We start from the raw sequence: 114,123 nt of genomic DNA on the forward strand, positions 1-114,123 counted from the left end.
GCCCTGGAGGCCGGCCTGCTCCGTGCCCCCGAGGGAGGAACGGCGGCCTCGGCAGGGAAGGTCCTGGCAGCTGAGGGCCCAGGGGCTGAGGGCACAGCCAGCAGCCTGTGTCCTGTTTGTGATCGAGCCGGAGAGGCTCGGTACTCCCCACCGGAGCCTTCGGGGGCGGAAGTCCAGTCCCGGCTGGTCCTGAGCTGGGGGCTGGCTGCAAAGCCCCGCGGTGGCAGGAGGATGGCGAGCTGGGGGTGGGGGGGGGATCGCTCGGGGAGGCGGGCTGCCTTCGCTGATCCAGACATTCAGTCAAGGCCAAAGTGCTTCCTTTAAAAAATAATTTATTCCACACATCCCCTGGTAGGTTCCTCCGCCCCCGTCCCGGGGTAGCAGCTAGTCGTCAACCGGTCTCTCCCTGCAGAACCGAGGGGCGTCCCCGACACAGAAAACATTCGGTTCCCAAAGCAGCACGGGCGCCCCCCCCACCCCCCGGCCCCGGGATGGAGCGATTCATCCGTCTCCCCCTCGCCGCCCCCACGCCAGCGATGTCATTAGCTGGTGACCAGACTATTTTTATTTCTTTTTTAAACTCAGGACAGCCTCAAGCATCTGGCGTGCGGGGGCTTCCCTTTGTCCTCCAAATTGGCCAGGCGTCCCGTTGGATGTTCTCAGACAAACTGCCCGTCACTGCAGTGGGGGCGGCCAGCCCTGCCCCCCCTCTCCCCGTGGCCAGCACCCGGGACGGACGGATGCGGCCGGGAGGGCTGGCCCTGGCGCTGTGCAGCCTGCAGGGCTGGTGCTGGTGGGCGTGTCGCAAAGGCTCCCTGAGCAAATGGGCGTGGTCCTGGGGCCCGGTCCTGGGAGACCGACAGCTCTGGCCCTCGGGCTGGATCCCGCCACGGACATCGAGGCACCGGAGGAGAGGGTGACGGTGACTTGAAGGGGCCCCCAACGGGGTGGCGGCCATCCCAGCGGAGACGCCTGTGAGTTTGGGGGGGCTTTCCGCTGCCTCTGTAGCCCCAACAGGGCAGGAGGGTACCTGGAAAGGGCGGCCAATCCCGTGGTGGGGGCGGGGCTGGTCCTTGTCCTCAGAGGGAGGGGCAGGCAGGGGGCTGTGAGCACCCAGAAGAGATCTCCGTGTGCCCGGGACCTTACCCCTGGGCAATTCTGCCCATTTTCCACTCCTTTCCCCAAATTGGAATCTCTGCCCCTGAGCGCTAAGCACGGCCTGCCGATGGGCCATCCCTAGCGACTCACTAGGGGGCATGGGGGGACAAGATTCCGTTTTATTCTCTTAATAAAAATCACGGGTACCCTTGCCCGGGCGACTCGACAGTCTCCAAACAGCATCGTTACAAAAATAGGTTTCTCTTCTTCGTCTTGTCTCTTTATTTCTTTCCTTGGCCTCTGTGTTCTGCTGAAATACAGATGTTTACAGCAAGAGCCGGTCTCCGAGTAAAAAAAAATAAGATCCCATGATCTGATATAAAACCCGGGTCCTGAACGCCAGGCCCCGGAAGGGAAGGAAACTCAGGCGCGTGGGTTCAATTCATTCAGTGATGCAGCAAAAACGTCTTCAGAGACACACACTTCCCGACAACGGAGAGGAGGCGCTTTCCGCCTGGAGGGGGCGCTCCTGAGCGGTTTATTGGGACAGGAGTGAGTTGGGAGCCAGCAGCCCAGCAGAAATGCCCGGGAACTTTCTGTTGTAAAAAAGCAAACCCCCATGGTCCTGGCAAGGGCCTGCGGTCGGCGGGCCAGGGCGGTTCCTCTTGCCCGTGGTGCTGCGAGCGGCCAGTGGGCAGTGCTCAGGTGGAGGCCGGGCTGTCCATGGTGGACAGGAGGTGAGCGACCTGGGCCCGCTGGGCCGGGCTGATGTGCTCGCTCATGTACATTATGCAGTCCACAGCCACCTCGGGGTTCTCTTGGACCAGGCTGCAGGGGAGGGGAGAGAAGGGTTGGGGTCACCCAGCGTGGCCCTAAGAATCGCTGTGCAGGGCCATGTCACCTTCCTGGGGGGACAAGAACCCCGAGCTCCCAACCTCTTCCTGCTGTGGTCGCCATGGGGGGTGACGGTCCCGTGGGGGTCAGGCTGCCTCGAGGAACGACAGGGGACCCCACAGGTCCCTAGTTGTGTTACTGAGACCTGAAGCAGCTTCATGCCCCACACGGGGTCCCACATGATCTACTTCCTTCCTCCCAGGGGACCCCATGAGAATGGGGGGAGCAAATCATCCTGAAAGGCTGATACCGAATGGGAGTCAGCAGCCCAAGGCCTGTGGGTTCTCTGGCCATGACCTTGGACAAGCCACTCTTTCTATTCCAACACGATCCTGAACCGAAATCCTCGCGCACCCTCGCACAGCACCCCCAGGGCTTTGGGGGAGCTGCGGCCTCTCTGCTGGGGGGCCGGGCCCCGGGCTGTGCCGGGGACCTCGGGGCCTGCCGTGTGGTGGCTTCCAGCAGTCCGCTCCGGGACAGGCCGCTGGAGGCCGAGCCCAGCTCTGCACTTGCGGGTCAGTCCGAGGAATGGGCGGCCACTCACCCTCGGATGGTCTTGAGGACAGAATCGCGCTTCAGGTACTTGATGTTCTCGCCGATGGTGGAGCGCAGGCCGTCGCCCACCTGCCAGTGCTGCTCCAGCCACTGCACCACCATCTGGTTGTTGTCCCACAGGTAGGCCTGGGGAGGGGCCGAGGCTGCCTCAGAGGGGGGCCCGGCTGCGCAGGCCCACCCAGCGCCCGCCTGCCCGCCCGCCTCCGCCCTGGCCCACCTTGACGGCGCCCTCCGTCTCCACGAACCAGCGGCGCAGCATGGACTGGATGTGCACGTGGCTGAGCTCGCTGCTGACCTGCAGGATCTCCTTCTTCACCTGGTCCTCCAGCAGCAGGCGGCGCAGGCGCCAATACAGGAAGGTGCGCGAGGTCCTCCACTCCAGGACGTCCTGCGGACGAGCCCAGGCCTGAGTCCCCGCTGCCCGGGGCTGAGCCCGGCGGTGGGAGCGGGCTCTGGGAACATGCCCATTTCACAGGCCAGGAAGCTGAGGCCCGGGGAGGCGAAGGCACCTGCCCGAGCAGCGGCAGAGCCAGGACTTTGCCAGGACGCTAGACAGGCTTCCCAGAGGCAAGGGGTAGCAGGTGACTGACTATGGGACGTCCTCTTGGGGGAGGGGCCCTGGGCGGGGGTGATGATGGCCAGAGGTGGGTGAACACGGGGCGGAAACCACGCTTCCCACATCTGGCTCGGCAGTTACAGCCACGCACAGACTGGTGGTCCCAAACCTCACTGCCTATTGAAATCTCTTGGGGATCTGGGGGAAAAAATACTGATGTCGGACTCCCACTCCTGAAATCCTGATTTAACTGGTCTGGACATGGGCTCCGGGATGCTGTGAAGCTGCCCAGGTGATGCTAACATGCAGGGTTTGAGCCCAGATCTCCTCCCTGAGCTGGAAAGGCCGTGGCTTACGGAGATGACACCCTTCTCCAGCATCCTGCCCGGCGTGTCGTGGAGGTCGGCGAACTGCACCGCCACCTGGTGGTAGATGGGCAGCAGCAGTTCCTCCCGGGCCTTCAGCCGGCCCTCCAGGTCCTTGCGCTCCTTGTCGGAGAGATCAGACACTCCTGGGGGCCAGGGCACAAACCAGAGTTTGCAGGTCAGGCCTCGGCGCAGGAGGCCCAAGCTCTAACTGGGATGGCACCCCCAAATCAAGCGGCTCCTGCAGGGCCAGAAGCACCCCCACAATGGCGAGATGGGGCCGACTTGCTACATGTGAACATTTAAAAGATCTCCCAGGTTTGTAGCTGTTTGGGTAGGTCTCCAACAGCGGAGTGGGCCCCCCCCCCCCCGCCCCCGCCGCCCCGACCGCGGAGGGGTGGCGCAGGGGGACCCTCGCACCTAACTGCTCCACGAGCTTCTTGTAAGTTGGGTCGATCCTCCTCATGGCCTTTATCAGGTCTTTCTTTCGGAACTTAATCTCCACTGTTCCCTCCGGCTCCAGAACACCCCCCCTGAGAAAAAAAGAGGTAGGGGTGAGGCGGGCAAGGGGGGCCCCCAGCAAGTGACAGCAAGCCAGCCAGCAGACATGGGGTTGAGGCGAGAGGACCAGGACGTCTGCGTGTCAGTTCCTAGCTCTTTCACTGACTCGCTATGTGACCTTGGGCAACTCACTTTCCCTCTCTGGTCATCTGCTTCCGTATCCATAAAATGAGGGGCCGAGCCAGCTTTTTAAAATAAAGTTTTCTGAACTGTAGGAGGCCCTTTCCGCTCCACGAGTGTGTGACTTTCTCCAGGACAGCACAGCCCTCCTGCCCCTCTGCCCGTCCTTCCTGACCTCCCTCATTTCTGCTCTCCCAGAGCCGGGTCCTGCTTCTTATCTCCTTACAGCTCTCAAAGGCACGATGAGGTGTGTGCAGCCTGCCCGTCCATATCCAACCCTCTCACTCACCCCTATTTCCTCCAGCCCCCTTTTCGTCTGATAACTTGGAAGCCCTGAGGAATGTTGTATGTCGCTCTGAGCTTCCTGGCAGCCAGAGCAAAAAGTTAATGAGGCTGCTCATGTCTGAGTCCTCCAGGAGGATCTGGGCCCACTGGAGGCGGGACCGGGTTAGCTGATCTGTGCCATATACCACAATGCCTAGCACGGCCTGGTATAAAGTAAGGTGCTCAATACATATTCACTGAATGTATGAATGAGTAAGGGCGTGAACACAGGAATAGGATGCCTATATTTCGGGCAGAACTACTCTTAAGGCCTTTATATCCTGCATAGCATGTAGCAGTGAGTCTTCATTTTGCCAAGGTTTCTCTCCCCTGGAGACCTGGTATCCCGTAATGCGAGTATTCCTTCAGTCATTTGTTTGCTGGTATTTCTCAACCACCCAGTAGGTGTGACTGTGCCAGGCAGGCCCTGGGTAATAAAACTGGATAGAATACAGCCCCTACAGGAACTCAGAGCTTTGGGAGAGACTCAGAGTTCAGGTCATATTTCCCTTTTCATCCTGGCTGCCAGGGAGCTCAGGTGCTTTTGGTCTTTCCTTACTTGATTGCAACCTTCCTTGGGGAGCAGAGGAGTGTGAGTTAAGAAAGAACAGACAATTCCTCCACCGCCTCTCTGCTTCAGCCACTTGCTCTACTGAGAAAAACCCAGTTGGATACTGGACACGAGTTTCAGGTTAAACTGGAAGCGCTCCGTCCTTCAGAACCTCAGAGCGCCCCCGAGATCCCACGCCAGCGGCTCTAAGGTGAAGGGGCCTCCAGACGGGCAGTGGGAATACGGGAAGGCTGAGCCGGGCTGAGGGCACACACCCACCTGCTCTCTTTGTCTGCGTACATCTCTATGCACAGGGGGTTGATGGTGGAGTCCAGGACCACCCAGGAGCCGCCCCGGAGCTCCGCGTAGGGCGGGATGTAGATGAGGATGGGCTGCTTGTACTGCCGGAGGCCGTCCACGATGTAGGCCCCGAACTTCAGCACCTGGTCGTACATATCTGAAAAGCAAAGCGACTGCCCCATGAGGCGGCTCCGGCCCTGGAGCTCATGCGCCAGCAGAGCGTGTTGCCCTGGGGGTTCTGGGAAAGCGTGTTCGGCTGGGAGGCTGCATGGCTCTGTGGAAAGAGCCTGGGCTGAGAGTCAGGACCGGCCCGGGTACAGGGGGCTCAACCATCTGTGGGTTTTTTTAAAAAATATATCTTTATTGATTTCAGAGAGGAAGGGAGATGGAGAGAGAGAAACATCAATGGTGAGAGAGAATCATTGATCAGCTGCCTCCTACACGCCCCACAATGGGGATCCAGCCTGCACCCCAGCCATGTGCCCTGACCGGGAATCGAACCGTGACCTCCTGGTTCATAGGTCAACACTCAACCACTGAGCCAGGCCGGCCGGGCTCTGCCATCCGCTTTATAACAGGGAGCGATGTGTCCGTGCGACCTCAGACAGCTGCTCTCCCTGCCTGAGCCTCCATGTCCCCATCGTAAAGGGAAGAGTCAGGGCCATCGAGCTCTAAGGTCCCTTCTGGCTCTGACTCTGCCACCACCCTGCCCCACCTCCCAGCCACAGAAGCAAGTCCCTCTGCTCTTGGGCGGCATGGCCCTTACTTCCCAAGGGACACCCAGGTACGTCCCTCCAAGTGCCAAGCACCCTCCACGGTAACACTGACCCAATAACGAAACCAACCGTAACCGTGTGGGCCAGAGACAGGCCCCTCGAATCCTGACCTTGGCCCCCCGAGGTTGGCCCAATCGTATCCCCCTTCCCAGAGGAGGGAAACCGGCTCAGAGAGGTCGCCCAGCTAGCAAGGACTCACACCACGTCTGCCCGCCTCCCAGGCCAGCTCTTTCCTCAACACCCCGCTGACAGCCACTGTCCCTGCCAACAGGCTCCCAGCAGCCCCCCGAGGAGGCGGGGCAGACACACCATCTCCTCCTCTTACCGAGTGGGAGCACGGAGCTGACTGCCCCATAACCTCGGCAGCTTCTGGGACGCCCCTCCCCGCCCTGCCACTCACGGCGTGACCTCAGGCAAGTCCCACCAGGAACCTCAGTTTCCCATCTGTGAAATGGGCTGTTTCCAGATCTGCTCCCATATTCTCAGGGTTGTGGGGGGGGGGAGGGGGGACGGGGGCTCAGCTAGGATGAGGATGGGACCATACATAGAAAACACGGTGTCGCCACCCCAAGGGAGGGTCCTGGGTGCTGGCCCTGCGGGTTCAGGGCACCCACGGGGAGGCTGCCTCACCTTTCATGCCACCGGAGAAACCCCTCCAGTTGGCAAAGATCATCAGGGGCAACTTCTCCTGGTTGAAGTCCTTGATGACCTGGGCCGTCTTGTAGGCGGAGTCCGGGAACCACACCTGGCCCGCCTGCTGGGTTATCTGCAACACAGAGCCAGCCGGTGAGACGCCCCTGCGCAGGGGCGGCCTCGGGACCTGGGACGGCGGGCAACCTGCCCGGCGTGGGCACTGGCACCAGAGCCAGGCTCGCAGGGAGGGCGCCTCCCACTGCAGCCGAGAGGTCCTGCTGCCCATTGACAGGCTCAGAGGGGCCTGAGCCAGAGTCGGATCCCAGGACCCGGCCCCTGGCTTCTGAGCTCCTCCCAGAGGCCCAACCTAGGAACACCCACGGGGATGGGCGGGAGGCGGGAGGCGGGAGGGATCCCCGGGGATGGGCAGGAGGCAGGAGGGATCCCCGGGACCCTGTGGCATCCTCTGAGGGAGAAGAAAGCTGGTATGGGAGGCTCTGCCACCGCCGAGAGGGGGCTGGGGAAACGGCACTGAGTCCCAGGCCGTCTCCTCCGAGTCTCTGAGCAGGTTCGAAACCACCAGGGCCCACACCTGTGGCTGAGCCGACGAAACAGCAGCCGCAGCCCCCCAGCCCCTCACCTTGGCCTCGGAATCCAGGTTGGCCGGGTCTGCGGGCACCACCACCTCCACCGTCCGCGTCTCCACGGCGATCACTCCGACAGGGATGCCCCCCAGCCTGCGAGGCGAAGCACAGGTGAGCCCGGTGCGGGGCGCACCCCCAGGCAGAGTAGGGGGCTGTGGGGCCCACCCAGCCCCAGCTGTCAGGCTACGGGTGTCCTGGGAGTGGGCAGGGAGGCTGGGAGGGAGGCCCGCGGGGCCAGCGCTGTCGTCACTGCAGGTGGTTTAGCGGACGGCAAAGCAGCTGTCCAAAGCAGGAAGCGCCTCTCAGCCGGCAGCTGGGAAGGTCCGTGGTGCCTCGCTGGGGCCTCAGCCACCACAGGAGGGGAGGGGAGGGCCCGCCAGTGACGGCCTGAGGCAGCGCTGGCTGCACAGACTCCCCATGATGCCGCCACGTTCTCCGTGCCACGAGCCACACAGGGCTACGGAGCGCGACACGCCACCCCCTTTCATTTTCATTCATTTGCTAGGACACTGGAGTTGCTGCACGTGGCCAGCAGCCACCAGTCGCACTGGGAAAGCCGGAGGGACACTGGGCCTAAAGGAGCTGTGGCGCAGGGGATGCCGTGACAGCTGTCCCGGTCACCCCCGGACACGGCTGCCCCGTGTGACACTGGATTCCTCTTTCCTGTCGCCCAACAGCCCCGTGAGGCAGGCGAGGGGAGAGCGAGCTTCCAACAAAGGAAGGGCCTCCTGAGATTGCCTCCCAGGTTCTAAAGGATGTTTGTAAAATGAAACCCTCACGGAGAAGCGACTGGTGCCCATCCAGGCTTCGTAGGTTACTGCTGACTGCCGGGAGCGGAGTAACAATAACAAGGATCGTGACCAACAGCAGCCGCGCCCACTTACGGAGCATTTTCGATGTTTAAGTGCTGAACATATGTGACTACTTCTCATCGTCATCACAGTCTTCTGGAGGTAGAATTATCACCCCCATTTCACAGATGAGGATGTGAGAGCCCAGGGAGGTAAGTGACGGAGCGGGGGCTGCACCCAGGGCCGAGTCCCCAGCCTGGATGCGAGGCAGCTACGTCGTGCCAGGCGTCCGCGAGGTGGACTCTGAGGATGCCGCTTAGGGCTCCATAAAGGGAGGAACTCTCCCCTGGGCCACTGGCGTTACCTAAGAAAATGATGGCTCCACCGCTAGGGAGTGAGCTGCTCGGCTCTGAGAGCAGCCAAGCAGTTAAGCCTTTCACTAGCTATGCTAGCCAACAGGATTCCTGCCCGGGGCCCCCCCAAAACGGAATTCCAAAGGGGTCTGTGGCCCCGGGGCTGGAGCGCCCTGTCCCAGCGGTGGACCAGGGGCAAGGAGCCCAGCCCCCAGCCAGAAGGCGCCCGAGACACAGACAAATCTAGACTTTCTGAAGGAGCTCATCGTCCAGAAAACCACCCACCGAATGAAGTCTTCCCTTTGGAAAATCCTGGGGCCAAGAAGAAAGTGCCGCTGGGGCCACCTGTCCTAGCCCCTGGGAGTCCCCAGCCTGGTGAGGCCAGGGCTGTGCGCCTGCCCGTCCTCAGGGTTACCTTGCTCGTCCCGTCACCACGGTCTGGGCCCAGGGCGCCAGGATTTCCTTGAAGCTGCCCTGGTCGAAGAATCCGCTCTGCCAGGACCCCTTCAGAGCTGTGGGCAGAAGGCAGAAGCCCGGGCTGAGGGGCCGGGCGGGTGAGGACCCCCAGGGTCCGCTGGAGAGGGCAGACTGTTCTGTGGTTTCTCCAAGGGCAGCCTGACCTTGACCCCTGAGCCCAAAAGCCTTTTTCCCCCCGGAACACGACACAGATCCCAACCCCTTGCAAAGAAATAAACAAACAAATAATACAAATTTTAAAAATAAAAATAAAAAATAAACAGAACAGGCCTGCAAAATTTAAACCAAGTCAGGAATTCGGTTCATATAGGATATCCGACCACATCGGTCCCCATCAATGCCAAGCACAGAGAGGCCCTCATCACAGCTCTGCTGCTTCTTCCCAAGAGGCAAACAGCTGGTGGGCGCCCTCAGGGGGTGGGTGTCAGAAAGGAACCATCTGCCCCGAAAAACTCATCCGGGACCCCCAACCTGCTGGCTGTAGCTTAATAACATTGAACCTCCCATTTAACAGAGAGTAACATGTTCAGTTTCCCAGAGAGAGAGAGAGAGAGAGGGAGAGGGAGAGAGAGAGAGAGAGAGAGAGGGAGAGGGAGAGAGAGAGAGAGAGAGGTGACAATGTCGGCCTCGGCTCCTGGAGGGAAGCGGTGATGTGAGCCACACCTCGGTGTGCATGACTGCAGGTTGGATAAGAACCACCAGGCAGCGGGAGGGTCTCAGGTTGCAGGTGTGGGAACAAGGTGGCCCCACGTCAAGGTCAGCCCGAGGACTGGCCTGGCCAGATGGAGAAAACCATCAGTAAGAAGTTGGACATTTTAAAATCAAGATAAAGCCAGCCCCCTCCGGGCGCACAGGTGAGAAGGGCCAACAGAAGCGGAGGAGGGGGAGCGAGCCCGGCGCCTCCCGACAGGCCCTCCCGCGCCGCGCAGGGACGAGCAGCGCAGCGGATGCTGAAGGTGCAGCCTGTGAAATCCGAGACTCGGGACGATGGTAAGAGGGTAGCTCGGCTTTCCTGTCCTGTTCTGGGCACTCAGAGTGTAATCATATCCCTCCAGGGGACAGACCTGCTGCTTTCGGAGAGGGAGAGAAAGTGTGTGTGCAAATGCATGTGTTAACATGTGTGCACATGAGTATCTGCATGTGTGTGTGCATGTATGTAGAAGATGTGAAGTTGCCTGTCCTGTGTGAACTCACAGACAGCTCCGTTGTGAAGGTTTAACCAAAGAGAGAGAGAGAAAGGAGGAGGGAAAAAGGGAGGGAAAGCAGAGAGAGGAGCAGTCCTCGAAATCCTGATGTGTCAGCCAGGACTCTGCAGACCTGTACAACCGGGGGAGGCGGGGGGGGGGGGGGGGGGGCGGGCGGAGGTCATGACCTCGTTGCCCTGCACCTCCTCTCCATCCCTCAGCTCCAGAAACGGGAGGCCGGTTCCATCCTCCTCGGTCAGTCACTCAGGAAAGGCACAGAGTAAAACCTCAATTCCTCCGCGCTCTCCGAAGGGGCCCTCAGGCGCACCCCCTAAACCAGGGCTCCTACATCTCAGGCCCAGGAAGGAGACCCGAGACCCAGGTCTCAGGCAAATGCCTGGGGACTTACTTGGGTGAGACCTTCCTGCAAGCATCCACCGGGGGTCGTAGGGGGCTCTCGATGGGGAAAACTCAATCTCTCTGTCAATGGGGTCGGTGGGACTGATGATGGGGACCGGGCTGTGATTATCCTGGAAAAGAAAGCTGGGTCTCCAACTCTGTTCCCCGGGTTTGTCAGCAACGCCTGCGACCTGCCCCTTGCGCTTCCCTCCTCTGACTGTGACTATGGCTGGCTGCCCAGCAGAAGCCGAACCCAAACGAGCTCATGTCTACGATTCTGAGTAGCATTTGCCGAGGGCCCACCGAGGGAGAGACGTCAATTCACTTAATCATCAGGGTAACACTCTGGGGGTAGGGGCTATTGTTGTGCCCATTTCACAGATGAGGAAACTGAGGCTCAGTTGTCCCCAGGTCTGACTGCTACTGAGGGGAAAGCCAGGAATCAAATCTAGCCCATCCCCTCCTAAAGGATCAACCGATAGCATCATTGGCCATTTATTTTTCTTTTTAAGGCCAAGAACAACGAGTACAGGGTTGGGTGCCAGAGAGGGAGGGAGGGAGAGAGGGAGGGAGGGAGGGAGGGAGGGAGGGAGGGATAAAGAAACATTCACCCCGCCACACCTGCAGGGCTCCCTGCTCCCCGTGCTCCCACACCACGCAGCCAATGAGCGTCATGACAGCGTCTCCAGGCTCTAAGCCGCAGGAGGGGGTGCCGCACCTTGGGCATGTAGGACAGCCACTCCAGGATGGTGTAAACGCCCTCGAAGTCGTCGGGCACGGTGATGTGGGAGACGCCATTGTTATGCATGATCTGCACGCCGCCCAGCTGGTTGTTGGACGTGTAGACCTCTCTGCCCAGGACCTGCTCAGACACGGCAGGGTTAGCAAGGTCCTGCCGGCCCGGGCACCATCTCCCTCCTGTTTGGCCGTCATCTCCCTCGGTGGTCTCACCCCCTGGCTGCACGTCGGAATCACTGGGAGCTTTTACACACCCGGATGCCCGGGCTGCACCCGGTCCGATTATATTAGAGTCTTTGGTGTTTTTAACTTCTAGGTAATTCCAACATGCACCCAATTTGAGAAGCAGTGTGTCCTTTGATTACCTCGATTACGATTACTTATGATGACTGTGGTCAGCTCAAAAGCAAAACCTGCCGACTGGCATGGCTCAGGGGTTGAGCACCGACCTATGAACCAGGAGGTCGCAGCTCCATTCCTGGTCAGGGCACATGCCCCGGTTGCAGACTTGATCCCCAGCAGGGGGCGTGCAGGAGGCAGCCCATCAATGATTCTCTCTCATCATGGATGTTTCTCTCTCTCTCCCTCTCCCTTCCTCTCTGAAATCAATAAAAATAAAAAACAAATAAAAAGGCAAAGCCCTCCCTCATGTTTCTGACTCAGTGGGTCTGGGACCGGGCCTGGGAGTGGGCCTGGGAATATGTATCTCTAACCAGTCCCCAGGGGGCGCTGATGCTGCTGGTTCGGGCCGCACTGGGAGTCCCTCAGTGGCATTTCAGCAACATTCTATCCTGGAAGCTTTACAGCAACGTGGCCATGTTGCCGTGGAGTGAGCAAAGCAGAAAGCTCGCTGCACATTCACTGAGCTTCAACACAGGAAGGGCGGAGATGAGGGAAATGCACCAGGATTACAGCAGGAGCACAGTTACATTTGGGGGTCTTTTTCCAATTTTCTGCAAGGTGCAATGCTGTCTTAGGAATTTGCATAACTTTTTAAATTAACTAATTTTTTGAAATTTAAATGTCAGGAATATGGAGCCAAATCCCTTTCTTTTTTTTTTTTTTTGGCGGGGGCCGGGGGGGCGGGGTTGGGGGGGGCAGGGGGTGCGCAGCGATTCGTAAGAGGCCCAGATATTTGCAAACCGGGAAAACAGCTCTCACATCCGTGGGAACGATACGGTTTCACATTGAGAAGACACCACGAGGGGACGAGGGGACGAGGGGACAAGGGGACGGGACAAGGGGACAAGGGGACGAGGGGACGAGGGGACGAGGGGACGAGGGGACGAGGGGACGAGGGGACGAGGGGACGAGGGGACGAGGGGATGGAAAGCGGCCCCAGCCCCATCACGGTCACCTTGTTGAGGGCGCTGGCTCCTGTCAGGATGATGTGGGAGTTTTCCACCTGGATCACCCGCTGGCCCAGCCTCACCAGGTAGGCCCCGATGCCCAGGGCGCGGCAGGTCACCTGTGGAGACAGGCCCCCTCCTGAGTTCCTGAGGCTGCCCCGCCCCCAGCAGGAACCCGATGGGCACAGGTGGCCACCGGAGTCAGGGCCGAACAGCAGGGGCGAAGCCTGACCTTGAGGCTCGCGTGACCTTGGCTTCCAACCCAGGAGCAACCCAGTCAAACACGAGGGGTGCTTTAGACAGGCCGCAGGCACGGAATGTTCTGGTTCTCCCTCCCAAGGCACGCGGGGAGCCCTTCTGAGCTGGGTCATTCATGAGCTCTCGCAGCCGCTCCCACGACCAAAAGGACGTGTGAAACGGGACATCCAAGCGAGGGCTGTGCCGAGTGGGAGTGCTGTGCCAAGGTCAATGTCCCGGCTCTGACAATGTCCTATCTCGTGTGAAAGATTCCGTCGCGGGGGAGGCTGGGGGAGAAGTGCACGGGACCTCTCTATACTAACCTGTAACTTCTGGGGAGTCCAAAACTATGTCTAAATAAATGAATATGTATACACACACACAGCTGACCTTTGAACAAGACAGGAGTTAGGAGAGCTAACCCCACCCCAATAAAATCAGTGAATAACTTCCGATTCCCCCAAAACAACTACTAATAAACTACTATTGTGTGATATGTATTAGGAGCTGTATTGTTACAATAAAGAAAGCGAGAGGACCTTGGCCAGTGTGGTTCAGTGGACAGCCCCCTCGTTATCAACTCTTTCCTTCTGTGTCTATTTTAAACTTTCTAAAATAAAAGGTTGAGACATAAAAGACAATAAAGCCAGAGGAGACTCACCATGCTAATGGTGACGATCTCGTCATAAGCCAGGGAGCACTCCCCTGCGATCATGCCTGACCCCCTCAGGTTCTCCACGCCCAGGCCATCGTCCTTCCCAATGATGTCGGTGATGACATACCTTGGAGAACCAAACAGGAGTTAAAACACAAGATGTGTGTGTGTAGGGGGGGGGGGCAATGGTAACATATGTACACATATAATCCTATCTAATAAAAGAGTAATATGCAGATCGATCATCACTGCAACACACAATATAGCTGCCCCCATGTGGTCAAAGATCCTGCCCCCATGTGGACACAAGATGGCCACCACAAGATGGCCAGCAGGAGAGGGCAGTTGGGAGGCACCCGGCCTGCAAGTGAGGGCAGTTGGGAGGCACCCTGCCTGCAAGGGAGGGCAGTTGAGAGGGACCAAGCCTGCAAGGGAGGGCAGTTGGAGGTGATCAACTCTGCAGGAGAGGGCAGTTAGGGGTGACCAGGCTGGCAGAGGAGGGAATTTGGGGGCAAACAGGCTGGCAGCAGAGTGGTTAGGGGGTGATCAGGCTGGCAGGCAGAAGCGGTTAGGGGCAATCAGGAAGGCAGGCAGGTGAGCAGTTGGGAGCCAGCAGTCCTGGATTGTGAGAGGGATGTCCCATATTGGAGAGGGTACAGGCTGGGCTGAGGGACAACCCCCCTCCATGCACGAATTTCGTGCACCGGGCCTCTAGTACCTTAATAAAAGAAAAAGAAAACAAACAAAAAACACAAGATGTGGTCCTGAGGCAGGAGGGGCAAGCAGGGGACGAAGCAGCCAGAGGCGAAATGAAAGCAGAGGTCTAGGACCTTCGTGATTGGCCCTAACGTTTCTAGAAGACCGTGCGGAGGCGGCCTTAACGAAATGTCATCCCCACCGCGCCTTCTTCCTGAAGCAATTGGAATACCGTTTGGTCTACAGAGAGATGGGGAAGCCACTGAGCTCACAATCAATCAATCGAGACTGGCCACCTAAGTGTGAGAGACACTGTACTTCCCGACCTGCTCGAGATTCACAAGGCACTGAGCACGTTAAAGGTTCTGGGGAGGCCCTTAGGGAAGATGCTGGTTAGATCTAACCCAGCCCTACTTGATTATGGAAATGTCTCCTCCTTCCCACATATCACCAACTAACATTCCAGAAAGCTCAGCCTGGGAAATTCTGATTTCGTCAATCTCACTGAAACAGCAACAACACACCCACCACTTTCTCTGGAAGAGACAGCGGCAGCTGTGATGTTCGGGCGGAGCCGACCCCTGCCCTGCCCACACCTTCCCAGCTTGCCAGGTCACTGCTGCATCCGTTGGCTAATGTGATCCTATAAGGTGGGCCTGCGGCTCTGGGGACTTCGTGGGAAACTGATCTGGCTCCCCCTGTGTAATGTGCTATCTGTGTGAGAGGCACGGCTTATCTGGGGATGACAAGGAGGGGTTCACCTTAGAGAACACCCCAGGTATTTAAGTCACCGGTGCCAAAGCTCAAGGGTCCCACTGGACACACACACCCCCACCCACCCTCTTGGAAATGCCACCACAGCCGGAGGCAGAGCGGCAGATTCCCCAGGAAGAGCCGCATCAACCCCAGGCCAAAGGCGGGAGCCACCTGCCCAGTCACTCACCTGGATTCTCCTTCCTCCTCGACGTGTTTGCAGTGGACGGAGTTCAGGGAGCTGATCCGGGTGTACTCTTGGGGGGTCAGGTACAGGTACTTAAATCCCTTAAACAAACAAATATATATATATGTGTGTGTGTGTGTGTGTGTGTGTGTATGTGTGTGTGTATATATATATATATATATATATACACACACACATACACACACACATACTCCAGTGAAACTATGAATCCATTTCCCTGCCCTTGGCAGCCACTGTTTTTAAAAACATATCAACTCTGTAGAATGGATGTTGACAACAGGTTAACGTGTTAGCAATATGTTAACATGTCTGACGTTAACACCATGCTAATAAGAGCTATAAACTCAGGATCTGCGTTTGCTAAGTGCTTTCCACCCATCCTCACCACATCGCCACTCATCTCCCTGGTCTGGTTCTGTTTCCCAGTTATCCTCTCACTACTGCTCCCCTAGGGAGACTCTGAGACTGTTTTCCTTATTCCCAGCCTCTCCCCGTTTTATTACAGTACTCTGTGTGTGTTACGTTGTTCACATTAAAGATCATTTCCCCTTTTGTGTGTGTGTGTGTGGGGGGGGGGCATGACTGCCCCCTTCGAAATGCAGGCTGTGGTTGCAAAGGGGACTCTGTCCCCTGCCTTTTCACGTCATAAAGCGTGTGCTCTGCTCTCACTCATCCGGCCTTCCAGTGTAGCTGGTGTCTCCACATCTCCCCACGATTTTTAACAAATCCCTGAGGCCAGGGACGATGTTCTTTTCACCTCTGCATTCTCAGTGTTTGCTGCATTCAGGAGATACAGTCTATATTCTGCATCTGTATATACATCTGCATTAGCTCAGGGTTCATAAACCTTTTGCATTACTGTCCCCTACGGAGCCTTCTTAGGCATGTTTTCCTAATGGCCATCGCCTCCCAGGAAATTTAAAATATATTATATGTACATATATTTTGTCATTATTGTTGATTTCAGAGACGAAGGGAGAGGGAGAGGGAGAGAGATGGAAACATCAATGATGAGAGAGACTCATTGATCGGCTGCCTCCTGCACACCCCACACTGGGGATTGAGCCCGCAACCCGGGCATGTGCCCTGACCCAGAATCGAACCGTGACCTCCTGGTTCATAGGTCGAGGCTCAACCACTGAGCCACGCCCAGCAGGGCTCCCAGGAAATTTTAATACCGATACACTGCATGCCTGTTTATGTAGGATACCTGTGCTCTACGTAGAAAAAGAGTCAGAAGACTTGTTTCACCCGTGGGCACTGCCGCCTCCACCGGAGGGAGATACAGTGCCAGCGAGCGGAATGACACTGCCACCCCGCTCCTGACGTACCTTGAGGGGGTCCTCGGGGTCCACCCACGCCACCTGGAACATGTGCTTGATCTCCTCCGCGAGGCCGATGCGGGCCCCGCTGTTGGCCGCGAGGTAGATCTGGGGGATGCCCTCGGCCCGGGCCAGCTGGGACGCGCGCAGGTACAGGAGGTCCTCTCCCACGCCGAAGGAGCCGATGCGGAAGGTGATGTCGTTGCTGATGAGGACCAGGTCCCGCCCTTCCGGATACTCCCGGGTCTTCAGATGCATTTTGAAGGCCACCATGCCCACCTGGTGACGACACAAACGCACGAGGGAAGCGGGGTTGTGTCTTCGGGGGGACGTTTCCGGAAAGGGCGGTTCCGGCCCGGCGCTGGGCTCCGCGGAGACCTGACCTCGTTTCCTCCGGGAAGCCGGTTCATCTCCACCAGCTGGCCCTGCGGGTCCAGCACCAGCTCCGTGTATGTCAGCATGTCTTTGGGGTACTTGTCTGGGGAGCCCCACAGTTTAAAGAGAGCCTGGGGAGAGGGGAGGACAAAGAAAAACCTGAGTCGCCAGTAGAGAGGCACATTTACTAGTTCTTTCTCTTTTTAAAGCATGAGCTACTTTTTCTATTTAAAAAAATTTTTTTTATTGATTTCAGAGAAGAAGGGAGAGGGAGAGAAACATCGATGATGAGAATCATTGATCGGTTGCCTCCTGCACGGCCCCTACTGGGGATCGAGCCCACAACCCGGGCATGTGCCTTGATTGGGAATCGAACTGTGACCTCCTAGTTCAGAGATTGATGCTCAACCACTGAACCACACACACTGGCCAGGCAATCATGAGCTACTTTTAACACGCAGAACAATAAATCTCATGTTTTATCAAATCATAATTTTCCGTAGTTGCTTACGATTTTCTTTTTTTTTTTTTTTTTTTTTTAGATTTTTTTTTATTGATTTTTATAGAGAGGAAGGGAGAGGGATAGAGAGTCAGAAACATCGATGAGAGAGAAACATCAATCAGCTGCCTCCTGCACATGCCCCACTGGGGATGTGCCCGCAGCCAAGGTACATGCCCTTGACTGGAATTGAACCTGGGACCCTTCAGTCCGCAGGCCGACGCTCTATCCACTGAGCCAAACCGGCCAGGGCACGATTTTCTTTTTAAATAAGATGTGGTGGAGCCCTTATTGTACCCCTCCTCACCCCATCCCTGACCCTCCTCCCCTCACCTACCCACAGGGAATCATTGCCCTGAATTTAGTGTCTACCAGCCCTCTGCATGCTTGCATGTCTTTATTTCATCATGTATGCATACATTTAAACATGTAGTCTTTTGCATGACTTAAACTTTAAATAAGTGGTATCACACTGCACACATCCTGCAACTTACTTCTTCAGATTTTTTTCAATAAATACTATAAATGCATTTTCTCTTCTCTGGCTTACTTTACTGGAAGAATACAGCATGTAATACATGTAACACACAAAATATGTCTTAATCAACTATGTTATCCAGAAAGGCTTCTGGTCAACAGTAGATTAGCAGCTAAGTTTTGGGGGGATCAAAAGCTATAGGAAGATTTTCGACTGCACCGGGGGTCGGCACCCCTAACCTCCACATTGCTCACGGGTCACATGTGACTTCTTTTTCTTCCCAAGGAGACCCAGGCCCGTGCTGCGTCTCAGCCGTGGACTTGCCTGCCTGAACATTTCTGGGAAGTCGTACACGTAGGTGGTTCCCAGGGACTGGGCCTGGAACCGCTTGGCCTGAAGCAGGTCCTTGGTGACGTAGGGCGTGTTGATCAGCATCCCGTGCTGGGCTCCTTGTTTGTTGCCAAAGGAGTGAAACAGGATCTGGACCAGAAAGACGGAGAAACAGAGCGTGAGGGAGACGCGTCCTCAGTGACATCCCAGCGCGGGGAGCAAACCTTGTCACATGACAAAGCGAGTGCCTGGCATTGCTAATCTCTCTTCTGCCACAGCCAGCACAAGGAGGGACAGTGGCAGGTGTGAAAACAGCCCCCAGAATGTAACTATTATAGTACCACACGCATGTGCACACACACGCGCACGCACACAGTCAAACAGACAAGAGGGCCTCAAAATGGATGAAACCCGAAGGAAGTCCGAATTTGGGTTAACACCACTGAGCCCGGGTCAGTTTCCTAGTCTGACAAGGTCCTGCGGTTACGTACGACGTTACCTTTGGGGAAGTGGGTGAAAGTACATGGTATTATCTCTGTACTCATCTCTCTGTATAATTATTCTGGAAAGTAATTATTTCAAAATGAAGATAAGCAGATATCCTAAAAATAGGATATTTGATTCACTTCGCAAAAGTCCGTTCTAAACCACGGTTGTGGAAAATACCTATGTCCCTAAGTGAAGCGATGTGGGAGGCTGCAGTGTAATCACCCAGGGCACCCCACATCCGATCCCGAATATGGTCCTAGAATGGATTAAACACGGAACCCCCGTCCTTCCCAAGGGAATGAACTTCGGGGACTCAGAGGCGACCCCGTTTATCACCAAAGCTCCCGAGGGGCTGCAGGATCCGCCGTGGCCAGGCAAGGCAGCCACCGAGTGCGTTTCCTTCCACGTCCCACAGAGGGCGCAGCCTGCCTCTGCCCTGACCTCGGGGACCCGCCCCGCCTTACGTTTCCGGATCTGGGGTCGGTGACTTCCTTGTAGAGGCTGATGTCCAGGTAGTAGCCTGACTCGTTGGTGATGAACAGGCGGATGGGGATGGCGCTGCCGGCGGCGGTCTCGCGGATGTTGATCTTGACCTCGGCCTGGAGCACGCGGAGCTTCCACAGCCGGCTGCCGTAGCGCATGACCATGGAGCGCACGGCCTCCTCGATCTGCCCGGGTCACAGCAAGTCCCGTGTCAGAGCCGGGGCCGCACTCACTCCCAGCAGCTCTGGCACCGACAGCAACGCGGTGAGGATGCACCGAGGGCAAGGTGCCCGGACACGGTGCGTACCCACACCTGCCGGCTGCTCATGACCAACGGCACCGGGCGGCACCGGGCCGGGAACTGGGAGCTCCTTTTCTCCTTTCGTTTCAGGACTCAGAAGGGCCGGCATTTTTTTTATTTTTTTAATCCTCACCTAAGGATATCTTCCACTGATTATTAGAGAGTGGGAGAGAGAGTGAAAGACACATATCGACGTGAGACACACACATCGATTGGTTGCCTGCTGCACCAACTCCGACCAGGCTGGGGAGAAGCCTGAAGCTGAGGTAGGTGCCCTTGCCCGGACTCGAACCCGGGACCCTTTGGTCCACAGGCCGACGCTCTATCCACTGAGCCACACTGGCTAGGGCGGTGCCGGCATTTTTATCCCCCATTTAGATGAGGACACGGAGGCTGGTGACCAACAGCTCGTGCTCCTTTGGGACACCACCTGTATCCCATCATGCATCTCAAGCCCACACATCTTCTCTGCTGGGAAGTGGGGGGACGGGTGGGGCAGGGGCACCAGCATGGGCCCTCTGCACCCCAGAGATGCCAGGATGAGGTACCAGGACTTCTTTCATCCCACGATCCCCACCCTAAACCCCGCCTGCTCATGAAGAAGAGCCAGCGGGGTCCCCAGCAGAGCCTGGGCCCGGGGACAGGACACCCTTTTGTTTTGTAAGACGTTTGGGGCATCCGTGTGGTCCTCAAAGTGAGGCACGCTCACGGAGGGTGAACGCGGACCAGGGCCGGGCCCGGGCTGGTGGCTCTAGAACAGGGGTCCTCAAACTTTTTAAACAGGGGCCAGTTCACTGTCCCTCAGACCGTTGGAGGGCCGGACTATAGTTTAAAAAAAAAACAACAACTATGAACAAATTCCTATGCACACTGCTAAGTCGGCTGCTAAGCAGGACAGGCAGCGGGGGCAAAAACACCCGGCGGGCCGGATAAATGTCCTCGGCGGGCCGCATGTGGCCCGCAGGCCGTAGTTTGAGGACCCCTGCTCTAGAATCACACGCTGCAGGACGGAGGCCCCGGCACGCACATGTGCGTCCTGTAACTCGGTTCTCGAGCGCCAGGAGGCGGTGCCCAGGGCAGCATGGCACGAAGAGCCACTGGTCCCCGGGCACTGAGCCCGGAGCCGGCGAGGGCCCCGGAGAGAGACCTTGTAGGGGTCCATGATGACGGTGGGCACGAAGTTGAGGAAGATGTGGTTGCAGTCGGTGCGCACGCTGGTGTTGTTGAAGGCCACCTCCAGCTCGTCCATGGCCTCCAGGAGCAGCCGCTCGCCCTCATTCTGCAGGTACTCGAAGGAGGCCTCCTGCCAAGGAGGGGGCAGCCGCTGGGGCAATGCTTCGGGGAGGAATCACTCTTCTCCCCAAGGCGGGCCCGGCGAGCACAGCAGAGCCCCCTCCGAAGGCCAAGGGCTGACAAAGGCTGTTCGCCCAGGGCCCCCTGCGCTCCCCCCATGAGGCCCAGGGCCCCCTGCGCTCCCCCCGTTGAGGCCCAGGGCCCCCTGCGCTCCCCCGTGAGGCCCAGGGCCCCCTGCGATCCCCCGTGAGGCCCAGGGCCCCCTGCGATCCCCCGTGAGGCCCAGGGCCCCCTGCGATCCCCCGTGCGGCCCAGGGCCTACTCCGAGAATTGACAGCAGAGGGAAGGCCAGCGCCGGAGCGACAGGCTCAGGGGATAGAAGAAACACCCGAGACACATTACCTTCGTAATCAGGTCCGAGTGCCGGATGATGGCGCGGATGAAGAACCTGTAGTCGGTCACCTCCACGCCCTCCTTCACCTTGGCAGCGCCCAGGTAAAGGTGCATCTTGTGGTTGGCGCAGGGCACGGCCGTCACGTCGAAATTGCGCATCCGGCTGAGCTCCAGCTGGAAGGCCAGGGCGGGCTCCAGGTGACGGTAAATGCGATCTTCTGCAAACTGCAGGCCGACGGGGAGAGGACGGACAGACGGACAGACACACAGACACACAGACACACACCGAGTTGGACGCTGGACCGTGACCCTGCTTGGTCCACCCCGTCCTGCAGTCCGCTGGTGTCTGCGGGTTTAGCCCTCGAAATGTACGGTAATTATGTTGTCATAATTGTGAGCAACCCCCAGGCTCAGGAGGGCTGGGACTTTGCCAGACGACATGCCAGGTTGGCGTGCGGGCAGGAGGCTCCCGGGTGAGCCCAGCTAGCTCCCAGCACCTGCCGCACAGCCAGGCGGTTCCCTCTCTGGCACGGGACAGAGTATTTCTCAAGAAGTCACTGGTGCTTGGTTTCCTAATGGAAATTCGTCCTCTAAAGAAAGCATCTGATAGTGCTGGAGACTAGCGCCCGGCCGGCGTGACTCAGTGGTTGAGCGTCGGCCGGCGGACCGAGGGGTCCCGGGTTTGATTCCGGTCAAGGGCATGTGCCTCGGGGGCAGGCTCCTCCCCGGCCTGGGCCTTGGTCGGGGCTGGTGCAGGAGGCAACCAATCGATGTGTTTCTCTCACATCGATGTTTCTCTCTGTCTTTCCCTCTCTCTTCCACTCTCTCTAAAAATCAAGGATAAAAAAAAAAAGAGAGAGAAGAAAAATGGGTTGGGAGGACCACCTTTCTGAGTCCACCAGCAAGTCCAAAAACTGTCCACATGACAGAGGGACCTGCAGTGAAGGCTGAAGGGCGGGAGGCGCGAGGTCTGAGCTCCACATGGACATTCGGGGCTCTCCTTGGAAATACCCCAGAGGAAGGGGGGAGTCTGTGTGAAAGTTGCCATGTTCTAGAACACAGGGATATCTTAAGGACGGGGGCTGTCTTCCTGAAAATCAGAGATGCCAGGGAGAGAGAACGGATCGCTGCTTTTGGTCATACCTCGTCTCTTGCTCTGAAGGTGAAAAACTTGGGAAATTCTTTCTGCAAAAGAGAAATCCACACAGACGACCATTACATCCAGCAGGACCCATGTCCACACGCGTGTGCTTGCTCTTAAGGGTGACCCCCTCTGCTTCTAGGGTGCATCATTTGGAAGGCAGTCCTCCCCAGCGCTCCATCTCCCCCACCCCGATCTGCAGCGTAAACGGCAAGGGAACGGCTCTGGGTCTTGGAGGAGGGAGGAGACGCAAAGGGGGCGCTGAGCATCGACTGACCTCCTGGGCGATCAGGAACGTGATCCTTCGGAGCCCGTAGTCCACAAGGATGTTTTTCTGCGTTAAAAACCAAACACACAACGGAATGGCATCAGCCACAACATGGGATGAAGAAGTCCTGATACGTGGTACCACGTGGATTAGCCTTGAAAACATTATGCTGAGAAAGACGCCGGTCACAAAAGACCTCAGACTGTCTGATCGCATTTACATGAAATGTCCAGAACAGGCAAATCTGTAGTCGGATAGTAGATGAGCGGTTGCCTGGGACAGAGGAGGAGGGTACTGGGTCAAAGAAAAATGGGGAGTGACTGCGAAAGCATAGAGGGTATTTTGGGGGGTGGGGGTGTGTGTGAAAATATATTATAATAATGTTTACACAACTCTAGGAATATACCAGAAAGCATTGGTACACTTTAAGTGGGAGAATAGTGTGCTATGTGAATTATATTCAATGTTATATTAAGATATACAGACTTTTTTTTTTTTTTAACATTTCATGAAATCTTTAATGACATTGGCAGGTCGCCAGTTTGATTCCTGGTCAGGGCACATGCCCAGGTTGTGGGTTCGTTCCTTGGTTGGGGCACATGCAGGAAACAAATCAATAGATGTTTCTCTCTCTCTTCCCCTCTCTCAAAAATCAATACAAACATATTTTTAAAAACCTACTGATAATGTTGTTAAAAAAGAAGAAGAAACAGGCCAGGGGGAAATATGCCAATACTTCCCCAGTGGCTGCCTCTGGACGGTGAGGCTGTGGGCTCTGTTTTAAAACCTATTTTTCACACCCTAACCGGTTTGGCTCAGTGGATAGAGCGGCGGCCTGCGGACTGAAGGGTCCCGGGTTCGATTCCGGTCAAGGGCATGTACCTTGGTTGCGGACACATCCCCAGTAGGGGGTGTGCAGGAGGCAGCTGATGGATGTTTCTCTCTCATCGATGTTTCTAACTATCTATCCCTCTCCTTTCCTCTCTGTAAAAAAATCAATAAAATATATTAATAAAACCTACTTTTCGGATTTGTCTGCACCTTAAACATGTTCTATAATGAACACCATCAGCTGCTGATTGACCAGGCAAAGGCTAAGCACATCGCTAACATTGATGTCCCTGATCTTTCACGGCATCATCCATGACTCAGCACCCGCAGGTCCTCTGAGGGACATCAAGTCCAGTCCATCAGGATAATATGGGGAACACAACACGTACAATTACCACCGAGCCAGGAGCGTCAAGAACTAGCAGCCAGACAGTGTGGCTGGTAGATTTGATTATATGTGAGCTAAGAATCTTAGCATCCCAGACGGGGAAACTAAGGGTCAGAGAGGTACAGTAACCTGCCTGAGGTCACACAGCACCTTCCTGTTGTTTCTCTGACCTATACCTGCCAAGCCGCTCCACATCTGTTTGCAGCTGAGGCCCTTGAGCATACATAACAGGTGTCCCTACTGCCAGGGTGAGAGTGGCCATGGCCACCACGTTTATAAAAGCAGCCTGCAGTTACCTGCATACACGGACGTCAATGCACGTGACCGTTTCAAAATTGTGACTTTTCTGGGCTATGCCAACACACACGCCACCAAACCCAGAACTATATGCCGAATGTGCTTCTGTGCCGAGTGGTGTGTTAACCCTGTCACTTCATCACTGCACAGGCTCAGTGCACAGACTTTGTCATTTCATCATTGCAACCCCGGGAGAGAGAGATGCCACCCCCGTGTTACAGGGAAGAAGCCGAGGCTCTGCCTCGTTCGGCCACCGCTGCCCACGGTCACGGCCATGGGGAGTAGCGGAGCTCGGGTGAGAAGCCATCTCTGTGGCTCTGAAACACTCAGCAGGTCCCGGGCGCCCGGGACACCTCCCCACGACAGCCCGTCCTCCTCCCCCGGACCCAGAACCAGAGGCGCACGCAGGCACCTTGGACTGCACGAAGGTCCGCAAAATCGGCACCAGCTCCTCGTCCTCCAGGTGCTCGGCGCACTGGATGGCCACGTTCAGGATGTGGATGGGCTCTTCGCGGAAGTTCTAGGAGGGAACGAGGCTCGTCAAGGACCTGGGCCCAGCCCGCCCCGCCCCCGCTCGCTCCTGCTCAGGCACTTACCTTGCAGTCCTCCTCACAGTACACGGAGGTTTGGGCCTTGCTGAAGAGGGGGGCGTCCCGGGGCACGTTGGCGAAGCAGGAGATGACATCATCGAAGTTCCTGGGGGCGCGGGACAGAGAGGGAGGGCTGAGGGGCTGCTCCGCCTCGGCCGTGGGTCAGGCCTGAGTCCTCCCTTTTCCCAACCACCACTCTGCGAGCTCACTGTGTTCCTGACCAGGTCCAAGGCACCCCGGACGGGGTCTTTCCCAAGAGGGAAGAATGAGCCCATGTGATCTGAGGTCATGAACGAAAGGAAGGCTGTCTGAACTCTGGAGCGTCAGATGGGCCCCCCTTTTACCAGCTAGGAGGCCCTGGTGATTCACCCCACGTCTGAGTCAACTGAGGACAACAGATGTAATCACTACAGCTCCTAGCGCCAAAGACACACATAACCCAAGCACAATGCGTAACACGCAGGAAAGGGTTAAAAAAGGCAATACTGTAGTAGCACTGACCACTGACATTTATTACGTTATTTACATATCAATGATACTTCAAATACAATATTAACATGTGCTATCTCATTTAATTTTCCTGGTGACCCTATGAAGTAGTTCCTTTGCTCATTCCCATTATACAGATGAGAGAACTAAGGCACAGAAAGCTCCGAGTCTCACAGTTAGGAAGCGCAGAGCCAGAACTCGCACGCAGGCGGGCTGACACGAAAGCCCACGCTCTTGGCTACAACAGTATTAAACTGTGATTATTAATTTGTTGTGCGATGTGCTGGGCCGCTCCCACCCCATGTGTCACATGAACAGAGGGGAGTGAGAAGCAGCTCCCTCGGCTCCTCTCCTGGGGTGTTTGGGAGACACGGGGTACCTGGTGAACTCCTCGAATCTCCTGAAGGCAACCATGGCACCCATCCGCTGACACAGGGGGGAGAAGCCGCTGTCCATGTAGAGCTCGGTGCTGTGTCTCAGCAGGTCGGGATTGGTGATGCTGACGGGCACGGCTATCCTGCAGGGGGACGGCGGGTGGGGGATGAGGCCGCTGCTGCGGATCTGGCCCCACGAGCTGCTCCTGCCTTGGAAACTTCGGTGAGCCAGCATCGGAGCTCTCCCCAAAGGGGGCCTCAATTTGGAGGTGGAGGGGACTGAGGTCAGGGCCAGGGCTGAGGACTAAGAGCTCAACAAGTGAGTGAATGAGTGAATGAATGAATGAATGAATCACGCATAGGAGTGTAGTCCCAACAGGGTCCCCAGCTAAATCCAAAGTAGTGAACTCAGCCATATGGAATGAACATTCTCAGGCCAGTTCCTCCGGGAGTGCCCCGGGCCCGGAAGCCTGGGGAGGGGCAGGCTCAGTTCTAGAGACACCCCAGGCCTCTGCTCCCCTAACACTGCGTACCTGTTGGGGTGGGAGGAGGGCAGCATGAACTGGAATTCCACCACGCAGGTGCCGTCCGGGAGCTGCCGGTGCTGCAGGCTGTTTAGCTCGTAGGCAATGTAGCCCCTCCGCACATACACCTAGTGGGACAGGAGCACAGAGGACCTTGTCTCAGAAGAACGCCTTCGAAACCTGAGAAAATTCAGGCTGGAGAAATGACCTCTGAATTATCTCTAAGCCGTCGTTAAGAGCAACTTCGTTCACATTTCAGAATGTTACTTTCTCTGCAAAGGGCTGGATAGTAAATATTTTAGGCTGCAGGGGATATATCATCTGTATCACAACTACTTAATTCATCTGTATCTACCACAGACAATATGTAAATGAATGGATATGGCTGTTCCAATAAAACTTTATTTATAAAAACAAGCAGGGGGCCGGATGTAGCCCACGGGCTATAGTTGACCAACTTCTGCTCTAGGTTAGTCCTGTCCAATAGAAATGGAACACAAGCCACGTAAGCAATTTTAAACCACTTAATAAAAAGGTAGCAGGTCAATAGAACTTTAATAACTTTATTTCATCCCTAACACCTAAAATATCACTATTTCAACAGGTAATCAATATAAAAAATTATTGGTTACAACTGGGAATTTGGATTTGAGGAAACTTCCCACTATGCCTGATACAAACAGTTTATGATGCCTGAAGTGTGCAAACTATATGATTTATGTTCAACATGTGCTTTCTTTCCGGGAGTTTAGAATGCTGGTGTGTGCTAGCCAGACTGTGCCTGTGTGACCGGCCCCCAGTAAAAGCCTGGATGCCGAGTTTAACTGTCCCCTGCGTGGAGGAGGCAGGAATGGTACACGAGATAGCAGAGGTTGCCAGCAAGGACTCTGGACAGGGGCAGACCTAGTGTGAACCCTCATTCTGCCACTTCCCCGCTGTGTGACTTCGAGCAAGTTGCTTCACCTCTCTGAGCCTCAGTTTCTCCTCTGTAAAATGGGCATAGTAACAGCACTACCTTATTGGTAGAATAAGATCATGTCTGCAAGGTGTGTGGCCCGGGGTCAGGTGCATGGATGCCGGAACTGGCCCGTGCGGTACTGTGTGGTCCCAGGGGCCGCTCCCACTTACCTCCAAGGACGCCATGCAAACCACCTTGTTGACGTGATAGAAGAACGTGGGCAGGACGTCAAATATGGTCGTCTCCGAGAGTATTAATTTCTACAGGAAATCGTTAGGGAAAGAGAGAAAAGTAAACCTGAATAGATTTAACCAACATGCGATGTGTGGGAGGGGTGGGAGCAAGGGGGAGAAGCCGGTGGTGTTATCGCCAAGCACGCCAGTGCCCAGGCCCCTAAGATCTGAATGTGGGAGCAGCTGAGCTGACTGCACGGGGCTCCCAGACGCAGAGGGCATACCTGGAAGCTTGTAAATGAGCAGAGTAGGGGGGCAAGGGAGCCCCAGGAAGATGAAGCCGAGACTCAGCCATGTGAGGCTGGCCGCTTCCAAAGCTCCATCGCATCCTTCCCGGGCGAGCCCTGCTGCCTGAGCCCCCCGAAGCCCTCTTGGGCAGCCCCAGCCTCGCTGGACTAAACCGCTGGCATCTGTGACTGTGGCCTGCACTGAGGGCTAGGGAGCCCGCCCCCCACTCCCCCCAGGCCCCACCTGGGCCACAGCCTTGCTCTGCGGAAGGTGGAGGGGTGCAGACAGCCTCACCTTGAGGTTTTCCGGGCAGAACTGGTGGCCGTACCTGTCGACGGCAGACAGGAAAATGGACTCCACCTGGTTGTGCCTCAGCTCATAGGAGGGGAGATGGGAGGCGATCAGGACCTGTGGGGAGGGCATGGAGGGGCCTGGTGAGCCACCCTCACAGGGGAGAAGCCAGGGGCCGGGCCCATCGGGCTGGACATGGACGGTGGTAGCAAGGGGCTGTGCACAGTGGGGGCAGAGCATGGCGGCAGGACGGCACCCCGCGCCCGCGCACAGTGGGGACGGCGCCCCACAGCCCTACCTGTCTGGCTCTGAGGGCCACTTTGCAGTGCTCGGTCTTGCTCAGCTGCGTGAGCTCGCTGAGGATGGAGGTCAGCTCCTCCGACAGGGAAGGGTCTGGGCTACAGAGTTCATCCTTTGGGGGACGAAACAGAATCGAAGTGGCTTGTGTCCGGCAGAAGGAAACATGCCAGCACCATCCTCAGCCAGGGTGCGGCTGCCCCGGCAAACCAGACAGCTGCCCGGCCTCTGAAGACACCTGGCACAGCCGGAGGCACATCCCCTCCCCTTTCCACCATCACCCTGTCCATTCCTTCATCACCCCAAACACCCCCTCACCACCCGGTAAGGAAAAAATACATCTAAGTCTGTGCCTGCACCACTACCAATGGCCAACAGTGATGGGGTGCTTCCTGTGGCCAGGCAAGCAGCTAGGCCCTTGACATTCATCTCCCCAAATTCCCCCAACCCTCTGAGGAGCTGCCATCATGATCCCCATTTTACAGATGAGGAAACTGAGGTCAGAGAAGCAATATGCCTCACACAGCAGGTGTTGGTTATGAGCTCCCCATGGGCTGACCACGTTTATGGGGACACAGCCACGCACATTCGCTTACAGTGCACAGAGGCAGCTGTGAGCGGTCCGGCCTGAGACCGTATGACCTGCAAAATCTAAACTATTTCCTCTCCGGCCCTTCCCGGAAAATGTCCGCAGACCCAGCTGCCCCTGCCCCGGGTGGGCGGGGGGGGGGGGGGGGGGGCGCCCTCTCCCACGTACAATCAGCATGATCACCAGCTGGTTCTTCTTGGCCACCTGCGCGTGCGAGAAGATGCAGTGCAACACCTGCGCCATGTCCGGCTTCAGCTGCTCCCGGAGGTTGATCACGCACTTGTCGTAGTGGGCTGCGGGGAGACAGAGGGCCACGCGGGGTAAGGCTCCGGCCCCGCCCGCCCCGGGGGCGTGTCACCGGTGCCAGGGCGACGCTTGCCTTGTTGGAAGTGGTGCTCGACTTGTAAGTATCGTTTCAGGAGGTCCAACACCACCGCCTTCATGTAGCCGCGGGTCCCGCTGCGGTATCTGGGGAGGGAGGAGGGGGAGGCGCCTTAGTGAGCCACTCCCCGCTCTGGGCGCCTGAACAGCCACAGGCAGGGCTTTTAGGATCTCAAAATAAAGCAAAGGAATCAAGCACGTGGGGGATGCAGCCCTGTGATCCTGGGGCCTGGGAGGGATGTGCAAGTTGGATCGTTTGCATGAACCGTAGGGCAGAGAGAGCAGTGACTTGCCCAAGGTCACACGTCACACCAGAGGCCACGCCCGAGCCTTTGGACGGCACCTGCCCCGTCCCCAGAGAGAAGGAAACACACTTACAGAGCTGGGATGCTGAAAGGGGTCAGCCTTGCATGCGTGGTTGAAGAGAAAAATGTTCAATTAACCATCCACCGTGTAAAGACAGTTTGGAAAAAAGCAAGACTTGAAAGGCATTTACCGAACCATCTGTGTCAATTTCGCTGCTTCCCTGTAAAACCGAATTTTAACCGGACGTTCCCTAGAACACTTCTCGGTCACGCTGAACACAGGGAACGGGGTTTCTCGGGAGTTTTAGAGAAGCTGCAACCAGCTTAAGCCCAGCATCACCCAATAACAACAAAAGAGAAGAACCGATAACGCCCGTTTATTCCAACGTGATTTTAAAAATACGTGACGTGGCCCCCGCCGGGTGGCTCGGCTGGTTGAGCATCGTCCCGGGCTCCGAAAGGCCGCTGGTTCGAGTCCCAGTCACGGCTAATACCCAGGTTTCGGGTTCAATCCCCCAGTTGGGGCACGTATGGGAGACAACCGATCGATGTTTCTATCTCACATGGATGTTTTTCTCTCTCTCCTCCCCCCTTCCTATCTCTCAAAAAAGAAAAAAAATTAATGAAAACATATCCTTGGGTAAGGATAAAAATAATTAATTAATTTAAAAAACTAATCCACTTAGATGGACTTATTGTGCACGAGGTGTTTTTATTCCCATTTTATAAACTGGCAAACTGAGGTCCACAGAGGTCAGGTGCCTTGCCTGGGGTTCCGCTGTTGGGAATGGCTATGCCAGGACGGTCATCAGCGTTTCCCGACCCCATGTGCTATCTCCCAGGTCGAGCCTGCCCCTCAGAGAACCCCACAGCACTCCCCTGGCGTGACACAGGGGATGACTCAGTGACGAGTGCACCCCACGCCGGCCCAGGACTCACCGCTGGACCAACTGCACGATGCTCTGCGTGTTCATGAAGAACACCTCCCGGTCGGCCTTCCGCTGCAGGGTGGCCGCGTGGCAGTCCAGGATGTTGGCTATCTGGACGGGAAAGAGGACAGGTCTGGCCACTCACAACCACACAATCCGGCCGCCACACAGAAGTCACCCGAAGGATCCACCCCAGGCTTCCCTGGAAGACCCGTCTGAGGCTCATGAGGAAAAAGAGAATTCCAGCCCCAAGGCCCTCTGGCCACCCAGAAACAGCTCTGCCCATCCTACTCAGTGTATTGCTTAAGGAATTCAAGAGCCCAGAATGGCCTGTCGGTGTGGCTCAGCGGTTCGATTCCCCTTTGGGGCACATGCCCAGGTTGCAGCTCTATCCCCAGTGGCGGGCGTGCAGGAGGCAGCTGATCGATGATTCTCTCTCATCTTGATGTTTCTATCTCTCGCTCCCTCTCCATTTTTAACAAATACTACATATACTCATAGCTGCAAGATTATCACCTTACAAGGAGGAGAATCTAAGCTACAAACTAGCAAGAAAAACTCACACAACTTCCTCTATCACTTCAGCCAGCATCGCTTTGGAAAACGCTCACTGTGTACCAACTGCGTACTCCTTTTCTGCATCCGAGCTTTCTAGAGTGAGGCCCTTACGTTCCTCTAAGCATCTGCTGCCCGGGGGAATACTGGGATTCTACAGGGAAGGCTCAGCCCCCAACATCTCGGGCATGGGTTTCACAACGCTCGACTCCATCAGAGGGCAGAAGCCCAGCCCGCCCGGGAGCTGAGTTACCGAGGAGCCACCCGGCCTGGCGCGGGCACCCCGGTGGGGCTGGGCGGGGGGCACACACCTGCTGGCTGGGGAACTGGCAGAGCACGGAGGTGATGTTGCTGGCATACTGGGCCATCACCCTGCGGACCGACTTCTCCACGGGGGCGGGGATGCGGCCCGACACGTTGGTCATGATATCCTGCAGCTCCAGCAGCGGCAGCGACGGGTGTCGCAGGGTCATCATGAGCTTCTGCACCCACTCCTTCAGCTGCAGCGAGACCAGAGCATCGGCCCGAGGCCCTGCGGGGGGGCGGGCACCGCCACCCACCACGCGGCACCCAACACACTCAACCCCTCCCGGCCCCACGCACTCGAGTGGCCAGAGATCTGGACCCAGCAGACTCTGGGACAGTCCGGAGCGGAAGGAAGGGGCCCCTGACCACAGGGGACACCCAGTTCTCCCACTAGGAAGGTCCCCCTTCCCCTGCAGGCATCCACACAGCCAGCACGGTGTGAGGATAAAACACAAGGCCGTGTGCCCGGCTGGTTGAGCGCTGACCTATGAACCAGGAGGTCACGGTTCGATTCCTGGTCAGGGCCTGGGTGGAAGGTTTGATCGAGGAGGCAGCCAATTGATGATGTTTCTGTCTCGTTAACGTTTCTCTCTCTCTCTATCCCTCTCCCCTCCTCTCTCTCTAAAAATCAATAAAAATACTTTTAAAAAATAAAAGAGTGACCCACATTGACTCCTTTCTTAACCGACTACCTGACACTCTCAGTGTGGAGCTGAACTAAACCCTGAAACACCAACTGTCACTTTGACAACAGTTTGTATAGTCAGACAGAGGTACCCCGACGTGTACCATCAAACCGAGGCTGAACGGGCATCAACCAAGCCCTCTGACCTCAGGGAGCAAATCCTTCTAGCTCATCCCACGGACCGACACGTGTGTGGGATACACACCGCCCTTCACACGAGACCTGCCTTTATGCTGAAGATGGGCTCCGGCAGGCAGTAGCCGCTCATGACGTTGGTGAGGTTCTCCAGGACGCTGTGGAAGACCTGGTTCAGCTTCTCCCCCATGATGGGCAGCGTCTGCTGGGCGGGGAGCTCCCCTGTGAACGGCTTGGCCTGAGGAGACACAACGAGAACCCGAGGTCAAGGACACCGTGACCTCCCGACCGAGACGAGCGGGGGCCGAGGCAGACCCGCCAACACGCAAGCCACACGGACAGTGTTCTCGGGATGGAGCCCAAAACAGCACCCTGGCAAGTTACATTGGCAAGATGGACTTAGTGTGCCCGTTTGTCTAAGAATTCATTCTAGAAGAACCCGCAGAACGCCTACTATGTGCGAGGCCCTGGACCAGGAGGTTTGGGACATCCGTTCTGCTGGCTCGGAACCCTCAGCTTCTGCCCCCCCGCCCCCCCAAAACCTCCTCTCGTCCTTCTGCACAGTCTGATGTTGGCTTCTCGGTCGGACCTCCCACAGCCAGGGCCAAGGGCAGTCTCCCTTACTGGCGTTGCCAGCTGAATCACGAGGGCTTATCTCATAGGTGAGAGTGAGCCTGCAGGGCCTGCTGGCTGGGCCCTGGCTCGTGCCCCTGGCCCAGGAAATGTTTGCTGAAAGGAGTCACACAGCAGGCAGACTGACCTTCCCAAGGATCTAAAAAGGCTCCGACTGTTTCCAGCTTTGGGAACCCTCAAGACAGAATAATAAAAAGAATGGGAAGGAAAACAAAACTAATGGAATAGTCTGGGGAAAAGAAAAGCTATCTGATTTTTAAGAATATACTTTTCTAGCCCTGGCCAGTGTTGCCAAATGGTTAGAGCGCCAACCTGCACACACCGAAGGGTCATGGGTTCAATTCCCAGTCAAGGGCATGTACCTGGGTTGCAGGTTCGGTCCCCAGCCCCAGTCAGGGTGCAGGGGGGAGGCAACCAATCGATGTGTCTTTCTCACATTGATGTTTTTTTCTCTCTCTCTCTCCCCCCGCCCTCCCTCTTCCATTCCATTCTCTCTAAAAAAAAATCAATGAAAAAAATATCCTCGGGTGAGGATTGACAACAACAAAACATTTCTAGCTCTTTTCCTGGGCAGACGTACTGCTAATCGTAGAGGAAAGAGCAATACACAGGTGAATGACGAACATGGCTTACTTAGAAGGGTGCAAACAGTCAGCAAGACCTGTTTCTTCCGGGTACCCACTGTGCCCGGAGCACGTCTGAGGGAAAGCTCACGAGAGGGAGGAGGGAGAGCCCTGAAAGCATCTGGGGGCGGTCCTCCCGGATGAGGGTGCAGGTCCCAGGCGGGGGGTCCTGTCTATTTAAGCAGGGGGATCGCGAGAGAGAGAAAAGCCAAAGGAAGTGGGGACAGCTGATTTGGGGTTAGTAGGTCCACAGAGGAACTGGGGTTTCTTCTGAGTGAGACCAGGCTGCTGAGAGGGGGCTGAGCGAAGGAGGGCACGCGTGCTCCTATCGCGCTGGCTCCGGGGGGACACGGGGGGCAGGAGACGAGCCGGGAGCCTCGCGTCTGCTCGGCTCACTGACCAGGCAGGTGGAGGCCGTGGGCGCACCGAGCCCGCCTGAGCCTGCTGGGTGGCCGTGCCGGGCGCTACGTACCGGGTGCACCTTGGAAGGGTCATCGAGCTCCAGCCTGGCCACCACGCAGCCCGCTTCCAGCACGGCCCCCGGGCGCTTGATGTACTTCACCCGGCCACTTTCCTGCACGTTCAGGGTCATGATCATCTTCATCACCTGTTTTGCAGAAAGAAGACCCGAGATGGAGCCCACCAGGGCTGGCCCGTGTGTGTGACGCCCAGAGTCCTTCAGAACGAGTAACTCTGGAGCAGGGCCCGCGGCATGTGAACAGAATGACGCCCTGGCAGGGTTCAAGCTGGAAGGACAGAGGGAAGGAGCGGTCACCGGAAGCCAGGCACGGTGCTCTTCACGAATCATCTCCATCTGCAAAGCCGGGCGGGGAGCTATGTTCATGTGCCCATTTTACAGACGTGAAAACTGATCTTTACTTTGGAAGTACAGACTCTCTTTGAACTATCATTAAATCGTAGCATGTAGGGCGATTAACATACCGTACATGTTCCTGCTCCTTTTCTCAAGGCAGCGAGAAACCCTCTGGGGAACACTGTGAAATGAAGTGTGTGCTCCCAGGACACACAACAGTCACCCAAGTCCGCCAGGCCTGGGCTGCAGCCCCAGCACCCACACATCCTGCGACCTCCAGCAAGTGCCTTTGCCTCTCTGAGCCTCCCCCGAGTGTCCCCTCTTGTGAAACGAGGAACAGTGACAGTCTCGCCTCGCAGGGCTCTGATAAGGATTCAGCGAGATGAAGGGCCTGGCCCACAGTTCCTGTACTGTCATTGCCATTATCACATTATTTTCCTTGGCAGCCGGATAGAGGCTGAGTTTGAATCCTGGCTATACGTGACCTCAAGTGAGTTTCTTAGCCGCGTGGGCGCCGTTTCTTCATGTGTAAAATGGGGGTCAAAGTAGTGCCCGTCTCCTACGATAGCTGGGAAGATTAAAGGGGTAATTAAAGAGGTAAGATGCTTAGAATAGTGCCTATCCCGTGGTAAGTGCTCTGCTGGTGTTGGCTGAAGACTTTGTAATGGCCACCATCACGATCATGCATCAGTTCCTGCTCATTCCCAGGGAGCGTGCATTTCTGCTTTCAATACTGCAGGGATCTGGGCTGAGCCTGCACAGCTGGTGGCCCAGGCTAAGAGGTGAGCCCCATTTGCAGAAGCAATGGCCCTCCGTCGGGGAGCGGGGGGCACAGGGGAGGCCTCGCTGACCCCCAGAGACCTGCTCTGCACTCACCTCCATCTCGGCGTAGCTGTCCCCGGCCTCCACGTGGCCGCCGTCCTCCACCGTGTACTGCGTCAGCTTCCCGGCCGAGGGGGACCGCAGGACCGTGGGGTCGTTCTCCTTCTCAAACACGCACGTCTTGTTGCCGATGGTGATCCGGTAACTGGGGGAGGGGAGGGGCGCCGCCCCGGCGCGCCCACGTCAGGCCTGCTGCAGCCTCTCTCCCTGAAGCAGCCCCGAGGGCCCCTCACCCTGTGCGCAGTTCGGGGGGGGGCTCCCCTTTCCCAAATGGTCACCACAAATAGCTTAGGAGCCGGCTGGGGGAGCAGAGGGTGGAGCCCCTTTCTGGCTGGGCCCCCGCCCACACACCTGTCCACCTCCTCCTTCATGTAGGTCGTGTAGCTGTTCCCGTCGTAGGACAGCAGGAGCCCGCCGTCGTTCAGCCGGTGGGCGTCGATCTCGATGTGACCACCGTTCATGATGAGGACGAACATGGTCAGCGACTGCCGGGCCACCTGGGGGACAGGTGCAACGTCCCCACGTGCACTCAGGATGTCACTTGTCCCCGTGCCCCCAGAACAGCAGCTGCCCCTGCCCCCGACCAGGAGCTAGAGCTGTGTCCACTGTGGGAGAGGCCGGTGGGCGCCTCGCCTGTCTGGTCCCAGGTCCCGATCGCCCGGAGGGAGGAGCTGACGGGCACGGAGCCTGGAGAAAGTGCACCACACCTGCCTGGGGGGGGGGGGCTCATGGTCGCTGGCCCGGGGCCTGGTCCCACCGGCCATCTCTCACCAACTGCGTACCCTCCTTCCGCTTCCTGCCTCCGAGCATCCGCCCCCCGCAGGGCCGCCTGGGCAGCAGGGAGACGGGGTCCAGGGCTCTGCCTCCCACCCGTGGCTCTGCCCAGGGGCAGACGAGGGACCTGGGACTCCAGAGTGCTGGAGACATTCGAGAAACACGGGCCGCTACCTTGAGAATGTACTTAATGCCTCCGTAAATCAATTCCACATCCACGGTGTTCAGCAGAAAATCCGCAGGTAGGACCTGGCCCCTGAAAGAGAAGACAGATCGGCGCTCAGCCTCGGTTTCCACCAAGAACTCTGCGGCCAGGTCCCAGGACTGCAGCCCAGCGCGCCTGGCTGTCCTAAAGAAAGCCCCGTCGCATTAAAAGGCGAGCAAACAAGGGCCGTCCCAGGGAAGCTGACATTCCTCAGAACTTAAGGAAACGGCACTTTCTGCGGGACGTGAAATCTCCAAAGGGCTTTGCGGGAAGCTAAACCCATCACGGCTTCTTCTCAGATACTTCTGTGTTGGACCTCCTGCTGCCGGCTTGTGAGAGAAACCGGCGCACGGACTGTCATTCTGTCTCCATTCAAAGGCATGATAACCAAGGGCTAGAAACTTCTGTCCTTTTCATTTCTCTTGGGGAGTTTGATTGGCTGATCACAGCGATTCTCAGCCGGGGTGGAATTTTACCTCTCCCCTGGGAGAGCGAGCACCCGGCCCTCCCGTGCCCACCCGTGTCATGTCACGAGGCACCTGCTGCTTCAGGTGAGGGCCTGGGAGAGACCGGAACACACATCCAGGACTCTGAGCTCCGGAGTAGGATGACGTCCCCGACACGGTCGGCACGAATAAGCACGTGTTTGTCTGTCGGGACTTTACTCGCTGCCTCGGCCTGGAGGATGCCGACCCCTCCCGCTTCCAGGGCCGCCCAGGTTCCTCCGAGGAATTTCACGGAGGGGAGCGTGCGGGAGGGGTTCACTCATCTCCCGTGACTGGTCTGCACCCAAATAACCATGCTCTGCCTTACTTGCCTCTAACGCATACCCCAAAAGGGGGAAACGTGACCCACGCGCCCCACCTCTCCAGCGAGTGTAGGAAATCCGTCATGCAGGTTCTGAACATCGCGTCGGCCACGTTCAAGGCGCCACACACCACCCCGAGCATGATATCCGGCTTCTCGGCCTAGGAAAGACCCCGCAGTTCAGTATCCGTGGTGACCAAGCCCCCCGGGAGCCGCGGGGGAGGGCTCCCTGTGACGGGAGGGGAGACGTGCGCAGCTCCTCACCTGCACTTTCTCGGCGATGAGGTGATCCAGCCACCCGGTGTCGATGTCGTTGTTCTGGAAGCTCTCGGTCTCCAGGAGGTTGATGAGGTACTCCACGGTGGTCCTGAAGTCGCCCCGGATGGACAGTTCCTTCAAAGCCACCACCATGTTCCTGGAGGGGGAAGGCACACGGATTGTTTTCCCAATGAGCCCACGGGGTTCCCCGGGGTTCCCCAAGAGCCAGAACAGCACAGAAGTCAAGAGGGTCCCGAGTCAGATGCCCTGGGTCAATCTCGGCTCCAGCACTGACTGGTCAAGTGATCTTGGGCTCAGACCAACTAACCACAGCCAGGCCCTCTGCCTCGCTCCCGCGGGACCTATTCCAATCCCGGTCCCAGAGCATGAGACAAGCCACGGCCATTGCATCTGAAGTGGCTGGGACAGTGGCCTCCTTCCCTCCCCTGTTAATTCTTATTTGCTGAATCCTCTCTCACCTGTAAGGGTCTCCATTTTTTGCTGAGCGTGATGAAAACTAATTATGCTGCCTGGCCTGTGTGGCTCAGTGGTTGAATGCTGACCTATGAACCAGGGGGTCACCATTCGATTCCTGGTCAGGGCACATGCCCGGTTGTGGACTTGATCCCCAGTACGGGTGTGCAGGAGGCAGCGGATCAATGATTCTGTCTCATCATTGATGTTTCTATCTCTCTCCCTCTCCCATCCTCTCTGAAATCAATAAAAATATTCTTTTTTAAAAAAACTAATTATTCAAAGCTGGCAAAGAAAGCCTGCTCCCTCATCAAAACCACCAAACTCAATTTAATTCAAGGCTAAGGGCCAGGGCCAGATGGATTTTAATGTTTCCTAAATAAAATGTCCAAACGGCTTTGGGATTTTTCACTCTGAGGGACACTTACCCACAGACACAAGAATGTTGAATTACAATTGAACTGGTTTTGACCTTTTTGCCCCCAGGTCAAGGCAGAAAAAAAGATAAGATGTGTCTCAGAATTTAGGGGCCTCTTTGCGAATTCGGTTTCTCCACGAACTACTTATGAGATTGAAATTTAAAGGCGTTCCCCCGAGACACACACACCTTTTTTTAAAGAACTAGAGTACTCCGCACCTTTTAAACTTTTGGAATCACCTGGAACGACCTTTGGATCTCCTTCAAGTTCGACCTGCAATTAGCTCAAGAGCCATGACCTTGGAGAGGTCATCTTACTTCAAGGATCTCAAATCCAGGGAAGAGGGCGGGCTTTGTCCTTGGACTTCGGCACAGGGCATTAATCGGGGCCCTTGATCTCCTAACTCGCTATTGCACCTGGAGCCACAGGCTAACCCTGAGTTTCTTAAAGGAAGAAAGGGACGGAAGGAGAGAAGGAAGAAAGGAGGAAGGGAGGGAGGAGGAAGGGAGGGAGATACTGACGAGACGGCCTCTTCCCGGTTCTCTCCCCAGGAGAAGCAGTGCCCGAACTGGGAGTCAGCAAACTCGTGCAAGCCCCCGGTGGCCGCCACGCTGAAATAGCCCCACACGTTCCTGCTGCTGCGGAAATTCAGCTCCTGGACTGTCCCGGAGCTCGGCTTGAACCCCTGCAGCCCAGACGAAAGAGAAAAAGCAACATGGAAGAAATCACGACTCCAGATCTATTTCCATCAGAATTAAACCCTAGGAAGACCCAAGAAGCCCGGCCACACCCCAAAACTTAGCACAATCCAGGACACGCTGATACCCCTCCTCAGGGCTGTGGGTCTGTATACTGACCTGGGGGTGTACCATGTGAGCACGTCGGATGTTTACTTTACATAAACTATTTAAAAAACAACAACAGCCCTAACTGGTTTGGCTCAGTGGATAGAGCGTCGGCCTGCAGACTGAAAGGTCCCAGGTTTGATTCCAGTCAAGGGCATGTACCTTGGTTGCGGGCACATCCCCAGTGGGAGGTGTGCAGGAGGCAGCTGATCGATGTTTCTCTCTCATCGATGTTTCTAACTCTCTATCCCTCTCCCTTCCTCTCTGTAAAAAAATAAATAAAATATATATTTTTTTAAATAAATAAAAAATAAAAAACAACAACAGCCCGGCTGGCATGGCTCAGTGGTTGAGCGTCGACCTATGAACCAGGAGGTCACAGTTTGATTCCTGGTCAGGGCACATGCTGGGGTTGTGGGCTCCATCCCCAGTGTGGGGCGTGCAGGAGGCCACCGATCAATGATTCTCTGTCATCACTGATGTTTCTCTCTCTCTCTCCTTCTCCCTACCTCTCTGAAATCAATAAAAATATTTAAAAACATTTAAAAAAAAACAACCACCACCAGACATAATGTGGGAGAACAGTGACCATGGATGGAGCCGAGTGAAGGTACATTCTGATTTTATACTCTTGGCACTGTCGATAGGAAAGGCTTAAATGAAAGAGGACTGCGTTTCCAATTCTGGATTACGACAATTCCAGCAGATAAGGATACCCAGCGCAAGCCCTGCTGATGCTGGCACACGAATTCCCTTGGGGGATGGCCTGCCCCCCTCTGAGTGTAATTTTGGTACGGCGAGGGGAAGGGGGGTGGATCTGGCCCCTCTCTCTGGGATTAAGGCTCTTGAAGGGAGTGATGGAGACATACGTCTTGGCAGAGATGCCTAGAGGCGAGAGACGGAATTCCAGGTGCCCAGGCAAGTTACCCCAACCTCTTGATCTGTAATTTGGGGTAGCAACACCCCGCGGCGGAACGTGAGCCGTGAGACCCATGAAGGGGATGTGCCTGGCAACGTGAGCCGTGAGACCCATGAAGGGGATGTGCCTGGCGGAACGTGAGCCGTGAGACCCATGAAGGGGATCTGCCTGGCACACACTCCGCGTCTCTGAACCGTGACTGTCCCCTCCTGCACCTCAGTTTCCTCGTCTGTGAACCAAGAAGCCTGGGGGTCTCGTCTGAGGCTGATGCTGGGGGTGCCCCCCACACTGGGAGAGTGGAGACGGCGGAGGCGCGGGGCCCCCACCACTTGCCTCATCAGGGTTTTCGCTGGTGATTCTGGCTGCAATGACGTGGCCACGGGCGAGGGGCGGGTTGGGAGGGGTTTCGAAAGCGATGGGCGTCACCCCCCACGGTGACTCTCCATACAGCAGGCGGATGTCTTTCAGCCGGTGCAGCGGCACGCCCATGGCGATCTGCAATCGGGAAAGCCAGCACAACTGTCAGTCCCACGAGACCCCTGCCCCCAACACCACGCACGGAGCGGGTGCCACAGAGGACGAGGTGCAGTGCACGATGTCAGGTGTACTGAGCACCTGAGGTGCACACAACATGCCAGACGGTGGCAGGAGAAGCGAAGGAAGAAGATATTAATTTTAAAAAACCGCGTTCCAATGAATGCGGGCGTTCCTGCCGCTGGTCACAAGTTCTCAATGGGGGTGATACTGCCCCCATGGGGACAAATATCTGCTCTTGGGGGTGAAAAACATCTTACTCTGTGTATGTATAAAGCACAGATGCATCTATCGTTCTATGACATTAAGATTTCATGGGGAATAAGTTAGGAGGAGATAACGTCTAAAAAGGCTCCTTAGGGGGGACGATAATGCAAAAAAAGGTTCAGAAACACTCCTCCAGCCCTAGCTGGTTTGGCTCAGTGGTTGAGCTTCAACCTGCAGACCAAAGGGTCCCAGGTTCGATTCCGGTCAAGGGCACATGCGGGTTGCAAGCTCAGTCCCTAGTGGGGGGTGTGCAGGAGGCAGCCAATCAATGATTCTCTCTCCTCATTGATGTTTCTATCTCTATCTCCCTCTCCCTTCCTCTCTGAAATCAATAAAAATATATTTAAGAAAAAAAAGAAGAAACACTTCTCTGGGTCTTTGAATGGACATCATGGGTCCACGAAGGCCCTGAAATTGCAGAAAATGTATTTTTCCAGGAGAAGGTCCATGACTTTTGCGTTTCTCAAAGGACCATATGGCAGACAGAGGCGACCAACCACATCCCAGAACCTTCCCCGAGTTGGTGGCTCTCAGTGCTACTCCCCAGGGAGAGTCAGTCCAGAGGGGCCGGGAGGTCTGATCTGAGTGGAACGGGGACCCCGTCCTGGGCGGGAGAAGACCCGGCCCGGAGCCCGTTTCCTCACCTGCAGCTGGGCGGCCGGCAGGTTGACGTCGGCGATCATTTCCGTGCAGGGATGTTCCACCTGCAGCCGGGGGTTCAGCTCCAGGAAGTGGAAGCTGCCGTCCTCGCTGTACAGGTATTCGACCGTCCCCGCGCTCACGTAGCCCACGGTCTTGGCCAGGCGGACGGCACACTGACAAGGAACAGAGACTGCTTCTCAGTTCCCCCACCAAAGGCAGACGGAGGACCTGCTCCGTGTCAATTCCTCGGGGACCGCACAGCTCATACGCCGATCGACCCACGCCAGGCTGAGATCACGTCCACGAGGGGCCCCCGGTTCCTTCTGGGGCACCCAGCCCACGTTAGCAACTGGGACCACGGGGAGCTCTCGCTGGCTCTGAGCTGGGACGGCCCCCCCTGCGCTGCCCCCCACACCCAGCCCCGCAGAGCCCACCTGCTCCATGAACTCGAACACGACTGGGGTGGCGATGGTGGCGGGCGCCTCCTCGATGATCTTCTGATGGCGCCGCTGGATGGAGCAGTCCCGCCCGAACAGGGACACGGCGTTGCCGTACTGGTCGGCGAGGATCTGCACCTCCAGGTGCCGGGCGTGCTGGGCCAGCTTCATGAGGAAGACGGGGGAGCCCGGGATCTCGCTCTGCACCTGCGGGGAAGGCAGAGCCGCTGCAACAGGAAGTTCTCCGCAGAGACCAGAGCCGGCGGCAGTGACGTCCACGGTCCTCTAGTCTCGTGTAACGTGTTCAAGACATGACAGTCTCGGTGCTTTAAATCCAATGGTGTGAAAATACGTAACGTAGACAGTGAAATTTCCCCACAACCCCATCTCCTACAGATAATGTGCTGTTAAGAGTTGGGTACAATTTACAGTGGTTCTCAACCTTCCTAATGCCGCGGCCCTTTAATACAGTTCCTCATGTTGTGGTGACCCCCAACCATAAAATTATTTTCGTTGCTACTTCATAACTGTAATTTTGCTACTGTTATGAATCGTAATGTAAGTATCTGTGTTTTCCGATGGTCTTAGGCGACCCACAGGTTGAGAACCGCTGCTGTAGAGCCTAAGACCACCGGAAAACACAGATATTTACATTACGACTCATAACAGTAGCAAAATTACAGTTATGAAGTAGCAACGAAAATAATTTTATGGTTGGGGTCACCACAACATGAGGAACTGTATTAAAGGATCGCAGCATTAAAAAGGTTGAGAACCACTGGGTTAAGAGTTTCAGGTACTGTCAAGAGTTAAAGTGGTTGAGAATTAGTACTGCCGTGGTGTCTGATGGGTACTAACACTTACCAGGGTGATCACTTCATCAATCATATAAATGTCTAATGACTATGTTGTAACCTGAAACTAATACAATATTGTACACCAACTATAATTGAAAACATTTTAATTATTTTAAAAATGCCCTGGCCAGGGTGGCTCAGTTGGTTGGGCGTCTTCCGATGCACGGAAGGGTTGCCGGTTCAATTCCCGGAGGGGGCATATGGTCTGGGGGAGGGGTGTGTGTGCATCAATGTTTCACTCTCGTATCGATGTTTCTCTCTCTCTCCCTCCCTCTCTCTCTGATTAAATATAAATTAATTAATTGATATAAATATTTTTTTTTTAAGTTACTGGCTCTAGCCGGGTGGCTCCGCTGGTTGGAGCCTCGTCCTGTACACCAAAAGGGATTGGGTTCAATCCCAGCTCAGGGCGCGTTTGGGAGGCAACCGACTGGATGTTTCTCTCTCACATCAATGTTTCTCCCTCTCTCTCTCCCCCTTTTTCTCTCTCTAAAATCAATAAGAAACATATTCTCAGGTGAGAATTTAAAAAAAAAGAAGAAAAAAGAATGCCAGCATAATTTTTTAAACATTGTCAAAAATAGGCGTAATGTTTTAATAGTGGAAACCCAGCTATAATTAAGTAAATATACAATCACAGTTGACCCTTGAACAAATGAGGGGTTATGAGCACCAACCCCCACGCAGTCGAAAATCTGCTTAAAACTTTTGATTCCCCAACAATTTAACTACTAATAGCTTACTATTGATTTTACTGCTAACGTAAGTAGTCAATTAAACATGTATGTGTATATATTATGGTAGTAAATGATACAATAGACTAGTATCTATATATTTTATGCATTCATGACATACTTTTTATTCATTTTTCAATATTTCTAGGTTATACAGTTTGTCTATGAGATCTTTCAAGTTGTTGAAAATCTCCAAAAATTTTTTTAATGTAGTTACTGAAAAAAATCCATGTGTAATTCGACCCACACAGTTGAAACCCATGTTGTTCAGGTTCAACCATACAATTCCTGCAATAAAAAGGGACCATCTAGAACAGGGGTCGGCAAACCGCAGCTTGCGAGCCACATGCGGCTCTTTGGCCTCTTGAGTGTTCTAACGCCACTTCTTCAAAATAGACTCGCCCAGGCCGAAAACCGACTTCTGTGCATGGGCCATGAAGTTTCAATCGCACTGTACATGCGAGCCCACATGTGGTATTTTGTGGAAGAACCACACTCAAGGGGCCAAAGAGCCGCATGTGGCTCGCGAGCCGCGGTTTGCTGACCACTGATCTAGAAACATTAAAAAATACCAAGACTGCTACAATTTACAAAACATCCCCTCTCTTGATAGACAAATACAGTCAGAAACAGATATTCTGACCCTGCATGCCTGAAGCTGTTTACACACACACTGACTCATGGACTTCAACATCCAGGGAAATGGTACAACGATGCACACGCACCAGGGACTTCTGAGTGACATGCACACATTTGCTTCGAAAGATGACACCGCATATTCCCCTGCTGCCCATGCCCTCACAGCGGTGACACATCATGCTCATAGGAAGAATCTGGCCTGACCGGCGTGGCTCAGGGGTTGAGCATCAACCTCTGTACCAGGAGGTCTCAGTTCGATTCTCGGTCAGGGCACATGCCCGTGTTGCGGGCTCGATCCCCAGTGTGGGGCCTAGTGGAGGCAGCCGGTCAATGATTCTCTCTCGTCACTGATGTTTCTCTCTCCCTCTCCCTCTCCTTTCCTCTCTGAAATCAATACAAACATATTTAAACCGTTTAACAAGAAGAAGAAAGAATCTGCTGACCAACACACGAATAGAGACCATTCCCAAAGACGAAAAACTCCACAGGCGCGCTCACCTGTCGGAACAGGATGGGGAAGTCCTCGGCACTCTCCGCCTTCCGGATCCCTTTCCCTCCGCCGCCTTCGGACGCTTTGATCATCAGCGGGAAACCAATTCTTTCTGCTGCCTGGGAGGCAGAGGACAGACAGCCCCCTTTAGAAGTTAGACGTGTCCACCGCCACCAGGACAGGGGGACGTCCCGGCACCCGGTCCCCCCAGGCTCCGGCTTACCTCCAAGCCCTCCTCTATGTCCTTCACACAGCCCTGGCTGTACACGTCTTCCGGGACGCTGATCCTCTTCCCCTCCTGCAGGCCATCCTCTGCCCACTCCACCGTCAGGCCTGGAGAGTCGAAAAGGAAGCGCAATTGTGCACGGACGGCAGGGGCACACACGACACAGAAACCGCGAGGCCCTGACTCGCCAGAGCTGCTCTAGGCCTGGCCCCCGGACCAGCGGGACACGGACACAGTCCTTCAGCTTAATTAACGAATGGCTTTTCGTTTTCTTAAGGACCGACTCAACCCTGAATGGGGAAATCAAGCTTAAGAAATTCAGACTGAGCCCTGGCCGGTTTGGCTCAGTGGACAGAGCATCGGCCTGCGGACTGAAGGGTCCCATGTTCAGTTTTGGTCAAGGCCACATACCAGGGTTGTAAGTTGGATCTCCAGCCCTGGTCGGGGCACAGGTGGGAGGCAACCATTCTTGGGTCTCTCTCACATTGATGTTTCTCTCTCTGTCTCTCCCCCTCCCTTCCACTCTCTCTAAAAATCAATTGAAACATATCCTCGGTTGAGGATTAAAAAACAACAAATTCAGACTGACTCTACCAAGAATGCCGCATTAACCTGAATCTTTAAAAAAAAATCCCAGTTCTACCCTATGGAGTCATTAATATGTGAATTTTCTAATACCCTGTGAAGATTTTAAAAAAAAAAAAAAACAACAAGAAAAAAACACTTCCCATCTCAAATTTAAAATTCAATCTTTAGAAGAAAAAATCAAATTGAATAGAAAAGTCCTAAGACTTTTTTCCTGTTTATTTTTATATAAAAATATATCTGAGAAACCCCACTATAAGAAATTTATCCTAAGGAAATGATTAAAATGTACATAGAGATTTAAACATGAGATGATCAAGCCTCCGTTGCTGTTAGTGGTTTTTAAGTTAGAACAAAATAAACTGGAAACAAGCTAAATGTATAACTAGAGAGGGCTGTTAAGTAAATCACGGCACCTCTGTATGACATAATCCTAGGCAGGCATCTTAAATGTTGCAAAGTATATTTACTGACATAGAAAGATTAGTGAGAAAAAAAATGATAAGTCCCAAACTAGCAAATGTCAGATCTCTGGGTTTTTTAAAGGACGTGCTTAGAGAAAAGGCTGGGAAGGTAGACAGATACCTAAAATGCAACAAGTGTTCAACACGGAGTCTTAGGATTATAAACGATTCCTATTTCTTTTCTGCATTTCTCATATTTATTTTCTAAGTTGTCTACAATGCAACTGTGCCACGTGTTCAATAGCTTTAAATTTTTAAATGAAAGAGTTAAAACGCACACCCTGTCACCCCCTCTGCTCACATGAGCAGCACTGGGCCGAGGAGTCCCCCCGTGTGAAGCTCGGGGTCCCTTACCGCTTCCGCTCCAGGGCAGTGTTGGAACCTGCAGCGTCTGGGCCACGATGGTGGAGGCGATCTTGTCTCCCAGGGCCCACATGGCCTCGCTGGGAGGGCCTGAGGGATGGGGGGTAAAGGGGCGGGGGACAGAACCGAGTCAGCCACAAGCCCCTCACCGCCGAGGGCTGACCGAGTGCTCAGGGAAAGAACAATACTCAGGGCCAAGCTCTCGAGGAGTTTAAGGTCAAGTCAAGGGAGCAAACTGTCTGTTCGTCTGCTACGTCATCACTCAACTTCCAGCACACGTGGACTGTGCGCCTGGTCTGAGCTGTAACCTACGCTACGGGGCACACACAAAATTCACTTTGGGGGGGCGGGGAGCCAAAAAGCGAGACCAAGAGGGCCAGCCAGCACCCAAAAAACTAGACCACGGGTGAGCGGACTTTTCCTATAATGAACCAGATGGGAAATATATGCAGCTGTGTGGGCCTGCTGCTCTCTGCCACTCATATGCAACTTTGCCAGTGTGGGTGAGAGCAGCCACGGGCAGTCCGTAAGTGAAGGAGCAGGGCCGTGTTTCAACAAAACTGTATTTACTAACGGCAGGCGGTGGGCCGGATTCGGCCTGCGAGCTGTATAGCTTGCCAGCTTGTGGGCTGGACCACCAGCCTCCAGAGAAGCTAAAGGAGAAGGAGAATCCTGGGTGACAGCCAATCAGAGACCATGGACAGAAAAAGCATCGTGGGCACAGGTCACCGGGCTGGGCTCTGGAACAGCAGGTGCTGATGTGCCCTGAGCTGCTTCACACATAAGTCTGTGTGGTGGCCCCAGAGGTAAGTGAATGCTGAATGATTCCCCTAGGCCAGTGGTCGGCAAACTCATGAGTCCACAGAGCCAAATATCAACAGTACAACGATTGACATTTCTTTGGAGAGCCAAATTTTTTAAACTTAAACTTCTTCTAACGCCACTTCTTCAAAATAAGACTCGCCCAGGCCGTGGTATTTTGTGGAAGAGCCACACTCAAGGGGCCAAAGAGCCGCATGTGGCTTGCGAGCCGCAGTTTGCCGACCATGGCCCTAAACCATGCGAGGATGTCAGCATAATTACACAGACTTTACAAATACAGCCACAGACAGACAGACAAGCATCGTTTTACCTAATAAAAAGCAGAGATGAGGGGCTCTGGTCCCAAGGGGCTAAGGCATTCCAAAGGCCTGAGAACAGCCCCCCAAAAGGTGTGGCCTTATAAAAAATGTCACCTCCAAACCTAGTGATAAATCTGAACACGGCTGGCACCTCAGTACCAACAGGAACACGAGCAGAGGTCAGCTTGCCCCAGCATCATTCCACTGTGGAAACCATGGTAACGGCTCCATTTCCCTGGGCCCACCAACCTACCCAGGCTTGCTCCTAACCATGAGTATGTGGGTGGAAATACTGAACTGACCCCCCACCTTACAGGGCTGCACGTGAGGAGAATCGGACCCGTCAACGCCCCAATCCCCCCGTATCGGCAGGAGACACACTCTACCTAAGAAAGCAATCTCGTCCTTGCACAGGAGCTCCGGAAGTTTGGGGTTTTCGGAAGCATGGCCCCAGCCAGCCCACACCGCCTGCAAACACAGAGGCAAGAACGGAGATCTTCCTTCACAACCAGCCCCCCACTCCTCCCCCTCCCCCCACCCCCGCCCATCGCACACCGAGAGCTCCTTGCTGGGTCACACCAGCCCTGGATTTCAGAGTCTCTAGGACCCGGCTCCTCTGCCCCTTCTGAGGGCAGAATCCAGCTGCCCCGGGGCCCAGGGCATCACCCCCGGGGGCAGACTGGGGTGCCGTCCAACCTACCTGCACGGGGATCCTCTTGGCGATGTCCACGATCAGCTCCACGTTGGCGTAGTTGTTGTTGTTGGGCCCCCCCGGGACGGGGACATACTGGTCTGCCATCTTGATATACTCTGGAGTGAACGGGAGAGAAGAGGAAGAAGAGCAGAGAGGCTGGAGTCGGCCGTGGAAAATCTGCAAGACGCACCCACGTACGGCCGATGAAAGCATAACCAGGACGAGTCTAGGGCGACACCGGACAGACGCGTGTGATAATCAGAAGAAAACTGAACATGACTTTCTCTATGTAAAAATAGATGTGTTTAGCCCGGCCGGTGTGGCTCGGAGCATCGACCTATGAACCGGGTTCGATTCCCGGTCAGGGCACAGGCCCGGGTTGCGGGCTCGCCCCCCAGTGGGGGCTGTGCAGCAGGCAGCCGATGGACGATTCTCTCTCATCATCAACGTTTCTCTCTCTCTCCCTCTCCTTTCCTCTCTGAATAAAAAATATATATATATATATATATATATATATATATATATATATATATATATATAATATGTGTGTGTGGGAACAACAAAAAGAAAGAAGCAAGTTATCAAGTAGTGAGATTAGAGGTAGGGTTTTATTTCAAACTCCTAAACTCCTATCTTTGCATTGTTTTCCCATGAAAGAATACAATGTTTGCATATCCTCCAGTGAAGGTTAAAAAAAAATAAAAAGATATAATGGGTGCTTCTAATCATGGCAAAAAACAAACATAAAATGGACCTTCTTGCTCCTGTTGGGAGTGTGCAGGCCAGTCGCGATAAGTCTATTCTTACTGTTGCGAAACAGAGCTCCAGATCTCTCCCAGCTCACCCATTTAACACTGTGCCCTGAAACAACACCCCTACCCCTCCCCTGCCCTGGCGGCCACCATTCTCCTTTCTGGCTCTAAGATTTCGACCTCTGTCTGGACCTCACGTAAGTGGAATCAGACGGCGTTTGTCTTTCTGGGACGGGTTTATTTCCCTTAGCATCATGTCCTCAAGTCTCATCCATGGGATAGGAAGTCAGTGTTTTATTTTAACATATTCGTGCCCTTTAAGCCACACGTTCCACTCCAAGGAAGAGGTCCTAAAACAAGCCGCTGAGGAGGTGCCAGAGATCATGAAGTGGGGAGTCAGACAAGCCCCCTCCTCACCGAGTTTCTCTCTCCTGTGGGAGGAGATGGACAAGCAAACAAACAGGCCTGGGCTCTGCCATGCGCAGGGAGGAGAGGAGACCGGAAGGAAGGTTGGGCTGGGAGGGGTGAGGCCTGCTGTGCAATGTGTTTCAGGGAAAAACAGTCAGAAAAGGGTCCAGCACACCCCAGGGCTCTGCGATAGGAAGCAGCAAGGCTTGTCCAGGAACTGAGGAGGCCAGAGCGACTGGGACCCAGGGAGGAAGGGCGAGAGGCATGCGATGGCACCAGGAGGCCAGCAGGAGTTGAGGCCAACAGGGTCTGGGACTTCAGCCTGAGCATGATGGGAAACCTCATGGGATAAGGCTGTGGACTCAGACAGCCCTGCGCTCCAGCCTTGTCATGTCAAAGAAATAATGTGTGGCCCTGGCCGGTGTTGCTCAGTGGTTAGAGGGTCAGCCCATGCACCCAAGGATCAAGGGTTCAGTTCCTGGTCAAGGGCATGTTACCTGGGTTGCAGGTTCATGCCCCGCCCCCTGTTGGGGTGCGTTTGGGAGGGATCCAGTCTATGTGTCTCTCTCACATAGATGTTTCTTTCTCTCTCTCTCTCTCCCCACCCCTCCCTGCCTTCCACTCTCCCTGAAAAGCAATGGGGGAAAATATTCTCAGGTAAGGATTAACAAAAATAAATAAAATATGATAATAATAACCGGAGCCACTTTAAAAATGGAACCAGAGCTGCCAAGCAAGAGGAACTGCCTTTCACATCTTCTGCCTCAAATCTTTGGAATGTTGAAAAGGGCAAAATAACCTTTGGACTGGGCCCAGGACAACACTGTGCTGCAAAAAAGAAACTGTTTGCAAAGATAACAAGAAAGCGGTTATTATGACTACGAACTGAAGATTAAAAACATGGTTTAGAATTAATATCACTATAGAATCTGCACCAATTGAAATGTAGTTATTCCCCTCCCCTTTCTCATAACTACCCCCTTGCTTTTGTATCCTAATCCGAACACTATTTGGGCTTCAGTCTGAATCAATGCATCCGAAATAGCTATTCTTAGAGGTCTCACACGCATTTTGCCTCTCCTTTTGAAAACGAATAGTCGCATAGTCACATGCCATTTGTATGACCCTGGGCAAGTGATTTATGTCCCCATGCCTCAACTGTCTCACCTATAAAAGGGAGCCAACATCAAACCTGTCCTCTCCATTCCTTGTGAGTTAAAAGGAGGCTGCATCGTGCAGGGCAGAGCCTGGGGCCTGTGCCCAAGGTGGGGAGGTGGGGTTCAGGGGACAGGACTGAGGTGGCTGGTGCTCAGGACAGCACTGCAGCCTCTGGAGCATTTCAGGAGGGGCCACAGGACCTGAGCTGTGTTTTTAAAAGGTCAGTTTGCCGCTGTGAGGAGAAGAGTCTGTAAACGGGTTGTTCTGGGGAAAAAGCCAATTGTCCAATACGAACACTAGTAGAATGATCTAGGCTAGTAGACAGAAAGACAGTAAATGAATAGGCAAATGGAAGAACAGATAATTGAAATACAGTGATCCATCTGCAAGAAAACACATCTGGAGGGAGACACAGCAATCTGTGGCCACATGGACAGCGCTCACAGATGGGAATCCGCTTTGCATGTGAGCCATTTGCACTTTTTTCAAGACACAAGAGGTCATTCTTGTTGTCAGCAGACATTTTAATTAAATGAAGAAGAAAAGACAAATAACTGCAGGCTCAGGAGAGAGACAGCCTGCAAGTCTGTTTGGGGTCCAGAATGGACTTGCCCGGGTAGGTGCAGGTGAGGGCAGGTAAGGACAGGGCATGGCGGGGTGGGAGGGGTGGGAGTGAAGGCCCAAATACCTGCGTTGGCCTTGAGGTCCTCTGGAGTCACCATGACTACAAACCGGATGGCCCGCTCGTTTCGGAACATCTCGTAGGCCCACCTGCGGATGGAGCGCATGCACTTCACGGCGGCGATGCCGTTGTTGGCGATGAGCACCTGGACAAGGAAACGGAGGAAGGGACTAGAGCTTCACATCTACCTGCAATGGAGGCTGCGTGCCACCCTGGGGTCCATCTCATGGCTACAGAGGCTCCTGGAGTATCTGGAGCACACAGCCCCGCACAGAGAAGGTGCTCTAAGTCTGAATGAATGGATAAACAGATGGATGGATGGATGGATGGATGGATGGATGGATGGATGGATGGATGGATGGCCAGATGGATGGATGGGTGGGTAGATGGATGGATGACTGGATAGATGGGTGAATGGATAGGTGGATGGATGGATGGATGGATGGATGGATGGATGGATGGATGGATGACTGGATGGATGGATGGATGGATGGATGGATGGATGGATGGATGGATGGATGGATGGATGGATGGATGACTGGATGGATGGATGGATGAATGGATAGATGGATGGATGACTGGATGGATGGGTGGATGGATGGATGACTGGATAGATGGATAGATGGATGGATGGGTGGGTGGATGGATGGATGACTGGATGGATGGATGGATGGATGGATGGATGGATGGATGGATCACTGGATGGATGGATAGATGGATGGATGACTAGATGGATAGATGGATGGATGATTGGAAGGAAGGAAGGAAGGAAGGAAGGAAGGAAGGAAGGATGGATGGATGGATGGATGGATGGATGGATGGATGGGTGGATGGATGACTGGATGGATGGATGGATGGATGGATGAATGGATGGATAGATGATTAATGGTTGGATGGATGAATAAATGATTTTGATGCCTGTTTGGCGCCATCGTGGTCACTAAACATTTTTTGAGTGTTTGGGATGTACTAAGCTACAGTACAATGTATTTCATTTCATCTTCGCAACAGCCCTTTGAAAGAGATTGTATTATTATCCCTATTTGGGGGTGAAGACATTAAAATTCAGAGGAGTTAAGGCACTTGCCCAAGGTCACACAGCTAGTTAGTGGCAGAGCTGGGACCCGAGCCCTCCTCAGTCTGGCCTGAGCTCTGAACTCCACTCCCCACCATGCTGCCTCTGCATGCTGAAGGATAAAGGGCCCCGATTTGGTAAGGAAAGGCAGTAATGCTGGCTGTCCCCAGCAATAAGAGCGCAACAGAACGGGTCCTGGTTTCAATTCTTGTTTTTATCACGAACTTGCTGTGTGGCATTAGACAGTTCCTAAAACAATTAGGCACCTGGCTTCAAAGACCTGACTGACAAGAGCAAATCCATACAGGGGTGGGCAAAAGTAGGTTTACAGCAGTTTGTGAAACACAGTCTATTCTCATGTTATTATTTCTGTATTACTATATTATTTATTTTTATTACTATTAACTTATTTTTGCCCGCCCCTGTATTTTAAGGCCCTTACATCTCTGATTGATCTTCACAACAGCCCTGAGACACAAATCTCGTTAGAGAAGTGAGCGGTGACTGCCTCTATTTTATAGAAGGGGAAACTGAGCCCCGATGCCAGACCCCATGAGTGGCCACAGCAGACAGACCCCAGAGCTCCTGCCCCAGGTTCAACGCTCTTTCTCCCCTTTGAAAAATGGCAAGTTTGCCCTGGCCGGTGTGGCTCAGGGGTTAGAGTGTTGGCCCATGCACCAAAGATCGGGGCGCGTGCGAGAGGCAACCAATCTATGTATGCTCTCACGTTGATGTTACTCTCTTTCTCTCCTACCCCCTTTCCACTCCCTAAAAAAATCAATGGAAAAAATATCCTCGGGTGAGAATTAACAAAACAAAAAAAAGGGGCAAATGTTAGCTGTTTCCTTTCGTCACTGTCATTCTCGCCCAGGGGTCTCCTCTCCTCTGAGGGGGCTGTAGGCCCTGGGAGGGCAGGGCTGGGCTTTATACTTCCCTCCCAATAACCCGGAAGGCAGCCCCTTGCCAGAGGCACTTCGGGGTCCTTTGCGAAGCCCCGATCTTCCTCAGAGGCCTCAGTCTCCTCCTCTGTGAAAGGGGTCCACGCCCCTGCTGCTTCACCTGCTGCGAAAAGCTCATGATCCCAGCACCCAGCACGTGCTCACCAAGGGCTGGCCCGCACCCTTTCTCTGCGGCGTGAGCACCCCGTCTGAAGCTGATTCTCCACCCCACCCTGCCTGGCCTCGCCCAGAGCACGGGACCCCATCTGTACCTTCTCAATGACCCGGTCCCCCCCAAAGCGCATGACAAACTCGGCTGGCGAAGCCACGGTGAAGTCTCTGTGCACGTCCACCCTCTTGTGTTCTCGGCCCCTCTTCACCAGGTGGAGTCCAGACATGCTGGGCCTGCGGAGGGAACAGGGCAGGCACGCGTGAGCAAGGGCGCCTGGGGTGCCAGGGAGGAAGCCGGGTGCCCAGCACCCATAAAACCAAGGTCCACACGGAGAAGCATTCATTTCCCAGGGAGACTCAGGAAGAGGCCAGCACACGAACAAAGCGGCAGCCGTCCCCAGACCCACCCCGGGCTGTACGTTTACATTTTTCATCTGAAATTAATATTCAGATGAAAATGATATGCCCGTCGTTTAGGAACTCAACACTAAGCAGCTTGGAAGAGGGGTGCAAGCGTTATGATCGGGGAGGGAGGATCACATCCTAATACTTGAGACGTGTTCAACTGCAGGGATAACGTTCATGCACTTTTTCTGGGTGTACCAACATTTTAAAACTGAAAACAAAAAAATGTATAATAAAAAGGTAGGGGTTGCTTGCCCCACCCCCTCCAGATCCCGCCAGCAGAGGAATCGCTGCTCCATGGCATTTCCGCACCTCCGGCGTTCCGAACAACGTGTGTGCCACCTCGTGAGTCACCCCTCTGGGCCGCCACCGGTGGCCCTCCTACCCTGAGCGACGAGGAATCAATGCTCTTACGTGGCCACCCCGTCCACTGCCCTCCTCCCGGCCTCTCCCTAGGGCCCAACGAGATTCACGTTCAGTGTTTTTGAGAGTCCGAGATCGTGCCCTAAACGGTTTGGCTCGGTGGATAGAGCGTCGGCCTGCGGACTGAAGGGTCCCAGGTTCGATTCCGGTCAAGGGCATGTACCTTGGATGCAGGCACATCCCCAGTGGGGGGTGTGCAGGAGGCAGCTGATCGATGTTTCTCTCTCATCGATGTTTCTAACTCTCTATCCTTCTCCCTTCCTCTTTGTAAAAAATCAATAAAATACATATTTTTAAAAAGTCTGAGATTGTTGTCCACAGGTGAGGGTTGGGTTAGACTAGATTTTCCTTCCTTTACTTTTTTTTTTTTTTTCCTGGAGTGAACGATTTTTTTTCATTGACTTGTTTTCCTTGCGCCGTTGCTAATTCCTCCCATTCCTTCTCACAGTTTCCCGCTAACGTCAGATAGCTGATCCTCTCCACTGGGGACACCCTTCCTGGAGGCCTCCCCTCTCCTCCCATCTCGACTGGCTGTTCTCCGGGCCCCTGCACAGCTGTCACTCTGGGCCTTCCCTCTGCTGACGCCCTTCCATTCTCGTTGCCTTTCCCTGAGATCTGCTCCCTAATTTGGGGGACCCGGTGGCTCCCTCTACCTTGGTGACCTCCCTTGTTTGGCTAGGGCATGTCCTCTAGTAGCTTCATCCAGTTAAAAGGAGGGCACAGTGGCCGGGCGCGTGACGATGCCCGCCCCCCCCCCCCCCCCCCCACATGCCTGTCCTGCTTCTGGCTGCTCGGGCTCCCTCGTCACTGTCATCCCAGAGTCGCCTGGATTCTAACGTGGATCTGTTTCCTGTCTCCAGCGGCGTGGCTCTTCTTCGGTTTTCTCTCTTGTTTCCGTGGGAGACATCCTTGAGTAGCTGTCTAAGATAAGGTCTTCAGGGAGGTAAATGTTTTGCAGCCAGCCATGTTCTAGAACTGTCTTCTGCCCTCACCGCTGACCCTCTGGGCCGGCCGTACGCGGAATTCTAGAAGGGAAAACCTTCTCCTCCGGAGTGCTGGACGCCTGGTGCCATTGTGTCGTGGCTTCCGAGGATGCTAGTGCCAGAGCCATCCTGGCCCTTGACACTTGGTGGGTGACCTGTTTCTTTCCTATCCAGAAGCTTAAGGGAACGTCTCTGTCCTCTGTCCTCGCCGTCTCACAGCGATAAGCTCAGCTGTGTGTCTGCTCCCAACATTGAGGCTGAGGATCTGCTGGGCTCCTTCAATGTGGACACTCACATCCGGGACTTTGTCTTCAGATATTTTCCCCGATGATTTCCCTGCCTCCTTTTCCTCTGCTCTTTCCCGAAGCCCTAAGACTTGGATGTAGAAATTCCTGACCTGGCCCACCAGCGCACATATTTCTCCCTCTCCTGCTTTCTATCCCTTTTCTTCTACTTCCTGGGCAATGCCTTCCGCCTTCCCTTCTAACCGTTCCGGGGAGTTTTTCACTTCTGCTATCGTGCGCTTACCGCCCGAGAGCCTGGCTGTGTCGGGCCTGCAAAGGTTCCTTTTTGTGCATCCTGCGTGCGACGTCCTCGCCAACCTCGGTGAGAGGATTAACGGCAGCCTTTTCAAGTTCTCTTCTCCTGGTACGAGATTCCTGTTTCTTCCAAGCGTCCTGTGTCCCTTTGTTTGTTTGGGGCCCGCCTTCCTATTAGAAACTGCACCCGAATGTTAGGTGACTTCTTCAGGGCCAGGAGCAGGGACGAAAGGGCTGACGACAAGAGCTGAGAATGTGGTGCGGCCACTGGACCCTGAGCTCCACTCTGGGAGGTCTGTGTTTTGATACCCCAAGTATCTCTCTTTTTTTTTTCTTTTAAAATCTCAAGTGCTCCACAGAATAACAGTTTTGTAGTTGTTGTTGTTGTTGTTAATCCTTACCAAAAGATATTTTTCCATTGATTTTTAGAGAAAGTGGAAGGGGGAGAGAGAGAGAGAGAAACATCGATGTGAGAGAGACACATCAATTGGCTGCCTCCCACACGAGCCTAGACCAGGGCCGGGGATCGAGCCTGCAACTGAGGTACGTTGACCAGAATCGAACCCGGGACCCTTCAGGCCACAGGCTGACGCTCTATCCGCTGAATCAAACTGGCTGGAGCCCCCAGTATCTATAGAGTCGTCCTCCCTCGCTGGCTCAGTTTTCCCCTGGAGGAAGTGCCTGGGTCTCCTGCACGGAGGAAAGGTTGGCAGGGGAGAAGGGGGAACTGTTGGGACAGGTTTGGGGGGGAAGCGCAAGTTTCAGGATTCAACACCTACAAAGACCCTTATCCTCCTGCCAGGAATACAGGCCCCACACCCCCAGGGTGCCCGTCAGTCCCCGGGCCCTAGACCATCGGCCTTTCCCTCTCAGAGAGCAAACCTCCTGCCTCCTATTGGAGTAGAACTGGGCAGCCCCCGGCCACAAGGAGCAGGAGAAGGGGGGGCAGCTCCGGGGGCTCTCAGCCTTCCGCGCTGCTGCTTTGTGCCTCAGCCCAATTGGTTCTGCTGAGCCAGTTCCCACTTGCCCATCCGCTTCCCAACCCCCCAAAGGTTGCTCGTCTCCCCTCCTGTTCTCCCGGGTTTGGTGGGCTGCTATCTCTTTTTTTTGGAAAATCTCTTTGCTGTCCTTTGGGGGGACTTTGACAGGAGCAGAATCGAAAAGGAATATTCAGTCCACTCTCTTCAACCAGACAAAGGAGCCGCCGCCTGCCAGGAATTAGGTTAGAGGTTAACCACCCAGACGTGTGTCCAGAGACCGTCACCAGCACCTGGGGCTGAGTGGGTTTGGGGGGCCGAGAGTGTGGGTGAGAAGCGGATGGATTATAAGAACACCGCCAGCACGCCCTGTCTATGATGAGGCAAATCAGCAAGTCAGGAAAAAGGAATTCCATTTAATGGATGAGGAAACTGAGGCCCAGCCAGGCAAAGGGGGTGGCCCAGCAAGTCGCTGGGCCTGGGGCTCTTCCCATCACACCAGAAAGCAGGGTGTGGGCATTTTCTGCTATCAAGTCTCCGAGTCCAGTAGTTTCCCATGAGAAAAAACCTCCTCTACAAACCTGCAGTCTGTCCACCCTCCCCCCCCCCCCACCCCCCCAGTGGCGCCACCAAAGTCTCCGCCTATCAGAGATCAGGAAACAGACTTCTGGGCCAGGGGAACAAAGGAGAAATGGCTCTTCCTCCCAGGATCACGCCACGCCTTCCCTCCCCCCTTTACTTCCCCTAGGCCCGTGGTCGGCAAACTGCGGCTCGCGAGCCACATGCGGCTCTCTGGCCCCTTGAGTGTGGCTCTTCCACAAAATACCACGGCCTGGGCGAGTCTGTTTTGAAGAAGTGGCGTTAGAAGAAGTTTAAGTTTAAAAAATTTGGCTCTCCAAAGAAATTTCAATTGTTGTCCTGTTGATATTTGGCTCTGTTGACGAATGCGTTTGCCGACCACTGCCCTAGGCGGTACCTTTGCCTTCCCCTCTTCCTAAGCTCCGAGGGCCCTTCTTCTGCCTCCATAACTTGTTTCCTGAGCCCACGCAGCCCCGCTGGCTCACTTCTGCTACCGCTGTAACGTTCTAAACAAACTTCCTCTTCTAATTTGAAAAAGAAAAACAAAAAGAGAAATGAAGGACGGAAACCCATCGTGTCTAGATGCCACTGTACGCTACGTGCTTTACGTTCAGACTGTCTCTGTTCTGCTGCGATGTCTGAATGAATGAATGAATGAATGAATGAATGAACGAACGAGGGAATGAACAGACGGGTCCCGGCCCTCGCGATGGAGTGAGTGCCTCTGGTCAAGTGGCAGCAGCTTTTCTTCTAAAACCTCCCAGGACTGACCCGCTGCGATGCACTGGGATTTAGGAAAGGGCTTTGGAAGGTCGATAGCATCTTGCCATGTGAACGGTGCTTTTATCATAATTACATTTCGTTAACCAGTTTGCTTTTTTAAAAAACTGATTTGAGCCCCAGCCGGTCTGGCTCAGTGGATAGAGCGTCGGCCTGCGAACTGAAAGGTCCCAGGTTCTGGGACTAAATTATGGGTGGTTTCTGATCTCTTCTCTTTGCCTGTGTTTGTTAGCTTTTCTGCAATGGTGTATTATTTTCAATGAGAGAAAAAAGCTATTCGTTTTGTAATAGAGACGCTGAAAGCCGTGGCTACTCCGGTATCCACCGAGTAAGGCACTCAGCTTCCTTATCTTTAAAATGAGGGTAAGACCACGGGCCTCACTGGGCAGTGAGGGTCAATAAGTTAATACGTAGGAAGTAAAAGCTGGCGCCTGGTACACCGTAGTCTCCATATGACTGTATCAGTGCAGTGATGCCGAGAGGATGAAGCAGCTAATCCCCCGACCTCACCAGGAAACGCATCAGGACCCCCTCTGCCCAGGCCTGCTCCCCATGGTCCTCTCTTCCCACTTGGTCCACAGCCTTGATCCTTTGGCTTCAGAAAGTCTGAAACAGCCCTAGCTGGTTGCTCAGTGGTTAGAGCAGTGGTCGGCAAACTCATTAGTCAACAGAGCCAAATATCAGCAGTACAACGATTGAAATTTCTTTTGAGAGCCAAATTTTTTAAACTTAAACTTCTTCTAATGCCACTTCTTTAAAATAGACTCGCCCAGGCCGTGGTATTTTGTGGAAGAGCCACACTCAAGGGGCCAAAGAGCCGCATGTGGCTCACGAGCCGCAGTTTGCCGACCACGGGGTTAGAGCATCAGCCTGCAGACTGAAGGGTCCCAGATTCCATTCTGGCCAAGGGCATATGCCTGGGTTGCAGGCTTGATCCCCAGTAGGGGGCGTGCAGGAGGCAGTCAATCAATGATTCTCTCATCACTGATGTTTCTATCTCTCCCTCTCTCCTCTCTGAAATCAATAAAAATGTATTTTTTTAAAAAAAAAAAAAAAAGGAAGTCTGAAACATCCCACTCCAGGGCACACAAACATTTAAACTCCAGCAATTTGGCCCTGGTCGGGGAGCTCAGTTGGTTAGAGCGTCGTTCCAATACACCAAGGTTGCGGGTTCGATCCCCGGTCAGGGCACGTACAAGAATCAACAACGAATGCATAAATAAGTGGAACAATAAAAATCAATGTTTCTCCCTTTCCTCTCTATCTAAAATCAATTAATTAATTAACTTTAAAAAAAATAACCCTAGCAATGTGACCTAAAGTGCAACAAAGAAAACCTCCCTTGTCAGAAAAGCCACGGTGCGGCCTGGAGACAACCCCTCACGAGCAGCATTGTGACCTCAGAGCCGGTGGCCGAGCCCCTCCATCCGCTGGGTCCCAAGCCCCTCGCAGCAAAGGGGGCCGGGGAGCGCACACGAGTGGCCGGCGTGGCTTTTGAAGGCCCCGTCCCTAGGCCGGCGGCTATTTTTATTTGTTTTGGACAAAGCTGGAGGCCAGCCGCCATGGGCTCTGGAGGGCTGACCTTCGGGCTGGCGTTTGGCAAGTGCGGAAGGTGACATATTCCATGGTAACTCTGGAAATGGCTGCAGGTGCCGTCAACGACGCGACAGAGCTGTCAGCCAAGCACCGAACACTGTCAGCTGCCGGGGCGCACGACCAGGGCGAACCGCATCGGGAGGGAGGGGACAGCAGTCTCCCGTCACCTGGGATCAGCACGGGGGCCTCTCCCTGAATCCCCACCGCCATCATCTCCTGCTCAGGATGAGGAAGCCGAGGCTCAGAGAGGCCGCTGACCTCAGGTTCCAATGCGACGCCACCTGGCCCTCAGAATCCAATGCTGAGCAGAAAGCTGGCTGAGATCAATGGAAATACCTCTATTGTCTGGACTTTAAACAACAAGCACTGCCCAGCCAGTGTGGCTCAGTGGTTTAGCATCCTCCCATGAACCAGGAGGTCTCGGTTTGATTCCCGGTCACATGTCCAGGTTGCAGGCTCAAGACTCAGTGGGGGGGCGTGCAGGAGGCAGCCAATCAATGATCCTCTCTCATCATTGATGTTTCTATCTCTCCCTCTCCCTTCTTCTCCTTGAAATCAATAAAAGCATATTTAAAAAAACACACAAGCACATATGGTTGAGAGGTACTCAACTGGGGCCAATTTTGCTCTCCAGGGACACACAGCAATGTCTGCAGGCATGTTCCACTGTCACAACTTGGGGGCTGCTACAGGCATCCAGTGGGCAGAGGCAGAAAGACATCTAGGGGTGTCTTTCAACATCCTGCGAAGCATAGGACAGCCCCCACACAAAGAATTACAGGGCCCCCAAATTCAATAGTCTGCAGTGAGGAACCTGGGCGCCCAGAGCCATCCTCCCGGCTGAGTCTAGAATCTGCTGCGTATGGCCTGTGTGATCTTGGGAAGGTTACTTCAATCCTCTGTGTCTGTTCCCTCAGAGGATGACAATATTCAACAATATTAACAGCATCTGCCTCATCGAGTGAGCGTGTGTGCCCAGGGCTCATGGCCTGCAGTAAAGAGCTTTGCCTCAGGCGCCTCTCTGCAGGGCAGCCATTATCAAAGCCCCAGGATGGCCCTGGCCCGGTAGCGCCGTTGGTTAGTGTCGTCCTGATAAGCCAAGGTTGCTAGTTCGATCCCCAGTCAGGGCATACACAAGAAGCAACCAATGAAAGGGAGAGAGAGACAGAGAGAGAGACAGAGGGAGAGAGGGAGAGGGAGAGAGAGAAACATCCATCTCCCAACGGGGAGTCAAACCCACAGCCTGGGTACGTGCCACGACTGGGAATCGAACCTGCAACCTTTTTGGTGAATGGGACAATGCTCCAACCAAGCGAGCTACCCGGTCAGGGCTGGTTTTTACATTTTTTTAATGTTTGAGGAAGAACTGTATTTGGGGACACATAAAAATTACATGAAATTCAAATTCCAGCCCTGGCCGGTTTGGCTCAGTGGATAGAGCGTCGGCCTGCGGACTGAAGGGTCCCAGGTTCGATTCCGGTCAAGGGCATGTACCTTGGATTGCGGGCACATCCCCAGTAGGGGGTGCACAGGAGATGGCTGATCGAAGTTTCTCTCTCATGGATGTTTCTGACTCTCTATCCCTCTCCCTTCCTCTCTGTAAAAAATCAATAAAATATATTTAAAAATAAAAAACACAAATTCCATTGTCCATAAATAAAGTGTGCTTGGGATACAGGCAGGCCCGTTCGATTACGTATTACCTATGGCTGCTGTGCAGTCAACAGCAGGCCTGAGTGGCTGTGACACACACCATGTGGCCACGAAGCCGACAGTGCTTACTCCCCGGCCCTTCATGAAAACAGGTTGCCAAGTCTGAGTTAGGCGGTGGTTTTCAGCCATCATAGGAGAAGCTTTAAAAACACACACACACACACACACCAACCCTCAGGTCCTCAGACAGCCCAGCCTAGTCCTGATCAGCTGAGCCCAGTCCTGAAGGGCAGAGCCAAGCGCTGAAGAGCCGAACCCAGACCCGAACAGCCGAAGCCAGTCCCGAAGGGGGGGGAACCTCTCTCCCAAGAGCGCAGCCTCCCCCCCAAGCAATGCTCTTCTCCCAGCAGGCCCCAAGGAGCCAGCCTCGGTGGGTCCGAGTGATTCCCACAGGCTCCGCTCCCTGCAGAGTCAGCAGCCCTTCCGACCTCGGGCTCCCAGGCCAAGGATGCTCACTGAAGGGTCTTTCCTTCGAGGCAGTCTTGTGGAGCCCGGGGCTTCCCCTTGAGGGTCAATTTGATTTCAATGGACTTAGCCCGGAGTAGCCCAGCCACGGCCTAACATCCGAATCCAGTCCCCAAGTGCTGACACTAGTACCAAAGAGCCGAGCCGAGCCCGGAAGAGAGGAGAAGCTTTAAAAAGAACTGATGCGCCCTGGCTGGTTTGGCTCAGTGGATAGAGCGTCGGCCTGCGGACTGAAGGGTCCCAGGTTCCATTCCGGTCAAGGGCATGTACCTTGGTTGCGGGCACATCCCCAGTGGGGCGTGTGCAGGAGGCGGCTGATCGATGTTTCTCTCTCATCGATGTTTCTAGCTCTCGCTCCCTCTCCCTTCCTCTCTGTAAAAAAATCAATAAAAAATATATATATATTTTTAAAAGTACTGATGAAAAAAAAAAAGTACTGATGCTTGGGACAATTTATTGGACTACTTGGACTACTGTAATTAATCGGCATGCGGGGCGGGGGGGTAAGGGGTCGGCATCATTTAAAAGTCCCCCCTGGAAATTCTAATGCACGGACAGAGGTGGGCACCACCGACAGATCCACAACCAGCATTGCCACACAGACGGCTGGCCTTGGTTCTGAGCAGAATTCCCACGGCAGGGATGTCACCCTTCGGGGGTCATGGGGCATTGTGGGACTCACTGAAGACCAGATTCTCCCGCCTTGCCCTCCCCAACTTGATTTCATCCCGTTCAACTCAAGTCTCCCCCAAGAAGCCCTCCTCCAACCACTCTGCCCCACATGCATTTCTCCATTCTCCGAACTCCGGCCCTGTTGGCACCGAGAGGGATGCTGGGAAGCATTTGGAATCTTGCCTTCTTACTACTTCTGGCTCCTCCACAGAGGGTCCAGCCTTCGAGACAGGATCCCAGCGGCCTCCTCACTCCACAGACCTCTTTCACAACCCAAGTGTCGTTACGGCTATCAGTTGTGCAAATGTGTATGCTGACCTGGGACAGCGCTTAAGGCCAGCACCTCCCACGGCCTGGCATCAGGCACAGTGCCCGGGTCTAGCGCTGCACAGTCTCAAGAATCCTGGAAAGGCCTATGAGAATTAGCACCGTTGACAGATGAGGAAACTGAGGTTCAGAGGGTGGACGGCATTCGCTCAACATCACACAGCTCAGTGGCAGAGTGGGCTGTCTAATTCCATCTTTTCAGCACCTCTTAAGCTAAGAGAAGTAACCCAATAAAGCATTTTCATATTAGAAATATGGTAACTACATGGCCAAATTTGCAGGGACGATTCCAATTTCTTTTTTTTTTTTTTTTGTCTTCCATCATTTTTTTTTTCTTTATTGATTAAGGTATTACATATGTGTCCTTATCCCCCCACTGCCCTCCCACCCCACCCCCCGATTCCAATTTCTTACACATTTATTCTTTTGGATTAACGTGGTTTATGAAAGGTATGTTTTGGGATTAAAGTGCACAATTCAATGTGATTCAACACTTGCCTGGCCTAGTGGCTCAGTTAGTAGGAGCATCATCCCGTGCACCAAAAGGTTCCGGGTTCATTTTCTAGTCAGGGCACGTACCAGATAGATCCCTGGTCAGGGTGTGTGCAGGAGGCAACTGATGGATGTTTCTTTCTCTCTCTCATCCATCTCCTCCCTCTCTCTCTCTAAAATCAGCAGACATATCCTTGGGTGAGGATTAAAATAAACAAGTAAAAAATAAATGTGATTCAATACTTATATGTAAAATTTTGAAGTGAATAGCTTTATAGATTAAAAAAAAAAGTCTCCTTTGTAGGTCACGTGGCCTGCTCTGGGTGTTTTTACCAAAGGATTTCATTCGGGGCTCCAAATGTGGAAGAAATGTGACCTCCGTGCTCAACACAAGATTCAGTGCATGAGCAAGATCGAACTGTTCTCCCTGCCCCTCTGCAGGCCCTTTGCTCAGACACACCCTCAGCACCCCCAGGAGGGTCCCCTGAAGGCAGATGTTAGCCTCCTCTTTGCAAGGACCAAACAGCCACAAGGTCAGCCTCCCTCCTGGCGGCTGACCAAGTCTGGGGCACGTCTCTTGCCTTTTCTGAATGCCCATCAAAGGAATTAAACCACCGCGGAGTTCCCTCCAGCTTCAGGAGTCCTCACTCCCTGGCATGCTCATGAGCCACAGTGACTAGTTCTCTACTAAGTCCTTTAATCTTCTGGCTAGTCCAACGTTAGGAAAGGACTCTATTTCTGAAGTGGTCCTCTTAAAGCAGCAGAAACCGGCTGCCTATAGAGAGCCCTTTGGGCAGCAGACTGAGTGTGAATCTTAGTTATGTTCTCTTTGGCACTGAGAGTCTCAGTTTCCTCATCTATAAAATGGGGATGAGCCCTGGCCAGTGTGGCTCCGTTGGTTTGAGGGTCGTCTTGTGCACCAAAAGGTCACTGGTTCGACTCGTGGTCAGGGCACATACCCAGGTTGGAGGTTCGATCCCAGTTGGGGTGGGTGCAGGAAGCAACCGATGTTTCTCTCTCTCTAAAATCAATAAAAACAAACAAAAATAAATAAATAAAATAAAATCAATAAAAACATATTAAAAATAAAATGGGGGTCCAAGCCAGTCTGGATCAGTGGATGGAGCGTCAGCCTGCAGACTGAAGGATCCCGGGTTCAATTCCAGTTAGGGGCACATGCCTGGGTTGTGGGCTCGATCCCCAGTAGGGGGCATACAGGAAGCATAAAGAAACCATCATTGATGGTTTCTATCTCTCCCTCTTCCTTTCTCTCTGAAGTCAATAAAAATATATTTAAAAACAATAAAAAATAAAAATAAAATGGGGATGACAGCAACCACTTAGCGCCCCCTGGTGGTGGTGAAAAGAGGGCATGAGAACACACCTAACAAAACGTTGGGCCTGGCAAGTTGAAAGCACATGACGAATGATAGCAATTATCACAGTTGCAGCACATGGGCCTTGAACACATCCAGCTCCCCCACTAGCTCCACCGCAGAGGTCATGTTTTTCAAGCATCTTAAAGAAATAATATGAACCCAGTAAAAAGCGTGATGTAGAACAAAGGTTGGTAACTATTTTCTGTAAAGGACAACATGGTAAATACTCTAGGACTAGGTGGTATGGCCCGGTCTTTGTCCCACTACTGAACTCTGCCCTTGACTTTTCAAAGCAGCAGCCATAGACAACGTATAAACAATGAGCATGGCTGTGTTCCAATAAAACTTTATCTGTAGACACTGAAAGTTAAATTTCAGGTCATTTTTACGTCACCAAATAGTATTCTTCTTTTGATTTTTTTTTTTTTAACCATGCTTTACTGACAAAACCATACAAAATTGGGCTGCGGCCGCAGTAAGCTGAGCCAGTGGTAGAATACTTAATGTCGAGTGAAAAGGCAACTGTATGCTTCGAGTTCATACATTAAAACACACCTGCCCGGGGGGAAAAAGGCTGTATGGACGGATACACAGCAACTATTAACCAACATGGGGGGGGAGAGGGGAGGTTGGGAATGGGTGATGTTTGTTCCTCCTTCCTGCTTACCTATAACTGTCTGAATTTTCAACAACAAACGTAGCATCACGTTGGTAATTTTATAAAATGAAGGAAAAAAAAAATCTAGGAGGCGGGGCTAGGAAGCACTCAAGGCACAGACATGCCTACACTAACCTGCTCAGAAAATGACCTTAAAGGTGATGCCTACTCAAATGCACGCTGATTCTCCCCGGACCTGACAACCACGAGGTTTCAAAGAGACCTGCCTTCTACGACCACCCCCTTTATCAAGGCGAAGCGGGAGGCAGAGGGGGGAAGCGGGGCCCCCCGCCGGCAGGTCAACCTTGAGGCACCTGTGCGGACCTGCGTGCCCTCCTCCGAACAACAACGTCACCGCCGACTCCGGCCTCCTCTCCCGCCGCCGCGGCCGGCCAGCGCGTTTGCAAGGCGGGCGCAAGTGGGCAGGAAGATAACGGTCATTAAAGCGGCAGGCTTACTTACTTTACTTGGCGGTCGGGGAAACAGACCTTGCACTTGGCCGGGCTCATGTTGACCGCCCCGCCGGCCGACCCCACCGGGCGCCTGCCGGGATGCGGAGCATGTGTCCCCTTAGCCCCCTGCAGCCGACCCGGGGTCCGGGGCCCAGCGGGGCGGCCGGGTCGCGGCCGGGAGGCGGAGGGGCGGTCCTAGCGCCTCTGGGGCCGGGTGGGGCGGCAGCCTGCAGGCGGCCGGCTCCGCGCGGCGCTTCCTCCATCCCGGAATGCCTCCTGCGCGTAAGGGTCCGGCCCACACCCCGCCCTTTGCCCCGCCCCCGAACGGGCCCCGCCTCCCGGGAAGGCCCCGCCCCCGGAACCTCCAATCTGGGAGCCACAGCTGACCTTGGGCTGGGGCGGCAGCTGCCGGAGAGAAAAGACGTCTTGGTTAATTGCCTCCCCAGCTCCCCTGACTGCCCTAGAAGGAAGAGGCCTAGGATGGCCTCCCCCTACGGATTGACAGCTGCAAAAAACTCGCAGTCAATGTGCTTGAAGACACATACAGCAGGGAAGCGGTGGAAAATGTGGGTTATCTGAAATGTGAGTCAGCTGTCACCACGTGCCTGGGAAAAGCCCTTGTACTCAAGTCAACTTTTGGCTTCCAAGTTCCTGATTTTGCTTATTCTTCCGCCTCTGCTTCCACGGACTTTTTTGCTCCGGGCCCCGCCTCTCCGAAGGGGGCTTTCTGAGCGCATACTGTAAACCATCTGGGTCCCCTTCTGAACTGAGGGCCTCCTGCCCGGCTGGCATGGCTCAGTGGTTGAGCCTCGACCTATGCCCCAGGAGGTCACGGTTCGATTCCCGGTCAGGGCACATGCCCGGGTTGTGGGCTCGATCCCCCAGTGTGGGGCGTGCAGGAAGCAGCCAATCAATGATCCTCTCTCACCATTGATGTTCCCTCTCTGAAATCAATTAATAAAAATATATTGAAAATAAAGTGAGGGCCTACTAGACCCGGGAGACCCCAGACAACCTGAGCCCTTAAATAAGGCCCTTTCTGGTCAGATGAACATTTAGTGGGTGCTTTTTAGTGCCCTTGTCCTACCGTTTTTGTTCTCATAATGCAGAGATAAATGTTGCCCAAGGTGACAGCTGGTGACTTGAACCCAGGCAGAATGAATGAATGAATGAATGCTTCTCCAAGTAGTCAGAATAAATAAAAAGAATCCAAAACATTGCCTAGAAAATACTGCACCAATAATTAGTGTAGCCTATGTTCATGGCAAACAGAAACAAAACCCAAAAAATCATGTGTTTGCAAATGATTCCCTTCAAAAAACACAGCCAGGGCCACACCTGCGGGGGCACCATCTACATGAGCATCAAAGGCCCAGTGACCGCCCCGAGGAGGTGCATTAGCAGCCCTGCCTGAGGGCACGGGTTAGTTGTACTTGAACCATATAGTAAATAACGTTTCAACAAAAGGTTAAGAAATAGGCCCTGGCAGGGTAGCTCAGTTGGTTAAGAACATCGTCCCGATACACCAAGGTTCCATCCGGGTTGGACCCCTGGTCAGGGCACATACAAGAATCAACCAATTAATTCATAAATAAGTGGAACTAATCGATGTTTCTCTCTCTCTCTCTCTCTCTTCTTTCTCTCTCTCTCTCCCTCTCCCTCTTCTTTCCTCTCTCTAAAATCAACCAATAAAATAATAATTAAAAAACCCCAATAGGTAAAAAAATAAATAACACAGGTGAACAAAATTCTCAGTTCTTCAGAGTTTCTTTCTGGCCTTACCTTCAATCCCTCCAAAAAAAACAAAACAAAACACACACCTTAAGCTGATTTTTTTAAAACTTTCAAACTAAAACCTAAAAGTATTCACCACCATCACCTGCCCCCCAATGACCCAAATTTAAATGTAACCACCTCAAAATTATGAAAACAATTAAAATCAGGAAGTAAAGGTATTTCAGAACACCCTACCCGACCCACAGTCAGTCCGGATCACGCCGGCAAGAACTCTCAGCTGGTTACTTCCATTGCTCCGGATTTTTATTCTCTATGGACAAAACCCCAACACCCGCTGAACACTGTGGGATATTCTAACGTCTCTGCTCACCCGCCCTAACACACGGGGCTTTGCCCAGGGCTCTCAAAGAGGGGTTTCACTTAGGTGGCTGGGCTTTGCCTGTCATCAGAGGGATGACGACTTGGGTTTGTCTCTGCTGCGTGATTAGCGAATAGAAGATGAGAAGGAGAGAATAAGAGGCACCCCTATACACACCACCATTATACCGACATCAGTACTTGTGATTTTCTTTTCTTTTCTTTTTTAAAATATATTTTATTGATTTTTTACAGAGAGGAAGAGAGAGGGATAGAGAGTTAGAAACATCGATGAGAGAGAAACATCGATCAGCTGCCTCCTGCACACCCCCCACTGGGGATGTGCCCGCAACCAAGGTACATGCCCTTGACCGGAATTTAACCCAGGACCCTTCAGTCCGCAGGCCGACGCTCTATCCACTGAGCCAAACCGGTTTCAGCAGTACTTGTGATTGTCAATGAAACGGTTCACATTTGGCTGTGCTTGCGATCTCATGCTGTATGCCCTTCTCCCCAGACTTATCAGAGGCTAAATTTAAGTTGTTGATATTGCAGAAAGCCCAGATTGGTGACAGCACACACACACACACACACACACACACATGCACGCAGAAAATGCACATGCAACTGGCTAGCGGCAGGTGCAAAGGCACGCTCAATGACTGCCCTCTGGCCTATCCCTGCTCGCTGTGTGACCCTGAGCAAACCCGTTCTCTCCACTTCCTCTTCCGGAAAATCATGGGCATAATATGCACTTTGGTGAAAAAATAAAATAAAAAAATAATCCCATTTAATATATGATGGGGGAAATATTACAGAAAAGCATAGAGCGAAAGTGAAAGATTTTTTTTCTAAAACAGGATGCTGATGCTTAAGGGAAAGGGGAAAAAATAACATGTTTGGTACTCTGTACCCTGTATTGATTATTGATAGAATAGCCAACCTCCCCCGGACCTCAACATTCATTCCACAAATAGAACAAGGAAAAGACAGGGATCCCCTTGATCCCGGGCTCCCAGAGACTATCTTAGGTGCTAAAGAATCTTGAAAATGGGGGAGGAGAGGAAGGGGATCTGTCCGTCCCTCCCTAAAGTAACACATGAATAAATCAATTAAGGTGTCATAGAAAGATCCATTGCATTCCATTTAGAGATACAAATATGTATAGAGAGTTTAAAGTTGTATGAGCTGCTCACTACTCGGCACTGATGAGAAAGGGGTGGATGGCGACCGTGAAGAGGAGAGGCCTGGGGAGGCAGCTGCGAGCCCACCCTGGATACGATGCGGGATGAGGGGGGGCGATGCAAATCCCAGGGGTCCCTTTCCTTTCCCCTGCACCTTCACTCCCTGGCCGGGCTCCTTCCTTCATGTCCACACCCCACAGACCCTCACTGCACTCGCCTTCCCAGGGTCCGAGGTGCGCTTTGCAAATCTCTCAAACTCCCACGTGGAAGCGAGCATTGTGGGAAAAGGCAGAGCCAACCCCCGGCACCTGCGGGCCAGTTTGCATGTTAGCCTGTCTCAGGGACACTTCACCTGCTGTTTCAATCCCTCTTCCTCCTCCGCGGACACAGGTTGCCCTACCTTAACATCACAGTCCTGGTGAGGCGTGCGAACAGCCATGACCACAGGTAAGAACTTTGGAAGATGCCCATTCAACGGATGGCAACCGAGGCAGCCTGCGGCCATCCACGCCCGGCACTTCCTCCCGTGTGATCTCAACACACTTCCAAGGGAGACCTGGTCTTACCCTGCTTCGACAGAGAAGGGAATTGCAGCTCAGAGAGGTCATGGGACGGCTCTGAGATTTGAACCCAGATCTGTCTGCCTGCGGGTCCTGGGCCCTTACTATGACACTGTGCTTTGCATTTAATGACAATGAGTGCCCGGTGGGCCCAGCTTTAAGTGCTGTGCTCATAGTAACTCCACTAAGCCTGACTCTGGCCCTGTGAGGTAGGGGCCACTGTGGCCTCATTTGAGAGGACGCTGAGGCACAGAAAGCTGACAGCTCAACCCCAGGTCACATGACGGCCGGTGGAGGAGTCAGCAGGCCAGTCCTCCGTCAGCTGGCCTCCAGCGTGAGTGCTCTTAACCCCTCCACCTATCAAGGGCAATGTCCCGGGCTCCTGGCCGCTCAGCCCTTCCTGAGCCTGTCCTCCAGAGCGCAGGGGCCAGGTCTCACTGTCTATGCGTCCACAGTGCCAATCACAGTGCCTGGCACCCACCTGCAGGGCTGCAAAAAGCGCTCCCAAGCCAATGAATGGAGGGGACAAACCTTAGCTACCGCCCTTGACCATTTCATCTCTTGGCTTGTCCTGAACTTGCCTGGAACCCAGACCCTCTGCGGTAATTAGCAAAGGAGAAAGTGGTTATGAATTAACGTGCTTTTTCCAGTTTTCCAGCTGCCCTCTTTTCCCCATCTCCCAGCCCCTACCGACCCCTCCACACACAAAGAAACGAAAGCCAAGACTGTTAGAGCCACAGAGGACCTCGGAGCATCCAGTCTGGCTCAGAGAGGGTAGGTGGTGGCCCCAGGATCACACAGCGGAATGCGTGCTTGATCAGTTGTCCCGTCTCCCGCCTCTTCCATTAAGGGAAAGAACAAGTTAGAAGGACGGAGGAGGTGCCTTTGCTGGAGCCCAGGTGAGGTGGCAACATCAATACCGGGAGTTTCCAGACCACTTTCTAACCTGCTTCTGCTGAGGGTCTGGGTTCAAGCGGTGCTCTGGGCCGAAGGCGATCTCGCTGGGAGACCTCGGACAGACCCCCGAACCTCTCCAGCCCTCAGCTTCTTATCTAGGAAGTGAGATGACTGGTTGACTCCCCTCCAATATCCTTTTTAAAAATCTTTATTGATTTCAGAGAGGAAGGGAGATGGAGAGAGAGACAGAAACATCAATGATCCAAGAAAATTATCCATCGGCCGCCTTCAGCACGCCCCCTGCTGGTTCATAGGTCAAAGCTCAACCACCGAGCCATGCGTGTCAGGCCCCTCCAATATCTGTTTTATTATTAAACATCGTTAAAACTTGCTATAACAATATTTACAGCAGAAAGTTAGAAAACACAGAAGAAAATGTAAATTATGGATAATCGCACCACATAGAGACAGCGATGATTAATTATTCGGAGACACTCCTTCCTGCCACATGCACACGTTTATTAAGCACAAGCATGTTTTGTGCTTATTATGTGCCAGGGATGTTCTAAGCTCGTGACATACATGTATCCACAGTCCTTTTTCTGAAACTCATGGGGCCTCATGGGCTTCGGAATTGGGGGATTTTTTTTTTTTTTTTTTAGGAAGGTAACACTTAATGCTTCGCATTTTCATGTTAATATTTTGGTAGCAGAAGACATGAACATTCACACAAAATGGGATGAAGCCTACAAATAACCACAACGATTCCAGGCAGGTTTGCTGGTAAAGGAGTTCAACGCCAACTTATGAACTTGAGTTTCGTAACTTTGACCCTCAGGACTGAGTTTGTGCAATCCCGAACCCGTCCGTCCCACTCAGTCCACACATGCGCCCCCCACAGGGCAGCACTGAGGATGACAAGCTAGCGAGAGGCGGCTTGGAACCTGGCAGCTCACCCCAAGCCCACTGTGCCCTAACCACACTGCTGCTTGTTCAATGAAACGGGCCCACCCTCGTTTCGTGGTACGTGAACGTCTATTCTGCCACATCATGCATGTTCTCATCGCCTCTATTTCTGAGGGTTACATGGGAATTCCAATCCTCGGGGACTGTTTCCAAGTGCAAGGCAAGGCCAAGTCTCAAGTCCTGGCCCCAGATGAACCCCAAAGGGAAGAGACTGGGGGGAGGGAGGGAGCGGGGGAGATCTGAACAGACAGCACTAAGTCACTGGGTGGGAAAATGGAAGGGATGGGGGAGAATACCTAACCCCATTTAAAAGCAGGAGAAAAATTCCAACTTGGAGTTTCACCCCAGAACTAGTCTACAAAGTCACAAGATTTCTACCAAAAGAATTGTATGCATACATTCTACTTCTGCTCAAGAGCCACACGGAAGTGTCTCTTCATTCGTTCATTCATGCACCCACCCATTCTTCCGCCCCATTCATGAGGTGTTCTGCACGCCGCGGGAAACCAGAATTCTGTCTTTGACAAGATGGGGTTGCCCGTTTCATTCATGCATTCGGCGAATATTTATCCAAAGTCTACGGCGAGCTGGCACCAGGCTGGGGAGTGGGGAACGGCGGGGGCCCCTGGCTTCATGGAGCCTGCAGGCGGCAGGTCACAACTCAGTAAACAAACCAGGGCATTGCAGACATCTCAAAGAGGGATTAAGGGTTGTGAAGGCAACACATCAGGATGATGGATCAAGAAACGGGGCGCGATCAGTGAAAAAGAAGAATCTCTTACCCTTTGAGACAGCATGGAGGGACCTGGAGAGTATCCTGCTAAGTGAAATAAGTGAGTCAGAGAAAGACAAGTGTCCCATGATCTCACTCATATGTGGAATCTAAGTAACAAAATAAACTGATGAACGGAGTGGATCCAGAGACATGGAAGCCTGGAACACTGTGGGGAATCTCGGAGGGAAGGCGGAGGAGGGTGGGTGGGTGGGTGGGAGGTAATCAGTCAAGGACCTTTTCTGCATATACGCGTGGCCCATGGCCACAGACAATGGGGTGGTGAGGGCCTGGGGCGGGGGCGGGATGGAGGGGGTCAATGGGGGGGAAATCAGGACATACGTAATACTTTCAACAATAAAGAATTATTTAGAAAAAAGAAAAAAGAAAAGAAACGGGGCACGAGGGGGGAAACTTTAAAAGTGGGAGGGGGACAGGGAAGACCCTCAGAGACAGAGACTCTGACGGGCAAAAGCCGGAGGGGGAGGCGGGACCGGCTACAGAATTTACGAGGCCCACGGCACGATGTGTGGGCCCCTTGTTCAAAAGTTATTAAGAGTCTCCAGATGTGAGAGCCGAGCAAGCAGAGCACTCGGCCAAGCGCACAGGGCGCGGTGGGACTGCAGGTCAGGGCCATGGCGCAGGCCCTGGGGGGTGGGGAGGGAGTCCAGGGGGTGAAGAAGAAAAGGAAGCATTTCCGCCCAGAGGGCACAGCAAGCGCCAAGGCCCAGAAGGAAGCGGCAAGTGTGAGTATTCTGGGATGCGGAGGGCACAGCAGGAAGAAGAAGGCCGCTTTGCAGACCGCTTCAAAGAGCGTCTCTCCAGCCCTGGCCCGGTGGCTCAGTTAGTTGGAGCATCTTCCCAAGCACCGAAAGGTGGCGGGTTCGATTCCCAGTTAGGGCACATACCTAGGTGGCAGGTTGGATCCCCGGTTGGGGCACAAACAGAAGGCAACCCACTGATGTTCTCGCATCGATGTTTCTCTCTCATCTCTCTCTCTGACTCTCCCTTCCACTCCCTTACCCTCAGTGGAAAACATATCCTCGGGGGAGGATTAACAAACACACACAAAGTTTTTTGTTTGTGTTTTTTTTAATGGATTTTCCACAGGGAGGAAGAGAGAGGGATAGAGAGTTAGAAACATCGATGAGAGAGAAACATCGACCAGCTGCCTCCTGCACACCCCCCACTAGGGATGTCCCCGCAACCAAGGCACATTCCCCTGACCGGAATCGAACCCGGGACCCTTGAGTCCGCAGGCCAACGCTCTATCCACCGAGCTAAACCGGTTTCGGCAACACACACAAAGTTTTTAATAAAATAAAATCAATGCGCATATCCTCAGGTGAAGATTAAAAAGAAAAGGAAAGGAGCATCCCCCCCACATATTAAGCACATGCATTTTCCATCCATGGCCTTGCCAGTCTCCCAGCAGTTGGGCTGGCAGGAAGAGAGGAGAGCCAGGTGGGCCACAAGGTGACCTTGGGTGGCGCCCAAGAGAACTGCAGGGGCCAGGGAAGACCCCCAGGCCCTGGGATAAACTCTCCAGGCCTTTGCTTCCTGTCTGGGAAATGGGGACGGAGTGAGAGCCCCTGTTCTCGGCTTCCATTTTGCAGAAACCAGACCCAAAAGGTTCGGAGATTTGCCTGAGGGTGCAGACGATTGAGCAACGGATCAGGAAAAAACAAACAAACCCACACATAATACTAATGAAGGGAACTTCCTGGAACTAACAGGGACTCTGTCGATGCTCCAGCTGGTGGCAGGCAGGGCGCCAGCCTGCACCCCCGAACTCAATGACCCGCATCTGAAAGTGGCCGGAGCCTCTGACCTGGGGGCCCGGGGGAAGGCGTCACCACCCTGTGTAAGAGAAGACCCCAGCAGCGGCCCTCCATAAGCCGCATATCGGGCAGCCCAGTTCTAGAACGTCCCATTCTAGAAAGTCCTGTGGGCCTGCTCAGGTCTAGTTTGAAAGTTGCTTCTTCTAAGAGCTCTTCCCTGACCTGCACACACGTTTCTAAAATACTGCCTCTTAATAATCCCCTCTCCTGTACCCTGTTTCCTTCTTGGCACTGGACACACTTGGAAACTATCTTATGGGCTTGTTTATTTGTACACTAGAGGCCGGGTGCATGAAATTCATGCACGGGTAGGGTCCCTAGGCCTGGCCAGAGATCAGGGCTGATCAGGGCCTTCCGGCTGCCGGCAGGGACCTTACTCCATTCCATGCCACCCCCTGGTGGTCAGCGCATGTCATAGCGAGCAATAGAACTCCCGGTCTCCTGGTTGAACTCCCCAGGGGACACTTTGCATATTAGCCTTTTATATATATAGATTTCCCATCTTCCAGTTAGGATGGACCCTCTTGTTTCTGGCTAGAGCTCTTGTAATTAAGGTATCTTGCCAACCCTCCTACTTAGATATCACTTAGCACACACACACCCCCACACACACTGGACATCCACTTCTACCCTAATCTCTGTGGCTCATCAATTTCAGTGACTTGGTTTAATAAACTGCTTTCCCTAATCACTGCTGAAATTGCCGCACTGAGGGAAAGAACGGGGTTTGGAGGGGAGAGAATGCTTAAGATTACTAGAGAGTGCGCATTGTGGGATCTTGGGAAAGGTACTTCCCCTCTCTGGGCCTCGGTTTTGTCATCTGTAAAATGGGGATCCACCGCCAGCCTTGTGTCATTGTTAGAAGAGATAAATGGATAATTTATATAATCTATAGGTAGGAGGGGGTGGGGAAGCTCCAGGTAAATTCGAGTGGTGGGTGAGGTGGGTGCTAGTGGGCAGAGGACCAGCCCAGGACAGGAGCTGGGGAGGAATCTCATGCTTATGAAGCACCTATTGTGTACCAAACACTGTGCATACTTTACAAACATCATCCCCTTTAATCCCTTCAACATTTTGCAGATGAGGGATGCAGGTGGGAGAGGTGAAGTGCCAAGCCCAAGGTCACACAGTGGGGCAGAGGGGCAGAGCCAGGGTTGAACCAGGTACTCTTTGTACCAGACCCTGAAGCCCTCCTCTTCCTTTAACCCTTCCAGAAGCTCAGAATAGTTTCCCCTGGCCCTAGCCGGTTTTACTCAGTGGTTAGAGAGTCGGCCCTCGGACTGAAGGGTCCTGGGTTCGATTCCGGTCAAGGGCACGTACCTTGGTTGCAGGCTTGATCCCCAGCTCAGGTCAGGGCGTGTGCAGGAGGCAACCCATCGATGTGTCTCTCTCACATCGATGTTTCTCTCTCTGTGTCTCTTCTCCTTCCTTCCACTCTCTCTAAAAAAAAAAATCAATGGAAAAAATATCCTTGGGTGATGATTAACCAAAAAAAAAAAAAAAAAAGTTTCCCTGGAGATCATCCTCCTAGGGCACACTGGCATTTTCTTTTTTCTCAATCTCTTACTTCAGGAACCAGGGTTAACATTAAGCTCCCTGGGAACGTGGGTCCCTATGGAAGAACCCATGTCCTCACTGAGGTTTCTCTCATTTTGGCAGAGCAGATACCAGAGCTGCTTAAAAGAACAGCCAGTAAGGGAGCCTGCCCCTCCCCCCCCCTCCCCGGCCTGTGAGGTTCTGGTTGGCGCCTTTTCTACTGGGATCGACTGCGTTCCTTTTGTAATTTGGGAACGGAGGTGGCAAGGCTTGATTCACAAAACAAAATCCTCCAAAAAGTCACCACCGGACAACACTGGTTCCAGTATCTGGGATGTGAGTTTCTGCTTTTTGGGCATCCCTGGGGGAAGGCCTGCTTCTCGGGTAGGAGCTCCCTGCTGAATAGGGAAACTGTCCTGCCCTCCAGGCTCCCGTCATCCCTTGTGGCTTAAGCTCATTTGGCTTAAATTATAACTAGTTACATGCCGAGCCCTCTACCCCAACTAGGCTGACATTGCCTAGGAAGCCAGCTTCCTGTTCACACAGCAGGTGTTTAAGAGACGATTTTGAAAGGAAGGAAGGAAGGAAGCAAGCAGAGAAGGGTAACATCTCCTGCTTTTCACACAGCTACCCTGGAAGCCCTGGCATCCAAGGATGGCTTGACGGCGGGGGGCGGGGGAGGGGAGAAGGTGAAGACCACTCCCTAACGCTGCGCCACCCTCCTGGTTACGAGGACAGAAAGGGCACATTACCTCATCGCGGGGACAAGGGTCTCAGAGTCGCCTGCAGCCCGAGCAGCCTCCAGGGTCAGGGCCCCCAGGCCGGCCCTGCTGCCCCTGCGGGAAGATTCTCGGCCGGAGCCAGTCCCCGGGTCCTCGTCAGAGGAGTTGTCGTCGAAGGAGCCCAGGATGAAGTTGGTCATCAGCTGCCTCTTGATGCGCGCCTGCTTCTGGTCCTCTTTGGAGAGGGTTCTGGCTCGGGCCTGCGGCCTGGCCGGCGAGGACAGGCCATTGGTGTCGGGGGCCTCCGGGCCTGGGGTCCTTGTCCCATTGGCTGGGGAGGCATCCCGGGAGGCAAGGGGGCTTTTGGAGGGATTCCTGTGTCGGGGTGGCCTGGAGGTTCTTTGCCGATCGGCATCTTTGGGGCCTTTCTGGGAGGCCGGCTCCGTCTGGTTAGGAGTCTTTGGCAAAGAGCTGCTGTCTCCATTTTTCTGCGGTGGCTCCTCGGAGCTGTTGGGGGCTGGAAAGGGGTCCTGGCTTGGGATGAAGCTCGCCTCCGATTTATTCTTGGTGACTGGCTTGGAGTCTGTCATTTTCCCCCAGATCTTTAACCAGGAAAAGGTCAGGCAGGAGAAAATCAGACAACACAGGCAAAGCAGCAAGGTCATTCAGAAAACCTGCAAGGAGAAAAGGAGAGATGCTTTAGTATCTATGGCTTTGAGTTATTTCTCTTTTTAATTTTTTAAAAAATATATTTTTTTTATTGATTTGAGAGAGAGAGGACAGGAGAAGGGGAGAGAAAGAGAGAAAAACATCCATGTGAGAGAGAAACATCCATCAGTTGCCTTCCGCACGTACCCTGACCAGGGATTGAACCTGCCACCTGGGCATGTGCCCTGACTGGGAATTGAACCAGTGACCTTTCGGTGCACAGGACGACGCTCAACCAACTGAGCCACCAGAGAGACCAGGGTGAGTTACGGTATTTCTCTCTTAAAGGAGCGAGTGGGATGAGAGGCAGTCGGGAATCTGTGTATTCAGCCAAGAGAGCCAGAGGAGAGGAGCCAGGGACAGAGTGGAGAAGGGTCCTCCTCGCAGCTCCTGCCCATCACGTGCTTGGTCTTGGGAGCGTTCCTTAGCCCTCTGACTCGAGGTTGCTCGCCTCTAATTTAGGTATGCTAACACATGCTCGCCGTGCATCATAAGCATGCATGTGCGAGAGAACTAAATGAGATCACGTACTTTAAAGGACTCTGTGGCGGCATCGTAATATCCAAACAGTTGAAACAATCCAAATGTCCATTAACTGATGAATGGATAAACAAAATGTGGTCCATCCATACAATGGAATATTCTGTAGCCGTAAAAAAAAGAACGAAACGCTGATACATAATAAAACATGCATGCATCTTGAAAACGTGCTAAGTAAAAGAAACACCTCATAGCGTATGATTCCAGGTAGATGATGTGCCCACAACAGGCAAATTCAGAGAGACAGAAGATTAGTGGTTGCCTAGGGCTAGTGGGATACGGGTGAGAGCTACAGGTGTCCATTTGGAGTGATGAAAGTGTTCTAAAATTCATGGCAGCGATGGTTGCACAACTCTAAAAAACACTGAATTTTACACGAGTAAATTCTCTGATGTGTGACTGACATTTCAATAAAGCTGTTATCTAAAAATGACTTCCCTAGCCTTAGCTGACTTGGCTCAGTGGCTAGAGCGTTGGCCTGCAGACCGAAGGGTCCCGCGTTCAATTCCGGTCAAGGCCACGTACCTTGATTACAGGCTACTGCCTGGCCTGGGCTCTGGTCAGGGCACATGCAGGAGGCAACCAATGGATGTGTTTCTCTCACATCGATGTTTCTCTCCGTCTTTCCCTCTCTCGTCCACTCTCTCTAAAAATCAATGGAAACATATCCTCGGGTGAGGATTAAAAAACAACAACAACAGATCACAAAGCTTAAGCATACCAATGAAGTATCTAAAAGGTGTTTTTTTTTTTCCCTTTTTTTTAGTTTCAACACAATGTTCTTAGGGGAAAAGTTCTCACGTTTTCCCAGAACTCCATGGCCCACACTCTTGCCCACGTTGGCCAACGGAACTTGCCAAAATGTTGTCGTCAAGGAAATTTTCTAGGTAATCCACGGGGCCAGGAGGATCCTTTTTCTTTTTAAGACCATCAAGGTTTTGTTTTGTTTTTTTAAAAAAAAAGGGTCAGTCAAGGGCGGTTCAACATCAACCAACGGAACAAACCACACAAGTAGAACAGAGGGGGGGAAAAAACACGTGATCATCTCAGTGGACCCGGAAAAGCATTCAAGAAAACCCAGCAGCCTCTCCTGATTAAAACACTCAGAAAACTAAGAACAGAAAGGAACTTCAAAGTCACAACGCCCATTTATGAAAAATTAATATCTACTCAATAGTGCAAGACTGCCATGCTTGCCCGCTAAGACAGGAATAAGACAGGGGTGACCACTCTCACCTCTGCTATCCAACTAGATATATTCCAAAAGAACCGAGAACAGGGACACACAAATACATGTACACACGTGTTCATAGCATACACTTTCCAACTTTCGGAGGCCCAAGCCTTGCCCTCACCCTGGCACCGCCGACAGTTGGGGCCGGAGAATTCTCTGTGGAGGAGGCTGTCCCGTGCATGGTAGGATGTGGAGCGGCATCCCTCGCCTCCACCCACTAGAGGACAGTAGCTCACTCCCTTTAGCTGTGACAATCAAAAATGTCTCCGGACGTGGCCAACTATCCCTGGGGAACAAAATTGCCCTCGGGTGCCCTAGCTGGTTTGGCTCAGTGGCTAGAGCATCCGCCTGCAGACGGAAGGGTCGCGGGTTCGATTCCAGTCAAGGGCACATGCCCGGGTTTCCGCCTCAGTCCCCAGTAGGGGCCGTGCAGGAGACAGCTGATTAGTGATTCTCATCATTGATGTTTCTCTCTTTCTCTCTCTCTTTCTCTCTCCTCTTCCTTCCTCTCTGAAATCAATAAAAATATATATTTTTAAAAATTGCCCTCAGGTGAGAATCAGTGGTCTAAACTCTCCCGCCTACTCCCTCCCTCCCGCTTCTGACCCCTGAGGTGAGGTGGGAGCTTCTGGAACAGAGTCTATTTCTTACTCGTTTCTTGCACAGAAGAAGTCCTCAAGGAAAGCTTAAGAAACGTCAGAGTCCTGAAACCCGGGCTTACACTTGTCCTCAGGACAAATTTTGAAATTAGCAATTGGCAGGTGGCATCACCGAAAAACGCTGCCAAGGCCATACTGGCTTCCTCAGAGGCTCCAACAGGTTGCAGTCCTACCCACTTCCTCCCTAGGCCGGAGGGCATGGTGGGGGTAGAAGGGCCACTCCCGCTCTCACGCCCTCTGCTGGCCACACCGGCCAAGCACCTTCACAACCCCCCAGCCCACCCCGAGACCAGGCTCTTTGCTCAGCCGGCCTCGGACTGCCTGCGGCGCTCACCAGCGAGTCCAGACCTCCGTCCTGGTAACACTGACACACGGTCACCGGTCTCCCGTGGCCAATCCCCTGGTCCCTTGGGGATATGAACCATTTGTCATTCATTTCTGGACCCTTGTGCCCGGCTCAGTGCTCGGTGCCCAGTCGTTGCTCAAAACGTGAGTATCGAAGGAATGACAAGTCCATGCGCACACACTCAGCACCAACGGACGGCCTGAAGTGAGCTGGGATTTGGATTTTAGGGCCCCGTTTCTGGGACGGTGTCAGGAACGCCCCGGGAACGAGCGGGGTGTCTCAGTGGCGGTTCTGAAGCTGAGTGCCAAGCAGGACACCTTATCCCAATGTGGCCAAGTTTAGGCACATTTAAAATGGGCATGTCTGAAATTGTGAGCGCTAAGAAACGGTGAAAATAGTGCATGAAGCTGAAATGCTGAGCAAACCAGAGCAGCATCAAGGAAAACGTGTGCTACAGGGGGCTTGGGACTTAGGAATCCTGAGAATACATTCTTTTGAAAAAAACAAACAAACATTTTTTTTATTGATTTCAGAGAGGAAGGGAGAGGAAGAGATAGGAACATCAGTGATGAGAATCATCTATCAGCTGCCTCCTGCACCCTTCCCCCTCTTCCCCCCCGCCGCCGGATGGAGCCTGCAACCCGGGCATGTGTCCTAACCGAGAATTGAGCTGTGACCTCCTGGTTCATTGGCCAACCCTCAACCACTGAGCCACGCTGGCCGGGCTTGAGAATACATTCTTTACATGGGTTCCCAAGTTTTGCATTAGGCAAGCTCTTTGGGAATTTGCTCCGGAAATCCTGGCTGGGACTGTGGGTGGAAGGATGAATAGGTCGGTGGGCGCAAAGACAGGGAGTGAGTGGGTGGGCAGATGGGCAGAGACACACGCGCGCGGTGGGGATGGAGGGATGGGGGTGAAGCTGCCAAGCTTACCTTGGCGCCCTCTCTTACTCTGCAAATCCTTGAAGACCTGCTGTTATTCCGATAGGGGCCAGTGCAACGAACACCCCAAAACCTGCCTTGTGAGAGCTACCTGCACGAAAAACCCCAGGGTCCCTCCATTTTCTTTGTAGAGCAATGACAGGACCCCAAGGCCACCACACGAGTAAGCACCTGGGGCCAAATGGGGGAACTGTTTGAGAAAGCTCCCAAAGAAACTGAGTCTCAGTTTCCTCATCTGTAAAATGGGGATGCCAATTCTTGCCCCATTTCCCCGCCTCACAACTGCGCTTCCAATAACACATAAACATGTACAGCACTTACACATACAGAAACCATCGCGAGGAGAGAGTGCCTTCAAGCTTCCAATCCTTGGAACAACTTGATGGGAATTGTTATTGCTGCTGCCACTACTTTAGTCCCATTTCACTGTTGGTAAACTGAGGCACGGGGAAGCTCAGCACCTTGAGTTCGCTCACACACCAAGCCCGGCACCCACACCTTTCCCCCTGCCCCACCCCCACGCTGGATGTAAATTAATTCCATAAAGTGGAGAGGTTACTACGAGCACGTGGATACGATCGTAAAACCAGACGCCTGCCTGTCACATAGAAGGAAGCGCACAGCGGACCGGCACTGTCGTGCAGGATCCCTGTGCCTGCAGTTTGATTCCACAGGCAGGACAGGCTCCCCGTGCAACGCCGTGGGCCACGCCGTGCCACGCCGTGCCCCTTCGCTGAGATAACCCAGCTGACCCAGAGATCAAGCACCAGCCAACGCTATTTTTATTTCTTGCAAACCGAGCCCAAAGCAACAGCTGCCGGGAGCCAGAGCAATCATGGCCCTGGCCACGCGAATGCAGGCCATGGCGCGGCTCCAAGCAGTGCTGGCCAGCAGCCAGCCGAGGGCTGGAGAGAGAGGAGGGTTCCCAGCTCTCTCTCCGCCCCCCCCAAACCCCCCCCCCCCCCCCCCGAACCCCCATCCCTGGCAAGGTCTTTGAGGGAGAAGGGGAGAGTGGCAGCCAGCACTCCCAGCTCCCACTCGGACTTTTCCTCCCACCAAGAGGACCTCCCGGGACTTGCTGCCTGCCACTTACCATGACCGTGGACACAGCCACCAGCTGCACCCCGTCTGGGTCTGACAGGCGCCCGCTGTGACTAAGGGAGCCCAGCCCACGCAGTGTCACCTTTCAGCAGGAGGCCGGTGGCGCGCATCAGGCCACGGGGGAGGAGTTTGGACGGCCGGTGCCCCGGCGCGGGTAAGCTTTCTCCCAAGTCAGCTGTGCCGCACATGTTCTTGTTTGTCACCCGCCAACAGAGGCCGCTTGTGAAGGTCCCTGCTCAGCCCTCACCTGGCCTCCGGCTCAGGTACTTAAGAGGCGATCTGCGCTCCCGGGGCTCGCCGGCCCACGGGGCCACCTCCCTCCGGCTTGCCACATTCCTGTACTTAGGCCTACTTCTCAGCTCATGCAATCACCCTCCTTGCCCAACTCTGTGTCTGTCGCCGAAGTGAAACGCTCCCAGGATCACGAGTGCCCGGTGTAGACAGGGAAACCAGATTGGGGCAGCCGACTGGTTCCTCCGTGGGCGTCGGCCAGACACCTGCCTGTGGGGGAGGGGGGGAGGGGCGGTGTCTCAGCAGACCCCGGGTTTGGCCAAGGTGGGCATGGCGGAAAGAGAAGCAAAAGCATCAGGAGGAAGAGTGGGTGGTTAGGGACCCTCCTGCTGGCAGGTGATGGCGGAAGGAGTTCACAGATGATTAAAGAGAAAGGAACAAACAAGCTGACTGGCAGCTGCTACTGGCACCTGTACTCCGGCCCTAGGGGCCAGCGGTGTCACAGGTCAGTGTTTCCTAAAAAGACGCCTTCTCCAACCCACAGCCCGAAAGGAGGAACCCTTGGCAAGCCCGGTGTCCCTGTTTTATAGGTGAACAGAGGCCAGAGGTCACACATGAAATGAGTGACACAGCCACGCCCAGCACCAAGGTCCCGGCTTCGGGCCAGGGCTCCTTCTACACGGAGGCGCCCATCACAGCCAACCCCACCGTCCTCGGGCACCTCGACTGGGGCCTTGGAACCTGACCTGCGTTCACCCTGAGGCTCTGCCGCCCACACGCAGGGTGAGCCACGGGCAAGTTCAGTGCCCTCTCCCAGCCTCAGGTGACTCATCTGCAAAGTCGGATAAGGGCACAGCTTGCAAGATGAGGCTGTCCAGGTTGAAGCCATCACCCAGGCAGGGCACTGAGTAGGGCTCATCTTAGCCACCGCCGTGAGCTCGCCCACCTCACAGGATTACTGGACCAACCAAGATCCAATCAGTCCCTGAACATAACGTTCCCCTTCTTGTGCGTCAAAAGGAAGAGAGCGAGGCAGGCGATCAGGAGTGTGGTCTCTGCTGTGGGGGCCTCCTCAGTACATGGACGTACAGCCCGGCCGGCGTGGCTCAGTGGTTGAGCGTCGACCTATGAACCAGGAGGTCACAGTTCAATTCCCGGTCAGGACACATGCCCGGGTTGTGGGCTTGGTCCCCAGTCCGGGGGGGAGGGAGCAGGGGGGGAGGCATGCAGGAGGCAGCCAATCAATGATTCTCTCTCATCAATAATGTTTCTATCTCCCTCTCCCTCTCTGAAATCAATACAGATATACATTTATTTATTTATTTTTTAAATATATTTTATTGATTTTTTTACAGAGCGGAAGGGAGAGGGATAGAGAGTTAGAAACATCGATGAGAGAGAAACATCGACCAGCTGCCTCCTGCACACCCCCCACTGGGGATGTGTCCGCAACCAAGGTACATGCCCTTGACCGGAATCGAATCTGGGACCCTTCAGTCCACAGGCTGATGCTCTATCCACTGAGCCAAACCGGTTTCGGCAGATATATATATATATTTTTTAAATGGATTTACATTTGGTTAAGGGCACCATCGAGACACGGGTCAGGCGTGTGGGCCACTCCTTCAGGATAGCCCCCCTCAGATGAGACAGGCAGCTCCCCACATCAGGGACACTCCCAGGACTCACCCCAGCTTCTCAGGGTTCCTGCCATGAGCAGCCTGGGGAGGGGCACCCCCGGCAGGCACCTTCCCAAAGGGGAGAAATCTCTGGGGCTTCCGTGTGAGTCTGGCTGAACTAACGTCTCCTCTGTTCCTTCATTCAATGAGGATGTTCCCAAGGACTGTGTGTGTTTGGGGCAGGGGGTGGAGGGTTTATGTTATTCAAAGAAGATTTTTTAAAATTTATTTTTCAATTACAGTTTACATTCAGGGTTAGTTTATCATTAGTTTCAGGTGTGGAGCGTAGTGGTTAGACAATCATATACTTTACACAGTTTCCCCCTGATATTTCCAGGATCCACCTGGCACCACACATTGTTATTACAATATGACTGACTATATTCCCTAAGCTGTACTTTATATCCCTGTGACTATTCTGTAACTACCCGTCTGTACTTCTTTTCTTTTTTTTTTTAATATATTTTATTGATTTTTTTTACAGAGGAAGAGAGATAGAGAGTTAGAAACATCGAGGAGAGAGAAACATCCATCAGCTGCCTCCTGCACACTCCCTATTGGGGATGTGCCCGCAACCAAGGTACATGCCCTTGACCGAAATCGAACCTGGGAGCCTTCGGTCCACAGGCCGACGCTCTATCCACTGAGCCACACCAGTTAGGGCCCATCTGTACTTCTTAATCCTTTCATTTTTTTCACCCAGTCCCCCAGCCCTCTCCCGCGTCCACCCCCCCCCCCCCCCCGCCAACAGTCAGTCTGTTCTCTTAGTGTCTATGAGTCTGTTTCTGTTTTATTTCTTCATTCATTTTGTTCTTTAGATTCTAAATCCAAGTGAAATCATATGGTATTTGCCTTTCTCTGTCTGACTTATTGGCTGTTGGCCAGAGGTCACCTTCAGTTCCTTTCCAGGTGGCCAGCAAGGCAAGCACATGAGAAGAGCCAGGGAGAGAGAGAGAACGCCCCACCATCACCACAAAGTCACAGCCTTTATTTAAAAATATGTATTTTTATTGATTTCAGAGAGGAAGGGAGAGGGAGAGAGAGACAGAAGCATCAATGGATGAGGATCATGGATCGGCTGCCTCCTGCACGCCCCACATTGGGGATCAAGCCCGAAACCCAGGCATGTGCCCTGACTGGGAGTTGAACCATGACCTCCTTGTTCATAGGCCGAGGCTCAACCACTGAGCCACGCCCAGTTGGGCTCTTGTTTTTAAATCTGTGTGTCCACTCCCAAGGGACACAAATGCAACCAAGAAATAAATAACAAGAGCACTTCCCTAGATTTGGGATTCTTTTCCTGGGAAAGGGTGTGCAAGATACAGGAGAGTTCCGCCCAGATAAAGAAAATGCCTTTCAAATCAACATCTAGCCACTGGAACACCGGAATCGGGAAAAGTCACATCTGGAAGGCAATTCAGAGAGAACTCCTTTCAGGGGTGGAGATGGGTGAGAAGGAGAGCTAAGAGAAGAGGACATCCGCTCTGGGGCTTTGAAGGCTGAATAGGAGTTCACCAGGTCACTAAGGGGGCAGGACATCTCAAGCAGAATTTGCTCTTGGCACCTTGCTAGATGGTAAGTTAATAACTCTACTGGCTAAAGATGGGGGCTCTACCAAAGGTATAACCCAGGAGCAGCAATTAGCAAACTGGTTCTATTGCGAGGGATAATCATTTAATACTTTTGCAGCTAAAGAAAATATGTGACAACTTCCAGGTGACAGTGGAGGGAGGGATCCCTTGTGTCATCCAAGAACCTCACGGACACCTGCCTGCGCTAGTGGCCAAGGGTGCTGGTGCAAGGTCACACTTCCTTACACCAGAGGACAAATGCCTGGGGAGAGCAACCGAATTGCAGTCCTCACCTCTAAGAATAGACTCTGCTCTCTGTTACTCCCTCACTACAAACAGTAGGGAGATTAGCCTCATACGAATAAATAACAACAACGCCGCCCTAACCGGTTTGTGGATAGAGCGTCGGCCTGCGGACTGAAGGGTCCCAGGTTCGATTCCGGTCAAGGGCATGTACCTTGGTTGCGGGCACATCCCCAGTAGGGGGTGTGCAGGAGGCAGCTGATCGATGTTTCTCTCTCATCAATGTTTCTAACTCTCTCTCTCCCTTCCTCTCTGTAAAAAATCATTAAAAAAAAAAATATATATATATATATATATATTTTTTTTTAAAACAACAACGCCTTCCATTATAGCGAGCATCTTGCATCCATCCTAGTTCGCAAATCAGGCATCAGAAAACCCAAGGCCCAGAGAGGGGGAGTGACCTGCTCAAAGTCACACAGCCCGGAGGGACATGAAAGCCAAACCTGTTCTGCTGGACTCCGGAGCCAGGATGTGTAATAGGTGGAGGCGAGCAGGCTGCTGATCCCATTGACTAACTGGCTATCCTCTTAACTGGGTGGGACCAGAAGCCCAGAAATAAGACCCAGGGAGAGCCAGCAGTTCTCAATCTTAGCACATGTCAGAGCATCTGGGCCTCCGGAGAATCCCTGCAAATGCTATTTGCCTAAGCAAACAATCCTGAGCTTTTGTGGCAAATCCAAATCTGCTTGCCCTTAGAGCCCAGCGGGTGTGCAGCTGTAGGGGCCACCGAGGTGGAAAGAAGCTTTGGAGAGGAAAACTCAGTGGAGGAAAAGTCTGTGAATTTCGGGAAAAGGCTCAGATTACCAAGGCCCACGGTTCTCCAGGAGTGTTGGCCTAGAAAGGCGCGCTCGGGCAGTGCCTGGCACACTGTAGGTGCTCAATTAATGCCCGGAGCGCCAAATCGCATGTTTTTTAAAAACCGATTTTAAGAGAGAAAGAAAGAGAAACATCAATTCGTTGTCCTATTATTTATGCATTGATTGATTGATTCTTGTAGGTGCCCTGACCAGGGACCCAACCCACAACCTTGGTGTATTGGGACGACACTCTAAGCCAGCGGCCGCCAACCGGTGGTCCACGGACCACTGATGGTCCGTGAGGTCTGAAAGGTCGGCGACCGCTGCTCTGAGCAATTGAGCAACCAGGACAGGCCCCAAACTGAACTTTTGACGGAGGTTGATTTGCCAGCCCAGGCAAAACCGGCCCAAATGGTCCCGGACCAGCCCTGCTTTAGAGAAATGGAAGAGGAGTGGGTCTGTCTCGAAGGCTAATCGGGCTCACCGATTCTTCTAACATCTCATGAGAGTCGTCCCTGCAGATACTGCTGCCGTGGACTGTCCTGGGCCCCCGCCCCCTTCGCAGATGGAATTCCATCCTCCTCCCCTTCTATCCCTTCTGTGCCGGAACCTGCCTTCAACCATTCACTCATTCAGCGCTTGGTAATTCCCAAAGCACCTGCCAGGCGTGGCACCAGCCGCTGGAGACACGGAGCGGACGGCGCAGGGATGGCCCTGCCCGCGTGGGTTTAATCTCACCGCGTAAGATCACAGAGGAACGTGAGGGCACAGCCGGGAGAACTGTCAGAAAGGAGAAGCCTGCCCAGCTGGCGTGGCTCAGTGGTTGAGCATGGACCTATGAACCAGGAGGCCATGGTTCGATTCCCGGTCGGGACACATCCCCGGGTTGCAAGCTCGATCTCCAGTGTGGGGCTGTAGGAGGCAGCCTGTCAATGATTCTCTCTCATCATGCGTGTTTCTCTCTCTCTCTCCCACTCTCTTCCTCTCTGAAATCAAGAAAAAAATAAAAAGGAGAAACCTGGGCTGTGCATGGGACAGGGGCCCGGCCTTGGTCTGCGAGTTCAGGGAAGTGATCTCAAAGCAGGAGGCTTCTGCGGAGAGCGGGAGCGGGGTTCAGCCGGGAGGAGCCAGGCAGGAAAGGGGAGGAAATGGGGGAAGCAGGTGGAGCAGGTATCGGCAAAGGCAGCCCCTGTTTCCCAAACTGCCTGTACCACAGCCCCTGCCCCACCTCGCAGGGGTTACCATTCCAAAGAGGAGGGCCCCTCAGCGCCACTTTGTTGGGAGAGTGGCTATAGGAGACCACAGCCTTAGGACAGAGCGGGAGACCTGCTAAGGGGGCGTTTCCAACAACACATTATTCCAGTGACTACTGGAGCCTGTTTTTCCATTGACTTTTTTATTTTTTATTTTTATTTTTACAAAGAGGAAGGGAGAAGGATAGAGAGTTTAGAAACATCGATGAGCTGCCTCTTGCAGACCCCCTACTGGGGATGTGCCCACAACCAAAGTACATGCCCTTGACCAGAATCGAACCCGGAACCCTTTAAGTCCGAAGGTCGATGCTCTATCCACTGAGCCAAACCAGTCAGGGCTCCATTGACTTTTTAGAGAGAGTGGAAGGGAGGGGAAGCGACATACAGAGAGAAACACATCAACTGGTTGCCCCCCCTCCCCCCCGCATGTGCCCCAACCGGGGCGGGAATAGCGCCTGCAACCGAGGGACGTGCCCTTGACCAGAATCGAACCTGGACCCTTCAGTCCAAGGGCTGACGCTCTATCCACTGAGCCAAACCGGCTAGGGCTCATGTCCCACTTACTTCCAAATAGAAAGAAGAGTGTGTTGGGGTTGTCCTTCCATGTCACTCTTAACCATGATTTAATCTGATTGGAAAAGGGGGGAGCGGGGGAGGTTTCAGTGAGTCCAAGCAGAGTGGCACAAAACCCCGGTCTCCGGAGTGTGGCTGTGTCCGGGGCCCAGAGAGGTCCAGAGCAGCCCTTCTGGCCTGAGGCTAACCTGGGTGGGTGGAGACTCTGCTGTTTGTCACCTGATGGGCCTGGGCCTATCACGGAAATCCTCTGAACTTTGATTTCCTGGTCTGGGGACTGGAGTAAGTAATACCCCTCACCCCCCAGGACCGTCCTCGTGTGTAAACGCCTGGCATGTGCCAACTTCTCAATACTCGAGACCTCAGGTTTCCTGCTGTGCCCGCCTGGCCTGTCCGGTACAAGGAGTTCTGGGTCCCGGGGACAAAGGGACAGGGCCCCTTGTGCCACGGGGATGAGTTCGTTCCCTGGTATCACACAGGGCTCTGCTAGAATAGCATCTGGCATGCGCACGAAGCCTGCAGATAAGATGCGAGGTTTCTGGCCCTGCTCCCGGGGTTCCCTAGGCACAGGTGCACGCTCCTCCGAAGGCCGTGAAAATTCAGAAGTGTGAGAGCAAGGGAATCCCGGCATTTCGACGGGGATATAAGATGGTCTGAAAAGTTCCATCTCAGGGGACAATGTTTATTTCGCCATAAAGATGGAGTGCTTTGTGTAATGGAACACGTTCCTACCTCAGGTCTAAAGGTGGTCAAACTGGGAGGGAGTTTATCTGGGCAGGAGCAAAGAAAACGCCTTTGCATAAACACAAAACGCCTTCCCCCGAGCGTTTCCAATATAGGGCATGCGGGCATCTCAGACTACCTCGGCTGAGAACGGGCTGGGTCTTTCCATTTAAAACTTGGAGAAGCCAGTAAAGAAATCACATCTTGCCCTAACCTGGCTCAGTGGATAGAGCGTCGGCATGCGGACTGAGAGGTCCCAGGTTCGATTCCGGTCAAGGGCATGTACCTTGGTTGTGGGCACATCCCCAGTTAGGAGGTGTGCAGGAGGCAGCTGGTCGATGTTTCTCTCTCATCAATGTTTCTAATTCTCTATCCCTCTCCCTTCCTCCCTGTAAAAAAAATCAATAAAATATATTTTAAAAAAAGAAAAAGAAAAATCACATCTTGTAAAGGCCTCCCAAGACACTGTTAGAAGGGAAACTTTTCTTTCTTTCTTTTTAAAATATTTTTATTGATTTCAGAGAGGAAGGCCGAGGGAGAGAGAGAGAGAAACAGCAATGATGAGAAAGAATTGTTGACCGGGAATTGAACCGTGACCTCCTGATTCATAGGTCAACACTCAACCACCGAGCCATGCCGGCCCGGCAGAAGGCAAACATTTCTAAAACAACATTTAGGCCTTTCCGTTTTCAAATGGAAAGACCCGCTTCCTGGGAAGTCCCCTCAGTGCTGGATAAATCTGGGTGCTGGGTCACCCTACCTATGGGGAAGCCCATTTATGTTCAAATAATCACCATGATCCGTGTGAAAGACATAGTTTATGTTCCAGAGAATGCAAAGAACCGGAGGCCTTTGGGGAAACAAGGTCTGGGAAGTTTTGGCACAGCAGCTCCCTCAGGAGGAGGGCGATGCCAGGAGACACCCCGTTTTCCTCTGTACTGTCTCAATCTTTTGAAACAGAAGTTTGGGGGACAGAAACATCAACCCATCAACCACAGAACAGCCTTCTAGGTAAACCTAAACCAGCATTTCGGCACGTGGAACTAACGAGCAAGCACCGGATTCCCAGCAACATCACCATTTATAGACGCAAAGAAAGACCCTTCTCCTCCTTCACCTGTTCCATTCAGAGCCCTTAGGATCAGCTTCTCCCACACAGAACAGAGCTGCTGCCCCAGGGAGAGCTCACGTGTGCACCCCTGCACAGGGGCCGCTGTCCCTACGCACTGAATGCCCGGTCACTTGGCCGCTGGCGTGAAGTCCCTGACCCCCAGGGAGGGGCGAGCTCACTTACCCCTTCTCTCTCGGCCTTTTCTTCCCCCATGTCCTCCCAACTGTGTGTGCTCAGGCTCACATTCTCCAGGGTTCTTGTTTGCGGAGGGGCCCCCCGAGCCTAAGCCGGCTCGGCTCGCTGCTCCCAGCCGTGACTGCAAATGTCACTTTTAGATTAACTGGCCCTTGCCAGTTTAAAAATATCCCGGGTGCACTTAACCTTCAAGGCACCGAAGAGCAATAACAACCCCGGCGCAGCGGGACAGGATCTCTCGGCGGAGCGTGGGTTTCCACCTCTCAATTCCGCCCGCAGCTTGCTCTGCTTCAAAATCCGTAGGCGCCTAAGCCGCCGGGGATCTAAAGTCCAAGCTGTCGTAAGCAATACAAAGCCATGCTGGCCCTCCTCTGACATGCTGTACACAGGCTGTTGGACACTGGAGAAATGGCTTCTGGATCAAGCCCCGTGAATGGACTCAGGGGATTGCTATTGAAAGATCACCTGGCTTCTCTCCCCAGGGTGCGGGGGGTGGGGGGGGAAGCGGGGGGAGGGGGAGGGGAGCCAGAAGGGGAGGGGGAAGATTTGGGTTAAACCTTCTCCATGCAAATACCACTCAAGGAAACAAACGTTTCCCATTTCTGGGGACTTGGGGAAAAGAAAAACACACCCCAAAGAGCTCCATTCCCACTGGGGGGGGGGGGGGGGCGGGGGCTGGGGGCCGGCTGGCTCTGGCTGGGGCTGGGAGGAGAAGCCCAGCATCCCCGGCAGTTACAGAATGTCCCAGCAGCATGTGGGACAAAGGTCATCTTCAGGTCCAAACTGGAGCCTGCGGGGAGGCCACACAAAAGGGCATTGTACTCTGTAAACCAGGAGGCAAGTGGGAAGAGCCGAGCTTAGGCAAAAACAGTTTACCTGGTGGCTGGGACTGGTGCAGCCTGGAGCCACGAGTTCCCGCGTGGCTTGTTTTCCAAGAAGTGGACTTCGTGGGATCGTCTCCACGGCACTGATAAGCAGGACGAGCAGGGCCTCCTGGGTTGTCCTCTTGAAGCCTCGGGGTCACCCGCTGTCACCTGGAAGAGTGCCACATCCGTTTTATAGGCGTTGAGGATAAAGCACTACGGGCGGAGGGCTTAGCCCAGGGCCTGCGTCCCCGAGTTCTTGACCATCCGCAGCCCCTGTGACTGCGGTTAGGTTATGTATCAAGGCTACTTCACTCTCAAGTGGCTCATGCGATCCTTTCAAAGAGGCAGCTCTCCAACCACAGACACGTCCTCCTGCGTTTCCTGGGAAAGCCATCTGTGAGCCGAGGGGGAACACGTTAGACTCCATTTACATTCCCAGGGACAGCAAATAATGACCGTCTGGGCAGAGCGTCAACAGTGACAAGACGACTGGGCTGTGAAATCAGGTTGCCGTGGGTTTGAATCCGAGCCCTGCTACCTGTGGCTCTGGGCAGCGGGCCCAGCCGGTGTCCTCATCCAACTACTTCATCACCCGGGAGAGAAAATGAAATGGAACAATAGTGGCTTGCTCACAGCAGGCACTTCATAAAGTCGAATCCAACTCCTTGCTTTCAGAAAGATTAGAAAGCCCTCGCCGGTTTGGCTCAGTGGATAGAGCGTCAGCCTGCGGACGGAGGGGTCCCAGATTAGATTCCAGTCAAGGGCGGCACGTACCTCGGTTCCAGGCTCGATTCCCCCACCCTGGTCAGGGGGCTTGCAGGAGGCAACCAATTGGTGTGTCTCTCTCACATCGATGTTTCTCTCTCTCTCTCTCTGTCTCTCCCCCTCCCTTCCACTATCTCTAAAAAAATCAATGGAAAAATATCCTCGACAAAAAAGATCAATAAAGGGAAAAAAAGAAAAGATTAGAAACACTTCACACTCTCACTAAACACACACACCCACTCAGACGAAGAATTCTTTCTGGTGGCTCAGCTCTCCCTTGACACGCTCTCTGTAAGGCACAGGTGTTTTCTAGAAGACAATGGAAAGCTTGAAACCAAAGTTATTCACCAACTTTCCCCATCAAACTTAAGAACATTAATAGAAAAAAATGTATTTCTTTAAACACGGATTCAGAAAGTCTTATATATCATTGGCAAAAAAAAAAAAAATCACCTGGCCACATGGAAAGACATTGCCAGTCCTGCTGCAAACTGGCCCCTTTATAAACAGGCTATGTCTCCTCCTCCTCCTCCTCCTCCTCCACGGGGCCAGTGAAGTAAGAATTTCTGGATTGGCCCGGCATTAATATTCTTTAAAGCTCCCCCAGGTGACTCTGTAGTGAAGGTTGAGGAACGCTAATGGTTTGTTTGAAGCCTCCGGACCCCCCTCTCCATCACCCCAAATACAAGGACACAGGAAACACACAACTGAGTAGCCAAGAATGCCAAGTACTGATCGCCTGGTCTGTCCCACTCTCCAAACTCTGCAAACACGCTTCCAAAATGTCCGCTGAGAGAATCAACAGGTGACTTCAGGCTGTGAGACGCAGATTAAAAGTGTCAGGACCTGCCCAGCCGGCCTGGCTCCATGGTTGAGGTTCGACCTATGAACTAGGAGGTCATAGTTCGATTCCCAGTCAGGGCACATGCCCAGGTTTGGGGCTCGACCCCCAGTGTGGGGTGTGCAGGAGGCAGCTGATCGATGATTCTCTCTCATCACTGATGTTTCTACCTCTCTCTTCCTCTATGAAATCAATAAAAACATATACTTTTTTAAAGCGTCAGGACCCTAAATAGGAAAAGAGGCCTCCCCAGCAGGTTTGTTCCAGTCTTTTCTCAGCTGGAGTCACCACCAGTCAACACCCCCAGGACCCTCCAAAGTAGCCCAGAGCTCATACCTCGTACATCTCTAAGGTTTGACAAAGATAAAAAAAGCCACTGCCACACACAGACACACCAAAAAGTTCACTTCTCCAATTCAAAACCCTTCCTAAGACTTTTTTTTATTATTGATTTTTTACAGAGAGGAAGGGAGAGTTAGAAACATCGATGAGAGAGAAACATCTATCAGCTGCCTCCTGCACACCCCCTACTGGGGATGTGCCCGAAACCAAGGTACATGCTCTTGACCGGAATCAAACTTGGGATCCTTCAGTCCGCAGGCTGACGCTCTATCCACTGAGCCAAACCGGTTAGGGCTCCTAAGACTTTTTAATGCCAGGAGCAAACCGCAGCAGGAAAGGGAACTTCAAAAGGGAAAAAAGATGGGTGATCTTATTTACTAAGAAGCGTATTAACAACACGCTGAAGCCTCTGACTAAAACAATTCACAGGCCCCTACCTTGGCCCTCTGGACTCCGATCACAGATAAGTGACTTTGGCATGATTGTTTTATAACTTGGGGTTCCCAGGACACTTTGCATAACTGACTTCCTTGTGTTCCCAAAAGCCCTCAGCAGATCCTCTGCTTCTTGCCTGAGAGGGGAGATAGGAATCCTTGTTGGCCAGGTTCTCCCACGTAAGCCACACAGAACCGCCTGGACGGTGGCGGGAGCGGGGACGGACACAGCCGTTGGCTCTGTCATTGCTGGCGTCTGAGTAGGACCCCCTAGAACAGGGGGCTGCACACTATGGCCCGGGCCGACGGCTGTCCTGTGGCTCCTGAACTAAGAGTGGCTTTTTCATTGATGAAATGCTTGGAAAAAATAAAAAAGATTTCATGACACATGCAAATCCTATTAAATTCCAATTCTGGGGTCCCTAAACATTTACTGGGACACGGCCACACCTGTGTGCTTCCATTCTGCACGTGGCGGCTTCCTCTACAGCAGAGTAGGACTGAGGTAGGATGGCCGTAAAGCTTAAATATTTACTATCTGACCCTTTACAGAAAAGGCCCGCAGGCCTCTGACCGAAAAGGCCAAGATTGCCCTTCATGGTGGCATACCCAGTGCCATCATCGCAACAAATCCGAAAACACGTGAAAAAAACGTACCACCACACGGCCAAAAGTTCATCACAACCAGCCTTGTGCGTAAAAGATCAGTGATTAAATTTGTATTTTTTTTGGAGGGGTGGGGAGGAGGGTAGTAATAGACCATGTAAGAGGCTTCTCTGTGTTCTGTTAAAAGCATCACTATACTTAGAAGATTCACTATATTTTTAAAACAAGTTTGCTTTGTGAATCCTTTATGGTAACTCAGAGCTTCCTGCTTCCTCCCTTTTCTCATAGCCCCACAGAAATATTAACCCCTCCCCTGGTTCCTCCCTTGGCTAAAGGGGACCCATTGTCATGCCGGAGAGGACCCCAGGTCACCAGAGGGCAGATGAAGAATGCATCTTTGTTCTGCCTGCTTGCTGATGGCAGAACGTGGGATCGCAAGCCCTTCTCTTCAACCTTAAGAGAACTAAGACGTGGAGGGGGATTCTCAAGCGAAAGGTTCCCAACGCCCTGCTTTCCTAAGAAATGTCTATGCTGCTCTATGCGCCCTCGCTGGATACATTCTTTCTAACGCCCTTAAATACAGGCAATGAGTGACCAAGCCCTCCTGACCCCTTTTACTTCCTCCTGCATCTGACACCAGGAGTGTCCACCCAGTCTCTCATCTTTCTTTGTTGTTGTTTTGTTAATCCTCGTCCCGAGGACATTTTCCCATTGATTTTTAGAGGGAAAGGCAGAGAGAAACATCGGTGTGCGAGAAGCACACCGATTGGTTGCCTCCGGCCCGAGGAGGAGGAGGAGGAGGAGGAGGAGCCTGCAACCCAGGTGCCTGCCCTGGACCGGAATCAAACACGGCACCCTTTGGTCCTCTATCCACTGAGCCAAACCGGCCAGGGCCAGCCTCTCATCCTGATGGGCCACCCGCCTCTCCAGCTCTGCGGGCAGGTCAGTGGGCGAGGGCCTATGTTTTCCCAGCGTCCTGGCCTCACACCTCAACCTCGGATTTCCTGGAAAGTTTGCAAACACGAGCAGAGAGAGGCTGGGGAAGCTCCCCGCGCAGTGTCCCAAGGTTTGGCAGGACGCAGCCCTGACAGGCAACGCCAAGATCTCCGCAGAAATGTTTTCCAGCCGAAATGGGCCCTTTTGGAGTCTCAGCGGACCCTGACCCCGGCCAGCCTCCCCACAGCGCTGGAGTAGGGCCCGCCTGGACTTGGGAGACCCCTGGCCACCGTCCTGCCTTCGCCCCTCCCTGGAACCCCGCCCAACGCTTACCCAAGCCCTGCAGACGGGTGGGCGGCTCCATCAGGGCGGACGGAGCGGGGAGGGGCAAAGGCGGAGGAAAGAGCGAGGGCGGCCTGGAGGCGGCCCTTCCTGCCCGCCGGCAGTTGCCATGGCAACCGCAGTCCAAGGGCAGCCCAAGGGCGTCCGCGGATGGCCCGGCCCAGGAGCTGACTGGTGAGGGGTGAGCAGCCGCATGAAGGGCACAGCACAAAGTGAAACTTCAACAACCTTTTATTACCAAACTCTAGCAGGTCTAACTTTGAGCCCAGCTAACAGCATCGCTAACGGGACCTGGGATGGAGGCTCAGCCCTAATGAAGATGGTCTCTGAAAGGATTAAAAAAAAAAATACAAAACACCCGCATAGAAATCGAACTGTGACATCCTGGTTCACAGACTGACCCTCGACCACGGAGCCACGTCGGCCGGGTATATAAGTATTTTTTAAAAGAGCGAAATTCTCCAGTGTTCCAGAAAATGGTATCCCAAAGTGATTTCAGTCCAGAAAGAAAAAAAAAAAAAAGCATTTGGCACTATGCTGCCTTTTCTCCCAGTTCAAGATACACATGGGAGAAAACCATTTCCCTTCTTAAAACAAAACCAAACAAAACCCCCTTTCTCCTTCCTGTTCAACTTCCACTGCTTATTCCTAGAAACATCCAGAGAACAATATAAACTAGGCCCGGCCCACTCCTGGCCTCTGCCAGTCTGAAGGCTCACAGCAGGGACTGTTCCTTAGGGATTTTCTCCTCTGCTACAATCAGGTAACTGACCCCCAATTTCTGGGAACTGGCAAAAAAATAAAAATAAAAAACCCCATTTCCTTCCAGGAGGGGCCCGAGGGCTCTGTAAGGATCAGAGGGCAGTGGACCTGGCCCATCTGCGAAGGGGGACTTTCTATATAAAAACACCCAACACCTTATAACCTAACGTTTAACCTACGGGTAAAAGCAACTAGCAGCTGACTTAAGATACTGAGAAGGTGCTTACCTCCCCACCTTTAACCATAAAGGAAACAGAGGGGAGGAGAGTCTAGAGAATTTGAACTCCTCTCCTTTCCCAAAACTTCGACGTGTCTTTTCTAAGCCAAAGCCAAGTTCCCGAGACAGACACGTGGTCCCAGGGCACAGTCTCTGCTGGAGAACGCTGACCCTCCTGGGCAGCTGGCGCTCGGCCGCCTTACTGAAACGTTCTCCCCGGTGTGCAAAGTGCTGAAGGATCACGAGGGAAATTATTTTCTCAGTTCGACTTCGCCACTGACAAATACTTCAATCGCAGCTTCTAGAAACTGCCCGGAGGACCCCCCTCCTTCCCCGCCCCAGTTCAGGGTCACAGATCCTTCCAGTTGATGGGCTCCTTGCCAGACTTCCGCAGCAGCTCGTTGGTTTTGGAGAAATGTCTGCACCCAAAGAACCCTCTGTACACCGACAGCGGGGAGGGATGGGCGGTCTGCAGCACGTGGTGGCGCTTCTGAAAGAGAGAAAGAGAATGACCAAGAGTTGGCACGGCTGGGACTCTGTGGCTGTTGCACTTGAAGACAGTGTGCCGTCCCCTTTTGCGCTTTCTAAATCCTCCCACTTTGCTAAGTGCATTTATTTATTTGCCTTCGGTGTTCACATGAGGACATCAGTGCACTCATTCATTTGTGGGGCAACTACCTTTGCTAGGCTCTGAGGCTGCGAGGACCAGTCTCAGCCTCCAACTTGGCACCGTCTATGCAATCCTTTTCAGTGCCTGATGACCCAGCAATCCACTGCTGAGAATATATTTGCTGAAGGACACCTTGATGCATGTCCCTACACAAAGACGCAGGTTTAAGGGGGTTCGTGGCAGCACTGCTTCTCCAGGTAAAACCTAATATAAATTCAGTGTCATGCAACGGGCTAAAAATATTTTTCTCAAGTTCTTACAATGGAACACCCCATGGCTACTAGAATAAGGCTGAGCTACATATGCTGATAGACCTCCAAAATATATCAACTTTAAAAAAAAAAAGTGATAATTGCGTTAAAAATTTTTTTGGGGAAAAAATACCCAAAACACTATTTGTAGTAGTTCCTTCAGGGAAAAGAAGTAGCGGAAAGCTTTTGAGCCCCCGTCACTGTTGGGGTGTGTGCGGGAAGCAACCCACTGATGTCTCTCCCCCACCCCCAGGCCGCCACTTCTACTCTCTCTAAAGAGCAATAGAAACAATATCCTTGGGTGAGGATTAACAACAAAAAAGGGAATACTTTGATTCTGATTTTTAAATTTTCAACTGTCATTAACTGAGCAGGAAGATTATAGACTTTTTATTCTTTTCTGCATTTAAATTATAACCACCTAACTAATATTTTCAAACATCACTGCCTTCAAGTTGCTCGGTCCCGGAGGGGCCTTCACTGAAGCCAGGCAGCCCTGTGGTTAGGAGCTCGGAGCCTTAAGTGGGGCCGTCTGGGTTCAAGTCCTGGCTCCACCCCTGAGTTGCGTAGCCACAGGGAAGCTGCTGAGCCTCCCTGAGTTGCGTTTCATTTTTCATCTGTAATTGGGAATATCAACAAGCGCCTAGCTTCTAGTTACTGCAAAATGAATGAATGGATGATCACGTGTAGAGAATATTGTGAGAAGTAATTGAGGTCAAGTGCTCATTAGCACCCTGTCTGGCATGCAGTCCAGGCCCCTGGAAATGTGAGCTGTGCTGAGCATGGAAGGATGACTTAGCCTCTGGGGAAGAAAGAGGCCTCTCCACGCAGGACAAAGGAAGCAGGGCGTTCAAAGGCGGGCAGGGAAGTGGGGCACAGGAAACAAACCTGAGAAGTGCCTCCAAGCAGCCTGGAGTTGAGAGTGAAGAAGCAAGCTGTGGCTGAGACCAGGGCCATGCCCCAGACCCCAGCTTATCAGCTTAAGTCAGTGATGGCGAACCTATGACACGCGTGTCACCACTGACACGCGTAGCCATTTCTGATGACACGCGGCCGCTGAGGTTTACTAAATACAATTATATATAACAACTATACATTTATGTTATTTAAACTATAAATATCGCAAAATAATGTTTTTTCCTCAAAGTGACACACTACCCGAGTTATGCTCAGTTTTTTGGCGAAGTTTGACACACCAAGCTCAAAAGGTTGCCCATCACTGGCCTAAGTCATGGCCTTCAGGGAGAAGGCATCTGAATGCTCCAGGCAAGATCAGAGGGGCCTAAACCAAGGCAAAGGTATTTGAGGGGGGGTGGGGAACGTTTTTGAGATAAGAGAACTTGGGCCATGAATGACAGACTGGATAGGGGGGTGGGGGAGGGAGAGGAAGGGAAAAGAGGTGGGGAGGGGTTATGAATGATATCTGATTTGATTTCTGGCTGGAAAACTGGGTAGATTAGCGATTTTCAACCTTTCTCATCTAATGGCACACATAAACTAACTACCAAAATTCTGCGGCACACCAAATAATATATTTTCTGACCTGACACAAAAAAAATAAAAGGTATAATTTTGATTCATTCACATCAGACGGCTATGGTTGTGTTGGCTGTTGTCATTGTTTAATTTGACAATCTAAGAGGAAAGAGGTCAGTGCCCCCTGATTAAATAAGTCAGGTATTGCCATGTTTAAAAATTCTTGCAGCACACGGGTTGAAAATTGCTGACTTATTGTACTATTTTTTAAGTGAATGGTAGCTGGGGATCTGTGTACCTTTCTAAGTATATGGCAAGTTTATGCCTGTATTAGTAAATCATAAGTTGGCTAGTCACTTTCCTCATTACCGTAATTTGTCTAAATTTTGTTCAATTTTCAACCCTAATTACCGGTCTTCAGGGAAAATAAGCTTCATTTTATGGCAAGGATTTTCCAGGACCACACTGCAAGGATTTCTAGATTCTCACTGGTTTAAACTGTTAAAAACCACATACCCTATCGATGGCACTGCCCTTCTTCTGAGCGTAAGAGCCCCAGAGCAAGAAGACGAGGCCACTCGAGTTCTGATTTAGCCAGGACACAACCGCATCGGTAAATTGCTCCCAACCTCTCTCCTTATGAGAATTGGCCTGGTGCGCCCGGACTGTGAGGACAGCGTTGAGTAGGAGAACACCTGCAAACATCCACCAAAGAAAAGAGGTTAAAGGCAGGTTGAAACGAGTCAGCCCAACAATGAAGGCCAGGGCTAACCAACTGCATGAGGAAAGCATTCTCAGGATGGGACCCAGAGCGGCCGGCTGAAACTCGGCCATAGAGAAAGCATTTCAACAGACGGCTGGGCACTTCTTGGTGCTACCAGAGGGCACTGAACTTCCACCTCTGCACTTTCAACACCTTTGCAAGTTTGCAGCAGTAATGTGCATAAATACCATCGGTCATCAGAAAGAACTGTCTTTAAACAATATCGTAAGTGATATTAAATAACCCCAGAAAATAACAAAAGGAGGCCAAAGTGTTTTACTGCGGGGGAAAAAAAATCTAACTCAAGAAACCAAAGGGCAAATACTCTTTCCTTATCCTGGTTATAATTTATTTGTTAAAAAAGAAAGGAAAGCCCTGGTTGGTGTGGCTCAGTTGGCTGGGCACCGGCCCGTGCACGGAAAGGTTGCCAGTTCAGGCATACGCCTAGGTTGCAGGCTTGATCCATGGTAGGGGGCATGCAGGAGGCAGCTGATGGTTGCTTCACTCTCATATCAATGTTTCTCTCTCCCTCTCTCTTCCTCTCTCTAAAAAATCAATACAAAAAATCTAAGAAAAGGAAAAATTTAGTTAAAAAAAAAAAAAAAAGAAACCCATAGGTATTAAATACATACAACACCACCTATGTTGAAATGACAAAAGTGAGGACAAAATAATAATAAAGGGGAACACAGTTTTAAAATTATGATTAAAACATGAAAGAACGGGGCTGGGGTCAATCAGGGGAAAAAGGAGACATAAATAATACTTTAAACAATAAAAAAAACCATGAAAGAAAAAGAAGAAGAAAACATTGGCTGCAGGGTAAAACGGAGATTCCTTTTCTGACTTATAGAAGTTGAGTCATGTTAGCCACGTGTCGCAGTGGTTGGTTTACCTTGCTTGGCCCACCCAGACAAATCTCCATGGCCAGGATGAACAAAACCATCTATGTCTGTAGACAGCTCTTTATAAATGTTTTCCAAACTGAAAGCAAGCCAGAAGAAAAAAGTTCAGCCACCTCCAACAGACGTGTGAATTACAGCGTGTAAAGTCAGCCAGGTAAATTTTTTGGTCCGTTTGGATTTAAGGAACAGCGCTTCAGAAAACCTAAGCACACATTAGCCCAGGAGTTACAATCTCCCTCTCAATGGATGCCTAGTTACAGTTTTATATCTCTATGCATCGACTTATAAATACCCTCTAGCCCCGCCAGCATGGCTCAGTATAGTTGAGCGTCGACCTATGAACCAGGAGGTCACGGTTCCATTCCCGGTCAGAGCACATGCCCAGGTTAGTGGGCTTGATCTCCAGTGGAGGGCATGCAGGAGGCAGCCGATCAATGATTCTCTCTCATCATTATGTTTCTATCTCTCTCTTCCTCTCTGAAATCAATAAAAATATCCTACCTAATAATAGACAAATATGCAAATTGACCATACCTTCGCTATGCCCACGATTGGCCAGGAGGCGCGGGACTTGGGGTGGCGGAGTGGCCGATTAGGCCGGCGGGACACTGAGCTTGCATCGCCAGCGGCGCGAGCTCAGCGTCTGCGCCATGGCTGTGATGCTGCACAGAAGGGGCCTCTGGGGCAGCGAGCTCACGTCCCGCCACGGACCATCAAAAGCGGGGGAGCTGGGTGCCTGTCCGCTCCAGCACCAGCGGACAGGCACCCAGCTCCCCCATGATCGAAAGCGAAAGCGTGTAGGGGACCCTACACGTGCATGATTTAATCATGCACTGGGCCTCTAGTATATATATTAAAAATCCTCTAAAGAAGTAGTTCTTAACCAGGGATGATTTCTGTCCCACCAGGGACATCTGGCAATGTCTAAAGACATTTTTCATTGCCATTTTGTTAGTTGTTAGAATTCTCTAGTTCTAGGGGGCAGTGCTCCTGGCACCTGGTGGGTAGAGGCCATGAGTGCTGCTAAACATCTTCCAGTGCACTGGACCAACCCTTTCCCCCACAAAGCCCCAGCCCCCCAACATCACCAGTGCTGATACCGAGAAATCCCGCTCCAAAGGCTAGCGAAAGTCCCCCAAGTAGGCGTACCAATCATTTAAAACAGCGTTTGCCGCCCTGACCAGTTTGGCTCAGTGGATAGAGCGTCGGCCTGTGGACTGAAAGGTCCCAGGTTTGATTCCGGTCAAGGGCATGTACCTTGGTTGCGGGCACATCCCCAGTAGGGGGTGTGCAAGAGGCAGCTGATCGATGTTTCTAACTCTCTATCCCTCTCTCTTCCTCTCTGTAAAAAAATCAATAAAATATATTTTTAAAAATAAATAAAAAATAAAACAGCATTCGCCGCCCTGACCAGTTTGGTTCAGTGGATAGAGCATCGGCCTGTGGACTGAAGGGTCCCAGGTTCGATTCCAGTCAAGGGCATGTACCTTGGTTGCAGGTACATCCCCAGTGGGGGGTGTGCAGGAGGCAGCTGGTTGATGTTTCTCTCTCATCGATGTTTCTAGCTTTCTATCCCTCTCCCTTCCTCTCTGTAAAAAATCAATAAAATATATTTTTAAAACAGCGGTCGCCAACCGGTGGTCCGTGAGGTCCGAAAGGTTGGCGACCGCTGATTGAAAAAGTACACACCTGCAATTGGACCTGAGCCATCTATAAAGCAATCGTACCTGGGCGGAGGTGGAACAGGTCTTTGAACACTAAAGCAGAGGCCATGAGCTTGATTGGGTCCATGATATGGATCCTGTCCCAGGATGACAACCTTCACCTGCGAATGCCAGGTGGCAAATTAAACAATACTCTAGTGTAGGCAGTGTAAGTGAACACTGGGCTGACTGCTGACCTATACAAAGGGACAGGATAATGAGAAGAGCAACCCCCCTCCTCCCTACCCCCATGACCCAACTAGAACCCCCAGAAGAAAGCAGATGGCCTGGTACAGTGGTCGGCAAACTCATTAGTCAACAGAGCCAAATACCAACAGTACAGCGATTGAAATTTCTTTTGAGAGCCCAGTTTTTTAACCTTAAACTTCTTCTAACGCCACTTCTTCAAAATAGACTCGCCCAGGCCATGGTATTTTGTGGAAGAGCCACACTCAAGGGGCCAAAGAGCCGCATGTGGCTCGCGAGCCGCAGTTTGCCGACCACGGGCCTGGTGTCTTGCTTATTTTCCATTACCAAATTCTCCTCCACTCAACCACCCTGCCACACTGCCCCCTCCCTTCTGACACAGGTATTGGGAACAAGTTAGGGTCAACTTTGCTTTCGTCCCCCCTTCATTTGTCAAATTACAAAAGTAAATACGCCTTGAAAACAAGTACAACCATCCAGAAAGATACAAAACGGTTAGTCATCTCCCAGTTACCCTATTCCATCCTAATTTATTTTTTAAAATTACCTATAGAATTGGGGTTAGTGTACTCATCACCCTACATTTGGTGTTCCTCACATCACACATTTTAGCCTCCAAGTTAATAGAGCCCGGTCACTGATGGGCAGTCAGCTTGTTTTCCATTACAAAAAGTCACGCGGCAAACGCCCCGGTACATGTATGTTTCCCCACTGTTGCTTTTATTTCTGTGGAATACTTATAATAGGGGAGGTGCTGGTCAAAGGGTAAGTGTATTTTAAATTTTCATTTCCAACGAGTTGAAGCAATTCGGATTCCCCACCGGCAGCATGCGAAGGGGCTTGTTCCCCCAGATCTTCTAAGGAAGGAAACCAGAAGATAAAGAGGTCAGGTCAGGTCAAGAGCCACGGGAGTAGGCGGCAAGATGCAGTGAGAAGTAATTAGGTCACTGTCACGGGCTGTGTTAAGACACGGCTAATCCTTTGGATCGGGAGGCCTCCCACCTCTCCTTCATTCTCATGCTTCTGCTCGAGGTGCACCTTCTTAGAGTCTTCTTCCACGGCTGACATATGCCTTATCCTTCAAAGTCCAGCTTCGGACAGTCCCATCATCAGGAAGCTTTCCTGGGTCTCTCCCTTCCTGCTGCTGGTGCTCACACTGTCCCCTGCACAAAGCCACCTGTCCCAGCACGGAAGCTGGGTACGGGACAGCCCTGGAGGAGCCAGGTAACCTCCCAGACCCTCCTCATCAGGCGTCCTCAAACTACGGCCCGTGGGCCACATGCAGGTGTTTTTGCCGTTTTGTTTTTTTACTTCAAAATAAGATATGTGCAGTGTGCATAGGAATTTGTTCATAGTTTTTTTTTAAACTATAGTCCGGCCCTCCAACGGTCTGAGGGACAGTGAACTGGCCCCCTGTTTAAAAAGTTTGAGGACCCCTGCTCCACATGCTCACTTGCAAAGCCACTCTGGGCCATCTGATCCCCAGTCTCAGGCTCTTTTCTTAGTTTTCCCTACTGGTATTCAAAACAGAACATCTACTCAACCAAGGGGCAAAATAGTAGTGAATTTAAAATAACTTGGTTTTGTTTGTTTTTTCTAACTTCAGAAACAAGGAGCTACATCCAAAGTCCTTACTCTAAACTGAAAATTGTGAAGTTTGCTAAGTATTAGGCATAGTAGCCTTATCAGGATGCCTTATTCACCCGTTTCACTTCTACTTAACAGATATTTACTATGTCACGGGATTCCTGCTTTCAACTTACAAAATGGGGAGGGAAAAGCGTAAGAAGGAAGTGTAAAAACCTCCAGTGTAAGCAGACACTAAGCATATTTGGGGGGTTTTGAGGAAAACCAGATCACAACGGTGGTGGAAACAGGGTTCAGTGAGGTGCCGTAGATCTATAGTTGGTTTTAAAAGACAGAAGCGAGGAGAGGCGTGCCACAATGCTCAGTTCTGATGTAGAAGAATGGGAGGTGGAGGAAAGGCTGGCTAAGTAGGCCATGCAGCTTCCGTAGTTCAGTGGGAAGCCAGACAAGCTTCTGAACAGGAGACTGACTTGACTAGAGGCTCCAGGCAGCAGCTGGTTGTACAATCAACCAACGTAAAGGGATTTGGTAACCTGACAGGGCAGCAGAGCTGTTTGGGCCAGAAGTTAAGAGACTAAAGGACAGCGTGGTCAGACAGAAAGAATTTGGAGCTTCAAGTCAAGGTGGGGTTGACTATAACCAGGTGAAAGAGAGTAACTCCTTCATGCCTCAGTTTCCTCATCACCACCACAATAATACTTAAGATTGGTCTGGGATTGGTTTCAGGATTAAATAAAATACAAGAAAGGAGCGCATATAGACACAATGGTCTATGTTAAAAATAAAAGAGTAAATACAGGTTAAAATATAGCCTGACAAATCTCACAATTTTAATATTTTATTTTGTTAAAATATGGACAGTGTTTTAACTCCAGTGTCCCTAATTAAGAAATACTATTTGACTCCCACTCTTCTTTTGCAAAAATTCACCCACAACCTGTACTTACATCTCTTATGTTGCACATTTGGGTCCAGGTGAAGACTTGGTGTGGGGGCGGATAAACAGTGTGATGTCTTCTTTCTTCTGCAACAAATCCCATTAGCTGATTGAAAAAAAAGAAACTCGATTTAAAATCAGATTCTCACTGAAAAGCAGTGAGAATGAATTCAATAAGAAAGTTAACTGAAGCATTATCTAACTCTTTGCTATGTTTTATGTCCCAATTCTTTTTTGCCCTGGCCTGGTAGCTGTTGGTTAGAGCGATACATTGAGGTTGCAGGTTCTATCTCCAGTAAGGGCACATCTCTAAAATCAGTACGTAAAAAAAAAAAAAAAAAAAAATCTGAATAATTTTAAAGAAAAACCAAACAAATAAAAACAGTACCTGCTTCCCCCTCCCCCCCCCTTTCTTTGGACTGGGTCAAAATTGATTGGCTTAGATGCTCGGATTTCCTGTTAATGCAAGCCCCGCCCCCCTTTTAAAAGGCGGAGCCAGGTTTCAAGCAGCCTGGTTTGTGGTTTTTACTTTGCCCCCCTTTCCTGGAGAGCAGACTAACTAGATGGGTTAAAAGAAGCCACGATATCATCTTAAGTCGTTTAGAAACGAATATAAATGTGCAGATTCAAAACACCATAGTTAACGGGAAAAGGACGCTGAAGGAGGGAAAACAGGAGACTACGAAAGCAACTGCCTATAAACGTGGCCTCGGCCTGCTATACTAACAAGACTAAGGGCGCGCAGCCTCCTCGTTTACCTTTATAAAATACGGTTTTCCGAACTCTCCGCTGAGGTGCTTCTTCCAACTCTCGCCGAAACCCACCGGCACGTTGCGAGCCGCGAGTCTAAGCAGGGCCGCGGCCTTGTTCTTCTGGATGCGGTCCAACTGCTCGGGGCTCAGCGGCGACGAGGGCGGTGTGCCGGGCTCCTCCTGTTCCGCCCGGGCCTTCTTGGCGGGGCTGACCTGCAAGTGGTCCCCGCAGAGACGGGTCAAGATCCACAGCGGACCTCTCCCAGGCACCAGCAGGTTCCGCCCCCAACCCAAGGGCCCATAGCAGAGGACGCCCATTCGTGGGTTTCAGCCCCCCACCCGGAAGGTCAGTGCAAAACCGGCCTCTGGGAACCCAGGCCTTTGGCCAGACCCGCGCTTAGCAGGCCGACGCCCCAAATTTCGTGTTTGGTATTAATACGGGGCGGAATGGAGCGGTGCGCTGCAGGGGAAGCCCTGCAACCAGGCGCCCCGCCCCGCCCCGCCGGACCCGCCACTGCGCGTCCCCACGTGGCCTTTTCGCGGCAAAAACTCTCCGAGGTCCCGCCCCTCCCTTCGTCCGATTGGACGCGAGCGAGAAGGGCGGTACCCCCGCCTCTGATTGGCGCCCTGGGCTCCAAAGTTCGCCCCTATTGGCTGGCCCCTCAGCATGGCCGCCGATGGCGGGGAACGCGGCGGCTGTTTTGAATAGGTGGAGGCGGCTTTAGACACGAGACTCCAGTTTACCAAGCCAGGGGTGCGTTTCTGCGACTCTTCAGTCGCGCGGTCCCCGCCGCCTTCCTCCCTCTCCCTCCCGCCTTCCCCGGCCCCACGAGCGGTCCCCGCCGCGCCTCACCGCTGCATCCCTGCTCTCCTCAGCTACGGCCGCCACGCCGGTCCCCGGGTCGGCCGGCTCGGGGCTGCGGGAACGTCGCTTCCTGGCGGGGCTCGGGCTCGGGGAGAAGAAGGAGTAGAGCGTCTTCTGGCCGATCATCCCGAAGCCGCCCGGGGGCCCGCGAGGCTGGGGGAAGCGGAGGCGCGCCGCCCGGGGTCCCGCAGGCTGGCGCTAGCAGTGGCGGTCCGCAATTGGCGCCAAGCCGCGCGCGCATGCTCCCACCGAGGGGGTGGGCTGGGCGGGGGGCGGTGGAGGGCCTAATACGCATGTGCGGGAGGGGCAGCTGGGGGCAGGATTTCCTTAGGTGGGTCTGTTCATTTGTTTATTCACCCATATCTCTGCCTTGGGGCGAGTCCCCGCATTCTCCCCGCTAAGGGGGGAGGGAGGAGGGAGAAGAAGATAAAAGGACCTGCCGGGTCAAGTAGTAGTGGGCGTGAAATTAGCATTAAAATACTATTTGTTGAGCTCTTAGATACTAGATTATCTCATCCAATTTTCCCAACCCATTTTACTGACAACAAGCTAAGGCGAAGAACAGTCCAACACAGTGCCTTACCTGTAAGTTGTGGGGAGACCTTGGGGGCGTGAAGGTTGAACTCCAAAATAGTCATCCTCTGTAAGGCACCCCTGCCTTCCCTTCCTATATCCAAACCATCAACAGGTCCCATTGGTTGTCTCCAAAAGAAAGCTTGAATTCAACTGCTGCCCTCTCATCCTACTGGCCAAAATCCCAGCTGGTCACATCTTTCCTACCAAGTGATCTGTTTGAAAGGTAAAATTATTAGTAATTTTACATTACAGTTTCCAAATAGGCTTAGCATAGAATGCCAGCTCGTCCCTCTGCTAGCCAGGCTGCTTCCCTCTCTGACAGCCCCTACGAGGGTGGCATGACTGAGTCTTGGGTCTCAGCGTTCACTGGACATAACCAGCTTGTCCCTCGTGTGGCATTCACACCCTTGCACGCAGCATTCCCTACCTGGAAGCTTTGGGTCTCAGCCTGGGACCCTTCCTCTGAAAGGCCTTCTCCTGCCAGTCACTCTGTTTATAGCTTCTGTAGTACCGGAAATTATCCTATGCATTCTCTCCTTGTTTATTTCTGTCTGCAGCTCCAAAATGTAGCCTGAGTGAGGGCAGGGACTGTATTCTTGTTAACAGATGTGTTCCAGCGCTTAGAACAAGGAGCTTGATGGGTAAGAAAGAGAGAGGCTCATAATTTAAAATCATTTACCCACACAGCAACTAACTCCCTGTCGGGCTCCCAGATGAGTCCCCAGGGAGAGGTGCACCGAGTAACAGCTCCCAAACCACAGGAGGATCCTCAACTGTTACAGAGCAAATTCTAAACTCCAAAAACACGGTAGTACAGTACTTGCAACACGCCCAGGAGGCCAACAGGTGGCGCTCGGAGGCCGCCCACCGCCTTGGTTTGCAGCTCTGCCTGCATTTCCCAGCTTGCTGGTCGAAATCCACCCGGAAGTACTGCTTCGGTCCTGGTGAGTGTTTTCTCCTTCCCGCCCCCCTGTCTACCGTGTTTGCGGGGTTCGGAAGCTGCGCAGATGCTGAGATTTTAGAGAGAACCCTTGTCACCCCACTTCACGCAGGTGTTACAGTTATTTCTTTTCAGAATTCCAGTACTTGCCTATGGATCACGTTGAACTGTTTATATGTAGATTAAGAATCATAGCCAGCCCTAGCAGGTTTGGCTCAGTGGATAGAGCGTGGGCTTGCGGACTGAAGGGTCCCCCTCAAGGGCACTGCCGGGGTTGCCCGCTCCATCCCCAGTGGGGGGCGTGCAGCAGGCAGCCAGTCAATGATTCTCATCATTGATGTTTCTATCTCCCTCTCCCTTCCTCTCTGAAATCACTAAGAGAAAAAAAATCATATCCACTTGATCACTATACTGCTTACCTATTTTATTTTAATACTGGTGTGGGCAGGGCAGGCAGCTAGGGTGAAAGAGAGATAGACACACTGCTTTTTGGTAGGCAAGCCCCTTTCTCCTAGTGTTAGTTTCCCCATCTGTAAATTTGCCTGTACAGTGTGAATTGGGGGGAGGGGGGCGGGCTGTGTCTAAGAAAATACAGGTGCTTGCCCAGACAACCTGGCTCAGTGGTTGAGCATTGACCTATGAACCAGGAGGCCACAGTTCCATCCGGGTCAGGGCACATGCAGGGGTTCCAGGCTCCATCCCCAGTGGGAGGCATGCAGGAGGCAGCCGATCAATGCTTCTCTCTCATCATGGATGTTTTTATCGCTCTCTCCCTCTCCCTTCCTCTCAGAAATCAATAAAAGTTTATTTTGAAAAACCTTCAGGTGCTTTCGGGAGGAGTGGAGGCATTTGGGTTTTGCAAGCTAGCCCTCTGATTCCAGCATGGCCAGGTGTGAGAAGACTTGGCTGGACCAGATCATCTCAAGGGACCAACCGTCCCAGCTTTAACCCTCTACTTCCTTTCTAGCACATGGCGTTAAACTTTCAAATGGAAACCTGAAAACAGCAAGGAGGAATGCTGCTGTGGATCACTTTGCCATAGAGCACATCTTTGCATCTGGGCCGTGCCTCTCTCTCTGCCCCCACCACTGACTTCCAGGTCTTTGCTCTGTGGAGACCGGATGGACAGATTCCTGGAGAAGAGGGCTCTAGGGGGCCTTGTGGGAAAGAGGGAGCAGGAGCAGACAGGAGCAGGCCCAGCCGAGTTGGGAGAAGACAAGGAAAGCACCAGGAAGAGGCCCAGGAGAGAAACCCCGGGGAATGGCGCTGACTTGGCCGGCCTCAGCTGGCGACGCATTCGATCCGAGGGCCTGGACTGCGATTACACAGTCCTGTTTGGCAAAGCTGAAGCGGACGAGATTTTCCGAGAGTTGGAGCAACAAGTGGAGTATTTTACAGGTAAGCAGAGGACTGCAGGCTGTGTGCTGAAGGCTTGTTCGATAAAACGAGTCTATGTTTAGAGAAATTGGAACTCAGGAGCCATTAATTGCTGATGAGTTTGTTAACTGATTCAACACATTCTCTGGGCCCCTGTGGGCCAAGATCCTCTCGAGGTGCTTGGAATAAAAACTTAAAACAAAAAAACAGGATTGCCTGCCCACTAGGGGCTGACAGACAACTAGAGTGAGTCTCCACTGGCAGAATCATCTGGGAAAGTTGAAAAAAGAAGAAGATGCTGAGTTCTGACCGAGATCAGTTGAATCAGAGTAGCTGGGGGCGCAGCCTGAGCATCAGTGTTTTCAGGTGAATCCATTGTGCAGCCAGGGCTGGGAACCACTGGCCCAGGAGAGACGGCAGATGACCCGGTAATTCTGCAGTGCTCTCAGCATCACCGGAGGACTCTGTTGTTTGTGTTAACTCCGGTGGCTGGGCCCCGCCCCACAGTCTAGTGTCTGAATTGTCAGGTCTTGCAGAGGCTGCTGGGGTACCACACATTGAGAACCAGCAAGGTGGCAGAGCACGAGGAGGCATAGGAAAGCCCACAGGGGACCCCAGCCTACAGACTAAGCTGTGATAGCCCCACCTTTCAGGGGGCCCTAGACCCTTGGTCTCCACCGTGGGCAAAATCACCCCAGTGTGTATCACCCCTAACTTTATCTCGCTCACATCTCAGCCTTTCTTCTGTTCCTACTATAGTTAAGGTGATTAAGTTATGGACTAGGACCATAACTCAATTGGACTAGGACCATGTTTCTCTAAGTGTAGGACAAGAATCACTGTTCTTTTTTAAAAAATATATATTTTCATTGATTTCAGAGAGGAAGGGAAAGGGAGAGAGAACCATTGATTGGCTGATTCCTGCATGCCCCACACTGCAGATTGAGCGCAACCCTGCCATGTGCCCTGACCAGGAATCGAACCATGACCTCCTGGGTCATAGTTCCACACTCAGCCAATGAGCCACGCCAGCTGAGCAAGAATCACTGTCCTTAAATGAAAACTTTGGGCAAGCCACAATTGACTTTTGAGGAGGGGTCCTTGGTCAGGTTATTAAGTTATTCCTGCCCTGGCTGGGTAGCTGAGTTGGTTAGAGCATTGTCCTGATACGCCAAGGTTTTGGGTTCGATCCTGAGTCAGGCCACATACAAGAATCAACCAATGAATTCATAAATAAGTGGAACAAATCGATGTCTCTCTCCCTCTCTCTCTCTCCCTCTCCCCCCTCTCTCTCCCTCTCCCTTCTTCGCCCTAATATCAGTCAATGTCTTTTTTTAAGTTATCCTGAATACTCAGGTGGTGAGTGTGTAGGCACCCACCTGCCCCGTTCTCTGAGCTGCCATGCTTCATCTGCACAGGTGCGCTGGCCAAGGTGCAGGTGTTTGGGAAGTGGCACAGCGTGCCAAGGAAGCAGGCGACGTACGGCGACGCTGGGCTGACCTACACGTTTTCAGGCCTCACTCTGTCTCCAAAACCCTGGATCCCAGTTCTCGAGCGAGTCCGGGGTCGTGTTTCTTCGGTGACTGGGCAGACCTTCAACTTTGTGCTCGTTAACAGGTGACACCCTACTTGTCTTGTACTTTTGTTTTAGGCCACGGCATGGAATTTTATCAATCTCTGCCTCTTCCAAAAGGGAGAGGTTAGGCTTCCTCCATATTTGATTCCTTTGCACAGCGGGTAACTCCTTAGTGCACCAGGGCTGTGGGTGGTGGTGGAGTGGCATGAGCGGTCTGTCTTCCCGGAGCTCATGCCGCAGGGGAAGTGAGAGGTGATTCACTGATGAACAGTTGAATGAGATAATTTCAGACGCTGGTAAGCGTCTTGCTGATTTGACCAAGAATGGGCAGCAGGAAGGGGTCTGGGTTCAGGGCAGGGTTTCTCACAGGATGTTTTGGGCCAGATAATTCTGTGGTGCGGACTGTCCTATACATTGTAGGAAGTAGAGAGCAGCATCCCCGGCCTCCACCCACTAGATGCCAGTAGCAACCCTCCGTAGTCATTGCAACCAAAATGTCCCCCGACACTGCCCAGTCCCGGCGGGGGGCGGGGGGGGGGGCAGGATCCTCCTGGTTGAGAACTCTGGGTTTAGGGGATGGCGGTTAGAGGAGGGCTCACAGAGGCGCCGACTTTTGAACTGATAACTAAATGGAGAGAGAGCAGGAGCCACTGGGCGGAAGAGCAGAGGGATCTTGGTGTCTATGGAGCGAAAATCCCATTGATATTTCCAGAAAGCAGTGAATGCGGGAAAGGGGTCTGGGGTGAGCTCAGAGGTGGGCAAGGGCCAGACTGTGAAAGGAATAGGGATTTTATCTAGGTGTAGGGAGTGACTTTTGTTGTTGTTGTTAATCCTCACCCAAGGATATTGTTTCCCATTGATTTTTAGAGAGAGTGGAGTGGAGGGAGGGGGAGAGAAGAGAGGGAGAAACATTGATGTGAGAGAGACACATCAAATGGTTGCCTCCTGCACGTGCCTGACGGGACTGGGGAATTGAACCTGTAACCCAGGTATGTGCCCTTGACCGGCCATTGAACCATGCGAGGGCTGACACTCTAAACACTGGCGGGGCAGGGAGAGACTTTTGCACGGTAAAGGGTTACATATGTGAACTAGGAGAACTAGAGAACATGTTTTGGCTTCTTTTGGTTGTTGAGTTTTCAAGCATGTGATCAACGAGGACCGGGTAGCTCAGTGAAAAGGCTCTGGGCGTGGCTCACCTGTAGGACCAGGTAAGGCCCTGCAGCCTCGCAGACACCGGCATGCTGGGAGCAGCTGTTCACACGCTGAGAACAGGAGGATGCTCCGTGTCGGCGCGTTTCAGGAGCGAGCCGTGCTGTGAGCTGTGCCTGCTTCCTCACTGCAGGTATAAAGATGGCTGCGACCACATTGGGGAGCACCGAGATGACGAAAGAGAACTGGCTCCTGGGAGCCCCATCGCCTCCGTCTCCTTTGGGGCCTGCAGAGACTTCTTCTTCCGGCACAAAGATGCTCGAGGGAGGAGCCGCTCCCGGAGGCTGGAGGTGGTCAGGCTGCCGCTGGCCCACGGGAGTTTACTGATGATGAACCACCCGACCAACTCTCACTGGTATCACAGTCTCCCCGTCCGCAAGAAGGTTCTGGCTCCGCGCGTCAATCTGACCTTTCGTAAAATCCTGCCTACTAGAAAGTAAAAATATTTCTCAGTTAGTACTTCTGTCCTCTCCTTGCCTCTCTACTCAAGGATGGAGCTGATTGCCTTTACCAACAGGGAAAGGAAAGGTTTAACGTTACATAACAATGCAGAAAGAGGATGTTTATATCAAATCAGTACCTGGTGAAATAGCCCTGGCTCAGTCGGTAGGAGCGTACTTCCATACACTGAAAGGTCCCAGGTTCGACTCCTGGCCAGAGCACATGCCTAGATTGCGGGTTCGATTTCTGGCTCCAGCTGGGTGCATGGTCAGGGCAAGTGTAGAAGGCAACCAATCAATGTTTCTCTCATTCTCCCTTCCCCTCTCTCTAAAAACCAACTGACACTCTAAACACTGGCGGGGCAGGGAGAGACCTTTTGTGAGGATTTAAAAAAAATAAATTATGAAAGAATACCAGTTGATTTTTTTTCCTGCAAATGATTCTTTTATTGCTATATTACACAGCAGATACAAAAGGTGCTTTTACCAAGTACATAAATCAGCAGTTATTATGGCATAAACTACTACTTTAACTTAAGTTTTTGCAAAAAGAAGCTGTTTTGTAAATAACTTAAAACTAGAAATAAGATTATTTGGCCGCTACTTAACACCTGATAATTTACAAAATGAAGTCAGCTTTAAGTCTGCACGGTATCATTTACAACCTTGGCTCACACCTTGGCCTCTGACCAACAGTCTGCTTACAACGTGTTCCAAGGATGAGCCCTTCCGTGCCCGGCCTCTCTCTTTAACGGCAGATTTCAAAGAGGAGCAGTAGTTACTCAAAGCTACAGGTGTGCAGTGCAGTTTAAGGTCACACGATTGGGTATTGGTTCCACCAGCCTCGGGTAACAGGTATGTACGCTCGTTTCTACATCAAAGCCAGGCTCTGCCACGGAATCGGGAGGGAGCAGCAGTGAATGGATGGACCAGATGCTTCCAGCTGCCCCTCACCCGCCGGCCATGACCTTGGAGAACCTTCACAGTAGGTGCTATCCGTAATGAGAGTCCGAGTCCTCCGGATGCGAGCTGGGCCTGGCGGGAGCATGGCCTCTTGAGCTTTTAGCTGACACCGAGGCATCGTCTAGAAGTGTCCGCCTGCTCGCCCCCACCGGAGGAAGTGCGGGTCTTAGACTTACCTCAGGTGGCCTTTTGGGGAGGTCTGATTCCAGATCTTCTCTCTGAAGAGTCCATTCGAATTTGGTATCCTTTTTCTTTTTTTAAAAATACAAAAATCTCGCTAAAACACATACTCCTGTGTTATCAAAATGCCTTCGGCCTGGTCTGTGTTCACAAGACTTACCTGAAGAGGGAGAGCATGCTCACCGTAGTGTGTCTGTGTAAGGCTGCTGGGAACAAATACGTTTAGAATATGGACCTATAACAGAATGACAATACTAGGTGTCAGCTGTAGTTCTATGTTTAAAAAATAACTTAAGACTTCTTTTTGTGGAAAAGCCTGGCCTTGGATGGTCACTGAATCTAACCCTTCACTTTATGATGAGGAAACAGGTCCATGGAGACGGCAGCCCCGGGGTCAGTGCCTTTCCTTCCGGGTCAGGCTCTCCAATCCAGGCAGGGCCCCACCTGGAAGTCTTACGAGCTCCGCACGAGCAATAAATAAATAGATGAGAATAACCGTCCAAACTGGGTCTCTGTGTGAGAAAGGTGTCTTCTACAGAGCAGAGGGGTCGCAGGTGAGCCCACGCCGCTCAGGTCTGGCAGTTCACGTGGGTTTGTAACCCCGCCCAGTCCCAAACTGAAGGTAAAAGCAACAAGTGAGAGCCGGTCACGAGCACCGACAGGGTTGTGAACGGGTTCCCCGAGGGGCAGATTTGGCAGATGAGCTTTCGCTAGATACAAAGGATCGGGAGGCTAGAAAAAGACGTACAAAAAGGAAAGGCGGGTGTTCTGTAGGCATCCCTTCACTG

General features: G+C 52.9%; 3 protein-coding genes and 1 long non-coding RNA gene across 6 annotated transcripts; 2 read left to right on the plus strand and 2 right to left on the minus strand.

Annotated features, from left to right (window-relative positions):
- Nucleotides 1-1,595: 1,595 nt before the first annotated feature.
- ACACB (acetyl-CoA carboxylase beta) lies at nt 1,596-76,540 on the minus strand. The gene is made up of 52 exons (XM_054712462.1): nt 75,906-76,540; nt 52,965-53,097; nt 50,686-50,824; nt 47,686-47,795; nt 47,372-47,453; nt 45,856-45,954; nt 44,450-44,559; nt 44,235-44,345; nt 41,504-41,713; nt 41,072-41,242; nt 39,960-40,121; nt 38,384-38,547; nt 36,976-37,126; nt 36,769-36,872; nt 35,874-35,955; nt 35,277-35,422; nt 34,920-35,070; nt 33,702-33,836; nt 32,065-32,211; nt 31,159-31,347; nt 30,303-30,403; nt 29,057-29,145; nt 28,846-28,970; nt 28,090-28,203; nt 27,795-27,908; nt 27,210-27,299; nt 26,091-26,209; nt 25,563-25,700; nt 24,701-24,800; nt 24,517-24,624; nt 22,598-22,654; nt 22,323-22,364; nt 21,189-21,404; nt 20,641-20,796; nt 19,174-19,377; nt 18,215-18,370; nt 16,922-17,044; nt 16,548-16,817; nt 15,199-15,296; nt 13,566-13,686; nt 12,676-12,786; nt 11,299-11,442; nt 10,591-10,711; nt 8,936-9,032; nt 7,373-7,469; nt 6,730-6,865; nt 5,303-5,480; nt 3,889-4,001; nt 3,460-3,614; nt 2,765-2,935; nt 2,537-2,673; nt 1,596-1,926 (listed from the first exon to the last, which is right to left on the minus strand). Exons 1-52 carry the CDS (start codon nt 76,538-76,540, stop codon nt 1,800-1,802), a joined length of 7,359 nt encoding a protein of 2,452 aa, XP_054568437.1. The 3' UTR covers nt 1,596-1,799.
- LOC129148074 (uncharacterized) lies at nt 69,417-70,901 on the plus strand. Of its 2 annotated transcripts, none has more exons than XR_008555256.1 (3): nt 69,417-69,475; nt 69,800-70,040; nt 70,748-70,901. It is a non-coding gene; the product is annotated as an uncharacterized LOC129148074 (long non-coding RNA). The 2 variants fall into 2 exon arrangements; XR_008555255.1 differs by lacking the exon at nt 70,748-70,901 and adding an exon at nt 70,260-70,353.
- An 18,652-nt stretch (nt 76,541-95,192) lies between the features above and the next one.
- On the minus strand, nt 95,193-105,703 carry UNG (uracil DNA glycosylase). The gene is made up of 6 exons (XM_054712477.1): nt 105,213-105,703; nt 104,465-104,560; nt 101,748-101,845; nt 100,011-100,099; nt 98,869-99,047; nt 95,193-96,445 (listed from the first exon to the last, which is right to left on the minus strand). Exons 1-6 carry the CDS (start codon nt 105,522-105,524, stop codon nt 96,305-96,307), a joined length of 915 nt encoding a protein of 304 aa, XP_054568452.1. The 5' UTR covers nt 105,525-105,703; the 3' UTR covers nt 95,193-96,304.
- A 2,871-nt stretch (nt 105,704-108,574) lies between these two features.
- On the plus strand, nt 108,575-112,570 carry ALKBH2 (alkB homolog 2, alpha-ketoglutarate dependent dioxygenase). Of its 2 annotated transcripts, XM_008142513.3 has the most exons (3): nt 108,575-108,985; nt 110,383-110,581; nt 111,886-112,570. In XM_008142513.3, the coding sequence occupies exons 1-3, from the start codon at nt 108,709-108,711 to the stop codon at nt 112,190-112,192; spliced, it is 783 nt and encodes a 260-aa protein (XP_008140735.2). In that variant the 5' UTR covers nt 108,575-108,708; the 3' UTR covers nt 112,193-112,570. The 2 variants fall into 2 exon arrangements, with proteins under 2 accessions (XP_008140735.2, XP_008140736.2); XM_008142514.3 differs by lacking the exon at nt 110,383-110,581 and having other exon boundaries at nt 108,654-108,985; nt 111,886-112,151.
- Nucleotides 112,571-114,123: the final 1,553 nt, after the last annotated feature.

The sequence above is a fragment of the Eptesicus fuscus genome, chromosome 23, assembly GCF_027574615.1.
Source record: "Eptesicus fuscus isolate TK198812 chromosome 23, DD_ASM_mEF_20220401, whole genome shotgun sequence".
Classification (NCBI taxonomy): domain Eukaryota; kingdom Metazoa; phylum Chordata; class Mammalia; order Chiroptera; family Vespertilionidae; genus Eptesicus; species Eptesicus fuscus.

Coding starts and splice junctions, on each gene's coding strand:
- ACACB (XM_054712462.1), bottom strand. CDS start 76,540: ATGACCTTGCTGCTTTGCCTGTGTTGTCTGATTTTCTCCTGCCTGACC. Junction 7,470..8,935: donor GTGGTGACGGGACGAGCAAG/GTAACCCTGAGG, acceptor TTCGCCTCGCAG/GCTGGGGGGCATCCCTGTCG. Junction 1,927..2,536: donor GTCCTCAAGACCATCCGAGG/GTGAGTGGCCGC, acceptor CCTCCCCTGCAG/CCTGGTCCAAGAGAACCCCG.
- UNG (XM_054712477.1), bottom strand. CDS start 105,524: ATGGGCGTCCTCTGCTATGGGCCCTTGGGTTGGGGGCGGAACCTGCTG. Junction 104,561..105,212: donor GAAAACCGTATTTTATAAAG/GTAAACGAGGAG, acceptor TTTTTCAATCAG/CTAATGGGATTTGTTGCAGA. Junction 99,048..100,010: donor GTCTGGGTGGGCCAAGCAAG/GTAAACCAACCA, acceptor GGATGTTTGCAG/GTGTTCTCCTACTCAACGCT.
- ALKBH2 (XM_008142513.3), top strand. CDS start 108,709: ATGGACAGATTCCTGGAGAAGAGGGCTCTAGGGGGCCTTGTGGGAAAG. Junction 108,986..110,382: donor ACAAGTGGAGTATTTTACAG/GTAAGCAGAGGA, acceptor TCATCTGCACAG/GTGCGCTGGCCAAGGTGCAG. Junction 110,582..111,885: donor AACTTTGTGCTCGTTAACAG/GTGACACCCTAC, acceptor TCCTCACTGCAG/GTATAAAGATGGCTGCGACC.